This window comes from Lepisma saccharinum, chromosome 3 (assembly GCF_977018435.1).
Source record: "Lepisma saccharinum chromosome 3, izLepSacc3.1, whole genome shotgun sequence".
Lineage (NCBI taxonomy): Eukaryota > Metazoa > Arthropoda > Insecta > Zygentoma > Lepismatidae > Lepisma > Lepisma saccharinum.
This window is the reverse complement of record NC_139231.1, coordinates 65,728,097-65,855,426: the sequence shown is the minus strand read 5'-3', so window position 1 is coordinate 65,855,426 and position 127,330 is coordinate 65,728,097. Positions and strand designations below refer to the sequence as shown.

The 127,330-nt window shown below is 38.2% G+C and overlaps 2 protein-coding genes across 2 annotated transcripts; one reads left to right on the top strand and one right to left on the bottom strand.

Moving 5' to 3' along the window:
- Positions 1-8,337: 8,337 nt before the first annotated feature.
- On the bottom strand, positions 8,338-62,553 carry LOC145985094 (mitochondrial basic amino acids transporter). The gene is made up of 5 exons (XM_083118689.1): positions 62,435-62,553; positions 33,583-33,704; positions 14,028-14,071; positions 13,670-13,753; positions 8,338-11,168 (listed from the first exon to the last, which is right to left on the bottom strand). Exons 2-5 carry the CDS (start codon positions 33,614-33,616, stop codon positions 9,921-9,923), a joined length of 1,410 nt encoding a protein of 469 aa, XP_082974815.1. The 5' UTR covers positions 33,617-33,704; positions 62,435-62,553; the 3' UTR covers positions 8,338-9,920.
- A 13,864-nt stretch (positions 62,554-76,417) lies between these two features.
- On the top strand, positions 76,418-118,684 carry LOC145985822 (dnaJ homolog subfamily C member 17). The gene is made up of 7 exons (XM_083119914.1): positions 76,418-76,594; positions 89,544-89,672; positions 92,430-92,603; positions 99,200-99,412; positions 106,067-106,147; positions 117,224-117,430; positions 118,485-118,684. The coding sequence occupies exons 1-7, from the start codon at positions 76,526-76,528 to the stop codon at positions 118,596-118,598; spliced, it is 987 nt and encodes a 328-aa protein (XP_082976040.1). The 5' UTR covers positions 76,418-76,525; the 3' UTR covers positions 118,599-118,684.
- The last annotated feature ends 8,646 nt before the right edge of the window (positions 118,685-127,330 follow it).

Below are 127,330 nucleotides of genomic sequence, written 5' to 3'. Positions count from 1 at the left end.
GGTATTCTGGTTGCAACAAAAGTAACTTCTCTTTAAAGAAATTTCGTAGGCTATAGTGTGGTATGTTGCATGTTTAACATTACAAATGATAATTAATTGCACTTAAGTGACTAGGAATCATATGACTGAAAAGGGGGGATTGAGGCTTTTTGTAGTGGTTAGTACTATGCTTTACCCATTTTAATGTCATCTCTGATGTTTATTTTGATCATTCAGTAGACAAAGGGAAAGTAATAAGCCTCCGAAAGCTATCTGGCCACGCTTGTGATAAATTGTACAACCATGAATATAAAATTCTCAGAATAATTTATTTTCATATTTCTTTTACATTCGGTGATGCAATCGAATTATATCACATGAAATTTAGACATGCAATATTAGATGGGTGTAGATATTCAATTTTATCAATATTGCGTGTAATATAAATTAAAGGTACCTCTAGAGTCTAGACTATGCCTGTCTTCCGCCATCTCTCTCTCTCTCTCTCTCTCCCTCTCTTACCCTTTTTCCTAAAAACACGCATGTATCATCATACGGTACACCGTATTCTATCTTATATTGCTATTGTGTCATGATTATCACGGTTTCGGCGTTCAGAGAAAACAAAGATTTGTGAACCACTAGGCACCTCGAAGACATAAGCCCAGTTTACAAAGGTTATTGCAAACGTGCTACGAAAACTCTCCTGGAGGATAACATAAGTTTTTTAGAGTTAATTTCTGAAAGTAGGCTATCTTACTTTGCTCAGAAATTCAGTTAAAGTTTTTCATTTTGAAATGTGTGTTGAGATACTGTTAAGTTTAAAAGTAACTGCAAGTTACTTTTACAGTAATTTTATCGCAGATAAGTTATAGAAGGTAAAGAACGTTTGGATGCATTAATTGCAAGTGGACTGTTCTAAGGAATGGCCATCCATGTTCACATTATTTTTTAAAATATTATAGCAAACCTGATGTCTTATAAAAGTAAAAATATTGTGATAAGAAAACTGCAAGACATTATTCTGGAAAAAATATAACGTCAGAAAAACATTTGCTCACAAATATAAAAATGAACATTTTATTTCTAGTTGTTTAACGAACTATAATTTTGGTCATTACTATTGAAATGTACAGAAAAGCAACTGTAAAAGTAATGGTTATAATCTTTACTGGTTAAAAGAAAAAGTAACTTTGTTATAGTTATGTTTACTCATTTCAAAAAGAAAGTGGTTACATTTACTCATTCACAATTGTAACTAGTTACAGTCAGTTTTCATTTCACAGAGTAACTATTGTACTGCAGCTTCAGTTACACTAGAAAAAAATAACTGTTACTTCCAACTGCGTCACAAGTAGCTCGTGATTTCCAAACTCTTGTTAAAATGTTGAGCATCAACTGAAAATAGCCAATAATTAAAGTTTGATAATTTGATGATTTTATTTGCCAATTTGTAACATTGCAATTTTAAGTTCATTAAATATAAGTTCCTTATCGGCAAATATTGTCAAAATAATTTCCCTCTGCGTAGAAGGAACCAGATACCCGTTATCAGTGAACTTCGGCAAAGATCTCACGCATGAACTGACCTCTGCCACCAAGTGTTTGCATGGCAACGAAGTGAAAAATGCAAACCTGCACTTACGACATTTCTACACGATAGCATATCATCCCATATCTACAATATTTACGTCTATATCGTTTGCGACAATGTCCGCTATGCAAGTGGGCATTCTTTAGCACGAAGATAAGTTTGCTTGCAAGTTTCATGCAGTAAGTTTGTGAAAAACATATGAGCATTTTTGCGCATGTGAAAATCTTTCACTTACCGATCAGAAATTTGTCAATATTTTCCCTTCGTGTACGCTTGTAAGTAATGAAACCATAAGTTTTGTCGTATATTCTCAGTTTAAAAATTTGGGAAGGTTCTCATTTCGATGCACGAAATCTTATCAAAGAACTCACAATCTTTAATTTTCACTTGCAACTCTCAGAAAAGTCTATATTAGAGTGCTGCATAGAGAGGATTTTGCTTGAGCGCCAAATAGTTTGCACGGACGGCGCTAGATAGCGTGCGGAATTGAGAGCTTCTTGGCTCGAGCGAAAAACGTTCGAACAGGCAAGACGAGTGGTTTACACTCGAAGCCCAGTAGTACACGTGTTTGTCTGTGGTAGTGGGCTCTCAATTAGGGCCCATGAAGTGAACGCAGTGAAATTGAAACTTAAGTAAACATAGTCATGTTAAAATGTATTTTAGTCTATCTTACCAATATCCAGTGATACGGAAGAGATGATTGTGGGCTGAAACTAACAAAACGTATATTTTACATGTATGTGTCTACGATTATTGTTAAGGTTATTAGAATTACTATATAATGTTGGGTCGGGTCGTAAGCTTGTTTACTCAAAATGCATGCGATCTGATGACGAATCGTGGGATCAAGTGAATCTAACCCCCGAAAGTTCACATAAAAGTGTTGCATTATTTATTTATTTATTTAATTGTAGTTGTCTCCAACAGAGAAAGTTTCTCCAATTATGGGAGACTTGCATACAGTTTAAATATACATACATAATTAATAATATATAAAAACACACATACACACAAATAAAGAGATACTTCACACAAATAGATATTTACAAGACAAAACAATACAAAGCCATACCTACACTCATAGTAAATTGCTACATACCGAAAAAGAGCACAAAGTGAAAACTTGAAATGGAGCACAGAAATGCTTATATCTTGATGTGCCAGTTTATTTATGGTTCGTAATTACTAAAAATCTTTAGAGGTTTTCACTTCAAGGGGGTTGAAATTGCATATTTTCAGATAGAAATGCAAGCTATCTAATGTGCAATCCGATGCCACGCTTCAGCATTTCAGATCTGCAGAATGAATGTTTTGTGCCACTCTTTTACACAGTTAGTGTTACACGTGCAAAGGCACGTTCTTAAACTGAAAGGCAATTATAAGTTGTTAAAGCAGTATATTTTGATTCCTACTTCAAACTTAATAACAGTAGAAAGTATATATTCGAATCATAACTCACATACATTGTAATGGAAAATTAGTCCAGTGGTATCGTTTTTGCTTCACAATCTGAAGGCTGTAACATCGAATCCGCTAGCGATTTTTTTTCCTATTTGTATTTTGCTGATTCTGATTATCTTCGTCACTTTAATTGTATCACATAACATGATATTTTCATGAAACATCGTATGATTCACTTAATTCGAAAAATTTAAATATGGGTTTATTTTAGTGAAAACTGTTAGAAATAATTACGTGATAATTTATGAATAATTTGTATCATGATTAGTAAGTTCAATCCATTTTAAAATTATCAATATTTATTGAATAATACTACTAGTTTATTTCCCTTGATGTCCAAAGATACAAAAAAAAAAAACAACATTTCGTACAGTAATATTCCAAGGGATTCGTCTTCTTTGTGACCAGCGAATTCGTGTTTGCAAGCGTAAAGATGCTAGCAATATAAATAATAATATTCAATAACACACCGCGACATCCCTCGAAGGGCCTTGGCCTATCTCTCGATTGCCAGTTTCCCTCCTACAATACTACCTAGAGGTGTGGAGATCTTCAACCGGTAATGGGGTGACGTGGGGTCAGCACGTCGAACCCTCAGCCGTTATAGGAGATTTCCGAGACCGGGTTACGCTTCTCACTCGTAGCTCCCCAATTCCCTCACGATGGTGAGTTGCCACCGGTCCTATGCACAGGCGAAGAAGCCGGAGTCTGAACCCGGGCGGACTCAAACCCATGCGGTTCCGCAGTCGGAGTCCAAAGCACAACGCCTTAGACCGCACGGCCACGGAGGAGGAACTAGCAATATAAAACATGCAAAAATGCGTATAGTTTATATTTCAATGCAGAAGACTATGTGCGGAGTCTACTAGCATACGTAGGATATTTTCGGAAGGGCTGGAATTGTATAGGTGTAATTCTAGGAGGCACGATTCAACAATAAAATATTATTATATTAGACAATAAGGGACAGACACGGCCTTGGAATTCAACAACACATGGTATCTGTCTGGTGGACGTTCTCGTCTTTTCACCGACATGTGCCACCGTGCTTATCACCTATTGCCAAGCAAAAATACCAAACTTTTTGTGAGGAGTGTATTTCATTTTAAAAGTTGTTCAAAGACAAGAATGGTTGGTTATCTGGTGTTATTTTAAGAGGACTTTGCATTTATCACTTTGTTTTTCTTTAATTTTCTCAAAATCTCTGAGCCGGCCCCCTTGGCGGAATGGGTAGCACATCGCGCTACGACACCAAAGGTCCAAGGTTCCTATGCATGGTTGTTTGCGAGTGTCCATTCATCAATTTCATCATATCATGATTCATCTCCATCTTCGCAATTAGCCGAAAGTGGCAGAAAAGCAGGAGAAAATAAAAGTAATATCAAATCAACTTGTGTAACGGTACTTCTACTTCTGTCCTTATTCTTGACTTTTGTCTAGGGCTAATTAGATTATTTAACGCATTACTAAACTGTTATTTTCAGTAATAAGGATAATACATACAACTTGATATGGGATAGGGGCGAACTGTCTATGCGCATTAATATGGGACACTCTAATTAAGAAATTCAAATAATTATTTAATGAATTACTAATGTGTTCCCCTCTCGTCCTAACTATTACGAATTGGCCATTTGTCATATTCAATAGACCTATGGAAGGTACTTTATATAAAAGAAATGGGTATTAGCTCCGTCGAAGCTCACTTATGCTCTATTTCCAACTAATTGATCAGTAACAATGAGAGATTTCCTCTCTACATAGTCTCATTTTTATGCAACGTCTGGTTCACTCCGCATTCACTCAACGGCAATAGCCCTTAAATTTCCCGGACTACTGTTTGTATCACTTTGGGAGAAAGTGCTCCTAAGTTGCACAGGAATAGGGATACAGGAGTACATTGTACCCCCAAATTTTTAGGAGAGGCAGTAACAAGCACCGAAAATCCTTTGATATGTATTGTACCCTTTGTACCCCCTCAAAGTGTACGGCAAGATCAAGAATGTAAGAGGTTTGCATCGAGGTGATAAAGTAAATATTTCTTAACGCGTATCTACTGTGTAACTAATAGTTTCAAAAAATCGGTTACGGCAGGTTTAAAGTTCAAATATATCTATTGGAATTCAAGTATCGATTTCACTCAAATGCACACATGGACCGATACTGCAAAGTATTTGGCTGCCATAAATTTTCAGTTCGCTATTTCTCAATTTGTTGAAATTAGAACTAGTGCACCTTGATAGAAAGGTTCAATATAGAATAGTATAAAATTAATCTTCAATTAAAGAGTAGTCACCTTGGCAGCCGAGAGGGAGAGGAAGAGTTAAATGTTCAAATTGGAATTGTGTCTGATAATTTTGATATTAAGAACAAATTTCTATGTCTTACAAATCTTACCAATGCTTGTGCATATATCTTATCCTTGTTGTTGTGTGTGTGTGTGCGTGCGCGCGCGGTTGTGCGTATAACTATACCATATCTGTATTATTCATATAAATTTATGTAATTTATAAAACTAAGCATTACCCTCTTCATTTGCATAGTCTTACTTTCACGCAAGTGAATTTATGTTTCTACCTTTTTTATGTCTCTTTTGTGTTTTTTTCCTCTTTAAGTTTCTATTCTGTGCATTCAGTAGGTTCGAACACCGGAAAATGTGCTTCCTGCAAAATTCACTTCGTTGATTCAAATCCTCATGTAAGATGTGTCGAACGGATCTAGGGATTAAGTGTGGAGCGATTAAATGGCGACACATTTTTCGGTGTTCGTCCAATTCGAGAACGACCAGGGGGACCTCTTGCTGACAGTTGATGCAGTAGTCCTGAATTGTGTAACCCAATTCAATATTGTTTGGCGCACCTTTCCATTCCTTCCTATGTTATAATGGTGTCGAAAAACACACTGCGTTACAATAGCGGAGTCAGAAAGCTGTTTTATTATAGTAAGATAATCAGTGTAAAATAAACTGTAAACTTAAATGTAACCCTACTTCAAATAATAAATAAATAAACTGATTCAAAAGAACATTCCCACAGCAAACATTCGATGCTCTTCCGACCAATGCTACATGACGACTGAAGATTTTAAACAGCTCTACCAAGAGATGTGAGCTTCACCACGTCACCTACAAAGATGTCGGTATGGCGCCAAATTGAAACCGTCTAATTGTTTCTGCCCCACCTTGTATTATGATCTCAAGTTCCACGATTCTTCAAAATTTGCAACGATCACAAGATTGGATACCTATCGAATAAAATTATATTTAAATTCCATTGTGCAGATTTCTTGTATTGCAAAGTTGTTACAACCTTGAAGAATTGTGTAATCTTGTTTTGGTTATTATTATTATTTCTTGGATAAGTTCACTTTGTAGATATAATGTTTAATAATTCCCCCCCAAATGTTTAAAGACTTACACTATGTTAGTGTTTTAAAGTGTGCGTATTCTCACCTGACCCAAAATAGGAACAGTTTTTTCAAACGATTCTCCCTAAATCCATTTGTCATCATGTTTATAATCCAGCAACGTTAATTCCACGCTGAATCTGTAAAAATATATCAGGTCTGGTGAAAATATTAGTTCTTTCTATTAACGTTAAGTATGTGAATGAACTCTTTGCTACTTGTCTGTTTCTCACAGTTGTTTCGAGTATATGTGCTCGTTGTTCTTTATACGTTGCAACACTGTTCTTTCACATCTTGTAGGTAAGTTCACAGCATGTAGAAATGCATGCTTCAATGCAAAAGCGTGGTCCTACATTTCGTAGATAATTGTCTGTTAGAAACAAGAAAAGTTTGGATTTTTTATGAAGTAGAGTGCACGACGGATCAGGCATTGTGCATTTCTCTTCGTCTGTGCTGGTCTGTGGTTGATTAATCCATACATTCTGTGAAATACGAAACGTTCCAAAAAATGCATCACTACAAATATTCACAATTTTCAGTGTGAAATACCAAGCAAATTAATCATGCGAAGGAAAATGTGTCAAATTTCAACTTCGATTTCAATGTTCGTTACGAGCAATTAACACAGAATGAAGTTTTTCATTCATGAATCTTCGTTTAAGCAGAGCATTACACACTTCTCGTATGTGAGATTTGAAGATTTGTTCGCACGATACGTCACGAGCAAGGAAAAAAAATTGAAGTACTCCTTAGCTACCGACCGGGGTTGGAAAAATTGAGGACTAAAAGTGGTAAACGTTGGAAGTGCCAAAAGCGAAAGTGTTGGTAAATCGCATCGTTCCGCACATCAGCCCGTAAGAACGTTCACACTAGTGACCTCTTTAAACGCCCGCATTTAAAGGGCTACCAGCCACTTTTCACGTTTACCACATTATAAACATGGCACATTGCACAGTTTAACGTGGAAAACGGTGTTTGAATTATTTTGGCACTTACAGCGTTTACCAATTTTAGTATTCAATTGATGATTTGAGAATGATTTGTATTCATAGTTTTGTTTTCTCTATACCTGTAGAGTTGATTTATGTGTACTTACAAGATATACCAGGTGGCCCACATAAAAGTAGCCCAGCCGGGTAATACCAGAGACGAGCTAATTCACCGAAGGTCGTCCGTGATATTCAGCAGTGGATAACACAAAGCCCGAGAAAGTCTACCCGAAAACTATCCCAGCAGGTCGGTGCGTCACGAACAACGTGTCAGCGTGTGCTGAAGTCTCTGAAACTGAAGCCGTAAAGAGTCCAGGAACTGAAGAAGCCGGACACTGCTAAACGGGTTGCGTACTGTAATTGGTTACTGACAACACAATGATTGCAGACGGACGTTTTCACCTTCTGCTGTACTTTATGTCTGACGAAGTTTGGCTCCATTTATCGGGTTACGTGAATCTGCTGAGAATCCACGTATCCTACACGAAACACCCCTCCATGACCAAAAAATTGGTGTTTGGTGTGTCCAATGTTCTTTGAATCAACAGTGAATAGTGCAGTTTATCGTGGCTTCTTGCAAATGTTTTCTGACGAACTGACACCAGAAGAAAGACTATACTCCTACTTCCAACAAGATGGCACCACATGCCACACTTCGAACGAATCCCTGACGTTGGTGCATGAACTGTTTACAGAAGAGCACACAGTAAGCATTGGTTGTGACCTCCTCGTTCCCCGGATTTGTCCTCCTGTGATTTTTATCTCTGGGGATGCTTAAAGCAGCAGGTGTATGCAAATAACCACCATACCCTGGCTGAACTGCAGCAAAACATTACCAACAAACACCATCCAGAGCATCACCCGTGAAGAGCTACAGGCTGTGTCAGTCAATAAGCTGCTAAGTGCGCAGAAGTGTCTTGACGTTAAGGGGGCCACTTTCAGCATCTCATGTGATGTGCAGGTAAGTCAGTGTTTACATTTTCCTACTCTTTCCTACCTTTCTTTCGGCCGGTCTACCCGGTCTACCACGCCGGGCTACTTTTATGTGGGCCACTCTGTATAATTCCAATAAATAGGAGTTTGGTGTTATTAATAACTTATGTGTAATCAATCTCACCTAGAGGACTCATAATTAGAGCTATCACAGTGCAAAATATGTACATAAATATGTAACAATAATTTATAAAATATGTACCTAAACACAAGGTTATTAGAAGTATAGCCTAAACATGTATCATCAAAAGGATGTAGTATCACAGAACATGCAATATTAATAATAATCGAGTATCCAAGCAATATCAAGAATTGTGCTAGATATTTATTTTATTTGAACATATTCAATGTAATTTTAAAGACATAAGTTGTTCAAATTTAAATTTGTATCAAATTTATAAACTCAAAAAAGCACAGCAACGTAGACATATTTAAGAAACCAATTGTGTTAACTGTTAATTACTTTTCACATCGCAAATTATTGTGGAATATGTAAATATGTACGACAGCTCTTCATAACTTTCGAAACAAATTGTAAAAAAAGCGTCTACAGAATGAAAAATCGAATGAAAATACATAGCTACTTTTGCACTTTTTTGTACAAGGGAACATATTGTGTAACTCGCTACGTACACGAAAGTAGCGTCCTCTTCTCCACCGATGCCAAGTTTCTAGGTGCTTAGCCTAAAACTAAAAGCGAAACGAAAATGTGTAACCAGTAAGGGGAGGGGAGAGAAACTCCAGCATCTTTCGATAAATAACAGTTCCAGTATTTTTTTATTATTATTTTTCTTTTTGTCTTCAGCCTGCCTTTCGACTTGGCAGTCAATTTTAGGTAACCGTAAGCACTGTGCATCTCATTGATTAGAAAATATGACATCACATGAGCTACAAATTTTCTACATCATGTTTCAGAGATAGAAAATATGGGAAAAGGTATCAAGATAGGAAAAAAATACCGAAGTATGTTGTTTTATGTAAAGTAAATTAGCAAACATGTAAAATATGTAATATCCTGGCAAATATTCAAAAAATATGTAACATGAAACGTATGCAAAATGATGTCCGTTACATATTTCTTTGACATTTTCGTGTTCAAGGTATGTATCTAGAAAGGAATAGAATATGTAATTACGTGCAAATCCTAGCTCTACTCATAACAGTCCATTGAGAGACATGTTGTTCTAACGAATTTGAAATGGATCTTAAATTGTGAATAGGCAAATTAAAAAAGTTATACCTAATAAGATACCTTTTACATCAGGTACATTGAATCAGAAGTTTTACATGAAAACCCCTCCTTTGCATTGCTTTTCTACTTCGCTAAGTTCATATCTAAGTAGAAGACGGATGGTCACTTGATGAGATTCCTGAGTTAAGAAACATAATCGATACGAACCTAAGAAATACTATTGCGTGTAAGCATAGTGATATGTAAAATTACCTTATTTGAAGCACATAACGTTATTTGTAATTTATTTACACAATGATACATATTATCATCTCGTATATCTATGCCGTTCCTCGTCAACAGAAGTTATATCAGCACTTTGTTCACAAGTGCTTTTGTCTGTCGTACATTCACTCTTGTCCTGCCACTGCCTCCAATTCGTGCGTGTTCCTTCCTCAGAGAGGAAAGCCTTCACTCGCTCACTGAGAACATCTTCACCTGTCACAACATATTTTGGATAACACACGTTGTTGTAATGAATCTCACCACAATTTCCAACACATGGTGCGCAATGCACAAACTCATCTGCAAAATTCAACTGAAGAGTAGGAAGTTGAACGGTCATCACATTGATGAAAGTATGTGAAAATATGGCTGGGAAATGAAACCAGCGAGAAATCTCGCCTTGGATGCTTCTGGGGTGCTTTGGTTGATGCTGAGGATGACTTCCGACTGATTGGTTATCCCTTCTGGTAAACGTTCTATAAAAGTGTAACTTGTTGGAGTTCAACTTTTTGAAATACTCTTGCTCGACAACCGTGCAGGCTACCATGTCTTTCTTTAAGTTAAACAGAACATCGTAATCGTACTGGCTGGCTGTCGGGGGCTCTCCGCACAGCCTGAACACCCAGGTGACCGTTGTGAACGTGGCGGCATTTACCGGGAAAGCTCTTATCACTGTCGAACCAAGACCTCTTGACAGGAACCTGTATCCCTCGTCTCTCATGCCCTGTCGCAAGCAATCCAGCATCCCCTTGTACCGAGCACTCGCGCCTCCCATCCCATCTGCTTGCATTCGGGACTTGACAACGTCTATAGGGTAAATGACCACCCAAGATGCTGAACCGCTTAACCCGCCAGCCAGCATCATTTGCAATGTTGTGAGTTTCTTGTTTGCCCCTCCCGCAATGACATCGGAAAACACTTCGTAGCTTAGGAAGTATATCCCGCAACCGGGCACCTCTCTCAACACTGTTGGTACCATTCCTTTGAATATTCTCCTCCAGCCTTCGGCCTTCTTCACCTTCAAGAGGCAGTCCATGGGGCTCTTGTATGCAGAGTGGTTCCTGAGGGACACGTCAAGTGTTTGGAGCTGCATCCTCGTCTTAGCCAGCTCCATGGGGCTGCAGATGAAGCTCTGGAAGAACCCTGCGCTGCAACCCGCTACCAGATGGGAGAACATGCTGTTCGGGTCAGACATATTCCTCTGGATATTCCCATACACTCCGAAAATTATCGCGTTGACGAAAGCTATTCCTGCCAGAGGGGATGACATGCCCTTATACAACCCACTCACCTGTGAAAGAAAGAGAACTCTCTTGTTACTGCAATTTTTACATATAAATAACGACAAAATAAAGATCAAATGTTCTGAAATAGATTTGTTAACTCTATAACTGCTCTTTACATTTCTCTATTGGAGTATTTAGAAAGGAAAATTCATTGTTGGCGACGCCTTCATGATTGACTCCTAGCCCGGATGACGTTTTAAAGTGACCTCATAAAGTGGAGGCACATAGTAGTTCGGATCACACTTTAAACTGTAGGTCCAGTCCCGATTAATCTTTCTGTGCAAAAAGTGGACTTAAAACGAAACTCAAACAAAGAAATCTCAAACAATATCTCACAAAGTAGTAAATGTGCGAAGAGTTATTAAATCCTAGTTTAACGTGACGTAAATTAATTTTGTTGGTTCGAGTTTAACGTGACATAAATTAATTTTGTTGGTCCGTCCTTCTGTCTATTGTTGACAAACAAGTGAAATTTTATTTTAATGTTTTGATATCTCAAGGGGAGGAGGGGATGTCTTCTTAAAATAACATAAAATTCAACATGTATATATATGAGGCGTTGCGGATATGAGGAGCGAACTCAACAAACGTACCTTTTGAGGAAAATGTGTTTCAAGTTGTAAGGCACAGGGTGAACTTAACGAAAAGGTCATAACATCATATCGGAAAGTTTTCCAGTAGGATTTCCAAAGTTTTTTGTTGAATTAGCCTGTGCCTCACAACTTGAAACGCATTTTTCTCAAAATGTTCGTTTGTTGAGTTTGCCCTTCGTATCCGCAACGCCTCATATTAACACCATTAAGCCTTGTTTCCATGATAACCAAAAACTCAATATGCTGACCAAGGCAGAATTTATTTTATTTTAAAACATAACGTTTCAAACTTCTAGCAAGGTATTCTTCAGACTCTGTACCAAATACAAATGAAAACAATTCAATTGAATTAAAAATTTGATTTTTTTTTTCATTTGTATTTGGTACAGAGTCTGAAGACCTTCCTAGAAGGTTGAAACGTAACGTTTAGTTTATGTTTTAAAATAAAATAAATTCTGCCTTGGTCAGCATATTGAGTTTATGTATATATATATTTCTAAAATATATGTAAAAGAGTTTACACTTTGCTGCCATGATGCAATGTGTGCGATGAGGCGGGGGAAGAGGGGGAATCCGAATATGTTTCCTTGGTAATTGCTTTACGTTACACGGCTCCAAGTCACTTTGCCACTAGATGCACCATATGCAATCCGTTAGTTGCAGAAAAGGAAGAATTTTGGGGATAAAGTGTTCAGAAAAACTAAAACGGAAGTGGCTTTCATCAAGAGAAGAGTAGTAGACATGCTGTCGTGTTTCATGCATTATGGGGAAGCGCCATTGACCTAGTGGGGTGCACCTCTGAGATATCTCCCAAATCATTCAAGCGTTGAATTAGAAATTTGGCAAGTTGAAAGAAATGTGAATTATCAACTAACAGTATTCATCTTCTCGATCCATTAATTGGTTTGTTCTTGTAAAAAATGAGGCTAGACTGCACAATCGACCCTTGTGTTTTACCGTTTGAAAGTAAAAAAAAGAAAATATTGTGCGCTAATAGTACGTATTTAACACTTCGATTTGCCACTGTGCATTTCTCAATTTGAAGTTACATTTCTATGAAATAATAAAAAAACACTACTACTTTACTTGCCATAGCTGGTTTCCTTGAACCTAATCCATGTTGTAAACACACAGTATTGCCAGGTCGAACTTTGGTTTTCAACGGGAATGTATATGCAAATTTCCACTAGGATTCAACTTTTTTTAAATAATGTTTTCATTCGTATTTTTTCATGTTTTCATTCAAAGGAACTCTATAGAAAAAGGCGGGACCGCGGTAGCGGTAGGGGGCGGTAGGTCAATTACCGCAGGGGCGGAGCCCGCAATCGGGGGGGGGGGGCAATTAATACTACTTTTTTTCCACTTCCAATTGTTTCCTCACCTTAAATTTTACATTTCTGGAATCCTTGATTTATACACTTTCCAACGATGTATCAAACATATTTCCATTAAGAAGGGTCGATTCGACATCCTTACCAAAAATGAAAACCATTCGTTACCCATAAATTTCTCAAAAGCTACTAAATATGGAATATAAACCTACAGAGTACATATATATTTTGTGGGTAAAATACCAACAAGATTATTAAGGTAAAAAAAAATAAAACATTATTTTCATCTGTATTTGGCTATTTTGGAAACTGCTACGAAACCTACAAATATAACATTTTGTAATGAAATCGGATTCAAATGTTAATTAATCATGAAATAAATTATCATCATCAGCAGTTCGTTACAATATCTCTCACCCATAAATTTTGGAGCAAATCGTGGTGACATTGTAAAACGAGCTCTAACCTGTTTAGGCTATGTATTGTGAAAACTTTTCACCGGAAGAGCAGATTTATTTTTTCATTATTAATAGAATATTACTACATCAAGTTATTTCACACGGTTAGCAATTTGATACTTACTGATTCCTTTTCTATGATTTTCTGGATGCAATGAAAAGTGCCTTTGTACTGAGGGTTGGCGAAATCCTGTGTTTGAAGTCTCACCTGAAAACCATTGAAATGAGACAATTATTGACAATGAGACTTTAAAATTAAAGTTGAGTTAAATCAATAAGTTTCGAATGAAACATTTCGATTTAGATAAATATCTGACAAATTGTTTTAACAAACAATTATTATTATGTGTAAATTAGTCAAATGCATTAAATAAAACACATAAATATCTTGAACTCTATGTAGTGATGAAAGAGGAACATATGTGTATGTATTTTATAGAATTTGTAGTTGCTTTAATTTCTCTAGAATAAATGAAGCCTACCTTGACTGTGTCTAAAGGATGGCCGACGATGACTCCAGCGCATCCTGAAAGATATAAACAATGACCATTACAAAATAGTTTAATGCAGAGACAGATACTTTAAATGTGTACTCATCCATCCATCCATTCACACGCAGATACACATACATACATACATACATACATACATACATATATATATATATATATATATATATATATATATATATGTGTGTGTGTGTGTGTGTGGGGGGGGGGTGTTTATATACATATCATTACCGGCTATACCGGAAAACATATCCTAAGCATTTCCCAACTCCCGAGAGCACTATAAATAGGGTTAACAACCTGTCTCAGGAGGAGAAGCCAACTACAGTAGTGTCCGAAAGTTAAGCATTTCCTTAACAAGAAAAAGAGGTTTGTATGGGGCGTGATCATCCCCAACAGCTACACAGCCTTGCAACGACGTAAAAGATGGTTCAAGAGCTCTGCGGGAGCTGGTTACATTCCCCATGAAGATTAGTGCGGAGCTCTGGAAATGTCTTTGGTGGAGGCTGGCGGACTGCAACTCGTCTCCTTAATGCACTACAGTATTTATAAGAAAGTAATCCAACAATTAGGCTCGATGCGTACATGTATTATCATCCCTGAAGATTAAATCTGGGTCGACTGCGCCTCTGAAAAGTCGCACATGTTGTTGGAGTATCCTCTTCTCTGTACTTCTGAGCAGTAAGAATACCTCCAACAAAAAGGTGCAGCTCCTTTCGTTCATTTAACGTGATGTCTGCCCACACTAGTATTCCATCATTACCAAACTGATTCCTTTCCACGATTTTCCTGGGATTAAATCGTTCTCAAGGTTCTCTCCAGATGAATGTGCGACGGGAATCATTTTGTACACTGAATGTGGACTGATCTGTGAAGAGCATGTTCTCTCATTCGTTCAGGGTCCAATTTTGATGGTGCTGACTCCACTGTAAATGTAGAACTCTTGAACCACCTTTTTACATCGTTGCAAGGCTGTGTAGCTGTTGCGGATGATCACGCCCCATACAAACCTCTTTTTCTTGTTAAGGAAGCCATCTTCAATTTTCTTATTTTTGGACTTCTTGTCTTCACACTATAAACAATTGTTAATGCGTGTAACGTTTTGATTCACTTTCACTATGTTTTGTGCAGTTCTGCCACTTCATCAATAACACATTTTCTCATATCTTCATCATGCTTAACTTTTGGACACTACTGTAGCACGGCAAGGATAAAGATCGGTTCGCGAGAGCGCGACAGTGGAGTATCGTCTACAGGGCCGCCCAAAATCCGTGGGGTCCAAGTCGGGTCCTGTCCAGTGTCCAGAGGCGAGACGTCTCAGGTCAGACATCGGGACCTGCACCCAGCTGACCACTCCAGCGTCCAGACGATCCGGAGATAAGTATCTGCCCCTTTATCGTGCTATTCCTTCTGCCCCTAACTTCTCCCTCTAAATAATATATTGGAGTGCTAACCAAATAAACTCAGTCACTTAACTATTCAATTTGTATTTCTTTAATATATCTGCTCTACCTCTGACTACCCTCTGACCCTCTAAACAGAGGGTGAAATCCGATACGACTAAGGTTTCAACGTCCCAATTGTGTCTCCAGGGGACCAGACCTGGAACAGGAACCTTAGCTCGTAACGATATATATATATATATATATATATATATATATATATATATATATATATATACAGGGTGTTTCTAAAGGTCGTTTACAACGCTTGGGAGGTGATTCCTCACACGAAAACAAGCAAAAAGTGTGAGTAATATTTTTACGACTGAGGCTTCGTTTCCGATATAGGAGCCTCGCAAAAGGTGACAAAGTGAACGTCACACTTAACTGGGACGAATACTATCACAGATAGAGAGGCGGTTCCAAGGGAATCATAAAGGAATCGTATGTGCTCAGTCCGGAAGTCACTATGAAGAGTTCACTGCACGCATGCGCAATGGAGTCCTCAAAGGAATTGGGGATTTCCAGCAAGAACAATGCATGGAAAGGGTATGTTACGCAGCAAGAAGGACCGTGACAATGAGAAATGCGTTAAAGACAACACATTCCGACCTCAAACATCAAAACATGAGCACGGAACACAAAATCCGAAAAGTTGAGCACGGTTGCATACCCCAGTTACACGCGAGGAATGAACGAATCATGTCATGTGACATACGAGAGACACATTACTCCACCAGGAGGAGGAAAAGAAAAACACAATATCAGATGATTGCGACAACGTGTATTTTTACACGCGACAACTGCGTAATACCCCCTCCCCACACGCACAACAAACAACAAATGGTACAATGTCTTACGCACAGACACTGTACACCAACTGAAGATGTCACTTTCAGTCGTCCCAGACGTGTTGCAGGTGCTGGGATATGATCAGCAGTTCGCTCTAGGTTGTCATACGCATTGAAAAGTACTAGTATGTTGTATTGAAAGAAGTTGACGTGGTGGGGTGGGCAAGTCAAATATCGCAACAATTGGTCTGTGATGTTCGTACGGTGATACGGCCAATTTGTGCAGTGTGTCAGTGTTAAACAAAAACGATACTTTGTAGTTCCAGCTCCATATTACGCAGATTGCTGCGTATACGACCCAGCAGCTAGCAGACATGCATCTTATGTATGGGGAGGCACGTGGTAATAGCCGTGAGGCGAGGCGTCTTTATGGAGAACGCTTTCCACATAGACGTTTACCGTCTCACGCCTTCTTTCAGGTAGTGGGCAGTCGACTGCGTGAAACAGGGTCAGTGTTACCACCGCGGCAAGAAGTTGGAAGACCCCGAAGTGTACGCACACGTCAGTTTGCAGAAGATGTGTTAACAGCGGTAGCAGAACATTCTGGCACTCGCTCGGGCACGAGACACGTCTCATGTGAATGTTTGGCGAGTGTTGTCAGAGGAAGGAATGCACCCTTTTAAACTGCAGAAAGTACAAGAACTGTTACCTCGTGCATAAGCTGGACACAAACCCTCACTTCGGGGCAAAGGTATTGTGGACAGATGAAGCCATTTTCACCGGGATGGATGTCTTCATTAGTAGAAACAGTCATGTCTGGGACTTTGACAACCCACATGCACTTTTTGTGGCCCATCACCAGCACAAGTTTTCAGTGAATGTGTGATGCGGGATAGTACATGATCATTTAATTGGACCATACATTCTCCCTGTTCGCCTGAATGGTGGCACGTATCAGGCATTTCTTAGTGAGGTTCTGCCGAAACTGTTGGAGACCGTACCTTTGCCACTGCGGCAAGAAATGTGGTACCAACACGATGGGGCACCAGCTCATTTCGATCGTAATGTAGTACATTTCCTGCATGATGTGTTTCGCAATAGGTTCATTGGTAGGAATGAGCCTGTGCCTTACCCACCGAGGTCACCAGATCTCAACCCTCTCGATTTTTCTTCTGGGGAGAAATGAAAACCCTCGTATACGACACACCTGTCACATCAGCTGAGGATCTCGTTGCTCTCATCAACGTCGCCGCCGCGACGGTAGCAGATGCACCTGGCTTGTTTGCTCGTACTCGAAAATCCTTGATTCGTCGCTGTCATCTCTGCGTAGAAGTGAACGACAGACATTTTGAAAACCGGCTGTGATTATCGCCCTCGGCAAATCCCAGTGAGAACACTCTTGGTATTGCTCCCCACCCCCTTTGTGTGGTGAAAGTGACATCTTCAGTTGGTGTACAGTGTCTGTGCGTAAGACATTGTACCATTTGTTGTTTGTTGTGCGTGTGGGGAGGGGGTATTACGTAGTTGTCGCGTGTAAAAATACACGTTGTCGCAATCATCTGATATTGTGTTTTTCTTTTCCTCCTCCTGGTGGAGTAATGTGTCTCTCGTATGTCACATGACATGATTCGTTCATTCCTCGCGTGTAACTGGGGTATGCAACCGTGCTCAACTTTTCGGATTTTGTGTTCCGTGCTCATGTTTTGATGTTTGAGGTCGGAATGTGTTGTCTTTAACGCATTTCTCATTGTCACGGTCCTTCTTGCTGCGTTACATACCCTTTCCATGCATTGTTCTTGCTGGAAATCCCCAATTCCTTTGAGGACTCCATTGCGCATGCGTGCAGTGAACTCTTCACAGTGACTTCCGGACTGAGCACATACGATTCCTTTATGATTCCCTTGGAACCGCCTCTCTATCTGTGATAATATTCGTCCTAGTTAAGTGTGACGTTCACTTTGTCACCTTTTGCGAGGCTCCTATATCGGAAACGAAGCCTCAGTCGTAAAAATGTTACTCACACTTCTTGCTTGTTTTCGTGTGAGGAATCACCCCCCAAGCGTTGTAAACGACCTTTAGAAACACCCTGTATATATATAGATAGATAGATACAGGGTGAACAGAAACTATAAGGACAAACTTCAGGAGGTGATTCCTGACAGTTAAAGGAACAAAAAACTTCATATCAACATATGTCCGGAAACGCATATTTGCTAAGGTAGATGACACTGAAGAACGACATCATCCTCTCATAACAACTTTCACAGTGTGCCTTTTTGTGTTGGAGAATCTGTGATTAGAACTACGTTGAAGCACCATGGTCCATTATTCATACCAGCAGCAAGCCGAGATGGTCTTCGTATACGGTCAAGCAGATGAAACGGTCGAGAGGCCGCACAGATTTATCGAGCCACGTACCCGGACAAACAGCACCGCCCAAACCACAAAATCTTTGCAGCCATTTTTGGGCGTTTGTGTGAGCATCGGTCCTTTCATACAGGGTGGCAGCGGCATGTGCGTACACCAGATCTGAGGAACGTGTCCTACACGATATTGAAAACAACCCCAGTACAAGCTCCAGGCAAGTGGCTCGCTAGCATGGTGTAAACCAAGCGACAGTGTTGTGTATCCTGCATGAAAACCGCTACTATCCCTATCACCTGCAGGGATTATCACAAGAGGATTTTCCTCCAAGGGAACGGCTTTGTCGCTGGTTTTTGCAACAGGCCACCACCATATTGGGATTCCTGTCGTCAGTCCTCTTCACCGATGAATCTTGGTAGAGATGGCATCGTCAACATACACAGTCGTCATCTGTGGACTACAGCCAATCCTCGGAGAATGGTTGAATCGTCTCGTCAGCAACGGTTCAGCATCAATGTTTGGGCAGGCAATATTGGCGACTACCTACTTTGACCATTTGTTCTTCCACAACGCTTTAATGGACAGACGTATCTATAATTCGTACAGAACACTCTGCCTCTTTTGCTTCAGAATGTGCATTTGGCCATACGACAGGTAATGTGGCTGATGAATGATGGAGCGCCAACCCACTTTCGCATTATTGTCCGTCAACACCTCAACAACATCTTCCCCAGAAGATAGATCGGACGAGGAGGCCTGTGGCATGACCCGCTCGATAACCGGACTTAAAACCACTTGGTTTTTTCTTGTGGGGGATCTGAAAAGTGTTGTGTATGCTGAGTCAGTTCCTGATGTGCAGACCCTTTAACAGCGTGTCCGTGCAGCCTGTGACGCTAAAAGGCTGGAACATTCGAACGAGTGAGGCAATCCATGATGCGACGTGTGGACGCTTACATTGCATCCCATGGAGGCCACTTTGAACACTTGCTGTAACATGGATGAAAGTCGTGCCATGTAATGTGTACCGGTACTACTTGCTTTATTGCAGACTCACCTTCCATTTCCGGACATATGTTGATATGAACTTTTTTGTTCTTTTACCTGTCAGGAATCACCTCCTGAAGTTTGTCCCTATAGTTTCTGTTCACCCTGCATAGTGTACATATATGTACAGGCTTATATAGACCTGCATTATAACATATAAGCTTTTTATAAAGCAGGAAAGGAGATAGATTTCAGAATTAGCAAAGAGGAAAGTAAATACGTGTTTACAGGCCGAAATCAGATATTTGGTAGGCTGATAATAAAAACCTATGCATTGATGACTAATTTGAATCAGTTTTCAAATTCAAATATTAAAGAGTAATATTATGTTTAAGAGTAAGTTTTAAAAGAAGTCTTAATTCAGGTAATGTATGTTACTTTTCTATGCATAAACATTTATCCTCTAGTAATATAAAAGATTCTAATGATTAGAATAAGCAAAACAGTAATTTTATCTGTAATATGATATTGATGTGAACCATTACACAAAAAGAGAAACAAAAATTTGGAGTTTTTGAAAGTAAAAAGAACAATATTTAAATATAAAATGAGATAATGTTGAAGTACAAAATCTGTATTATGGTTCTAATATTATTGGACCACATAAATCAAGACTTTGACGAGTAGGATGTATTCGAGAGAAAAGAAAATTTCTTGCAGAGTTTATATTAAAGATGTAAGATCTTTAGGAAGACCATTTGAAACAAAACGAAGGTGGAAGGATAATGTTAAGATGGACACGAAGAAATTTCGCAAGCATGGTAAAACTTGGATTGATTTTGCTCGGAACAGAGACTGATAGAAAGCTTACATTGCTGTGTCGATGTGATGTTCAGGCAAAACTAATTGAGGACGGCAGCATGCACTAGCGTACGCAGGATTTTTCTTTTTTCGAACGGGACTGGAATTGTAAAAATAGATATCACATGGTTGCTTTCCAGATAGAGGCGTGATAAGACTATGAAATATTTCGCAATTACCGATTTTACCTTTCTTTAGAAAGTTGTTCAAAGACAAAATGGTAATCGGAGGTCATTTACCACTTTGGTTTTTCAAGAGGCCTTTCTTTACTGCTTTAATTTAAAAATTTTGATTTCTTCAAAATTTCTGGAGGGTCTCTAGCCCCATTAACTCCCCTCTGCGTGAGACATTGAACTTTAAGACCGGTTCATTGGCAACAATGTGGAAGATATATGAAATTTTCAAAAAATACATTTGTGTAGAATTTGTTTAGATCACTTGTTGAGAATTAGTATACGTTAAATAATAATATCCAAAATTTCAGTGCAACTGTACTTTTATTTTAAAGCTATCGTTGATAATTTACTTTTGTAACACGATATCACACTTCTCGACATGGTTAGTGAAAACGGTCCATTGGTTTACATATTTATTACTTTTTACGTCTTATTTCTGCCACTTTTTACTAATTGAGACAATGAGGATGAGTTTTAACTCTCGTTTGTACGAGATTTATCAAAATTTTAGTTATTGGATTTGAGAATGTGATAAAATGTATTCAGTTTAAATATGGAAATTCCCTTCTCAGTACCGGTACGTTGAGTGCTGGAATCACGATGTTGTCACCGACGGATCCAGGTTCGAATCCTGTCATGAGTGTTCCAGTGAGAGTGCTCCCTAGTCAATCTCAACTAATTATCATTCATTTTTATCGTATCGGTTAGCCTATATAGACAGAAAGACGCCGTAAAGAAGGCAAATACAAATTTGAAAATGACAGCTCCTAATATAGGTTACATCGTAGCATCCTCACTGTCTATTACCGTGAGGACATCATGCGGAGATTAACATGAAAAGTTCATGCAGATATAAGCGGTTGCAGCCGTTTCTTTTCTCGAAACGTATCATCCATGGAAAGTTTCCAGTCGTTGATAAGTCACGATTAAACATTTCATCATAGTCAGTTGAAAGGGCAGAGGAGTTATAGAGTGGGGAGAGACACGTAAGGATTTTTTTAGAGCTTCATATCTACATCATCGCATAGTGCGTACTTTCAATGAAATGCGTAATGACCAAAGAATGCGTCAAATACACAAATAATTCGAATTGGTGACAAAAAATATACATATTACTTACACGTGTCGCAAACGAAGCTGTTAAAAGTGTACTTAGTACCTACAAAATAAATCGAATCAAATACGCATTATAAATCTAAATGCATCATTAATTGATTGATTGCATTGAAAATTTTCTGTATCGCAGCACTTAGGATATTTGTACTCGTCACACTCCAGAAGGAGCAGCCCCTTACCATCAACATCTGTATCTTAGGTCTAAAATAACATTACCTATTAAAAGCGGATGCTGTAAAGGGGCACACAGAAGGACCAACATAGGACAACACAGCTTTATGGTCGATTATACTGGCCGTAGGTCGAGACGCCAGAGCCTCGCTGGCCTGCAACATTGCGTCAATTAAGGCACTGATGATATACTGCCCATCTCTTGTATTTTTAAAGAGAACAGGGAGAAAATCGGGAAATGCACATTTTGCTAAACAGGAAGAAACGGCTGTCTTTACACAAAGATATATGTATATTATTTCCACCAAATTGGCCTGGCTTGAACATGATTCCGCCCCGCCCCAAAATACCCGACGTTAAAAAGTACCAGCACCGATATGTCCTATACCACAAAAAATATAAGTTAAATTGTATCAAATGACACAACAGAACGGCCATTCTCGATGGTGGAATAGCTGGTGAAATTGAGAGTGACGTAGGTTCGATTCACGTACTGTCTCAAGGAAAGACAATCAGATGGCTCTAATATATGATGCATTTATCTATGTGTCGCTAGATCAATCGGTCCAACTGCTTCGCGAATATGTGGAGTAAGGCAGAACATAACGATAAAAAAGGACATGAGCAGCGAACGAGAATATTTTCTTTTTGACTATGCTGATTAATACTTTGCAACCACTTACTTCAGGTTATATTTTCTTGATTATCAGGATTTTAGAAAAGATTTAACTTGTCAGTGGCACATTTATTGTTTATCTTCCAAAAGTTAAGTTTTAATACTCCTAATTCTTAATGAATAATAAGGAATTAAGATTAACTACGAGAGAACGTGTACTTCTCTAAAACAGGAATGCTTCTTTCCCGTTTGGCATAAGTGGTGCAATGGTGTGTACGTACACTCCTGTTTTAGATTCCTCGTTCCCAAATTTATTCTCATTAATAATAATAACATGAAAGAAAATACAGCATTCTAAATGCCATTCATGCGTAATTAATTTTAAAACAGTCAGAAACTATTTATATATTTCTGTCTCAATTAACCTCCTATAGGGAATTGTGAGTGGTGTGGAGGGAGCGCTGATGGTCGGTGGCAGTGCTGGTATATTCAGTTGCCACGGAGAGGTGGAGTGTGCAAGACCATATTCGCGAAGTGGAGCTGTTCATTAAAACCAAGTCTGTAGTAGTGACCTAACGAGTTTTGCGCCGACGGAAGCGCAGAAGACAGTTATACCATAAGGCGTTGTAGAGCGAAGTGGCACGAAGAAGGTCCCGTTCGTGATATGGAATTTCCTGGACGACCTCGAACCTTCAGAGCACAGATAAACATCGATCGTGTGTGGACATCCATCCAAAGAAGTCTACAACGATCACTGTGCCGAACGTCGCAGAAATTGCACGTGAGCAACGGCGGTGTCAGTCAAATTTTGCATGTGAGGCTACATCCGCAAGATTCAACCTGCCGACAAATTGGCGCGTGTAAAGTTATGTGGCATGTTTCTCCAAATGTTGGCCACAGATCATGAAACTATTGACAACCTCGTGTCTGAACGTTTCTTGTTGTTCGAGTCAGTCAATAAACAGAATAGCCCTTTTATTGAAAAATCGAGAAACAGCGCCGATAGCACCGTGCTTCATTCGAGACGCCAGTGGTTTCCAGGCTACCTCCTCTCCCGATATGGCGACATGGTTTGGCCGGCACATTCCCAGCACCGGTGTCTCTGAGTCTATTTAAAGTTCCGAATCTTTGAAACACGACAAGAAACAATCCATGAACTGGAGGCCAACATCATTGATGAAATCGCGGCTATTCCTGTCTCTAAGCTGCAAAATATATTGCGACGTAGCTTTGTGGTCCGACTGCTTCAGAAACGGTGTCACCCACCAGCGTGAAGTGATCTTCAAAACATGATTGAAATATCCTTTGTAAAACTACCAAGACTGCTTAATAAAGGCTTTCTCACCAGTCTTTTATGGATCACCCTGTATAAACTCATTACGTATTTTCTTTCTTGATGTGTTTTGTCTCCTCTTACATTGTGCTTCTTTTATACATTTCAGTAGTATCACCAAATAATGTATTAGGTAAGTAAGTGAGTTTGTGTGTTAAGTCTGATTTATGTTAATCGGAATTGGATCTACAGTTTAAAATAGGATCCGAACCACTATGTGTCTCAAGGGGGTATCGAACCCGGGACCCTTTCATTACAAGGCGACAACGTTACCTCTACGCTAACGGGGAGGCCCGTATTAGGTAAGTCTTGGCATTGTACTCTTATTTATGAGTGTAGGACAAATAGTCACTAATTTATGCAAAAACAAGCATGCAAACTTAAATCGCAACCCTAGTGCAAAAGGTTTTATTTAAAGTTCATTTAACAGTGTGAAAATTTATATTCATATTTCTATTTCTTTTATTTTACGTCGCTTTTCTACCTCTTGATGTAATCGCGAAGATGAGGATGAATGATAATAGGACAAACAATGATATACCCATGCTGCACGCAGGGGCCAGCCTCCTTGACTGAGTGATTATTCTAAGTCACTACTAAGGAAAAGTTCTCGAACCCTAGGTGTGGATAGCATGCATTATTTAAATAATGTACACTTGTGTTTGCCCTATCATCCGATCATCATTCATCCGCATTATCGCGATTAAACCAAGAGGTAGGAAAGCGACGTTAAATAACCGAGATATAAGGTAGTGAAGCGCCATGGCCATGGTTCGAACCAGGAACTCCTGGCCCTTTTAGTGCGTAATGCTGACCACTTTTTCACCAAGACCGGGACTACCGGAAGTAGGGTTACCAGATCGCTGTAAGGGAAATGTAGGATATCCTGTCTCAAAATGTAGGACATTAAATCAAAATGTAGGACACAAAACATTATCAATAAATACATATTTATATACAACACGTTAGAAAGCAGTTGAAAAATTACACTTTTCAGATTTTAAAAAATGAATTCTTAATGAATTTTTAAATGCAAAATTTCAAAACTTGATATCATACTAATCAATGCACCTCTTACTACATGATTTAAGTGGTACTTCTCAGAGAAGACAATTTCTATCAAAATTTCAGGTTTAGTCAAACTATATTTGTGTTAGAGTGGACAGTCAAACTCTCTAAAATTATAGGGACCAGTACCAAACATTTTACAGACTTTATGAAAAAATAATTAATCTTGTGAGTCTGTTGTGTTGATGGTAATGAAAGTAATCTCTCAACATTTGAATTATGACCTGCAATGGCAAACAAATATTCAGCAAATACCGTAATTTAAAATGGTTCCAGAAGTTTCATCTTAGGTAGTTTTAGTTCAATAACAGGGTGTCTACCAAAATAACACATCCAGAATTCTTGACTTTTTCTGGATTTTTCTAGACCTTTCTTCCGTTTTTCTTAATTTTCATTTATTCGACTCCTACTTAGTTAAAGTTGGAAATTAGTAATAAATATTTATTTAATGAAAACCCCTACCAAAAAGGGCCAGTTAAGATAAAAACTGAAGCTGAATTTAAGAAGAGAATTAGATCTTCTTTCTCGTATTAATGCATCCTGAATTGTGTTTGACAGACAAGCGACTCTTTAGCGTCTGGACTCACAGCCAGTATAATCTTATGTGGGGCTTGTGTCAGTTGTCCCTATATGTTTGTGACTGTCCCTTCATCCATCTTATCTAACCACCATTCATCCTCATCTTCGCGATTAGCCAAAGCGACAGAAAAAAGTGAATTAAAATGAACTAAATCAACCAATCAGTCATTATGATAACAAAAATTCTCGACCACAAGAATTATTTATTGCCTTTTTATTGACTTCTTGACCTGCTTGATGATTTCTTTACTTTTTCTTGACTTCCATGACTTTCTTGACTGGCACTCTGAATAACTTTGTTCTCTATACACCTGCTTTACAAACAAATTATACTGAATATTGAATAAGAGTGGGCAACACCTTGTTCCATCAGTATAAACGCTAAGGCAAGAAATTCTGCTCAGGCATTGAACAGAAAGTGGTTCCAAAACTTTGTTCATTAATTGCTTCCGTTTTCCCTTTTATTTAATAGCAGGACAAACTTTTTTTCTTTTTGGGCAATGACTGAATCAAAATAAATTTCAGTATTGAGTTTGGAAGCGCAGTCCATAGACTTGTGCATGATTTCTTTCTGTTACGTATTTTTCTAATTTATATTATGTGACGCTCAAAATATAAGACATTTATGATATTTTTCAAATTCCTTCCGGACGCCGGACATAAGGCTAAAATGTAGGACATGTCCGGGAAAAACCGGACGTCTGGCAACCCTAACCGGAAGTACAGTATAGAGTCTGCAAGCCAGACTTTGTTTCAGACTAAATAAACATATAAGTGGCGTTTGTTTTCTTAGATAAAATGCACATCACACTGTTCACCCCACCAGCACTCCCAGCTACAGATTGTATTGGGATCTAATTTGGAAGTGTGAAGCGTTGGAAAGAAAACTTAGAATAGAGTGTCTAAAATTAAGATTAGTTTTGCATTCCTGACGTTGCATTTGAAAGTTAAAACGAAACAAATTTGTATGACGTTGAATCCAACCAGTTCACTAACTGATTTCGCACAACGAACCTTTTTTTTCTCTGTAGATACTTTGAACTTGGAGAGTGTCACAATTTATCGCCATCAGAAGCGCACGTGATTTACTAGTGCACTGTTAAAGTTTGGCAAGCGCTAAAGCAACTTCTGATGTAATGGTAGAGTGGTCAGGGTTCGAAAGAAAGTCACAAACGATAAAACGCTCTCAACAACCAACGCATTTCCAAAGTATACAGGGATTTTACTGAACTTTAGTGTCCAACAAGAATTGAAACGATTACATAAAATATCACATTTACATCTTCTGCATTTCACCCACGTACATGTTGTAATCAGGTTGCACGTGTTCGTTTTCGAATTCAATTGTACCCTTGAACATTTCTATTGAATATACGTACTTCCAGTTTAGGGTCCAATCAACAGTCTGTGTTGGTTAGTTTTGTGGGTGTGTAGGAGGTCAGTGTGTACATGTTGCGTGTTTGCCTGTGTGCTGTGTGAGATAAGTTGGGGATGATCCTGCGAGAACTGGTTTCGCTGAAGCTGACAGGCGAACTAACTTTAGAATATGTTTACCATTGCCTCACAGGTCAGAGGTCATTAATAGGTCATTTGTGAGAGATGTAAACCACTGAAGTGAGAAAGAATGAATGAGTTTTGCTGTTTTAATACAATAAAGTTCATGTTTTATTAGTAGACTACTGACTAATTATCATTGCTAAGCGATTCGGGTATTATATGTACACTCATGGACAATCTGGGTTGTAAGAATCACATTAACTTTTCATAAGACTTAGTACGTGACTGCACCCTACATCTCAAAATTTATTTCGAATTATCATAGTTTGAAAGAAAATTTTAAAATGTATTATTCAAGTTTTACAAAAATAAATCTTACGTGATTTCAGGGATATTAAAGAAACTGTATTTTAGTAATAGGTTTAGTTACGTTGGATTTAGTTAATAATAATATTTAATAATATTGGGTGTATACAAATAGGGTTGTCAGACGTCCTGTTGTTGACAAAGAACATATGTTGAAACCATAACCTAAAAGCATGTTATTTTTAACGCTTTAGGCTATTATGGTTAGGTTTATATTTGACAATAAGCTTTCACACCAATAAGCAGTGGCGGCGATTAGGGAAGGCGTGGGGGGCAATTTCCCCCCTATTTTCTCCACTTTTGCCCCCGAACTATGCTCAACCTCATCTACAAGGAAAAGTAAACTGTCCTTGCCCCTCCAGTTCTGGCACCTTGTCCCTCTAGTTTTGGAAACCAATCGCCGCCACTGACAATAAGTGATTGTCGCAATCATTGAAACCGTTGTGAAGGATGATCATTGAAATATGCTGAACAAAAATGACACAATTTAGAAAATATTAAACTGAAATTTAGACACAGGGTGCTAAAAATATGTAATGATTGTGTAAGATGCCTTTGGAAAGATATAACGTTAAACTAACTCAAAAGAGTAACAACGCGAATAAGGGCCTCCCCCATGGCGCAGTGGTAGCGTCATTGCCTTGTAATCGAGGGGTCCCGGGTTCGATACCCGGTGGAGGCACAAGTGGTTCGGATCCCACTTTAAATTGTAGGTCCAGTCCCGATTAGCCTTACTGTGCATAAAGTGGACTTAAAACAGCAACTCAAACCAAACTAACAACGCGAATAACCAATCACATTATGCTATATGATTATACTCAGCTGAAATCTTGTTACCATGTGATATTTTGTATGCCAGAAGGACGTGCAGTAAGTTATGTGAACTGCAAGATATTACAACATAAAAGTTTAAATTCATTTAATTTGTTTACAAAATGGCATGCATGGCTTCAATTTTTGGGTGACAGCCATATATCTAAACAGTATATAAGATAACACGAATCCCAGGCACATTAGATATTTGACTTGTAATCACTGATAAAGGCCATGAATATTAAGAACCCCGGCTGGTAACTAAGAACTATTTCATTTGTTTATTTTCTTGCACGTGACGTAATAAGGGAGCAAATGTCGAAATCTTACATAGGAGAAGTGTGTAATGCTCTGAATAAACAAAGGCTTATGGATGAAAAAAGTTCATTCTATGTCAACTGTTCTTAACGAACATTGAAATTTGATGATTTTTGTTTTGTACAATTACTAAGAATTGTGAATATTTGTAGTAGTTGATTTTATCTGCGTTTCTCATATTTTGTATTACACAGCATGTATCTCTCGTATTTCACAGCATATACGGATATAACATAAATGCACAAATCCTCATCCGTTCTGCACTCTACTTCATAAAAAATTGACACTTTTATTGTTTCTAACATCAGACAATTATTTGACACGAAATGTAGGATTAAACTTTTGCATTGAAGCATGCATTACTACATTTGTATGAACTTACCCACAAAATTTTAAATAACAGTGTTACGAATGAAAATACTCGAAACAACTGTAAAAAACAGGCAATCATGCACATACATAATGTTATTAAGAAGAAGTAATATTTTCACCCGGCCTGCTTTAGTTTTACAGATTTAGAATGGAATTGGTGTTCATAGTTTATAAACTCTACTCACAAATGCATCACATCCGAATGATAGGCGCACAAAATTGTTTAAAAGAAAGTTAATAAGTTCCTCTTTTGGGTAAGGTGGGTGGGTATACATTTGACATAAAAAAAATATCGTGTCCTTACCTGTTTGATTTGTTACTTAAATCTTTGCAAATTAATATACATTATATGTATTTTGTAACTGATATATTTTTTCAATGTATTCTTAACTCTTGAAAAATGTAGCCTACATTCTGCATAATACCTATTTTTAGAAGAGAGCATATCAAGAGTTTAGCATAATAAAAAAAATATGAAAGATAATTAAACTTGAAGTATACTTTGTGAGAATCTTAAATTATACAGGGTGTCATTTTAATGACGCCCACGGACCACGGAAACGTATAGAGGACATCAAAACAAACAACATTTCTCAGTGACATTATTCTCGTTGGTGCGTCGTTTCAGCGCTACAGTCGTTCAAAAAAGCCCGTTTTGCCGCCTGAATGCTGTCAACCACACACAACATTTGATTGCATTTGTGACGTCATATCCCGTCGTGAAGCGATGCGTTTCAGGGTTGCCAGGAACACACATATTCTATGAAAACTGACATAGCTACAATCAGCCACATTATGCACCGTAAAACAAAACGAGAAAACACGTTCTGTAACCTAACAGGAACTAAACAAACGATACGAAAATAGAATTCAAGTGGAAGTGGTCATATCAAATTTTGTCTCACCTTACATGTCAAATATTTGCAAATCTAGTTACTAAGTTGGCATGTACAGTGGGATCCATGAGTATTACCGTGCAAATTGTCCACGACTAGTTTCATTCATTTTTCTCTTACATCCTATTTGTTTTTAAGCGATGGACTTTTATGTATGAGGGTGCAGAAGTTGGCAACAGCTTGTTTTGAGTTTTCTTTTAATTCTTGAAGCTCTTATTGGGTCAAATAAAGTGCACGAACATGGTGATGGTCAATTTGCACGGTCATACTCATGGATCCCACTGTACAGTGGGATCCATGAGTATTACAGTGCAAATTGTCCATGACTATTTTCATTAATTTCTCTTGCATCCTATGTGCTTTTAGGCAATGGATTTTTATGTATGATGAAGCAGAAGTTACCAACAGCTTCTTTTGAGTCTTCTTTTAATTTGTGAAGCTTTTATTGGGTCAAATAAAGTGTACGAACATGGTGATGGACAATTTGCACGGTAATACTCATGGATCCCACTGTACAATTTAGTCTACCCACTTCGTTCTTCTGATACTAGTTGTCTATGACACACTGAGCAGATGACAAGATAGAAATTAAAGAACTCAAAATTCCACAGGTAAGTAACACACAATATAATGTTATTTAGGACATTATGAGGCAAGTGGCAAAAATTGTTGAAAATACAGGGATATAAGTAGTAGTAATACAAGCCCTCCGACGACTGTGTTTATCTATGCACCGGATACACATGTAATAGTTTGCAACTGTGAACAGGGCACTATATTCGCTACTGTTTCATCATTACATTGTTACTGTGGTTGTACGTGTTGTAACAACGTGAACCTCGGATACTTCCGTTATCAGCACAAAAGTACCACAAGGCATCTGGACACAAACCTGTAGATGTCTTGCAACCTTGCAACGAGATTTGCACCTATTTGACATGTAGCTGGGCGTAAACAGCCACATGTAAGCTGGAAGTTCAATAAAATTTATTGTTGTTGATATTTGACATGTAGGCTGAGACAAAATCCGATATTGACACTTCATTTTCAATACGTTTTTTACCATTTCTCATATCGTTGGTTCACTTCCCCCTTCCCCTGAGATGACTGCTGATCTTCTGGCTGGTAGGCTATGATGTTCGGTCTACTGGAAGCGTTTCTCGCTTCGTTTTACAGCTAATAATGTGGTTGGTAGTTTGGCATTTTTCACAAAATTTGTGTGTTCCTTGTAACCCTGCCGTGGGCCGTTTCGCCGCAGGAAATTACGTCACAGATACGATCAAATGTTGTGTTGGGTTGCCAGCATCCAGGCGGCAAAATAGTCTTTTTTGAACGGCTGTAGCGTCGAATCGACGCACCAACGAGAAAAATGTTACTGAGAAAAGTTGTTTGCTTTGATGTCCTCTATACAAATCTGTGGTCCGTGGGCGACATTAAAATGACACCCTGTATATTAACTTAAGCTAACGAAATATTATTTTGGATGTGTAGATTTGTCCCTTGCAAGACACAATTTGGAAAACTTTCCTACAATAACAGACGAGGTCACGTGCTGTTTCCTACCAATGGACTTTGTGAGCCGTTATCTTGACACATTGGGTATTCACGACCAGAAAAGAAACACGTTTTGTCGTTATTTATGATAGCATGTATTCAGTACTTAAGCGACAGCTGTAAGAAAAGATTATGTATTTATGATAAGAAAAGCACTTCTCTTTATGTAATGGAACGATTGAAGGGTGCATTGTTTGATGGAATGAAATTTTTTTTTTTTATATTAAAAAGAATTTTGTCAAAACTACCAGGAAACTAAATATAGATATTTGGAATAGACTAGCAAAGTGTTGTGAACTGAACAACTGAAACACATGGAACTTGAGGAAGACGTGTGTTAGTCAGATGGATTGTAGTTGTTGGTACAGTGTTTCAAACGTGGTGTGATCCTAAATTTCATTGCCTATAACACGTAAACTAAGGAGAGATATTTCCACAAGGTTTCCTGCATTACGAAACCTCATCCACTGAGATAGTTTAAAATATCTACTTTTAGTTGCCAATTCATTCCACACAGGAAAATATGGAAGATAATTAATGGTTCAAGTTAGAGTGATTTTTTTTCTCAGAATGCCAAATTCGGAGAAGAGATCATAAGAAATTGTCGCGGGATTATAACTCACACTTTTGTATTGACACCACACTAATGTGAAGCAATTGATTGATTTGGAAATAGTAAAGTGAAAAGTGAAAAATGGTATTTTAGTGACTTATATTCTTGGTTGGCTACATTAACAGTCCAGAATTTTGTCACTAGACGCAGTACACATGTACTCAAGTACTAACAATACAAGGTATAAACAGGGTATATCAGCGATATGACTAGAAATATATTCGGAAAGAATTTTGACAAGTTATATATACGTATAATTACATATTAATTGAATGAAGCACTTTCAATACACAACAATTCAAACTTTCCCGACTGTTCATGATTCAGGAAATCGAGAATATATTCCCGGAATCTAGTGATTTGCAAAAATTTGAAATGTGTGATCACATGTGAAAGAAAGTGCACTTTCTTCTTCGCTTTCAGGGGCAAATTTTATTAGATTTCTTTTACTTTGCAAGAGACCTGTGGACTTGGGGTATATTCTTGTTACATGAGTGGGTTTGTATTGGTGAAAGTGGCATGTGTGGGGGCTACGGTGGTGGGTCAAAACCGTCCTTTGGGTCAGCATTTCTAAAATAAAAGTACATCAAATGCAGGAAAATATGGTAAAATATACAAATATCTGCTAATAAAGACGACATTTGCCCCTCTGGCGAATAACCTTGCTGCTGTGTTCTTGGGAACTGGCGTTTGGTGATTATGGTGATGGTTGAAATCAGCAACAAGTGCACAACAGCTCCGTTCTACATAGCTATATGAGGAAAATTTCGATGTTTTCATCCTTTGTTAATGCCGTCCCTATTGCACCTAAGTTACAGATTTCGATTTCCTGTTAAATTGTGATGTTCCTTGACATGTTACACTGACAAGAAACGTGCATTGATAATTGCTACGTATGTCCTTTCATGAACGTGATGAAATTAACATGCATGCAGTCATCAGGTGCATTGTCAAGGTATGCGCTAATTGCATTTGAAATCAGGAACATATAATTGTGGCACGAACAAATTTGAATTCTTGATATCACGATGGTATCAGGTGAATTTATTTGGTGACATTTGTGGGCTTGTAACAGTCGAGCATATGAACCATTTTCAAAGGACAAGAGTACTTTGATATTCAAATATTGTATTGATATGAGAAAATGTTCTACCTATTTTTCCATTAAATAATCAAGCAAACATATATTCGTGTTACACTCTCTTGAATATGCACCTACAGAGGACAGTCAATATGCTTGAAATTCTAGTAAAGTAAAAAAAGTAAAGTGTTCCCCTGTGCTTAGCACCACGCCATGAAGGCGTATAGGGGGTGTGGGGGTAACGCCCCACACTTTCTTGATCCGGTCATGAGTGGGGGTGATGTGATCAGCATCACGCCCCTGACCGCCTTTACCCCCCAGGGTTTCCCCCAGGTACCCATGTTATTCGACGCTAGGCAAATTATAATAGAAAAGGTTTAAGTAAGACACCCGGCATGTTCCTTTGAACCTTTCAACATACCAACTGCAGAAGATTGATACATATGTTTTCGGTATCCTGCAAAAGCAACGAATCTTTTTTTTTTCTTTCTTTTTTTTAAATATACAATTAACTTACCCCCTATGCAGCCTGCAATGAAATCCAGCGCCATGTTTAAGCACGACGTCTGTAAATTTCACGTCAGGTGAAATCACCGGAAATCATCTGCATCGCTTGAAAAAAGGTCGCCATACATTTTTCTGAAACAAAAGAAAATATCAGTCTAATTTAAAGCGTCCGAAATTAAGGTAGATTAAATCTTCAAATACACATTGGTTAAGTTTCAGAAACTTAAAGCCTGTACGACGTACATATAAGGGTTTCACTAGAAAATTCTAGTAACTAAAAATTTGAACATTAAATTTTATCTAATGTCTGATGTAAAATAAAGGCCAATCTCAAGTCACAAGGATCACGTTGGCTTCGTTTAACAACTTTATTTTTTTATGAAAACCACTGAACGCTATATATTTCGATCCACTCAGCCGAAACTTTCTATTAGACTTTCTCCAGCACCCTCAGATTTTGAAATAATAGCGGGTGAAATATGCTACTTGCACATAATGATGTTTTGCAATGAAATGACATGAAATATATTTTGATTACGGAAGAGAATTGTATGTTCCGAATTGAAGGAAATCTACTATTTGATCTATAGCCTCTTTGCTGTTATGTTCTCGAGTAGAGCGTTCATTGGTCCGTTCTTGTCAACAATCAAATCTCTTAATTACTCAGAAAATAAAATACGCAAAGATAGAAGTATTATTAGAGATTGAGAACATCAAAATGCTTCTCAATAAAGTAAGACCTGATTCAGCACAACTGACAATGGAAAGGTTTATAGGATTGAGTTGGACATTAGTGGATCATACATTGAGCAGCCTACAAATGGACCCAAAGGTTCAAACTACCAACTTACAGTACTGTGTTTATGTAGAAATACATTACAGATATTATAGTACACATGCAACCATGACCTTATACTTTCAGACATTTTGGAAGTTTAATGGCTTCTTTTTCAGCGATTTGACCATCTCGGAGACCTAATCTCCCCCTCATCTGCCTCTAAGTTCTCCAACATGGCTTCATCTCCTGGGAAGAAGCCCTGGCAGATATGCACTACTCCCATTGGATCATACATTGAGTAACATACAAATGTACCAAAAGATTCAAACTACGAACTTACAGTACTGCGTTTATGTACTAATATATTACAGGTATTGTAGTCAAGTGTGTCTTACTTTTTGACTGTACTTGTAATTCTACAATTTAGAACAAATACTTACAATACGTACAAAATTAGCCAGATAATTGGAAATAATGGTGCAAAATTCCGATTGCTTTAACTGTGAATTCTAATTAATTCTAGTGTCTTACATAGGTCATTCGCCTGTATTTGTTGAGTATTCAATTCATTCAAGTTACATGCAATAGAGTTCAATCAAATTGCATTTTGAATTGGAATCCAGCTGGACTTGAATACATAAGACCTGTATAGTCTCAATTCGCAATATATTCACATCTAAAGGAAAGAAGCAGCAATATACATAACCCTATTCTACATCAACTGAATTATCGCATCTAGTGTCTAGATTACGTGGACATTTTTAACAAACATCCGGTCGAATTCACTTTATTGTTTCTGACAACATTCGTTAAGCAGGACACCAGTATCGGCAAGTTGTGACCACGTGCCATTCTCGTGATTTTCATTTCTGTTTGTTTAATTATGCTTCTTTTTCTGCGAAACTGGAAAGGTCACTTAGGTCATGTTCGATAACACACGATTTACTTGGCAGAAAAAAGGGTACGAAAAAGCTTCTTAATGATGTTTTTTTTTTACTTTCTCCATCATAAATTTCGTTGTAATTTCTCTTGAAAATTTCAGAAGCAGATAATTCAGGTTTTCTCAATACATTTGTACACTCGCTAAGGTAGCATCTAGACCGTAGTGAAAAGCGACACGTGTCACTTGGAAATAAATGCAACTCTTTCTTACTAAAGTGACACGAGTTGCACGTGTCGCTTATCGCTTCCGTATCTCTTCGTCTGGGCCGTTTTCTCAATCGTGTCGCCTCGGTCTGTTGGCTGCGCATGCGCAGTGATTGGAAAAGCGCGCATGCACTACCACCAAATCAACACGACACATTCATTATACTATATTGAGAAAACGGCCCCGGCACGTAGTCTGTGTAATAAGCAGGGCCGGATTTACCTCTTTGCCGCCCCTAGGCCAAACAAGCTCAACGGCCTTCATACCGTTTATCAAGAATGAAAAAAAAAATCATTATTTTCTGTATTACTATTTTTACTATTAACGGGATGCAGTATTAATTATTCTGTTTGACGCCATGGACAGCTACGTAATCACGAATTTGTTCATCAATTTTCCACAATGTAGGATCTGTACTTGGCACTAGATTGTGTTCTTCAGTAACACTTACGCTAATATGCCACTAGTTTCAAGTTTACCAGAATTCGCCATTGAACTGAAGAATCATTAGGTGATCCGCTACTGATGACTGATGCCAATGCCTGAGATTCGTTGGATGCATGAGGAACATCTGTAGAATTGACAGAACACACACTGGGCTCTTCAACGGCACTTTCCCCACTTTTTTTCCTTATTACATTTCTGTATAAAAAAAGAACTGATTTTCGAAACCTTCTTCAGAAATGTTTCCTGCTTTTCATCTTTCACCGCTTTTCTCTTTTTGTATTGTGACCCACTGAGTCTCACTCTTTGATCACTCATAATGAGCGTAATGACGTTTTAATTACCCAAACAAACGCACGTCCGACACTGACACACGCGAGACGCGACACACCACCTACTTCTTGAATAATATTCTCGAGCAACTACAATAGTACAATGCGAAACCCCTTTAATAATGCTTGCGCCGACAGTTTAATTCTCAACAATTCAACGCGAATCACATGCTTTTGATATGCGGCCAATGCAGACAGTAAGAAGGAACGGCGTTCCTGGAACGCAGCCAAGCCGGTGTTGTCTTCCAAAAGCAAGCGGCAGGCTCCACGTTCTTGCCGCAATTGCCGACCCGGCTCAGCACAATACTGTACATTCGAAACAACAACGTCGGTAATTAAAACAACAAATTAGTAAACTAGTTCCGAGCCTTGCTAGCCTATCTCTCTTAAGAAATATTCTTCGTTAACTTATATTTACAATACAACTACATTAGGTCATTCCATTCGTGTGTCCGGAGAGAAAAAGAGGCATTCCGAAAATTAGGTAATCCTTATACATTTATAAGGATTTATAACGCCCCTACCAAAGTGCCGCTCTAGGCCCGGGCCTATGAGGTCTATTGGGAAATCCGGGCCTGGTAACAAGTGAACGAAAACGAGGTCTCTGCGTAAGTAGTGACTCGAGTGGGCTCGACCAATGAACGCGTGAGAGGGAAAAGGATTGCGTGGACGCAACGACGACTGCACCTACTAACTGTTTGCAGCAACAACGTGTGTTGCTTCGCTCGAGCCATTCGTTCTCCCCTTCTCTACCGTTATGCATGAACTTTCTCCACAGACTCCTAAAACAGACTTCAGATATTAATCCACAAAGTGCCTTGTGAATATTTAGAAACTCCAGAATTAATGCAGTAGCGATACGCGCTTTGGGACCCCTGGAGAACACTAAGAAGCTCTATATAAATCAAATTCCCGCAACTGTTCTCTGTCGTATGAGATGCATAAGGTACCACGCTACTTGATTTTGCACGATAAAACCAATGAGAATATAACAATTAGAAAGATACCATTAATATGCAAGAAAATACTAATAAATGAATGGCGTCAAGTGTATTTTCCAATAGTAGGGGCAAATAGAGAGTACTGAATCTTCTTTTGGCGCTCGTGGCGCTCGATCGCCTTAATGGATTTCTCTCGTAAGGCGCAGTGTTGCCAACTCTTACCCGAAAAAAATCACCAAGGTTGTGGCGCTCGTCGTAGCCTTTTATGATGTATATTTTGAGGGTAGAGTTGGCAACACTGTGGGGGGGCACTGTAGCCTTTTATGAGGGGGGGGGGTTTATTGCCCTCTGTTTACATCTGGCAACACTACCGTAGATTGACAGTGTTGTTAACCTACTGGGTTTTTTCACTGTAAATTTTTATCAAAGGACCTGAGGGGCCTATGTATTTTTTATGTCTGGCAATACTGTTGGGGGGCCTAGTGTTGGCGACACTGTGGGTTTTTACTGTAGCCTTTTATGAGGGGGGTCTATTGCCTTTTTTTTATATTTGGCAACTCTATTGGATGTTCCTTTTTTGAGGCTCGAAATTATTATTTGAGGCTTGAAATCATCATTTGATGCTCGTCGGTGTTACCAACCTACTCTACAAAAATTCCACTATATGATTTTTCACAGGTTAAGCTAACCCACAAATAGGAGTTGGCAGCACTGACTTATAAACCCACTGGGTCCTCTTGGCATGTTTTTTCATGATGTGTTGCTAGGCTATTGAGCATCTTGGCGTATACAATGTATATATTTTGAGAGGGGGGTTATAGCTTTTTACGCTGTACGAATACTGGAAGCTTGACAGTGACAACCAACAGAGTAGGTAAACCTACATCCAGGAACTGGCAACACTAGTTTCTGACAGTGAATTTGAAATAAAATATTAAACAAAATACATGAGTAAGCACTGTAATTACAAATAGTACTAGTGTTATGCCCCCCAACTCCAACTGGACAACTGGGGAAAATAATTGTACAACAATTTGTACCTAATTGTACAATACTTGTACCTAATTGTACAACATATACACAGACATAAAAGAGAGAGCCTTCCCGTAACTTACTTCATGTACAATTTATATGATTTTACAACTGTGAAAAGAAAGCATATGTGTTCTGTATGCACACATTTATTCTTATTTTTTGAAGTTGAATGAAAACACATGTTTTTACGCTCTCGTAATACTAACCTTGCACCACTGATTTTAAATTGCTTCCATCCGCTTTTTTTTTCTGTGTTATTTCCGTATGCACGCAACATTCGCTTTCAATAGACAGAAGGAGTGTTAGTTTAGCAGGTTTTGAGTTTACAATTTATTAAATTAAACAATAATTTATGTAAAAATATACTTGTACTTACCGAACACAAAATAATAAAAAGCACATGTGAATGTTTGCGTGTGTTCATGTTATATGACGACTGAGTAAAAAAATAATGTTGACTCCCCGAAAGATAAAAGTTCCTGGTTCGACATCAGATGCATGCAAATTTTATGTTTTGCTCTCCAAAATCTTGATTTTTATGTTTGTGCTATTTGTCATACAGCAGAGGAGAAGAGGGGAGAGGGAGGGGAGGGGGTACTATTAGCGCCATCTATTAGCAAACAATAGAAATAAAAAGTAGGGTCAAACTTTTTCAACACCCAAACATTTTAAACGTCCTCGTTTAGTAATACGATCAGCAGAAGACGTTTAAAGGAGTACTCTTAGTCGAGAAAGCTAATTGCTAGGGCCCCTATATTGCTAAAATGTTCTTTGATTTGCATATTTCTCATACCGCCATATGTTGTTCTAGTTGACTTCTTCCAAAAAAAATGCTAATTAGCGAGAGTTAATTAAGCAAGGCAAGTAAAAGAAGCAAATAGAACAACATATGACGGCGTGAAATATGTAAAAAATTCGATTCAGAGGTGGATCGAATTAAAGTTGGGGGATATTTTGCATTTTTTCCCTATAATGTACAAAACATTTACCATACATAATTTTTTCTATTTACAACAGTATAAAATAAGAGGAATGTGTGACAATATCTATATTAATTAGGAAGGTATGTTGTATGCTAGGTTAGCTAATTGTGTATAGAGGAAAGATGGAAAAAGAGAGCTCTACAAAAACTAACGCTCTTAACAATATTGAACGCCCCGTGAAAATTATACATAAATAAGGCATAAGCGTATTATCTGCTTTCATGTCAGATTTTCCCAACCTGTGAGCTGTAGTGTTTAGGCGACAAACGACCTGCTCAAATATGATACTGCTGACAATATTGAACGCCCCGTGAAAATTATATATAAATAAGGCATAAGCGTATTATCTGCTTTCATGTCAGATTTTCCCAACCTGTGAGCTGTAGTGTTTAGGTGACAAGCGACCCGCTCAAATATGATACTGTTGACAATATTGTACGCCCGTGAAAATTACATATAAATAAGGCATAAGCGTATTATCTGCTTTCATGTCAGATTTTCCCAACCTGTGAGCTGTAGTGTTTAGGCGACAAGCGACCTGCTCAAATATGATACTGTTGACAATATTGAACGCCCCGTGAAAATTATATATAAATAAGGCATAAGCGTATTATCTGCTTTCATGTCAGATTTTACCAACCTGTGAGCTGTAGTGTTTAGGCGACAAGCGACCCGCTCAAATATGATACTGTTGACAATATTGTACGCCCGTGAAAATTATATATAAATAAGGCATAAGCGTATTATCTGCTTTCATGTCAGATTTTACCAACCTGTGAGCTGTAGTGTTTAGGTGACAAGCGACCTGCTCAAATATGATACTGCTGACAATATTGAACGCCCCGTGAAAATTATATATAAATAAGGCATAAGCGTATTATCTGCTTTCATGTCAGATTTTACCAACCTGTGAGCTGTAGTGTTTAGGTGACAAGCGACGTGCTCAAATATGATACTGCTGACAATATTGTACGCCCGTGAAAATTATATATAAATAAGGCATAAGCGTATTATCTGCTTTCATGTCAGATTTTCCCAACCTGTGAGCTGTAGTGTTTAGGCGACAAACGACCTGCTCAAATATGATACTGCTGACAATATTGAACGCCCCGTGAAAATTATATATAAATAAGGCATAAGCGTATTATCTGCTTTCATGTCAGATTTTCCCAACCTGTGAGCTGTAGTGTTTAGGCGACAAGCGACCCGCTCAAATATGATACTGTTGACAATATTGTACGCCCGTGAAAATTATATATAAATAAGGCATAAGCGTATTATCTGCTTTCATGTCAGATTTTACCAACCTGTGAGCTGTAGTGTTTAGGTGACAAGCGACGTGCTCAAATATGATACTGCTGACAATATTGTACGCCCGTGAAAATTATATATAAATAAGGCATAAGCGTATTATCTGCTTTCATGTCAGATTTTCCCAACCTGTGAGCTGTAGTGTTTAGGCGACAAACGACCTGCTCAAATATGATACTGCTGACAATATTGAACGGCCCGTGAAAATTATATATAAATAAGGCATAAGCGTATTATCTGCTTTCATGTCAGATTTTCCCAACCTGTGAGCTGTAGTGTTTAGGCGACAACGACCCGCTCAAATATGATACTGTTGACAATATTGTACGCCCGTGAAAATTATATATAAATAAGGCATAAGCGTATTATCTGCTTTCATGTCATATTTTACCAACCTGTGAGCTGTAGTGTTTAGGTGACAAGCGACCTGCTCAAATATGATACTGTTGACAATATTGTACGCCCGTGAAAATTATATATAAATAAGGCATAAGCGTATTATCTGCTTTCATGTCAGATTTTCCCAACCTGTGAGCTGTAGTGTTTAGGCGACAAGCGACCTGCTCAAATATGATACTGCTGACAATATTGAACGCCCCGTGAAAATTACATATAAATAAGGCATAAGCGTATTATCTGCTTTCATGTCAGATTTTACCAACCTGTGAGCTGTAGTGTTTAGGTGACAAGCGACCTGCTCAAATATGATACTGCTGACAATATTGTACGCCCGTGAAAATTATATATAAATAAGGCATAAGCGTATTATCTGCTTTCATGTCAGATTTTCCCAACCTGTGAGCTGTAGTGTTTAGGCGACAAGCGACCTGCTCAAATATGATACTGCTGACAATATTGTACGCCCGTGAAAATTATATATAAATAAGGCATAAGCGTATTATCTGCTTTCATGTCAGATTTTACCAACCTGTGAGCTGTAGTGTTTAGGCGACAAGCGACGTGCTCAAATATGATACTGTTGACAATATTGTACGTATATTGTATTGTATAGGAGACTAGAAGCATATAATTTGGCGAAAAAAAAAACCCAAATAAGGTCATAGAAAATAGTTAAAAAAAAAAATTAACAATTATATTTTGCATTGCACAGCATTAGGTATTAAATAACATACCCCCAAAAAAATCTCTGCGTTATGCGTTCTGTAAAAAATTGCCCTACGTGCCAAATTGCTATGTCAAGTGAACATTTTCAAAGGCACTGTCGTACTTGTGTGCCGGGAAAGCGAATATGTGCAACCAAATTGTGCTCTAAGTGTGGAAAAAATATTTCTATTGCCAACTTCAAGTTGTTTTTTTTTTACACGTATATATATTATTATTTTTTTAACAGAGGAAGAAAGTCCGTGCTTCGGAAAACGCGATGATGTGCGTAATGATATCTTCCCTCTCCTGCATAGACTTGTACCAATCTACTGTGTACCATCTTCTTCCCTCCATTGCCTCGTACAGTTCGTCCAACCTCTCGTCCAATTTTTCCTCTGCAGCCGAAAGCAGAATGTTGAGATCACTGCACCTCAGGCCGCTGATCTCCCGAAGATGGTCCTTGAGAACCATTTCACAAGGGATGCGAAATTCCGGCGTTGTTCTTGCTATGATTACAAGTTTCCCTACATCCTCACAATCTCCGTTTACTGCGTGTTTAAATATTTTACATAGTAGCTCGGGCGGCAAATCAGTTATACGAGACATGTTGTTATTATTATTATTTTTCACTCTATGTTATTTATATACCCTACCCCAATTTTTGTTTCGTGTTCATGGCGATGGTGGTAGAGTGCCACACACGTAAATTTGCTGTTGCGTAGAAACGAATTTTCGTTTCGTCTCCCTCTCTCTTAGCATTATGTGTTCTACCCTGCTCGATAACCTTCGCTATTGTTGCCACATTGTCATTCTATTTCTGGACACACTCGCGCAAACATCATTGAAAACAATTGAATAGCGCTCTAGCTCGCGGTTCCCACCGTTCGGTAGGGACGCTAATGTGGCAATATAGCACGGCGTAGTGCTTGCTTTTTTTATGCAGTGCATGTTTATTGGCTAGCTAGTAACTAGTGTTGCCAACTGTAATAATGAAGCACTATTTCTGTCATGGAAGGGGAAAAGGCAGGTAAAGTGGCGGTGAGTTTTGTTGGATTGGAAGCACCATATTTTTATTTTATACTAAGTATTTGACCGGTTTGACGTTGTGTGCGTGTATTGCGTGTGTGTATGTAAAAGTGTGTGTTTGCTAATGAACGTTAAATTCCATAATGCCTCCAGTTCTGTCGAAGTTGAAATCAAAAACCTTGCATAGCCAAGCTCGGGAAATTCTAAGCAACGTGCACGAGTTCATGAAGGAGGAAGCCAGTCATGGTGTTAGCATCCCAATAAAGCATTTTGGCAAGAGAGCAGCGAACAGCAGCAACAAATTGTTCATATTTCATAATTTTGGAATTATTCAAAATAAATAAATTATGTAGCTCCAACATCATTTCAACTCTGGCTCCGGCACGTGTTCTTGTAGAAATTGCATAGAGGAGACTGTCATTTTTGCTGCTTAATGCGATACATATTGTTTTCTGTGTTAAAATTGCCATGCTTTGATGGGTGATAAGCCTATTGAAAACTGTGATCGAGCGAGATATTCTTTTGCGCTGAATAGTATTGAAATAGCATAAGAAGTCTCATTATTTATTTTATATTTTGATGTTTTAGTTAGGAATATATTGATTTTCAATTTTCCGCTGCTGCGTAATGACCGGGGGGTTGAAATAGAGCGGCATCTGCCGCCACCTCCCAGGGAGGCAAAATGACTAGCGCCGGCCCTGGTTCATAACAAAAGAAAAAGCCGCGCAGCTTATCGTCTAGTGGCAGTATATGTACTTGTTATTGTTGTGGAAGCCGGCATTCTTTGTAAATGTACAACAAAGGCAACCGACTGTCGCCGATCTCAGAGAGGAAATAATAATACTGCTTCAGGAGGAGTGTTATGGTGCAATTGTAGCGGTTTAACACGTTGGCATGTTATTATCTGCCGTTGCAGTTCCATACCAGTGTATACGGGTTTTGGAAGTGAAAAGTTAGAACGCCACCAGTGCATTAATGCAATGAAAAATAATATATATATTTTTTTATTTTGCTTGAAATCACTCAAATAAGGAATCGTATGAAGAAGTCTTCTTTGCAGCATTTTTGGTAATTTTACTTATGTGTTAGTTCATATTTTGCGAATTTTTTAGTCCATATGTATGTAGCTACATACAAAGTCACTTGTTAGTACATATTAATCCTAGTCCTGGTATAATGCATGACGTTTAAAACTCAACGTTAGATAGACCTGAATTCTCTAATTTTATTGTTGTACGTAACAGCTGTGCATCGGCGCACTGCAGCGATTTTTCTATCTGCTCCATTAACAACACTGCTTTTTTAGTTGTTTCGCGCATCGCACGGCAGAATTATCTGCGCTGGACTCTACCCAGTGCGGCGACCCGTTCACCCAGCGATGCGTCTCTGCTCACGAACCTTTCGAAAGCTGCGTGCTCTAACTTTCTGTCTGCTTCGTGACGTGCATCCAGATCCGTCTGCGTGGTGTTGTAAGCGATGTTGTGATTTTTGCATGCGGCGTCCAACGGATTCACACTCTTGCCCCCTCTCTCCAATTTTTTCTCGAGTTTGGTACCCGGTCCGCAGTACTGGTAGCCAGGTAAATGCATCTGAAAAGGTAACTTGTTACCTTTTGAGAACAGGCACCTGTACGTGTTCTCGAAAAGTTTGGAGCAATCCAAATACCAGCAACTGATGAAAGTGTACGATGGTCTGGACATTGCAACGTTCGCCTCGGAAATAAAACCACTCGACGATTGTCGTGAAAATTCAGTCGTTGTGTTCGACGACGCCATCCTGGAAAATCAAAATGAAATTCGCAACTTTTTCACGCAAGGTCGTCACAAAGAAATGGATTGCTTCTACCTAGCTCAAACGTTTTCCAAAATTCCAAAACAGTTACTACGCGACAACGCTAATTTCATATGTTTGTTTCGTCAAGATCATACCAACCTCAAGCACGCGTACGATGACTACGTAGGCGGAGACATGAACTACAATCAATTTTCGGAACGCTGCTGCTCTACTTGCTGGAACGGTGACGATTTCGGATTCGATAAATAAACGTTTATTTATATACGTCGTTTCTCACAACGTTGCAACGTTTAGAAAGTCGTTGATTTTGTTTCTGTATTTTCCGTCGTTGGGTTTCCTCGTCATGTCGATCGTCGCGAATCCGAAATCGTCACCGTTCCAGCAAGTAGAGCAGCAGCGTTCCGAAAATTGATTGTAGTTCATGTCTCCGCCTACGTAGTCATCGTACGCGTGCTTGAGGTTGGTATGATCTTGACGAAACAAACATATGAAATTAGCGTTGTCGCGTAGTAACTGTTTTGGAATTTTGGAAAACGTTTGAGCTAGGTAGAAGCAATCCATTTCTTTGTGACGACCTTGCGTGAAAAAGTTGCGAATTTCATTTTGATTTTCCAGGATGGCGTCGTCGAACACAACGACTGAATTTTCACGACAATCGTCGAGTGGTTTTATTTCCGAGGCGAACGTTGCAATGTCCAGACCATCGTACACTTTCATCAGTTGCTGGTATTTGGATTGCTCCAAACTTTTCGAGAACACGTACAGGTGCCTGTTCTCAAAAGGTAACAAGTTACCTTTTCAGATGCATTTACCTGGCTACCAGTACTGCGGACCGGGTACCAAACTCGAGAAAAAATTGGAGAGAGGGGGCAAGAGTGTGAATCCGTTGGACGCCGCATGCAAAAATCACAACATCGCTTACAACACCACGCAGACGGATCTGGATGCACGTCACGAAGCAGACAGAAAGTTAGAGCACGCAGCTTTCGAAAGGTTCGTGAGCAGAGACGCATCGCTGGGTGAACGGGTCGCCGCTCTGGGTAGAGTCCAGCGCAGATAATTCTGCCGTGCGATGCGCGAAACAACTAAAAAAGCAGTGTTGTTAATGGAGCAGATAGAAAAATCGCTGCAGTGCGCCGATGCACAGCTGTTACGTACAACAATAAAATTAGAGAATTCAGGTCTATCTAACGTTGAGTTTTAAACGTCATGCATTATACCAGGACTAGGATTAATATGTACTAACAAGTGACTTTGTATGTAGCTACATACATATGGACTAAAAAATTCGCAAAATATGAACTAACACATAAGTAAAATTACCAAAAATGCTGCAAAGAAGACTTCTTCATACGATTCCTTATTTGAGTGATTTCAAGCAAAATAAAAAAATATATATATTATTTTTCATTGCATTAATGCACTGGTGGCGTTCTAACTTTTCACTTCCAAAACCCGTATACACTGGTATGGAACTGCAACGGCAGATAATAACATGCCAACGTGTTAAACCGCTACAATTGCACCATAACACTCCTCCTGAAGCAGTATTATTATTTCCTCTCTGAGATCGGCGACAGTCGGTTGCCTTTGTTGTACATTTACAAAGAATGCCGGCTTCCACAACAATAACAAGTACATATACTGCCACTAGACGATAAGCTGCGCGGCTTTTTCTTTTGTTATGAACCAGGGCCGGCGCTAGTCATTTTGCCTCCCTGGGAGGTGGCGGCAGATGCCGCTCTATTTCGACCCCCCGGTCATTACGCAGCAGCGGAAAATTGAAAATCAATATATTCCTAACTAAAACATCAAAATATAAAATAAATAATGAGACTTCTTATGCTATTTCAATACTATTCAGCGCAAAAGAATATCTCGCTCGATCACAGTTTTCAATAGGCTTATCACCCATCAAAGCATGGCAATTTTAACACAGAAAACAATATGTATCGCATTAAGCAGCAAAAATGACAGTCTCCTCTATGCAATTTCTACAAGAACACGTGCCGGAGCCAGAGTTGAAATGATGTTGGAGCTACATAATTTATTTATTTTGAATAATTCCAAAATTATGAAATATGAACAATTTGTTGCTGCTGTTCGCTGCTCTCTTGCCAAAATGCTTTATTGGGATGCTAACACCATGACTGGCTTCCTCCTTCATGAACTCGTGCACGTTGCTTAGAATTTCCCGAGCTTGGCTATGCAAGGTTTTTGATTTCAACTTCGACAGAACTGGAGGCATTATGGAATTTAACGTTCATTAGCAAACACACACTTTTACATACACACACGCAATACACGCACACAACGTCAAACCGGTCAAATACTTAGTATAAAATAAAAATATGGTGCTTCCAATCCAACAAAACTCACCGCCACTTTACCTGCCTTTTCCCCTTCCATGACAGAAATAGTGCTTCATTATTACAGTTGGCAACACTAGTTACTAGCTAGCCAATAAACATGCACTGCATAAAAAAAGCAAGCACTACGCCGTGCTATATTGCCACATTAGCGTCCCTACCGAACGGTGGGAACCGCGAGCTAGAGCGCTATTCAATTGTTTTCAATGATGTTTGCGCGAGTGTGTCCAGAAATAGAATGACAATGTGGCAACAATAGCGAAGGTTATCGAGCAGGGTAGAACACATAATGCTAAGAGAGAGGGAGACGAAACGAAAATTCGTTTCTACGCAACAGCAAATTTACGTGTGTGGCACTCTACCACCATCGCCATGAACACGAAACAAAAATTGGGGTAGGGTATATAAATAACATAGAGTGAAAAATAATAATAATAACAACATGTCTCGTATAACTGATTTGCCGCCCGAGCTACTATGTAAAATATTTAAACACGCAGTAAACGGAGATTGTGAGGATGTAGGGAAACTTGTAATCATAGCAAGAACAACGCCGGAATTTCGCATCCCTTGTGAAATGGTTCTCAAGGACCATCTTCGGGAGATCAGCGGCCTGAGGTGCAGTGATCTCAACATTCTGCTTTCGGCTGCAGAGGAAAAATTGGACGAGAGGTTGGACGAACTGTACGAGGCAATGGAGGGAAGAAGATGGTACACAGTAGATTGGTACAAGTCTATGCAGGAGAGGGAAGATATCATTACGCACATCATCGCGTTTTCCGAAGCACGGACTTTCTTCCTCTGTTAAAAAAATAATAATATATATACGTGTAAACAAAAAACAACTTGAAGTTGGCAATAGAAATATTTTTTCCACACTTAGAGCACAATTTGGTTGCACATATTCGCTTTCCCGGCACACAAGTACGACAGTGCCTTTGAAAATGTTCACTTGACATAGCAATTTGGCACGTAGGGCAATTTTTTACAGAACGCATAACGCAGAGATTTTTTTGGGGGTATGTTATTTAATACCTAATGCTGTGCAATGCAAAATATAATTGTTAATTTTTTTTTTTTAACTATTTTCTATGACCTTATTTGGGTTTTTTTTTTCGCCAAATTATATGCTTCTAGTCTCCTATACAATACAATATACGTACAATATTGTCAACAGTATCATATTTGAGCACGTCGCTTGTCACCTAAACACTACAGCTCACAGGTTGGTAAAATCTGACATGAAAGCAGATAATACGCTTATGCCTTATTTATATGTAATTTTCACGGGGCGTACAATATTGTCAGCAGTATCATATTTGAGCAGGTCGCTTGTCGCCTAAACACTACAGCTCACAGGTTGGGAAAATCTGACATGAAAGCAGATAATACGCTTATGCCTTATTTCTATGTAATTTTCACGGGGCGTTCAATATTGTCAGCAGTATCATATTTGAGCAGGTCGTTTGTCGCCTAAACACTACAGCTCACAGGTTGGTAAAATCTGACATGAAAGCAGATAATACGCTTATGCCTTATTTATATGTAATTTTCACGGGGCGTTCAATATTGTCAGCAGTATCATATTTGAGCACGTCGCTTGTCACCTAAACACTACAGCTCACAGGTTGGTAAAATCTGACATGAAAGCAGATAATACGCTTATGCCTTATTTATATATAATTTTCACGGGGCGTTCAATATTGTCAGCAGTATCATATTTGAGCAGGTCGTTTGTCGCCTAAACACTACAGCTCACAGGTTGGTAAAATCTGACATGAAAGCAGATAATACGCTTATGCCTTATTTATATATAATTTTCACGGGGCGTTCAATATTGTCAGCAGTATCATATTTGAGCAGGTCGCTTGTCGCCTAAACACTACAGCTCACAGGTTGGTAAAATCTGACATGAAAGCAGATAATACGCTTATGCCTTATTTATATATAATTCTCACGGGGCGTTCAATATTGTCAGCAGTATCATATTTGAGCAGGTCGCTTGTCGCCTAAACACTACAGCTCACAGGTTGGGAAAATCTGACATGAAAGCAGATAATACGCTTATGCCTTATTTATATATAATTTTCACGGGGCGTTCAATATTGTCAGCAGTATCATATTTGAGCACGTCGCTTGTCGCCTAAACACTACAGCTCACAGGTTGGTAAAATCTGACATGAAAGCAGATAATACGCTTATGCCTTATTTATATATAATTTTCACGGGGCGTTCAATATTGTCAGCAGTATCATATTTGAGCAGGTCGTTTGTCGCCTAAACACTACAGCTCACAGGTTGGGAAAATCTGACATGAAAGCAGATAATACGCTTATGCCTTATTTATATATAACTTTCACGGGGCGTTCAATATTGTCAGCAGTATCATATTTGAGCAGGTCGTTTGTCGCCTAAACACTACAGCTCACAGGTTGGTAAAATCTGACATGAAAGCAGATAATACGCTTATGCCTTATTTATATATAATTTTCACGGGGCGTTCAATATTGTCAGCAGTATCATATTTGAGCAGGTCGTTTGTCACCTAAACACTACAGCTCACAGGTTGGTAAAATCTGACATGAAAGCAGATAATACGCTTATGCCTTATTTATATATAATTTTCACGGGGCGTACAATATTGTCAACAGTATCATATTTGAGCAGGTCGTTTGTCGCCTAAACACTACAGCTCACAGGTTGGTAAAATCTGACATGAAAGCAGATAATACGCTTATGCCTTATTTATATGTAATTTTCACGGGCGTACAATATTGTCAGCAGTATCATATTTGAGCACGTCGCTTGTCACCTAAACACTACAGCTCACAGGTTGGTAAAATCTGACAAGAAAGCAGATAATACGCTTATGCCTTATTTATATATAATTTTCACGGGGCGTTCAATATTGTCAGCAGTATCATATTTGAGCAGGTCGTTTGTCACCTAAACACTACAGCTCACAGGTTGGTAAAATCTGACATGAAAGCAGATAATACGCTTATGCCTTATTTATATATAATTTTCACGGGGCGTACAATATTGTCAACAGTATCATATTTGAGCAGGTCGTTTGTCGCCTAAACACTACAGCTCACAGGTTGGTAAAATCTGACATGAAAGCAGATAATACGCTTATGCCTTATTTATATGTAATTTTCACGGGCGTACAATATTGTCAGCAGTATCATATTTGAGCACGTCGCTTGTCACCTAAACACTACAGCTCACAGGTTGGTAAAATCTGACATGAAAGCAGATAATACGCTTATGCCTTATTTATATATAATTTTCACGGGGCGTTCAATATTGTCAGCAGTATCATATTTGAGCAGGTCGCTTGTCGCCTAAACACTACAGCTCACAGGTTGGTAAAATCTGACATGAAAGCAGATAATACGCTTATGCCTTATTTATATATAATTTTCACGGGCGTACAATATTGTCAGCAGTATCATATTTGAGCACGTCGCTTGTCACCTAAACACTACAGCTCACAGGTTGGTAAAATCTGACATGAAAGCAGATAATACGCTTATGCCTTATTTATATATAATTTTCACGGGGCGTTCAATATTGTCAACAGTATCATATTTGAGCACGTCGCTTGTCGCTTAAACACTACAGCTCACAGGTTGGGAAAATCTGACATGAAAGCAGATAATACGCTTATGCCTTATTTATATATAATTTTCACGGGGCGTTCAATATTGTCAACAGTATCATATTTGAGCAGGTCGCTTGTCGCCTAAACACTACAGCTCACAGGTTGGTAAAATCTGACATGAAAGCAGATAATACGCTTATGCCTTATTTATATATAATTTTCACGGGGCGTTCAATATTGTCAACAGTATCATATTTGAGCACGTCGCTTGTCGCTTAAACACTACAGCTCACAGGTTGGGAAAATCTGACATGAAAGCAGATAATACGCTTATGCCTTATTTATATATAATTTTCACGGGGCGTTCAATATTGTCAACAGTATCATATTTGAGCAGGTCGCTTGTCGCCTAAACACTACAGCTCACAGGTTGGTAAAATCTGACATGAAAGCAGATAATACGCTTATGCCTTATTTATATATAATTTTCACGGGCGTTCAATATTGTCAGCAGTATCATATTTGAGCGGTCGCTTGTCACCTAAACACTACAGCTCACAGGTTGGGAAAATCTGACATGAAAGCAGATAATACGCTTATGCCTTATTTATATATAATTTTCACGGGCGTTCAATATTGTCAGCAGTATCATATTTGAGCGGGTCGCTTGTCACCTAAACACTACAGCTCACAGGTTGGGAAAATCTGACATGAAAGCAGATAATACGCTTATGCCTTATTTATATATATAATTTTCACGGGGCGTTCAATATTGTTAAGAGCGTTAGTTTTTGTAGAGCTCTCTTTTTCCATCTTTCCTCTATACACAATTAGCTAACCTAGCATACAACATACCTTCCTAATTAATATAGATATTGTCACACATTCCTCTTATTTTATACTGTTGTAAATAGAAAAAATTATGTATGGTAAATGTTTTGTACATTATAGGGAAAAAATGCAAAATATCCCCCAACTTTAATTCGATCCACCTCTGAATCGAATTTTTTACATATTTCACGCCGTCATATGTTGTTCTATTTGCTTCTTTTACTTGCCTTGCTTAATTAACTCTCGCTAATTAGCATTTTTTTTGGAAGAAGTCAACTAGAACAACATATGGCGGTATGAGAAATATGCAAATCAAAGAACATTTTAGCAATATAGGGGCCCTAGCAATTAGCTTTCTCGACTAAGAGTACTCCTTTAAACGTCTTCTGCTGATCGTATTACTAAACGAGGACGTTTAAAATGTTTGGGTGTTGAAAAAGTTTGACCCTACTTTTTATTTCTATTGTTTGCTAATAGATGGCGCTAATAGTACCCCCTCCCCTCCCACTCCCCTCTTCTCCTCTGCTGTATGACAAATAGCACAAACATAAAAATCAAGATTTTGGAGAGCAAAACATAAAATTTGCATGCATCTGATGTCGAACCAGGAACTTTTATCTTTCGGGGAGTCAACATTATTTTTTTACTCAGTCGTCATATAACATGAACACACGCAAACATTCACATGTGCTTTTTATTATTTTGTGTTCGGTAAGTACAAGTATATTTTTACATAAATTATTGTTTAATTTAATAAATTGTAAACTCAAAACCTGCTAAACTAACACTCCTTCTGTCTATTGAAAGCGAATGTTGCGTGCATACGGAAATAACACAGAAAAAAAAAGCGGATGGAAGCAATTTAAAATCAGTGGTGCAAGGTTAGTATTACGAGAGCGTAAAAACATGTGTTTTCATTCAACTTCAAAAAATAAGAATAAATGTGTGCATACAGAACACATATGCTTTCTTTTCACAGTTGTAAAATCATATAAATTGTACATGAAGTAAGTTACGGGAAGGCTCTCTCTTTTATGTCTGTGTATATGTTGTACAATTAGGTACAAGTATTGTACAATTAGGTACAAATTGTTGTACAATTATTTTCCCCAGTTGTCCAGTTGGAGTTGGGGGGCATAACACTAGTACTATTTGTAATTACAGTGCTTACTCATGTATTTTGTTTAATATTTTATTTCAAATTCACTGTCAGAAACTAGTGTTGCCAGTTCCTGGATGTAGGTTTACCTACTCTGTTGGTTGTCACTGTCAAGCTTCCAGTATTCGTACAGCGTAAAAAGCTATAACCCCCCTCTCAAAATATATACATTGTATACGCCAAGATGCTCAATAGCCTAGCAACACATCATGAAAAAACATGCCAAGAGGACCCAGTGGGTTTATAAGTCAGTGCTGCCAACTCCTATTTGTGGGTTAGCTTAACCTGTGAAAAATCATATAGTGGAATTTTTGTAGAGTAGGTTGGTAACACCGACGAGCATCAAATGATGATTTCAAGCCTCAAATAATAATTTCGAGCCTCAAAAAAGGAACATCCAATAGAGTTGCCAAATATAAAAAAAAAGCAATAGGCTACAGTAAAAACCCACAGTGTCGCCAACACTAGGCCCCCAACAGTATTGCCAGACATAAAAAATACATAGGCCCCTCAGGTCCTTTGATAAAAATTTACAGTGAAAAAACCCAGTAGGTTAACAACACTGTCAATCTACGGTAGTGTTGCCAGATGTAAACAGAGGGCAATAAACCCCCCCCTCATAAAAGGCTACAGTGCCCCCCCACAGTGTTGCCAACTCTACCCTCAAAATATACATCATAAAAGGCTACGACGAGCGCCACAACCTTGGTGATTTTTTCGGGTAAGAGTTGGCAACACTGCGCCTTACGAGAGAAATCCATTAAGGCGATCGAGCGCCACGAGCGCCAAAAGAAGATTCAGTACTCTCTATTTGCCCCTACTTCCAATGTCTTGTATACGGTAGGTCGGGTTAGAATTATTTAATCAACCTAGCTCTACTGATTTCTAGAGTATTCCTGCAACAGAGTAATTTGCGCAGACGTTTATCTGTAGTAATTGGTTCTTGCGAAAATTTTAGACCAAATGATGTAATTTTAGTCAGAACATTAGTGATTTGCCGTTCGACTTTAGGTTCCGATGGCATTCAGTACCACATTAACGCTAATATACTGCCTTGAAATTGTTGTAAATCACGCATTTTAATCTCCAAAAATATATACTGAAAATATCAGAATTTGAAACGCCAGAAAAGTAGGAAAATGTATTTTCATCCATATCATAAAATGCTTTGGCCGATGACAGTAGAATGCAATATCGGATTAGCTGTACAGAGTAAATCTTTTAGCTGTATGAATTTCATCTTCATGTTAATACAGGTACCGTTTTCACAAAACTGGTTAGTTTGCCACTTTTGGATCCTGTAACCCTGCGAAATCACGCCTATTAAAAAGAAAATTACATGAATGATACATGTAATGGAATCTCGCATTTATATTTACTTGAGCTTAACTGTTGGAAAAGTAAACAATATAGTTAGCAAAAACAAACTTCTTAATTTCACTGTGTTGTGTGGGTAGAAGAACGAGAAACAAGACCCTCATTTTCATATAGAAGCTAGTGCTTACTTTTCGAATTACAGCTTGAGTGCCGTTGTCCGATGAATTAGTAGGCAAACTAACACGATTATTACACGTCTCTGTGTTAAAATATTATGTCCCAAGTAGCCGTCAATTTGCCAACGTACAGGAGCCACTAACAAGATTCGGCCGTATCAAGTTGCGAGACCTATAACCAACAAAATTGTGAATTTCATGTGTTTTTTTTTAAAAATTCGAAGATGTCAGTTTCTCTATTTGAAGCACAGGTGTCCCAGAAAGTGGTAATAAAACCATTAATAAACAATTAATGTATTTTATATATGGTGCGGGGCCCTGGGTTGAGGCCCAAGTTGATCCCTACAAAGGCTTTCTTTGAGCAAAGTTATTCACATAGTGGGCGTACTTCACACAATATATGAAATATATGGTGCATTCAGTTATAAATTGTACTATACTGCAAACATGAATTTTGACAGATATAAAACGGGTTTTTGGGGAGAGAATTAACGTCCAGAAATGATCATCCTTCGTTAATAGATGTAAGTAAGTTCACATGGAAGTAAAGGATCTACCATTCGAAACATGGCTGAAGTAAACAAACTATATTTAAGTGAAAGATAGTTGATGGGTCAGGATAGAAAATGTTAGTTCTTAGCGATAACATGAACTATGTTGTACAACACAAGCAAACCGACCTAGGAATTTTACCAAGCATGTGGTGGGAGAAGGAAGTCAAAATTTTCCATCTGAACAAAACATTAAGCAATTTCCCCTCGTGGTCAAGTTTGTCAAGTGTATTTGAATGTCTAGGACGGAAGTACGTCTTTAAATTGTGTGGACCTGGTATTGACAAGACAATTACATAATAAATATTGCTACCCAATATAATTTAAATTAATTTAATACACAGGCTTTTATTCAGATTTAAGTATGCTACGCTGTTTATTTTAGGCATCTATTACTATATATAAAATTTAACATATTTTTATTTTCATTTTTTAACTTGTGTGTCTATAGGAGTTAGCTTGAAGGAAAAAATGCAAAAAGTAGGAAGGAACCAGGTCCGAAGTTGATGTTTCATATTCTACCTCTTAATCCGAGTAATAAATCGTTCATTGAGTTTTCAAAACTCCGAAAATGATATTTTTGTGTTAGTGTTCACACAACATAAACTTGATGACTAAAATTTCCCCCTAATTTTGAAAAGCTTTTTTTCTTGAATAAGTTGTGTAAAAGTGTAGCAAAATAGTATCATTATGCGTTTCAGTATATTAACAGAATGAAATGTAATTTTTTTTTTAAAAAAAAACGTTGTGCTGGATATTTACTTATGTGGTAGGCTGTATCAAGTAGATGGGTATCTCCAAGTATATAATAATAATAATAATAATAATAATAATAATAATAATAATAATAATGATAACACATTAAAAATACAACAATAGTTTAATGTTATTAGTTTATTATTATTAGTTTTATATCATTATTATTTCAACATCAAGGGGTCATTCTTTACAAAAATATACAGGGACGCCCATGCTTTGATCTCAATATCATCACGTATGCCTTATCTACTTTTTACTCTCTGTTTTCTTCCAATACGCATTAGTCCAATCACAATCATTTGGTGAGAAGAAGTTGTTTTTCTTCATATAATTTTATATCAAGTGCGCAGTAATTGGAAGATTCAGGATCATGGTCAGTGCATGGACATACGTATTTGTTTCAATAAATGTTACGCTTGCAAAGATAGTAAACAATTCGTAGAAGTCATGGCCGTATATAGGGGGGGGGGGGAGTTTAATGGGTCCAAACCTCTTCCATCGTTTTAGTAAACATTTTGCACTTACTGTGCAATAAAATAAAAATATCTCAAAACTTGTCAGTGAAAAAAATTCAAGGTTATATTAATATCACACAAACACACACACACACACACACACACACACACACCCACACACACACACACCCACACACACACACACACACACACACACACACACACACACAAATACACGTATATATTTGTTAAAAATAAGAGCTTTATTCTAACAAAGTTAAATGAAAAAGCAATGTTGTTATGATTAATGTACGTCAAGCTAATACTTAAATTGTTTAGAGAGAAAAATTTTTAGGCTTTAATTTAAAATTGTTTCTTACTAACAAATAATAACTAAAATTATAATTAAACTTGTATTAATTATTATTGTACAATTAAACTATAATTAAAATTGTATTGTCCTTATTGAAAACCAATAGGCTATGTATATATGTTTGTGTGTGTGTATGGAAGAAGTATAACATTTTCTAATTTTCAATCAATTGCGTGCATACAAGGCACTGCTTCGGTATGCAATTCGAATTTTGCATAATTCCCAGGATACTTAGACTCCCAGAAAGTGTCGAGAGGCATTTTTGCGAAACCCGTGAAAGACTAAAGTGCCGCGAAGTTGATTGATTGATTGATTTAGTTTATTTTACTTCGCGTTTTGTGCCTCTTGGCTAATTTGCGAAGATGGGGATGAGTGACGAAATGATGAAATTGATGAATGGATATTCACGAACACGCAGCGCGATGTATTAACTACTTGGCCACAGGGTCTGGCAAAGTGCTGCAAAGCAGTGACGTGCGGTGTATTTATCAAGGCAAGCCTGCCCCTTATGTACTATTGTTTATTTAAAAAAATTATATTCAGTGCTTCGGCTATCTAAATGGTCACCGCTCGCTAATGTTTTCAATGATTGTAGAGGGAGATTATTTCCGAAACATCTTTGGCTGTTTGTTATGCATTTGAAGCATCGGAACGAGTCACAACTCTCGAAGCAGCCAATCAACGAAGCGAGCCGCTGACGTCATCTCAACACAGAACCTATCGCTAAGCCCCCCGCTCAGGCTCTACACGCCCACTAGGCTCGCTAGACAGACTAGTGTAGTCCGCTGGAGATGTTCCGAAAGTAATTCGACTCTACACGAATAGAAGGAAATTCTATAGAGCCAACTCAGGCACGTGGCCAGGGTGAGGGCTAAGGGGGCTGAAGCCCCTCCCCAGAAATCCTGCAAATATCTATTTTAAATGTTATTTTTATTGTTAATAACAGAAATAAAGTGATAACCACAATAAAAGCTGCATTACATCGAAAAAAGTTTAGTTTATAATAGAGGAACCAGATTATATTTTTATATTCTACCATTTAATCAAAAAAATAAATGGATCCACAGCTTCCAAAACTTGTAATTTCTTTGTGATAGGTCACAGAATATAAACTTTATGAGTAAAATTTACCATTGACAGTTAAAGCCTTTTTGAACGATTGTATAAAAGTTAATAACAAAATACCATAACTATGATTTTAAGTACACTAACTGTGCAAAATATAAGAAAAATAATGGACAAAAATTGTGTTAGATATTCACTGATGCGGTGGAACGAGTAGCAAAGTCTCTCCATACATGTAATAATAACAACAAATTTGGATTGAAATTGGTATAGTTTTAATAACATATAATAGTTGTTAGTGTAAAATAACAATAATTATTATTGTCAATATTACTTGTACTAATCAAGTTTTATCTATGGCCGCCTACAAATATTTCTGGTGACGCCCGTGATGATAAGGGATGAAATAAAATTCTGGCTACGGGCGTCAGCCCACTGATTTTTCTAGGATCCCTGGTAGAGACTATCCTGGAACAATGGCGTGAACAGGAAGAGGAATTGGTCCAACATTTCTAAAAAATAAAGTCTAATGCAGGGAAGAGGGTATAAGATTGAAGGAAATTCCATGCCGAAGCGACAAGCGGAACGTGTCGCCTGTCAATTTGTCATGCTGATATGGTGTTAAACATTGTACTTGAAAGGTCCACATGTGACGTTTGTTGTGCGTGTTGTTTGTCACTTCTGTTTGAAATCTCACTCAGGAAGCTAAAAAAAAGGGGAGCTTAAGTTTCTTCCCATTTTTACCACCATATTCTCCTCTTCTGAAATTCCTAAGGAAACCATTGCCCGTAAGAGCAAACTCACTGAGTAGCTGTTGGCCAATTGTCACCGGATTTTTAAGTAATTGTTGAATGCATAATTTTTATTTTCTAAAATTCTCAACAACCTAATCTAAATTATGCAAATAAAAGGTTTACGTCCACACATCTGTTACTAGATTGAATTGAATTGAATTGTTGTTTTAAGTCCACTTTGTGCACAGAATGGTTAATCTCGACTAGACCTACAGTTTAAAGTGGGATCCGAACTACAATGTGCCTCCACCGGGTATCGAACCCGACCTGTTACTAGATGCCTTTTCACTTTGGCATAACAAAATAATAGTCTTGCAACTCTATGAGCAGATCATTGGAACCTTTTGATCAGCTGCGGCTGTTCCTTAGGTGTCAAAGTTTATATAGTTATTAAACTATAATTATAGCTAGTTATTAAACTTGTTTTGTAGTGAATTACACAATGTAATCTTAATGCAAATTATTTTCTGAGTATCTCCTGATGTTCTCTGCCTATCCACAAGATGGAAATCTCTGTGTTTCCGCAAGGTTGTGTATTGGCTTCTCCCACTTTAAGAGGGTATTGGAAGCCTGTCCTTTTACAAGCGTTTTTGGCGCTATGTCTGTCTTTCCCCTATCCCAGTGTATATGGGTAGTGGGTGGTAGCAGGCCGACTGCAACTACTTGTTCTTCATCTGAGGTACACTTGCATTTAATAATTTGTGTTACATAAGATAGCTAAATAACGGAGTGGGGCCGTCAAAGCTACGAAGCCAGAGGTCCCAGCTTCGGCTCCTGGTATGGATGTACCGTCGTGCTGATTCATTCTTTCATTGTGGTCGTCGCGATTAGACCACGAAGTAGAAACTAGAAAGGGACGTAAAATAAACACAACAGAAGTGGATAGAAATAGCAAGATAAACAACAGGCTACTTCCGATGTCAAAACACAAATATGTTTCAAATTGTGGAGCATGGTTTAATATTTTCTGAACGTATTATTTTTATTTATTTTTTGCTGAATATTGTAGTTTGTGTACCACCAACAGTTATTTCTTATTCTTAGATATATTTCTATCACTTTTGAAACTTTTTTAAAATGTGAAGGAAGATGATTATTGCCATTTTTCAAGTTGCGGGAATTTCTGATGCTCATTGACAATAGCATGAATAATCAAAACTTTCACATCGCCGTGTTTTACTTTACCCCCAGGCTGCAGGCACCTATTTATTTGAGGCTGAGTAAACTCCAGAGCCGCTTTATGCAGAGACAAGGCCTGAACACCGAAGCTCCAAGATAAGTTTCCAGTATATTGCGCGGAAAGCGGGAAAACAGTAGTGACGCTAATGGGGGACCAAGGTGCGCCTCCCCCACAAAACAACAAGTGGCCTCCAGTTTTTAGAAGAAAAAAAGTTAATATATAATGACATAATTATTACCAAAGTGGTATTTGAAAGCGAAAGGGGGAAATTTCGCCTGTAGTTTCCATGTGCTGGGTAATCGGGCTTAGATGGGGTGTCGTTTGAAGTGGAGACGTCGTCTCTTCTACATTCTTGTAAGAATAAATGCTTGCAATACACACACACAAACACACACACATACACACTATGTATATATATATACATATAATTTTAAATTTTCACTGCAACCACCAACGTTGCAAACCACTAGTCGCCACTTGATTAGGCTCCACCTTGAACAAAATAACACTTATTAAGTTCAAGTGAATCGACGTCTCACATAAAGTAGTAGTAGAAATTGTACGAAACATGGAACAAATCGACTATTTAGGGTAATGTCCCGATAAATATGGAACAACTATAGCATTCAATACTATCTTATTCATAATTATTGGATACTTGAGCACTCGGTGGCAGTGGCGGAACGACAGGGGGCAGGGGGGCATCGCCACCCCAACCTTGGACGGAAATCGATTCTATGGAAGGCAAATATTGACGGACAAGGGCACCTGCAGGAGGGCACAGAGGGGCAATTGCCCCCTCAATTTCAAATTTTATGTAAATTGAAAGACATTTCATCAGGGTTGGGTCTGGGCCCTGAACGATCTAAAATTTAGATCATTCGGCGCCTGAGCCCGATAATAGGTTTTTAAGACACAGTAAATCAATTTTCGAGCCCAATTTCGCGACCCGCCAAACACCCCCTCGGGACCCACGCCTCATAGATTGAGAAACGATGACCTAAATGAAAAAATTGTGAAAGAGAGAATGCCATGGCGTCCCGTGAAATTATTTGCACCCTATTCAATCGAATTGTTTTCAGTTTGCAAAAAAATTGTATCTAAAAATGTTCTTGCACGCTTCGCTCGCAATGGTTGTATTCTGTAATGCATTGTAAATTACCAGAGAGAGAAGAAAGACTTCTCTGCATTGATTTGGTCTTAAATATATGAACAATTCTTTGGAGGAAAAGGAGCGTGCAAATTTGAGAGACAATTTATATAATTTTTGCTGTTGGTTTATTATGAGGTGGATGAATCGATTATGTAATGTATTTAAATAATATATGTTGTATACATAGTGTTAAATAAACTTTGTTAGAAAGTTGCATATGTATTTTCTTATTTTACGTGACTCCATGTTGCATATGTGTAAAACATATGCTCTACATGAAAGTTATACATATTACATGTAAAGAAGAATTCTGTTCGGAATGCATTTATCATGCATTTCCAGTCTTTCAAAAATACAGTTTTGTATACTTGTTTTCCACTATTAATGCGAAACTGAACGTTTTGAAAAAAAGAATATTTCAAATCGTTTGTCCCAACACAAATGCTTCAGCACCGACCTCTACCACTTTTTTGCGTAATTTACGATAATAACGTCTTTGATACTAGTACTACTGCTACTACTACTAATAATAATAATGTTATTATTGTTGTTATTATTATTGTTATTGCTATTATAATAATCATTGTTGTTATTATTTCTATTATTATTATTATTGGTACGTTTATCCTGGTATTTGCCCCCTCCAGACAAAAAATCGTGGTTGCGTCTCTGCTCGGTGGTGTCGATAAGACAACCACATACATTTACGTTGGGGTTTCTGGGGTAAAGGTCCCTCCGATTAATTTCGAACCATAGTTATGTCTTATCAATTGGTTTTAACAATTTTTCAATTTGTAATATTTTAATGATATAAATTTTTCAAATGATGAAATATGCAAACGCGAAGAAAGAGCAATGCTTTTATTTTCATTATGCAAAATTTTCTCTATGAAATTAAAATGCAACCCAATTCACAATATACGACACCAGGGGTCTCGGGTTTGAAACCCGGCCTGGGCATGGGTGTTTGCGAGTATCCATTCATCAATTGTCTCATATCATCACTCATCCGCATTCTCGCAATTAGCCAAAAGTGGCAGAAAAGCGAAGTAAAATGAACCAAATCAATAAACAATTCATGTTGTAATCGAAGAAATTACCCCCTATAACCAAGTGGTTTCTATTTATTTATCGAGAGTCAAACAATGTTTCGACCAATAAAAAATCACCATAATTCTCACAATTCATACAAAAATTTGCAAAATGATCTGCAAACCAGGTCCAATAAATTTCGAGACCAATGTTTTGGTGCAAGTACATACATAAAACATTCAACTTATTAATATTACTTAGTATTTCTATCGTGTTCATCACAGAGTAGATAAAATATAACCATATTATTATTATTTTATTTATTCAATTTATCTTGCATATTAATGTGTCGTTCTTAAAGTTTAATTTTTGTCAAGAATGTTAACATGCCAAAACCTTACGTATTAGAAAGTGGAGGGAAAGGTTTAAAATTCTATTATGAAAGGATTCCATATTCAGTTTTTCAAATTCTAGCAACAATTAACATTCTTTCGTATCATCACGATTTCGAGAAAAAGGTTACTACGTATAAGTCATATGATGCAACATTCGTGGGTTTGGTTTCAATGCATTCCCTAACATGAAAACAAGCAAGAGCCAATCCACAAAGAGTTGGTGTCATTTTCAAATTCAGCGCCGAAAAAAATGTAAAAATTGGCTACACCTGTTTCTGTGAAAATTTCATTGACGAGCAGTGTAATTCAGCAAAGTTTAGAGAGGGTCCGGGTCTATTTCCAGCTATGCCAATTGTTGCCAGACCATAGAACAATATATTCCCTCAGCAGATGGTTATTTTCCCCTGTGATTTTCTGTTTCTGCAACCGAAAGATCTGAATGCAAATTATGTGATTCCCAAAATGTAGGACATTTTACCACTTTTTCCCGAAATATTCTTCCGTACGCCAGAAGAAAATGTAGGACATGTCTGGTTAAACGAGAACTTCTGGTAATCTTATATCGAAGTTGAAGTACCTCACACATGGTGTTCTCCGAACCTCTAGACCGGATTATCTTTTACATGCAGAATTGAGGTTACAGAAATAGAATTGTTCTTGCAAATACATTTTTGTGTCCATACTCATATTAACAATGATTTGATATTGCACATTTTAACTTCAGTAGCTAAACTATACATAAATCTCTTACCTTAGCATCGTCTCCTCTCTTGGGAATCCTCTTTCTGCTGGACGTTTTACTCTGCCCCTTCTCTGCAGGGCAATGTTGACCGCTCACGATAAACAGGCCGACCTTGCTCTCGTCTTATCTCGTCCTGACATTCAAATGATATTAGGAAATTTTAAACAATCGTCACTTTGGCCACTGAAATTCGTAACACATTGACCCTACAACTCCGTCACAGTGTACGTAAGACACACAATTAGCGGTTTATTGATATTTTTATAAATGAAAATACGAATATACTACAATATACTTTCATAAAGGATACAACATACGTATGTTGCAATACTTGGAGTCGCATATCACTATAACAAAATGTATATATTTAAAAAAAAAAACTATTTTCGGTAATAAAAACGTGTAATATACAATTAAAAGGAAGGATATTAGAACAATGTTTAGAAAGTTCCTTTTTTAAAAGTTAATAAGTTTGTTTGAATTGTTGTTTTAAGTCCATTTTATGCACACATAGGCTAATCGGGACTGGACCTACATTTTCTAGTGGGATCCGAACCTCTCTGCCATGTGCCTCCACTGCTATCGAACCGGGGACCCCTTGATTACAAGGCGACGACTACCTTCCCTGGATGTTTGACTTAACGTCATATACATACATCCAGGGATTCTAGCGACGACGTTACCACTACGTCATCAGGGAGGCGCCAAAAGTTAATAAGTTACAGTCATTTAATAAAAAAAAGCAACTCAGTTTAAGGTAATGTTAATCAATACAACTGCAGATAAGATATAACTTTATTGGGAATGGGCTGTAAAATACTGTGTGCCCGGATACAGATGTATCATTGAAAAAGACTATACAAAAGACGAGTGAGGGATATTACCACTCCGAATGTCGATGTACACTTCGTACAAGGCTGTCCATGAGTTCTTGCAGTGACATCACCACCTGTCGAATACCTCCACTTTCCACTAGTTCATCAATATCACATTACCATGGGATGTAACACTATCGTCCACAAAGGAAACTGTGGGTCAAAGGCACATCGAAACAGGCGACTGCAGAGTTGGATTGCCGTTATTACAGTAGCATACGGCCGGTTACAATACCTACTTCCTGTATCTGGAGCTCCGTACTTCATCGAGCATACGTCCCTATTAGGGATGTGCGGGATCCAGAAAAGTCGGGACCGGGATCGAGAGAAAAATTTCTCGTCCCGATCCCGACTTTGGGAAATTACTTCCCGACTTTTCGGGATCCCGAGCAGTCGGGAAATACCGAATGGTCATTTTAAAAAGTCGTTAATTCTCGACGTTTTCTGCATTGTAAGCGTCCGGAACTTATCGGAAATTGTTAGTTTTTATTCCAGAAATACAAAAAAGAATAACTTAAGGTGAAAATGACTCATGCAATTCGAGATATCCAGAGTTTCGAGAAATATTAAACATTTCCCGATGTCGGGAAATTGAGAATTTTTCCCGTCCTGTATGTCGGGATTTAAAAAATATTCCGTCCCGACCAAAAAAAAATCTGTCCTGTAGATCCCTAGTCACCATACAAAAACTGCGCGGCCGTCATATCTATCACTCTCAGTAAGACTTTCGGGACGATACTATGTTACTATCTCATACAACAACAACTGACGGCCAGAATTGCTAGAATGGTTAAATCTGCTCACATGAGCGAAGACTGTTGCACCCCACTATGCTGCTCTCCAGTCCTTATGCTCCCTGGACCATTCTCTGCTGAACAGTTGAGGACACATGATATTGGTTTTCGGGCTTTCGTGTAGTGGCCTGGTCAGTGCACCACAATATTGTGCATGTTGACCTCATGCTCATATGTTTTGTAAAGTTACTTGATATCTGGTGTCATCCTTCTCGAACTTAATCAGCAGATAGCGGTCCTCAGTGGGTGGTTTTTAAGGACTACCGCAGGCATTTTGCACGGTTACACCTGTCATCCTGAAAGTCTACCATACGTACGGACATATAGGCGATAAGAAGCTCTACGGTCCTACTTGTCACAACATCCCTCTCCATGAACTTTTGCAATGATGTGAGCACGAATCAAAAAATATGTTCTCAACGGATCATTTTGTCACCTACTTGCCCACAATAAACACATAAGATGTCTGCTAACGTATGCACAAAGCCTGATGACTTCTGTTAAACCCATGCCATGAGCACGACTTGTAAGTGATCGCGTGTCAAGGGAACCATTCATAATGCTGCTATCGTGTTTCCTTCTACTTTAAATTATTAAGTGTGTAGATTATCTAGGGGAAATTAAAGCAAGACCTGTATGCGAGAGGAATAATACACGACTAACTCAGGCTCAGAACAACCGAAACTACTTTCCGTCCTCCAGGTACATAGCTGAAATTATTGCTGGAGTTAGATATGAGTTGTAAACACTTCAAATCAAAACCAATGGGGTAGGGGTATATTAGTGGTGACGTTACAGCAGACGACAAACCAGGATTTGAATCTAACAACGGGCAAACATGATTTTCTCCTATCCAAATCAATGGAATTTTCCATCTTAAAATTATCCTTTGCAATGGGAAACACAATGGATTTGGATAGGAGGAAAAAAAACACCTTTTTATTTGTTTAGACTCAACTCCAGCTTGTCGTCTGCTGTCACGTCACACTAATATGGTCCATTTTAATTCCAATCTTCTCAGATCGGTTTGGCTGCTTAGAATCACAAGTTCCCAGTGCCTGTCAATTCAGATCCGCTGGTGCAAGTAGGTGCCTTTCCACCGAATGAGGCAAGTAATATAATTCGTAAGCTCTGCACTCCAAACCGACGAGAACACCCTGTGATTTCCGACTGTTGGTTGTTTTTGTTCAGTTCATTAATGGCCGTATTTACTCCCACTCAACTCTCACAACTGAGTTGGGTGACAGGTTGTGCAACTTTTCTGTGTCGCGTTGGATGAAGAGTTGAGAAGTAGCATATTCGTCTGCTGCAGGGGCTGAAACAAGTGCCTTCCCCAGCTTTGCCAACCATTGTACACGATAAGACCGTATTGTACGTACATGGCAAACGGACCGTATTTTTGTCTCCAGGTCCGTAAGCTTGGATTAAGAATTTCTTAGGGAAATCCCCTCAACATACATACACTCGTCGTTTTCTAGGTTGGTTGTACATTTTAGCATTAAATTAGTGGCTTGTATAGTATTATGTACTTGTTAATCGCGAAAGAAACATGCCATATACCTAGGTAGTCAAAAGTGTTGACAAACTGCATCTAAAACGTACACCTTCATATTGAAATGAGCAGATTCGAACCCAAGATGAACATTTTGATGTGTGTGAATGAGAAAAATTGTTTTTTATCTTTTTAGTGTGTTAATTACTGAAATACTTAGAAGTGAAAATGTAATGGAATTCGTATGTTATAGTAGTAATTGTATTTTGTCTGTTTTATTGTAGTAGATTTTGCGGGTTAAGTGGTAGAGCAGCCACAGGCTGAACTTCGCCCATGAAAAAAGAAATTCTAATTCTAATTCTAATTCTAATTTTTGACATGATGGTCGCTTTTATTATGTTTCTTTTATGGAAATAAGCTCCGGAACAAATGTCACGTTACAAATTTTACATTTAGCGCTTGCCGAATTGCTAGCATCCGAATACAACAATTCAGGAATATGTTCTCATGATTTCCCGTATTTCTGTTGTCTCATTGCATTTGTTGTTCTTATCTTTGTGGAAGATGACGGGCGAGAATCACTATCTTCTGAACCTGAACTCATTTCTACTAGTACAAAATACCCACGAGAAAGCGGCGATTAGGGGGGCGAGGGGAAGGCAGTTGCGCCCCCTCCCCCACACACATTTTGTCACTTTTGCCCCCGCACTTTCAATGGAAAGTAAACTGTCCTTGCTGCCCTCCAATTTTGGAACCCAATCGCCGCCACTGTGCAGGACACAATAATCGTCTTCTTTTTCTGAGGAACGAATGTTACGGAATGCCCGAAACATAATCTTTTCGGCCCCGACAGTTGAGCGGGAAAAAAAAAACACGTTTATTTGGGGAAAGAAGGGGGGAGTCTTTTGTTCTATGTCGATTGCTGACGTTCGCGTTTACACTCCGTTTGACAAAGCCTTTGAATCCTGGTAATGCCTCTTTCTTGACAAGATTGATTATTATTGATTAAATTGTTGTTTCAAGTCCACTTCAAGCACACATTGGCTTCTTCAAATCAAATAAAAATATTTTACGTGTTTCGAAAATTATAATTGTCTAACACACACGTGTTGAATAAATTTAAAGTTGATACTGATATTATAACACATTTGCGTTGGTTCGCTCTCTCCATGGGCGTCGGGGACGGGAGGGGGTGTCGAACGGGTCCGTCGACCACCCCCACCCCCACCCCAGAAATTGGCATCGTTCATTTCAAGTTACAAAAAAGTTTGTGGTTTCTATTGTTAATAACAGAAATAAAATTCACTTGGTCAGTATTCGAACAGGCAGGGTCCCATCCTCCCCCCCCCCCCAAGGTCAATGGCGCATCCCCCCAAAATCATGTCATGCGTCCCCCCTAAATCATATCATTCGCGTCCTTAAAACATATCGTAATCCCCACAAAATATTTAATTACGCCAGCGTGTCTACTGAAAGTAACTTTTTCTTAGCTTTACTGAACACTATACTTTATCTGCCCCTCCTCCCTAAACAGGGATGCCATCACTCAAGACCACCCCTAAAATCGTTCATCATAATCGAGAATATTCCGTGGATTCCACTTTAAACTGTAGGTTCAATACCGATTAGCATAAAGTGGACTTAAAACACCAAATCAATTAATCGAGAATATCGCTTGCCTTGTAATGCAGCTTTAGTATAAAAACTTTATATTCATCTCATTAAAGCGCCAAACACACATCGTAGCAACAAATCATTGCGAGTGAAGCGACCAAGAAGATTTTTACATCCATTTCTTTGCAGGCTTTGAAGAATATTAATTTAATGGGGTGTCAATACTTTCTTAAGATTCCGAGATATTTAGTCTTTTCCTTTTCCAGCTTTTCCTCTGGCACATTCGGGGTTGAAAACGTGTGGATGCCTTATCGCTAAATACAATCTCCAAAATGTAATGTTCGAACTCTCTCTCCACTACAGAAATCCCTTGACAATCTAAGATTTAACAGTTTATCAAGAGCTTCCTATCTCCCCCTTTAAATTTTATACTTAATCCTAAGTAACTAACTAACTAACTCCCTAGCCTTCTTAAACCCGAAGGTTCATGGCTGCAGCAACACAGGCCTTCCATCTTTCCCTATCTTCAGCAAGTTCTATATACTCTTTTCCATCCCTACCGATTTCCCTTAGGTCCATCTCAACGTTGTCCCTCCATCTTCGTCTTGGCCTTCCTACAGGTCTCTTACCATCAGGTTTCCGAACAAGAATCCTGTAAACTCCTCTTTCCTCTCCCATTCGTGCCACATGGCCTGCCCATCTAAGTCTTCTTGATTTAATTATTCTAATAATATCTGAACATGAATACAAATGATGTAGTTCTAAATTATGTAACCTTCTCCACTCACCTGTCTCCTCATCCCTTTTAGGTCCAAAGATCTTCCTAAGGATCTTATTTTCAAATACTCTCAATTTATGTTCCTCTTTCAATGTAAGGGACCAAGTTTCACATCCATATAATACTACAGGCAAAATTACGGTTTTGTATATTTTAACTTTTAGTTTCTTAGATATTAAACGAGAAGACAAAAGTTTATGAAGAGAGAAGTAACATGCATTTCCTGAATTAAGCCTACTTTTTATTTCCTCTTTAATATAATTTTCATTTGTTAATATTACTCCTAAGTATTTGAATTTGGAAACTGGTTCAAACGAGTTGTTATCAATAATTAAATTTTGATTATTACCTAACACTTGGTTTCGGCCTGTAAGCATATATTTAGTTTTCTCTTTGTTAACTTCCAAACCTATCTCTTTAGCAGTTTTGAAAAATATTTTAGCATTATTCTTAATTGTATTCACATCATCCCCCAGTAAGTCTACATCATCTGCATATGCTAACAACTGAGTCACACCATTTAATTTTAGTCCTTCTTTAGTTTCTTTTACCTTCCTAACAGCATATTCTAAGGGAAAATTAAAGAGCAATGGAGATAATGCATCTCCTTGTTTTAACCCATCGTGAATTGTAAATTTGTCAGACACATTAATACCCACACGAATTTTACTTTCTGTTTCACTGGTGCATATTTTTATCATACTAACAAGCTTCTTAGGTATTCCAAACTCTACTAATATATTATATAATTTATCTCTTTTGACAGAATCATATGCTTTTTTGAAATCAATGAATAGCTGATGGACATTTTGATTATATTCCCACTTTTTTTCAAGTGTCTGTCTGATGTGAAAAATTTGATCTGTAGTTGATCTGTTACGTTTAAATCCACATTGATAATCACCTATAATTTCATTATATGGGGTTAGTCTTGTTAAAAGAATGTTAGATAATATTTTATATGTTGTTGAGAGTAGGGAAATTCCACGGTAATTATTGCAGTTCATTTTATCACTTTTTTTAAACACAGGAACAATTGTGGATTCTTTCCACTGTTGAGGGATTTCTTCTTTATTCCATATTAAACAAATTAATTTATGAATTTGACATATTAATGAATTTCCACCATATTTAATTAACTCAGCTGGTATTAAATCAATGCCAGGTGCTTTGTTATTCTTTAGCCTTTTAATAGCATCCTTAACTTCAGTCATGTTAGGTTCTGGAACTAAAGGTTCTGCTGTGTGGACTTCATTTACTTCTGATTTATCTCCTACATGGACATTTAAAAGGTCATTAAAGTAGTTCTTCCATCTATTTAGAATATCGCTTGGGTCAGCTAGAAAATCACCGTCTTTATCTTTTATCAAGTTTACTTTAGGTTGCCACCCCTTTCTAAACTCATTTACACCTTTATATAAATCTCTGATATTTTTATTTTTGCTGTTTGTTTCAATTTCGTTAATTTTGCTTTTCAAGTAATCTCTTTTTTTACTTCTAAACGTGCGGTTAACTTCTCGCTTTATTCTATTATAATTGTTTAGATTTGTATCATCGGAGTTATTTAACCACCTAAGTCTAGCCTGATTTCTTATTTCTATTAGATTATGACATTCATTATCAAACCATGGCTTACTTTTTCTTGGTTTATGGTATCCTATACTTTCTTTAGCTGCTGATTCTATTGCATTACGTATGTGCTCCCAATTCTTATTTACGTCTGTTTCATTCATATTTTCATCATCATTTAAATCCTGCAAAACATCAAATCTATTTGACAGTTTAATTTGGTAATCTTTCTTAATTCTTTCATCAGTAAACTTTCCTGTATCAAATTTTAGAACTTTTAGATTTTGTTGCTTATGATTTATCACTGCGAGTCTTTCTCTTAATTTAGCAATTACTAAATAATGGTCATTGGCACAGTCAGCACCTCTATGTGTGTACGAACGTCAATTATGCTAGTATGCCTTCTCTTATCAATTAGAATATGATCTATCTGATTATGAGTTTTACCATCTGGAGAAGACCAGGTATATTTATGGATATCTTTATGTTTAAAAGTGGTACTTTTCACAATTAAATTCTTTGAGGTTGCAAAAGTAATCAATCTTATACCATTATCATTACTTAATTCATGAAGGCTTTCTTTACCAATCGTGGGTTTAAATGTCTCTTCTTTGCCAATCTGTGCATTACAGTCACCTAACAGAATTTTCATATTATACTGAGAAAATTTATCAAAGACCTGTTCTAACTCTGCATAAAAATCATCTTTAGTATTATCATCTTTATCTTCCGTTGGTGCATGTATGTTTATTAAAATAATTTTACACCACCTACCCTGTAAAATTGCATATGATATCCTATAATTAATAAATTCTACTGTTTCAAGAGCCGAGATAATTCTATTATTTATGAAAAAGCCTGTTCCAAAATTATGATTTTCAGTACCACCATAGAAAAAAGTATAATTTTTAGTTTTACAATTCCCTTCTCCTGGCCACCTAACTTCCTGGACAGCTACTACATCTAATTTATACTTAACTATCTCATTAACTGTACACTGAAATGCCCCAGGCCGGTAAAGGCTCAGAACATTCCAGGTGCCTAATTTAATATCCTTATTCCTAATGTAGATCTTATCCTTAGTCCAGGGACCTCCCAAAGTAGTCCCCACCCGGAGATCCGAACGGGGGACTATTTTACCTCCGGAATATTTTACCTTGGGAACATCCATGGCCTTATATTGCTGTTTCTTGACATTTTTTTTTTACAGTGCAGAGTTGTCAGCTCTACGCCTAACCCCCAATATGAATGGAGGAACTACTACACAAGACAAACACAAACACATTAGACAGCACAATTACTACACAAGACGAAAATTTTATTTTTACTTTAGGTAGTGGCGGGGAGGGAGAGCATCAAACCACAATCCTACCTAGGACACCAAAATATCTAGCTATTGTGCTCTTTATTATTATTTTTATTATTATCAAACTGACGTGCCTCATATCAGTGGCAGTTCGTGGGGTTTGTAAGGGGCAGGGCACAATTAACATATAGGCTAAATATGATAAAATATACTTCCTGCAAATAGACAAAATCGCAGCTAAAATGCACAAATACTTTTCTTTTTCACCTTCCTTCAAAGCCAAAGGATATGTGATAAGTGAGTTGGAAAAAGTGAACGAAGTTTTGAAAAGAAACAAATGTTGGTTTTGGACATGCTTCTAGCCACTCAAAAACAATTGTATCGACTGGTATCGGTGGCAAAATTTCAACCCATACTTACTGATACCAATGTCGGCTCAGCCCTAATTTTTAGTGATATGTACTTATGTCGTGCAGTGAACGAAAATGAGTGACATAATTAACGGACTATTGCAAAATCAATTTACTGTTTCTATTCGAGGATAAGCTTAAAATCGTGAAGATATGGAGGCCTCTGCCAATTCAAAAACGACAAGAATGGATTTGATTTAGTTTTATTTAGCATCACTGTTCTGCAACTTTTAGCTAATTGCGATGATGAGGATGAGTGACGATATGACGAAACTGTTGAAAGGACAGGACGATCACAAAGAATACCAATGCCCAGACTGGGATTTCAACCCAGTGCCACTGTTTGTTTTTACTTCATACAAAAACTTTTTTACACCTTAGTAACATTCTTTTCGCATACCAATTATTATATTATAGTATACTCAATCCTACCACCAAAATTTCCATGCCAATTTTAGACTTACTGTTAATATTAAAGAGTTGATATTGCCTCCTCCAAAAAATTAATTCTCAGTCTTCACACCGGAATTTCGGCAACCGTCTAAGACAATAGTAATACACAAGAATTGGATAACTAATTCAATTTAATGCTCAATCACCCTCTAACTATAGTACTCGACATAATCTAAGACGTAGAGTTGGATACTGTCCCCGACCCCAAAGTTTAATTCAGAATCCCCCTCAGAACCCACGTGTCAATTAAGGTCTAATATGTAAGAGTCCGATATCCCCCCCATCCTTTTGATAATGCCCTAAACACTTTCATTTCTTCATCAAATTGATTAAATATGGTGCATTTAAGGTGTAAAATTTTTACATATATTTTGGAAAAGATGTAAATGTTGAATTTTATATTATTTGAAGGGGAAAAAATTCCCCAAAAAATCTCGATGGCGCAACCTGCGCCATAAAACCCCCTGTGGGCACCCCTGGAACAGAGTAATCAATGTAAAAATGCATTAAATCGAAAAAATTAATAAAAGATACAGGAACCAGGTTATACTTTCATATTTGGTTCCACAGTTTTCAGAATTCGAAAAATTATAATTTTAGAGGAGGTCACACAATATAAACTTGATGAGTCTTTTTTCTAACTTCTAAAGTCCTATCTTGAACGACACTTGCAAAAGTTAATAACAAAATACAATAATATTTCAGTATAGTAACTATAAAATTTAAGAAAATTAATAGAAAATAGTTGTGCTGGATATTCACTCGGCTTGTTAATCGAACAACAATTAATAATACATGTCGAATAAAATCTATTTAATTAAGTTATATTACTCGTATTAGTGTATAATAACAATTATAACCGTGGTAATTATTATTTCTTTTACTGTTGTAATCGAGGTATTTCACTGTTTATAATTAATGTAAGCTTCATTTCAACCTGCATAAGTCTTATCAAAAATGAAACTTTTGGTAGTAGATCAACAATGCCTTGTAAAATATTATTATTGTCTCTTATATCTGCGTCGAAAAGATTCGGGAACTTCCCATTTTTTTCGAGGTACCTTTGTTTCTCTACATCACTTAAAAATTTTAAGTGATCCAATTTGTATCTGATCTTTTATAACAAAATTAACTCAAAGACAATCTGTATTCCACTTGTTTACATTGGGAACTTGTACGTGCCCTTTACAAAATAACATATTACACTTAAATACATAGATTACAATAAATACAAATTTTCTTTCAATTTACAAATTTACACCTTCTCAATTGGCAGAAGTGCTAGCTTTATAATAGGCCTCTTTAGTTCACAGTCTTTAGTTTTAACAGTTGCAACTCGTACCAAACCATTTTGTAATTTGTGAGTTTCAATAACTCTACATAATTTCCACTTCAATGTGGGTACGTTATCTTCCTTCATCAACACATTGACTTGAAGGTTAGGCAATCTCTTCTGCCACTTCGGCTCGGAGGACCATCAGTAGGGTTGCAGCTTGTCTGAGTACCGCGGGCGAACTCTCCTTGCTGCTCCAAGTTCCTGGGTGGATGGTTTCGTGTATTTAAATTTCACTGTGGGTGGTGGGAGGTTTCCTTTGGGATCCTTGTTTCGGGTCCTTGGACGATGCAGATGCTGCGAGCGCTCTCGCTGTGTTGTCCAGGAAGCCGCTCAGCTATTCGAAAGTAGGAAGTTGCTCCGACGAGACGCTCAGCTCCCATTGTTGCCTCGAAGTACTCTCCAAATTTTTCCACTGTATGAAACACTATAAGACGCACGGTTTTAAAGTCGTTTTCACGTTCAGAAGACACAGTGACGTCACGTTTGAAAAGGCGTTTGTTTGAAAGAATTTGCTCCATATTTAAGTCTCAAATCACGTAAAGTACATACACGAAGATCACAATCGCACCCGGCAAGGAATACAGTGCACTGAATTGCTGGTAAACACACAAACACTGTCTCTCGAAGCTCAAACACAAAGCCGTTAAAAAGGCGCACTTTCTCAGCGGGAACACAGTGGATTGATTGACCGGGTCGTAACGAATCGAATCAACCGGCAGGCGGCAACAAGTATATAATCTCTGTTCACTGAATAAATGCGATAGCACTTTAGACATTTACTCACACGACTGTTCTGGCACGTAATGTTGCTCGTGGGCACTGAACAACAGTCTCATCACATTAGGATAACGTATTTATCCGGCCCGGAGAACCATGAGTAGGGGTGCAGCATGTCGGAGTACCGCGCGCGAACTCTCCTTGCTGGTCCAAGTTCCTGGGTGGATGGTTTCGTGTATTTCAGTTTCAATCTGGAAAATGAAACATATACGGAGACTTACTTATACTTTAATAATACGAAGAATGTAAATAGCACTAAATATACTGAAATATTTCGCATAAATACACAGGTAAATGACGAGGCGTACAACTCCTGCACGTCGTGTCACGACTCAACTCGGGCTCACGCTGTGCATGCGCACACTGCATGGCAACAAGACCATATGAATGACAATGGACATTTCCACTCTAACCTAAAATATGATTTTAACTGTATCACTGCATGCCATTCATTTTATATTAACGTTGAACTTTGTGCAAAATAGTTTGTGTTCATTCGAAATAGTTTGCGAGAAATTGGCCTTAGAAGTTGTGCCAAATTGATGCTATACGTCACGAAATCCGAAAGGCCTCTGATTGGATTTTCCAGTTATGACGTTCTCGTTCGGCAGTGAACTCGGTCGTCTGCTTAGCGCTCTAGAAATCCATGCACGAAGACGTTCGTTGCTCCTCGTGTTTGTAACGCTGAATATTGAAGAGGATTCCCTGTGATTTTCAAAGTCAAAGTTTCGATTATGACATGTGAGAGATGTACGAAAGCCAATTCCGGTAATCTAACATGTGCAGATGCATTCACGGTAGATTCATATTTTGCACAACTGATATTGGATGGAGCAGAGATAAGGTGTTTACTTTCATCGACAGCTTATTCAAGGTCATTTAATATTATTCTCTTGAAAGATTTATCTCGGTAGCATTAATTCCTAATTTTCAGTTGATATTATTAGTAGTGCTGGTATTACTGCAGTGCCTGGAGAAAAATGTCTGTCTTTTTGCACGATGGTCTAAACCAGTGTTTCTTCTTTTTTCTTGAAAATAGATGTATGTAATAAAAATGACCGTCGGGAAGAGCGGGGGTTCGAACCGGTCCGTTGACCAGCTCCTAGAAGTTGGCATCGTTCATTTCAAGTTACAAGAAACAGAAAGTATATTATTTTCATTGTAAATAATAATAACAAATAAATTTCAGTTAGATATTAATTATTCCAACCATGGGCGTTGCCAGAATTTTTTTCATTCGTGGGTACGTTGAGAAATATCATATTGGAGCATCTGGTACTCGTATTTGTGCATAATGCTGAAATCTTTATTTTCCACTGTAATATCCACAACACTGACTCAGCTATAAAATTCGGGCTGCTCTGATTTTGTAACTCACAACAAAAAAATCTTATTTGTAATGTTAACTCAGCAGAGAAAACTGTAGTAAAGCACATACTTAGTGCTTGCTTAGTGGTAATGACCATTTCCTGTTCTAGTAGTTACGTATCTTTTCCAATCCATTATCTCATAGCAAAGACAGACACGTCTTCCCATCGTCCTAACACCAAATGCAGCCAACGCAAAGTGCAGACGACAGGTCGAGCCGACTCAACGCTCGGCTCGAAAATTAGAAACTCTATTTTTTTTACCTAAAAACGAACGCACATGAACGTGGGAAATTGCAGGGGTTATTTGTCGATGGTGTAGATTTTAAAAATGATCTTTAAAAAAAGTAGTGGAAATGTCCATTTGTCTGAGGAAGATCTAAGTAACTTCCACATAGCCTACCCGAGTTCAAAAAAGCTTGTTGAGTATACCATGAGTACCATACACACCACAGGGAAAGAACGTGCTTTGTCCATTTTCTTGATTCTACAGGAGAACACGTTATTTCCTAGTTATGAGCATGTTCTTGCCCTGAATACGCAACCAAAACCTCTTTGTAATGGATGTAATGGAAAAAGTACGTTCTATTCTTGTACAATATTTCTATTTAGAAAGACCCTTCACACCTAAGCATGGCTAAAAATGGACAAAGCACGATATTTCCCTGCGGTCTTCATATTTTCTATCGAGTCAATTTCTAGCACAAGCTTTTCCTTTCATTTTAAATAATAACAGCAGTAACTATTCTCTTACGACTTTGTTCCTCAAGTAGCTAGTTCATCTTTTCAGCTTGTCTTCTCTGCGCAATGCCTTGTGGCAAGGAGGTGGGGTGTGAATGGGAACAAAAGTATACCGACAAGTACGGTAACAAGTATCGTATGAGGCGAAAAGTAGCAGATGAGCAAGTATTACGCAACTAGTCTAGTCCAACTCAAAAATCCAGCAGGAAATCTAGCCTCGCGTGTTTCAGGCTGACTTAAATTGATGTTCAGGAGCTGGATATTATCCGTCTCCCTCCAAAATTAATTCACAATGCCCACGCCAGAATTCCCCTGAAATCTAAGATTAGATTTTACTCAAAGAATTGACTTTTGCCCTCCTTTTACGTATTTTGGCGCCAAAGCAGGAGACTTACTTATGTAGAATTGCTCATTAATGCAATGAAAGTTGCAGTTTTGGATATACATTAAACGCACATCGTTGTTCTTATGTCAGAAGAAGATATAAACAAAGCTAAGCAAACCTACAGCACCTTGTAACAAACCTAACTCGTTGAAGTAAACGTTTTTGAAGTATTTGGAACGTAATTATTTAAAGCAGAGGCAAACATGACTAATATAACAGATATGGACTTGTATGGAATTTTAGAATTAGATGAAAACTGTTCGATAGATGAGGTATGATATAGTTTCTTAAGAAATGCTCTACCTAGGTTAGTAATTGATTGTGAGCTAGTTCTGTACAACTGGTTTAATTATGCATATAATTTTTAAATGAATGTAGACTCAGTTATATGTTTTCCAACGATAATTGTTGTTCTAACTAACAGATCTTGCATGGGGCTACGATTTGATAATTGCTCCATATTTCCTATATCCACATAAACTTTACAAGGTACAAATCCATTTAATAAAGGGGGAAGTGGAGCTAAGATTGCAAAGCTGAACCTCGCTGAATAGAGTTCAGCATAACACCGGTATTTTAGTAAAGATTATCTAGTAATATGAAGTAAAGGAACGAGTTTACATTAGCGGACCACTCTCCAATTGCTATGAAATTTCGCCTACTCACTAATTGAGACCTCCTAATCACGAATCTGCATGTCATAATTGGCGGTCAAGCATGGAAATGTAGAGAAAAACGAAATAAAATATGTTTTCCTAACATAACGTAACACTACCGTAAGAACAATAGATCCACGGAAGACGCCATTTTCCCAACATGAAAAAATCAACGTGCAATACACCGTTGCCAAACGTGCCTAATCAAACGAGTCCACATTCCTAAATAATAATTTTTCATTGTATTTATGCTAACGGAACCTAACGTAACAGGCCTAACCTAACCTCGTAGGCATTTCTCGAACACAAGGTAGGGAAACTGTTGTGCGTGACTCCCGCCATTCTTCCATGCTGAACGTAATGTAACTGAGAACACAACAGTGTGGCAATGCTGGATACAGCATATCGAATTGGGTCTCACTTATTGCACAACACTTGACCAACCGGTATTACTTTACTATACCGGAGACACCTATCAATGATTTATTTCACAATTTTTTACATTGCTAATGTACTATTCTGCATTGCGGAACATTTCTTTAGGTGAAATAATGAATTTCTAACGAAAATAATGTCTATGTCTTACATTAACAAGTACTTACTGTTGTTCCTTATTTCCCACAAACCATCCACGGGTAGCCCCAAAAACCATTGATGTTAGCCCAAAAATTCACGATAACCCCACGAACCATCACGGAGACGAGGTATGCCTACTAGGTTAGGTTAGGCCTGTTAGGTTAGGTTTCATTAGCACTTCTTTCATTCAATTTAACATATACGGACAATACGAGAGCATATTGTGCTCTCGTGCAGAAAGCAAATGGCAGCAGCAGCAATAGCACGTCGGAAATAGATTTTCGTAGAAAACCACATGCATTCGCATTAAAATGGATCAAAACTACATTCCCGAACATCAACAATGCTACAGAAAATGATTTGCGTAAGTACTTTCTCCTGTAAATGTGAAGAAATCCGTCTCCGGTATAGTAAAGTGTTACCGACCAACCTTGTGTTCTGACATCAAGGCAGAAAGCTTTTCAATTTTAGTGTGTTTGTTTCTCTTAGTGTAAATAATAATTTTTCGTTGTATTTATGCTAATGGAACCTAACCTAACAGGCCTAACCTAACCTTGTAGGCATTCCTCGTCTGACGTCGGAAAACAAGGTAGGAAAACTGTTGTGTGCCAAGAATTGCGAAAGAAACATGGTTGTCAATTGCTTTGTATGGAGAATCATCATGGTTAACAAGGTTATTTTACAACTTCTACATGTTATTTTACAATTTCCATGCTTGACCGCCAATTATTAGATGCAGATTCGTGATTAGGAGGTCTCAATTAGTGAGTATGCGAAATTTCATAGAAATTGGAGAGTGGTCCGGTATGTAAACTCATGCAGAAGTGAATAACACAACGACTGCAAAGTAACGTTCAACTACTTGTTCACTAAACATACCGAAATAGAAAATTACTGGCGAGTGTGTATATAGTATGAAACCTAATTCATGTCAACATTTCTTTAAACTATCGATATATATACACACATCCATATTATTCAGCTAGCTATTATTAACCATTATTTTAATTAAATTGACAGTACAAAGATTTCAAATATGCCTCCTGCAAACAAACTAAACACTGCAGTACAAAATGAAGAACATAAAGTTCCTGTGAGCGTGCAATGTTAATTAGACTTGATGCAGTGTGGTGCTTCTAGTTTTAACGCTAGAACACTACCGTGTTCCAATATTACAGTGTAACTACCGCTATGTAAATTTTACGTACATGAAGGAATCTATTTTTAAATCAACCTCTACATCATGAAAACAAATTTCTATTCATTGTGAACATTATTTTGTTTATTTTTCCTTATACTGGAATTTTATTCTTCATTTTAAAATGTATAAACGTGGTTTTATTAAACATAGAATATTTTAAGAGAAGGTCTTGAATGACAAGCCCGTTCGTACATTAAGAATGAAGGCGAAAAGTTTGAACAATGAGAAGCAAACAATAATATTCATAATGCTGTAAATAATAAGGAACAAATGTAATTTTAGTCTTACAAGAAAATAGTGCATGCTTCTAAACTTTAGTTTTCAAAATCTAAGTATCCAAATCGAATTTGCAAATGTCAAAATTACGTGAAAGATATTTCTCGTTTTACACAGCTACGTAAATTTGACGTACAATGCACAACATAACAAACCAAATCAAGACGATCAGCGCTTGCACCCTCCTTACCACAGTGCTGTCTTATGTCCGACAGACTGCTTGAGGCACTGCTGGGCAGAGGGATGAGTGGGTGTGAGGTGGGAGGTAGGGGAGGGATTTGGGGGCAAAGCATACGTAAATTTTACGTACGGTAGTGTTCCACAAATTGGCTTCGCACAGAAGCAGTATGTAGTTGTCATCCTCCTTTTCTTGTAGTTGCAAAAACTGCAATACTTTCTGTTCATTTGTGACGTGGCTGCTACTGTACTTGTCCCTTCCTTCCCCAGTACCTTCAAAATGGACTTTCTTAACCCCTGTGACAGTCCCGGATTTATTATCCTTTGCTCCTGCCAGATCTTGGCATGGAGGTGAAGCATGAACTGAATTCGTGAGAATGGTCTCTTTTCTGAGTTGCCCTGATTGTTGGTGAAGTTGTGAGTGTGAATAATGTATCCATTAATCGCTGCAATGTTGAGGGACAACTTCTGTTACTATCGCTGCGTATTATTGACGTACAAACTAACTTAAAGACGTTCACTGCTTCCGCCCTCCTTACCACAGTGCTGCCACGCGCATGAGAGAATGCCCAAGGAATACCATAGGTGGAGGGGTAGGTGTGTGCGATGTGGGAAGTAGGGGAGGGAATTGAGCGCGAAGCGTACGTAAATTTTACGTACGGTAGTGTTCTAGGGTTAACTATTTTAACTACATTTCGAGAGAGCACATCTTCTCTTGTCATCAAGATAGGGACAGATGGAAGGCCTGTTGCATGTTTAGTCCTCATGGCTGCAAAGAACTTAGTTTATCTGATGACAAGAGAAGATGTGCTCTCTCGAAATGTAGTTAAAATAGTTAATCGTTGGGTTTAAGAAGGCTAGAGAGTTAGTTTTTATTTTTTTTATCATCACTTGTAAGTTTAGACCCACCCATTACTTACATGTGATTGTTATTTGGGAAAAGATTCATGACTGCATCAATACAGGCCTTCCATCTGTCCCTATCTTGAGCAAGATCTATATACTCTTTTCCATCCCTACCAATTTCCTTTAGGTCCATCTCAGTGTTGTCCCTCTATCTTCGTCTTGGCCTTCCTACAGGTCTGTTACCATCAGGTTTCCCAACAAGAATCCTGTAAACTCCTCTTTCCTCTCCCATTCGTGCCACATGGCCTTCTGTATTACATTTTGCTACAATTAAGTTACAATTTCTATTTCCTGAGTGAAGGGAACCATATTTGCTTCAATTCTATACTAGGATGTCGACGTATAAGTGTAAATCTGCTCATTTTGGTGATATAGTGTTTGAAAACAAAACTGGCATGAATGAAGAATACAGAGAATGTCTCCAATTTATTTCCTACTTCTAATACTCACTAAATATGCAGTCCTGGTAACATATCTGGAGTTAAGATTTGAAAATTAGTTACAAGAATCCTGTAAACTCCTCTTTCCTCTCCCATTCGTGCCACATGGCCTTCTGTATTACATTTTGCTACAATTAAGTTACAATTTCTATTTCCTGAGTGAAGGGAACCATATTTGCTTCAATTCTATACTAGGATTTTAAATGTGTTGCTTAAACCTTTAGATAATGTAGACAAGTCAAAAAGAAAGAAGACAAAGACACTGCTAGTAGAAAATAAAATTTATCTTGGTACACATGTAAACGAGTATGGATAAAATATCCATTATATTTTTATTAAAAATAAATTATAATTGTTATAAACTCTACAGGTAAACTTTAAAACAATAATTTTAAGTATCGCGAATTGCAATTCGCATCATGAAGTTTGAGCATTGACAGACTCTTATCAATGAAATATAGGAAAGCTGCTGTGAAATTATAAATAGCTATTGAAATTGAAAGAAATAATAATAATAATATTTCGTCGGTATGGTGGAAATGGTGGCAGGGTTAATTCTCTGTGAAAAAAAGTAAAGTGCTCCCCTGTGCTTAGCACCATGAAGGCATATAGGGGGTGTGGTGGTAATGCCCCACACTTTCTTGATCTGGTCGTGAGTGGGGGGATGTTATCAGCATCACACCCCTGACCACCTTTACCCCCCAGGGTTTTAACCTTTACCCACCGCGGAATTCTTAGGAATAGGTAAAAATAATTTCCAACACTAAAGAAGGAGAGAATAAAGCATTTCAATAATTCAAACTGGAAAAAATGCATTGTTTACCTCAGTAATTTTTCCTTGTTTTTGAGGGTATTGACGGGAGAGTGGGTGTTAAGCAGAAACGATAAATCAAAACAGTGGCAGCGATTAGGGGAGGCGAGGGTTGGCATTTGAGCCCCACTTTCCCCCTCCCCCAAATTTTGGCACCTTCCCCCCCACAGAATCGAAATAAATGAAAATGGACTTGTGTTTCGTAAATGGATTTTCGCTGGGCACTCTGGCGAGTGGCTAGCACAATACAAGGTCCCAGGCTCATATTCTTCATAAAATGCATTATTATATTCATATTTCTTGTTTTACTTTATTTTATTATTTTTCCTCGTACTCTACAATTCGTTAACCTTCTTGCATGCTCAATTATTTATTTATTTATATAATAGAAGATTCCAAATACAGCGTTAGCCATTTTACATTGAAATGATTTTATCGAACATAAGGACAAAAATAATAACATAATACAACAAAAATAATAACATGTGGTTAAGAGACTTACATACTTTTAGTTAACTTTCTTCTAAAACTGTCCAGATTTTCAAAAATGTCTATTTGGCTTCCTAGATTATTATATTCACTGGGCAGTCTATGGAACAGAGAGTGCTGGATGAGGCACAATCTCGACTTCTTAGAAGCAAAAAGTTGAGTGCTTCTTGTTGAGCGGGCAGGCACAGGAAAGTGAATTTCCTGAAGAAGGTGGTCACTTCTGATGTTGCGATTCACTATTTTATGTAGACATATATGGTCAGCCCATGGTGGAATGACAAACAGGTGGATGCACGTGCATGGCTCTCAGCCATACGTCACAGCTCTGACATCAACATAGTGGCCACAGCCAGGAGAGGGGGTGCTTTTCAGAGGGTAACAAGTGGAGTTTCCGGGTTTGTTCTTTTCTGTAGACCATTGAACTGGTGTTTCTTTTTTGTTGTCTTCGTTTCACTTCTAGTGAGAAGAATCTAAGTGCATTGCGAAAGAAAATATGCCTAACTGTGCCTTTTACGGCTGTAGCAATCATTACAAAAAGACGAAAGGAACGAATATCAAGTATTTTGGGTTTCCTGTTAAAAAAGAAGAATTTTGTTACAAATGGGTATTGGCTTGCAGGCGGAAGAACAAAATAAACAATTTTATATATCTCTCTCTTTATATATATATATATATATATATATATATATATATATATATACACACACACACACATACATATAATATATATGTGCATGTATTGTGTGCTTTCACGTATCACATTTTACGTTGCTTTTCTGCCTACTCGGGCTGATTGCCCAACACAAATACTCTTACCCAGTTCAGGATTTGAACCCGGTAACTTCCGTGGCAATATCGCGAGTCAAGAACCCAGCGCCCTCAGTCACCGAAGCGACTCACGTATATATGCAGTCTTAGGTGTGTGTATATTTACGTATATGTATTATACGTACTATACATATGTGTATATAGGGTTATTAATGCAGTCTGTGTTATATGCTCTTTCGTGCCTCAAATTTATTTCTAAGTTCCCCGTGCATATAGTACCGTACCATGAAGGCACATTTTAGAGGTTTTAGGTGTAGGGACCCACACATTCTAGATCTCGGCCATTTAGGAGGTGATGTAATCCCTACCATGCTCCGGCAGCCTTCCCCCCTCCCCCGTGGAAGGAAGTCTTCTATAGAATACAGCTGGATCGCGAAACAATGATTGCACAGTGAAAACCCTTCCGTTCGCAACACATCTAATGTTTCTTCTCCCAATATGATCAAATGCTTACTCATTTAGGTATCTCCAGTGACATGCCCAAGGTAGGGTTGGTGGGGTCATTACCTCATTTGACACAGTCCTTAAAAAAAAAGAACGTCAAAAACAGGAAAATATGGCAAAATGAGGACTGACCACTAAAAATAGTATGCGTAACCCCTCTCCCTACCGAAAATCGTTGGCACCTCACTCTTTATCTCGGACACATTTTTAAAAACAACTCACCAGAAAGTTTTATAATTTCGTATTACAAACTGAAGTAATGCACCTTTAACACGATCAAATGAATCATGAACAAGTCCTTGAATTGAACGCTTAAAAGGAAATGATGTCAGAGACAACGCCATTTTTCTCTTGGATCCAAGGTTCGGTCAAAGAATTTCTATTTAGGAATGGTTCTAATTAACGTGGATTTATATCCTCAGTATATTCTAGAACGTTGCGCAGATAAATGATTTATAAATATTGCCAGTAGTTCGACTCCTTTTATTGAAGAACATTCCCTCTCGCACCTTCCAGAGATTAAAAATTACAACGAATCGCTCTACTTGTGGCGATACCTTTGCTGTGCAGCTTCCAAATGCTGACAAGTCTCTACATAGTGCTCAAGTTTCTGCGACAATACTTAAAGCTCAAGAAAATTTTACGTGCAATATTATCAACAACAGGGTTATAGAACATTCTCCGTCTTGCCTTGATAAGTATTTCTCCCCTTAAATTATCGTCACATTATTCAAAAACCAAAAATCCTAGTTTTATCTAATGTAAACAAATATTTCCTGAAGGTGTGTGTGTGTGTGTGGGGGGGGGGGGCTCGAGCCCCCTGATTCCCACCTTGGATACGCGCTGTTAACAATAACAGGGTTATAGAACAATCTTCGTCTTGCCTCGATAATTGTATCTCTTTAAATTATCATCACATTATTCAAGAAGACAAGAACCTAATTTTATCTAGTGTAAACTAAAATATTTCCTTTCCTGGGGAGAGTGGCTCGGGCCACCTGATTCCCACCTTGGATACGCGCTATTAATAATAAGAGGGTTATAGAACATTCTTCGTCTTGCCTCGACAATAATTTCTCCTTAAATTATCATCATAGGCCTATTATTCAAGAAGACAAATACCTAATTTTATCTAGTGTAAACTGAAACATTTCCTGGGGGGGGGGGGTCAAGCCACCTGATTCCCACCTTGGATACACACTAGTAACAATAACAGGGTTATAGAACATTCTCCGTCTTTTCTCAATAATTATTTCTCTCATCATTTTATTCAAGAAGCCTAAATCCTAATTTTATGTAGTATAAACAGAAAAAAATCCTACAGGGGGGGGGGGGAGCTTGAGCCCCTTGATTTCCACCTTGGATACGCACTATTAACAATAACAAGGATACAGAACATTCTCCGTATTACCTCGATAATTATTTCTCTCCTTAAATTATCGTCACATTATCTTATTTCACACCACAAGAAACCAAAACCCTCATTTTATCTAGTGTAAACCGAAAACTTTCGGGGGGGGGGGTCGAGCCCACTAAGACCTCTCCTTGGATACGTGCCTGGCTCAGTACACCATGGTTATGGTTATTCCGCGTGTTTTGAAGTTATATTGAGTCTGTAGTTGAAATTTGTCTCACGAAGAACGCTTTACTGTAAAGCGAACGGACTCCTTTCAGTCCTCTTCTGCAACGATGATGACGTCATGCGCCGGAAGGGAGAGTTTTCAGGATCGGCTTGCATCCACCTCTTTAGTCTTTACAACATGTGGTCAGCCAGTCTAGGCTATGTCTCTCTTGAGGAGTTTGGATATTTAACATTTGCAGGAGGATGGACTTTTGCAAGTGTTTTGTGAACGGAATTTGGTGTCGAACAATGGCCAGGAAGAAATTTAGGATGGAATCTAGTCTATCTGAATTTGAGGGGCATGCCATAGACCAGATCGGAGAACAGTATTCAATGTTAGGTGACACAAAAGATTTGTAAAAGGTGCTGAGGGCAGTCAAGTTGTTGATTTCCGTGAAACGATAGAGAAGACCCAGCATACGCATTGAACCCCTTGTGACAGTGCTCAGAAAAGGAAAGTTCCTCGTCAAATATGATGCCCAGGTCCTTTTGTGTGGCAACTCTTTGAACACAACAATTTTTTATGATGAATTTAGTATTAAATGTGTTTTTCTTTAAGGAGAAGGTCATCATAGTACATTTTTGAGGGTTGAGTTTTAAGTTCCATAATTCACACCACTTTTTTAGAGAATCTAAATTTTTTTGCAGAAGTGTCATGTCACTGAAATTGGAGATTTTACTATAAATTTTGCAATCGTCAGCGAACAAAAGAAGGTTTTTGCATGAATCGGAAAGATATTCCGGAAGATCAACAAGGCACAGGATGAAGAGAGAGGTCCAAGAACACTGCCTTGTGGTACACCAGAAGATACAGCTTGATAAGAAGAAGACATTCCGGAAAGAACAACTTTTTGTTGTCTGTTTTGGAGGTAGTGCTTGAGCAGAGAGAGAAAGTTTCCATGGATATTGAAACGGTGGGATAATTTAAGAAACAGGAAATTGTGGTTTATAGAGTCAAAAGCTTTTGAAAAATCCAGATATATTACATCCAGTTGAGAGTTTTCAGATATAGAGTTGATAGCGTCAGATAATAAAATGCTCAAGTTGGTTAAGCAGGAGCTGCCTGGTAAGAAGCCGTGCTGTGCTGTATTCATATATGGAGAGGTAAATTTGTAGAGTCGGTCCTTTATTATCTTTTCACAGGCGATAGAAAGTGGTGAAAGAAGGGAAATAGGCCTATAAGAAGAAACAGCACACTTGTCTCCAGATTTATATAATGGTACCACGTTAGCATTTTTCCATGAATCTGGAAATGTACCCTCATTGAAGCATCTGTTTAATAAAATAGAGAAGGGAATAGCGAGAGAAGAAGCAGCATTTTTTAGGAAAATAGAAGGCATTTCATCAGGACCATTGGCGCGATTTTGAGGCATTGAAGATAGGATGTATTGCACTTCTTTTGGAAACGTGGAGAGAGACGTTAGAGAGTGACTGCAAACTGGATGGAGGTTTGGGAAGGGATGAAGCTAGTGTATTCGAGGTTGTATTTATGGAGAAAAAAGAGTTAAAAAGATTAGCTTTGTCAGGGCCCTCTGCGCATACTGAGTCATGTTTTACTTTCAAAGGTATTCAGGAATTTTGCATCCTTAAGTTGATTAGTGACCAAAAATGTTTGGGATTTGATTTGATATTGTTTGTGATAGCACCGATGTATTACCTGTATTTGGTCTTCTGCAGTTGTTTAGAGTGACGTCGTATGTCGGTGAAAGTTTTCTGTGTGTATTCATTAGGAAAATGTTTCCAGAGATCCCAGGCCTTTTTTTAGTTTCCAAGGGCAAGTAAGAGCTCAGAGTCGAAACAATAAGGGTATTTGCTTGATTTTTTTTTTTTTTTTTTTTTTTTTTTTTTTTTTTTTTTTTTTGAGTAGCACATAATACTTCATTTGTGCTGGAATCACATCAGTCAGCACGTCACACACTTCGTCGACACTTCCACTCTCCAGGATTGTCCAGGGAATGGAATCCAGCGCCGAAGAGATGTCACCCCAGGGTGCTTGGCACCAATCAAGGTATTGGCGTCGAGGGGTGGGAGGTCGTTGACTCTTCAGGTGGTCCGGGAGCCAGAATACAGCATTCAGCAATTCGTGGTCCGAAGGGATGAGGTTTCTCGAAGGGGTGATGCACGCTGAAGGGAGTGATGAGAGAATGTATTCCAGGTTATTGTCTTTTCGTGTATTGTGCTGTTGAAGTCAGGCCATGTATGAAGTGATCCATGAAGTACGTGTCGTTCTTGTCTTTTGTAAAGCCATGCGTGGAGTCTGTCCATGTAATAGAGAGATTGAAGTCTCCGAAAAGAATCACGTCGCCCATAGAAGATGCTGACAGAACAGAATCGTAGCAAGCCTCCAGAACTGCTACGGGGCAAGTTTTGCGTGGCCTGTAAAAATAACCGACGAAAAGTTTGTTTTTCTTGCCGAGAAGCACCTCAACCCACAGAATTTCACAGTCGCGATCCAGGTCACTTCCCACCACACTTTTCCATTTGTTATTTATGCAAAGCATCACTCCCCTGCTCCTTGAGTCTCGGTCTTCCCTGTACATAGTGAAATGTTTTGAAAAAGGCAGTTCGGAATCCAGTATATTCTCGTTGAGCCACATTTCGGTTATTGCAATACAGTCCTGCTCCATAAATTCTCCCAATTCCAAAGTGCAGTCAGAAAGTTTATTTTTTATGCTCTGGGCATTATGATAGTATGCACAGAATTTGTTTTCCATTGGCCTGGGGCCTGGGTTTAACTTAATGTCTCCACACAGCACCACAAGGTGTTTTCTTCTCGGTGATTGTGATCAACGATTGATTTCCTTGATTTTCTATATGTGTTTATAGCCCATCTCAGTCTTGGGGGGGGGGGTTAAAATTTTCTCTTAATTTAGGCTGGGTGTGAACACCCAACAATTTACTTCACGCAACGCCACTACCACTAATACAGACAAATTACTGTTTTACGTGAAATACTGGGCTTCGAGCATATACTTTCGAGCGAAGAAACTGTAAATTCCGTAAGCCATCTAGTGTCATCTGTGCAAACTATAGACAATCAAGCAAAAAAGCCTCGATGCAGCATTCTAGTATACATACTGCATCATATCTGTCAGTGTTTCAGGGTTCACACCTGGAGAACCTGGAAATCTCAGGGAATTTGAAAAAAGGAACTTCTCAGGGAAAATCATATAATTTGTCAATGAGTCCCAATGAAATACATCTGAAGGACTAGAATATGCTCCTTCCTGTTGATAATAACAGTAGACAACTATAATTACAACTTCATAATTTGCTTTATACAAGCTGCTTTAAAGATAAGTCTTTAGGTATATGTTTTGCCTTTGATAAAGAATTGCATAGCCTATTTAGACATTTACTTTACAAAACCATGATGTATGAATTGTATGTTTTTTTATTTAAATTTAAAAAGGTGGAAGAATATTGCACTAAATTACAGGCTATTTATAAATACGTCAGATTGGTAAAATTATCGGTAATGTTGCTGACACCCTGATATGTCTATACCGATAGAGTACCAATCTTTCTTATCTCTAATAAATAATAACAATAATAATGATAAGGAATGTGAGGATGGTATGGCTATGAGGGAAAATGGAAGCTATTGTAAAATAAGTTTAAAATAGTATTACACTGCATAATGACCACCCTGGGAAGAATATGAGTATTCTGGAAAACTGAGAAAATACATTTAGAGTTAATGTGCGAATCCTGTTTCGTATCTTGCCCTTTGTCTACTTGGTTGTAAATGTCTCTCTGTTATAGTGAAACCACATGCACAGAGCAGACCTGTGACTCCTGTGCTTCGTACTCCTGCATGGAGGGATTATCATGCTTCCTTATGGCCCAAGTTGAACAGATGAAGGGGAAGATGCACGAAAGATTTTAGCCGGAGCTTCTTTTGTTTGTAGTTATGGCTGGCAATACCCAAGTTTTTCATTGAGGTTTTCTGGTGCTTTTGGTGAAGACAAAAGAAGTGCTATCTCGGAACGTAGTGGTAGAATAGTTAAAGGTTGAGGCACTGGACAGTGGGTAAAGTCCAATTATAGTTAAAGGTTGGGGCACTGGACAGTGGGTAAAGTCCAATTATAGTTAAAGGTTGCGGCACTGGACAGTGGATAAAGTATAATTAACATTGCTTGCTAATAAAAATCTAACACAACTAAAATTTGAAGAAATTTGAACATGCCTGTTCCCATACAATACCCACTTGCTGCTAAAGAGAGCATTTGTAATACATCACTAGAAATGATAGAAAAGGTTGTTGCATGAGAACTGTTTAAGATAATTCAGTGCTGCTTTTTCCTACTGATTTATAACAGTATTGCTCACTTACACTACACAAATAGAAGGGGTGGTGGGGTAAGCCGTTTCATTTTATTTCTTTGCCCCTTCAAATACAGTGGATTCTTCATAATTCAAATTACTCGGTAATTCAAGCAGAAGTTTATTTCCCCTTAAAATCATATTTAATGATACATGTTTTTGTTAATTCATATATCAGATAATTTGAACTTCTTTCGTGTCCCTTTGGAGTTCGAATTAAAAAGAGTCCACTGTATTAAACTTTAAAGTAGTGATTTCACAATGTTCAGAAGCATGAAGACCAAGATACTGGTAATGTATGAATAAAATTCTAGTCAGTATAAATTTTATGTGAAGTGCAATACTCAACTAACATCAAATTATGTTTTCTTTTTGCTGGCCCACTTACCCCACTATACTATATTTATTGTTTTCCTGTGTAGAGTTAAGCAAGCAAGATGTAATGAGTGATTTTTTTTCTTGTATTTCAGATAAAACGTGCATACAGGAAGAAGGCTCTGAAGTGCCATCCTGACAAGAATCCAGATAACCCAAATGCAGCACAGCTTTTCCACCAGCTTTCAAAGGCTCTAGAGATTTTGACAGATCAAGCAGCTAGAGTAAGTTCCTGTTATATATTCTTGTTTTCTCTGTTATTTATAATTTCCTACCCACTGCTTTATTTAATTGGATTTTTGTCAGACATCGAACATCTCGTATGGATTTGAGTTGTTGTTCTTTGAAAGTTTATTTTTGACTAATATTGTTCAACATCGACTTTTTGGTATCAAATTTCAATATTCTTTGAATATCAGTACAAGTGGATAAACATTATGTATCAAAAATATTGTTGCCAATAGTGATGTTATTGATATTGACAGTGCTGATAATAGCTTACCTCCATGATGTCAGTGCCCGACCCTGTGGCCGAGTGGTTAGCACATCACGCTGCGACTCCAAGGGTCCCGGGTTCGAATTCCGCTCGGGCTTGGTTGTTTGTGAATGTGTTTCATCAATTTCATCATTTCATCACTCATCCCCATCTTCACAAATTCGCCAAGAGGCACAAAACGCGAAGTAAAATAAACTAAATCAATTGATCAATCAAACCATGAAGTCAGCATGCTATGGTGCCAGGGGTCCCGGGATCGAATCTCAACCTGGGCAAGGGTGTTCTTTGTAATAATCTCTTCATCAATTTCACCACATTGTCACTCATCCTCATCTTTACGGCAACCAAAAAGTAACAGAAAAGTGAAAAAGTAAAGTAAAAAGTAAAGTGCTCCCCTGTGCATAGCACCATGCCATGAAGGCGTATAGGGGGTGTGGGGGTAACGCCCCACACTTTCTTGATCCAGTCGTGAGTGGGGGTGATGTGATCAGCATCACGTCCCTGACTGCCTTTACCCCCCAGGGTTTCCCCCAGGTACCCATGTTATTCGACGCTGGGTGGGCACCGGGGCCGCTTCCATCGTTAGAAAAGTTCCCGGATTTGAACCGGCCGGGGATCGAATCCGGGACCTTTAGCATGGTAGTCAGACAAGTTACCGACTGAGCCACCGCGGCCACTTCACAGAAAAGTGAAGGAAATTAAATCAAATGAAATACTGATAATTAGAGGCATGCATATTTCATTTTTGACGAAAATACAAAATTGAAATAGCACATTGTAATGTTAATTTTTCATGTTTCTGAAAGGTGTGAGGTGCATTTTCCTACCCTGTTTTGTCACGAAATAATGCGAAATGAACTGCAAAATGTGAAATAGACTCTTAATCACGAAATTTAGATTAGAAGTAAAAATTTAAGAAATGTGATAAAAAAAATTTTATCTGAAATAAAAATAAAACAGACTGCTTCTTTTCACAGTTAAGTTGCTATATTACAACAATGTAACATTGACAACATCCATTATATAACGGATTCTTTTTGTTTAAAAAATTGCTAACCGCTGTTATAACTATCTTTAGTCAAAATGAAAAAAAAATGTCTGATGAAGGGAGCGTGTGTTCTCCTGAAACGTCACAATGAAAAAACCGTTTTCTTATGCTTGTAATAACTGTAAACTACAGGAAAATAATTGTTCTACTTATACAAATTCTTTCTTCCCACCTGGTAGACCTATTCCGAAAAATAATGATTGGATTTATAGAGGTTAATAGCTGTATAAATCCACCGACATCAGGGATCTCGGGTTCGAATTCCAGCCTGGGCATGGGTGTTCTTTGTAAGTGTCTCTTCATCACTCATCCTCATCTTCACGATTAGCCAAAAGTCACAGAAAAGAGAAATAAAATATGTAAATCAATCAATCTTCATCACCCTTTGGACCTCGAACAACAAAAGAACAATCTCACAGCTACTGAATACATCCACCTACCAGATAGGCATCACAGGATCCAGGCAAATCTCGTTCTACTATTAGAACACATCGTAATATAGTAATTTTGCGATCTTACTAAGGTATAAAATGTACTTAAACATTGTAATGGCCTTGCCCCAATAGAAATTATATAATGGAAAACGATATGTAAGATAACTTCTAGTTTTTCTTATTTTCGGTCAAAATGCATCTACTGTACTGCAAAAAAATCTAGTGCTACAGGGTCTGGGGGCTGAGGTCAGTTTAGCTCCCCCTAGCCACCATGTGGCACCCTCCCTGCATCATGCCCTGTCACCTAGTAGAGGTCAATCAACTAATGTCAGTAATGTAGGTGAGTTGTAAAATATCAAGTTATTTGTGACATCTACCTATACTGAGATATTACATCAGTCTTGAAACTTTATGGACATAGGATGTAGTCTTCCCGATGGCGTAGTGGTAACCTGGTTGCCTTGTAATCAAGGGGCCCTGGATTCGTTACCCGGTGGAGGCACATGGCACAGTGGTTCAGATCCCACTTTAAACTGTAGGTCCAGTCCCGATTAGTGGACTTTAAACAACAAATCAAACAAACAAACATAGGATGTATATTAATGTGCATGCATGTCATTTCTTAATTTATTATTCTTAAATAGAAAGGTAAGGTAAAGTTCCCCATGTATATATCACCATGCCATGAAGGCACACAGCTGCCCCCCCCCCCTCCCACCAGGTACCCATTGATTTGAGGCTGGGTGAGTCCCAGAGCTGCTTTATGCAGGGATAGGGCCCAAAAATTCCCATCTTAGATTTCCCATCCCAGGAATCAAACCCAGGTCTCCCACATAGCAGTCAGATCCCCTACCTGCTAGACCACCGTGGTTCTTAAAAAGGAAAGGGTGAGTAAGTATTGAAATTTGAAGTTCAAGTTACTTAAGTGTTTTCCTTTGCATAATAGATATATTATAGATTTTTTTAATTGTGTGGTCACATACATGTCCTTGTGTAATTACAGACTGCTTATGACAATGTTATCAAAGCTAAGAAAGCTGCACAGAGGAGACACAGCAAACTGGATGCAAGAAGAAAGAAGCTGAAAGAGGACTTGGAAGCCAGAGAAAAGGCAGCGCAGGAATCCTCTGGGAGCTACCGAAGCTATAATGAGAAAACAGATGAGGAACGACTGCAGGTATGGGGCAAGCTTCAAGGAGTTTTGTCTTTCTTTTGGTTGTGTAAGTATCACACCCATCTGCAGGTGGTACACTCTTTGGTTTTTATGTTTGTAGTACAGTCACCTACAGAGATACGTGGATTCAGTTACTATTTTTTCTCTCTTGACTTTTGGATCCATTAACTGTGTCTTTTCATGCTACATACAGTATTTGCAGTACAGTGCAAGTTTTAAGGTTCACTGTGCAAGGACACCAGACCTACACTCTTAATTTTTTACATGTTACTCAATCTAATGTGACTTCTTTTGCTAAAGTGTCAATGAACGATCTTGTTAACCTTTATTCAACTGACTCAATATAAAATTTCAAATATACATATGAAGGAACAATTACCAAGGTAAATAATGCAAACATTATTTTACAAATTTGAATTTTTTAACATGGGAAATTCATTTAAAATTATTTTCAATTTGTGTTTGTTTGTGTGTGTGTAATTGTACTTCCTTTTTTATTCCGTAAGTCTCTGGCGAAGCTGCTCTCTCCTCTCTGCTCCTCTAACAATGCTATTGTAACCTTGCTTGCTCAGATGCACAAGGGCATAGAAGAGTGCTTTCACAATTAAGACAAGTTGCCCAGTACTGGATTAATCTGTCACCATCCCTACTATTGACAGAAAATTATTGGAAATTTAATAATGAACCAGTATGCTTGTATTGGCCAATACCCGCAGAGTATCATTTAAACTGACCCATTCCTGAAATACACTTTCAAGCCGAAATTTGGAAATATGCCTTTAAAACCTATTAGTCAAAAATTTGAAATGTTATTACATATTTTGACATTTTTAGATCACATGAATTCACCCTCATTTTAAACGTGCCACTTGTGCTCCTGTTGATGTTTTTATCAATTCTAGAACCTGACAGAGTGAAGGATTATGCTGATGGATAATTTAGTTGATGAATCTTTGTGGGTGGCTGTATATGTGATAAATGTATATACTCTTTCTCGATTACAAAATGTTACCAAAGTAATTGCTGGGACATTTGTGGATGCCTGTGTGGCTGAATGATTAACACCCTTACTTTTGATGTGAACTGTCCCAGGTTCAATTCCTCTGGGATCCACAAAATTTCACTTTGACCAAGCAGTGTGAGATGGATGTTTCCATTCCGTTGTAAAAAAATCTTACCATTAACGTTCCTTGGTCAACTGGTCTTGAACGAAACTACCCAGCTGGTTTCAAATAAAACTACCACCACATGGCAGTAATTAACACACAACATATTTCAGTTCTGTCTTTTTTCTTCATTTACATACATATGGAGATATGACGTACTGGAATAACAAAACATACTATTTATTACGTACATGAAGATTTGTGTTTCCATGTTGCACAATTGGATATTTTTTTCTGATTAATTTTGAAGGCTCACTGCCTTCATTCACTAAGGGTATGGCATCTTGAGCCAAACTATCCAATTGTGCAATGTGAAAACACAAATCTTTACATACATAATACTTAAACTGCGTTTACCGCATCCATCATGAATTATATTTATTCTTACTATTATTTCATCTCTCTATGACAATTAGTTCTCTAGGTATGACTTTTTTGTACATCGTAGCAAGTTTGAAAAGTATTGGCTTGAAAAGTTCCCATCTGGAGAGGTTCCCAGGTGCTACAGGTTACCCCTAAATGTTCACTTGAAACAAGGTGAAAAGTCATACTAAGCACTACATGTACCAATGGATGATTGTTTTTGCAGACTGAACACTGCCATATGAGGTGTTATATATCTGTGCTAAGTAATGGATTCACACATGCTGATCTTGTACACATGTATTTTTGTGATCACACAGTGATCATGTTTGTCTTCACTTCACTGTATCTTACATTTAAGTAAGCTATAGAGCGCCCACAAGTAAAAGAACCTTCAGCGAAAAGTCTCTGCTCACCTTCCCCTTCTTCCATTCATCTTGGGCCATAAGGAAGCCTACTCCACTCTGCCTCTCTCCTCCAGGAGTCGCAGGTTTGCACAGGTTTTTTTGCTTGTGGTTCCAGTATAGTTCATACGTGGGCACATTCCCAAGTGTATCCACCGCAATGTTTTTTACTTTACGACTATTCTAATTCCAGTTTTGTCCATTTTTTTAATCTCTACAAGTTCTGCCAAGTCCTTACCAGCAAAGCAGAAACAAAATGCTGTAAGCTCAGTGAGATGTAATACCTGCTTACTGCTAAGAACTATGTGCTACCAACACCCTACATTCTGTGTCCCTCTCACAGCAGCAGCTGGGTCAGAGGATGATAAATGCTGGAATATGTCCCAAGTGACATATCCATGAATTCAGGTTCCAATTGGTGACATATTTCCACAGCAAAATGTGTGATAAAGACCTGATCTCTTTGAAAATGAATTTGAAAATCTACATTGGCATATTAATTTACTGTGTGCTGAGAACTGCAGATTGTTATTTGTTAACATACAAACAGCAATCAATAGATAAATTGTGATGCGTGTGCATTTTGTTTGTGGTTTAGAGTCCGGTGCAACTTGTACAGATATTATCATTATTCAATTACACTGGTGAATACAGTGAATTGCATTTCTTTTGTGATACATTTGTTTCATGAACATTTCAATGTAGCATGTTAGTATCTTTCCAAGAGTAGAGAAGGTAAAATGTATATCACAAAAATAACATGTTTCCTTATCTATTATTCATTTTTCGTAACTAATGCGATAACATGACAAACACAAAGTTTTAACAGGACAGATTAAGTCTTCTTAGTGTCTGAAAAATTGCACCCAAAATCAGTTTTTTTTTTGCAAATATCTAGCTTGAAAAGAACTTTACAGAAAAATAGGGTATGACAAGAATTAATCTATATAAAATTCTCTACAAAAAACGTTGTGTACATTTTTCTTCTAGGATGTGCCATTTAGGTGCTAGAGGAAACTCAGAGAAACCTCTTTTGCATGATGTTTTGTACCATTTCCCTCCTATAAAAGTGGAATTCTTACATTATGTTCTTTCTTACAGAATGTCATTTATGGGTTCAACTAATTTTATCATTGCATACAGTAGTTTATAGGAAATATTTAGCATGACCTTTGTGTAGGATGTACTTGGTCTCAAAGAGAAAATAACCCCAATTAAATATGTTGACTTCGTCCAAAAAGGTTATTTCACAATAAATTGATGAAAAACTTATGGTCCGGGCTGGATCTGGTCAGATATGACGACTGAACAGATCGTGATGCACTCCATGAAGAGTTGTGGGGAATGGCAGAGGAGTGACTGACTCAGTGTTTACTAAGTGAATTCTTGGCATATCCATGCACGAAATTCTTCTATATCAATGGATAAGCAAGACTTCCAGTTCTTTTGTCAGTGATTCTCATCTCAACCACCATTCCCTGATTTTGATAGAATTGAGTAAATAATTACAGAAGTAACGAGGGATAAGGAAGTAAATTCTCCTGCCCATTTTCAGTGATGAGGTAGAGATGTGGAGAACCAAGAAGTCCTCTCTTTATGATCCTTTGTTACCACTGTCAGAAAGTAAAGAAGTTGGAGATGCCATGTACATTATTGATGGAGAATTCTTGATTCACAGCAAGATATTTGTTTGTTTGTCAACAGCTAGAAATATTTGATACCATTCTAGATAGATGTATTAAGTACGAAATGAAACACTGCAAGAAAAATACCATCATCGTCTTTGATGGATATTGTGCGAATGTGACAGAAAAAGATACCAAAGCTGCTGAACATGCTCGACGACTAATATTCTCTTCTTGAGAGTTCAAATTTGATGAAACCATGCCTGCGGAAACAAGTCAAAGCACATTTAATTCAAATGAGAGGAACAAGGGCCGGCTCATCACAATGCTGAAGGATCAAATAGGCTGATGAAGATGCACACACATCATCAACACTACTATTGAAGCATCTTCTGTGAGTCAATCTGTGAAAATTGTAGGTGAAAATGTTGACTTTTCTTTATCTTCACTGCCTTAGTTGGATTAAAAGCAAACCTATGTGTACTTCTTAAAGCAAGGATACGGAGACATATAAACAAAGTGTACACACTTAGTTCCATGAAATACACGGAGAACATACAGTTCATATTGCGTTCAGTGAGGCTGATACTGCTTCAGCATTTTTCACGCACGGAAAACTAAAGTTTGTCAAGTTATTAGGAAAAAGGTCTGGAATACAAGACGCTGCACTGCAATGACGTGCTCAAAATCTGACAGTGTTAAGGGAGATTTCAGAACAAAGCAACAAGCTGGACGTGTTACCACTACATCATCGGAGAGGCCCTTGCTTCACGTTTCTTTCCGCATGCACATAGAATGATTTGCTTTATACTAAAGTGACCTGTGTTGCTTGCTGCTTTGGTGTGAAATCACCATGTCGATTGTAGCCTGTCACTTCAGTCTGAAAGTTCCCAAGAACTTGATGATCTTGTTGATATGCACTTAGAAGAATTTTTGCTGGTAGAAGTCTGGAGATTAATGTATAAGAAAATGGTTTGGATTAATCACAATAGTAGAAATACAGTCATTATGTACATTTGTTTTACATAAAATATTACAAAATTATTGTTTAATTATATACAGATATTACAACCAGAAAATCCATTTTTCAAGAAATGTCATTTGAATATTTAGAATAGGCAATAACCCAAGGCTCGACAGCCCTAAAGGACCTTGACCTATCTCCCAACTGTCGTGAGTCTCCCTCCCACAATCCTACCTAGAGGTGTGGAGATCTTCAACCAGTAATGGGGTGACATGGGGTCAGCACGTCGAACCCTAAGTCATTATAGGAGGTTTCCCAGACTGGGTTACACTACTCACTCGTAGCTCCCCAATTGCCTCACGATGGTGGGTTGCCATGGGTCCTATACACAGGTCGAAAACCCAGGTGGACTTGAACCCATGCCATGCCACAGTCGGAGTACAAAGCATAGCACCTTAGACCACATGGCCATGGAGGACATTTAGAAAATAGGTACACCTCTAGTTTAATAGGAAATGAGGACCTCAAGTTTTTGTACAACAAGATGTTTCCTCGAGTTTCGCTCTTGCAAAATGGGGTGGGGAAAAACGTAAAATTTCTCACTCCTCTAGCACCTAAACGGCACATGCTAGAAGAAAAATGCAGAGAACATTTTTTGTAGAGAATTTTGTGTAAATTATTTTTTGTCATAACCTATTTTGCTGTAAAATGCTTTTCAAGTGAGATATTAGCGAAGAACTGATTTTGGACGAAAGTTTTCAAAGATGGCGGCCAAAGCAGGGGTGGCGGAGGGGTGCAAAATTAATATGTTGTTGAGAAAACTTTTACGAAGATAATAACATTTATTCCAGCTTTCCCGGATTCTTTTCCTTATTGGACCCCAAAGGCATCCTTTGTTGTCTGGCCTACATTGAGTATTGGACATTTTTTGAAGAAAATTTTCATGAGGGATTTCGAAAATAAAACTATGTAATTAAGGTCAATTCAATTTTCGTGCTAATGTGTCATGTGAAGGTGGATTAAATGCACACAATTTTACATGCATTTGTGGTTCAAAGTTGGAGCATTTGTATTGTAGAAAATCAATATTTTACCACCATCAAAACAGAGCCATCTATTGAGAAAATAGCAGAACTACACTTTTTATTGTGAAATTGTGAAAAATCCTGACGCGATGGGAAAAATGGATGCCATTTCCTTGATCAGCATTGAAAATACTTCCAGAATCACTTATTGATTAGGAAACAACCTAAATGTACTGTAATGGCGAATTTCATAATTTGATTGCGAAATTGTAAAAAGTTCTGACGTGATGGGGAAAAAATTGAATTCATTTTTAAAATCAGCATGCTGAATTTATTCAGAGACGACCATCATCTGTGAGACATCGAAACCTATGCCGACCAGTGTTATTAAACAAAAGTAAACATTTCACTTATTCTAAGCATAACCTAATTTCATTATTAAATTTCCTTCATTCATCTAACATATTACTACCATGCCATGCGGCACTTTCACAGACTCAATATCCTGCAAGTTATGCAAAATGCATAATTTTCATTATTTATGCACTCTGTGGAGGCACAGTGCTTCGGATCCCACTTTAAACTGTAGATCCTGTCCCGATTAGCCTTTCTGTGCATAAAGTGGACTTAAAGCAACAATTCAATCAATCATTATTTATGCTACAGCATCGTGCAAAACAATGAACAAGGTGAGTAAATGAATGGCTCATGTGAAATTATGAATATTTTAAAGCAGTGCAATATTTCTATTGCAATTCCTACATATTAAAATTAATAAATATTCTGAACTGCTTTGAATGGTAACATTTTCAAGTATAAGCATTCGTACTGGCAGGAATCAGTAAGTGTATTGGCACTGGTACCGGTGTCGGATCAAAATGTGCTATCAGCTCAGCCCTAGGAAGCCAGGGGATTTGGTTAGCCACCAGTTCCTGGTGTCTGGAGGTTTTTTAATCTTAATCATTTCAGTATTTATGTGTTAATTATGTGTTCTATTATTTTTGCATGTTTTTTTTGTCAGTTCACTTATGGGTGAAAATATTTTGTTTTAGGCAGAAATTGAGAGACTTCAGAAAGAAGGCTCAAAGCAACTGGAGGAAGAGCAGGAGTATGTGATGAACCAAGTAAGGAAAGAAATGGGAACTTTTGGAGGCCTCAGGGAAGAGTCCAGTGATGTCAGGCTGAAAGTGAGGTGGAAGGCTGCAAAAGATGATATTGAAAATGGTGGTTATGATCATGAGACACTGCATAGAATCTTAAACAAGGTACAGTTTCATTCTTGATTGTAATGTATGCAAATTTCTATCTTAACAAATTATATTGATAAGAACTGTTTCTTTAGAGGCTAAACATCTTTACTTTGCTTATTTTTTTTGTTACTACGCATACATCGTTCTCGAGAGTGGAGACAATGAATGTAATAATTGCAAATTATCTTTGCAACAAGCACTAGATTTCACTGTATTCTTAGGTCTTGGGCCTCCCCGATAGTTGCCACTTTGTAATCAAGGGGTCTCAGATTTGACATCCCACTTTAAACTGTAGATCCAGTCCCGGTTAGCTTCTCTGTGCACAGAGTGAAGTTAGAAACAAGTTTTTGACTTTGCTCTTAGCTCTTAAGCAATTAAAGATGTTTAAACACTACAGAAACACTTGTTTTTAATATTATTTGTTGGAGTTTCATTACTAAGAATACTTCATTATATATTACTTTATATCTATATACACACGGGCATCATAGATATTTGAAAATGGGTCATTCCATGTCAAATCATATCCATTTAACCCACCATCTCAGATTTTCTGCAAATTTGCTACATTTGTTCCTCATGTGGTCCTTCAAAAAATGTAAATTTTTAATATGTATTCTTGAACATTTGGTTTAGGAGACACAGGGATGTAAATTTTGCTGAAACACTCATCTAACAAAAAATTGGAATCATGCATTCATTATTTCAAGACCTCCTTGCTGCTCACTCAATAGTTAGAATTTGTTGAAAATTTGTATTTGTCTTAAGAAATAAACAAACTTGCTTGTACAAGAAATACAGGGTGCTCAAAAATTCCCCTTACAAACTCCTAGGGCTATTAGAGGGAACTGAGTAGACAATATTTGGAATAGGAACCCATGTCCGGAAATGCATTGTTTCCATGCTACAACCATGACAATATGTCAGATGTGCCTCTGTTGGTATGCAACCGGGTAGGCAGTACATGACGTCAGAAGATCACCTGATGGCACGTGACGTCTAGACTGCCGCGGTATCCTGCCTGGAGCCCCATTCATGTGCCTGTGCATCTCCGATGAACATGGTTAAGTACACGTTTTGCAGAATACACGGACATGATCCTTGTGTATGGTGCAGCGGAAGAGAATGAAAGAGCAGCTTGTCGGCTGTATCAAGAGCGTTATCCACAATATGCCACTCCATCGCATACCCTTTTTTCCAGCATTACGCAACAGCTCCGAGAACGAGGTACCTTCACCGCCGACAGGAAGGACTGTGCTGCTCACGCCACATGCCCAAATTGGAAGAGGCTGTACTGCACCACGTTGAACAGGACCCGTCAACAAGTACCGAACAACTGTGCGTGCAATGGGTGTTTCTCGCAGCATCGTGTGGGAGGTTCTGCATGAGCAACAACTACATCCTTAACACCACCAAAGGGTACAGGCTTTGAGACCAGCCGATTTTGTATTACGTGTTAACTTCTGCACATGGTTTCTGCACCGCTGCATCGACGACCCCCAGTTACACATCGAGTTCTGTTCACAAATGAATGTAAATTCAACAGGAAGTGTGTTCTCAATTCTCGAAACAGCCATGTCTGGGCAGACGAAAACCCTCATGCAATGCATGTCTGGGGATTCCAGCACAGATTTGCTATCTATGTGTGGGCCGGTATTCTTGACGGTCATGTGATCGGGCCGTACCTTCTTCCAGCCAGGCTAACAGGTTCCGCATAGTTGATCTTCCTACAGGAAGTATTGGCCCTGTTCTTGGTTGCTGTGCCATTGAACATCCATCAGGAACTATGGTTTCAGCACGATGGTGCACCGCCTCACTTTACACATGACGTTCAGAGACATCTTAAATGAAGATTCGGTCAAAGATGGATAGGCTGAGGTGTTCTAACCACGTGGCCCCCACAATCGCCGGATTTAACGCCATTGGACTATTTCTTGTGGGGTCGTATGAAGAGTATGGTGTATGAGACTCCTGTAGAGACAGAGAACACACTGCTGGCACAAGTTATGGTTGCTGCACAAGATAGTGACGGGACACCAGGTATGATGGAGCGAGTGTACCGGAACATGATTCGTCGGTGCAATGTGTGCAACGACATTAGTGGTCATCACATTGAGCCACTGTTGTAGTTGAGCAGTGCCGTATGCGACCCATCCAGTGCAGAAGACAGAAACAAATTGTTCCATTCCACTGTCGACACAGTGTTATTGTGATCAATGATAGTATGTTTCTTTTGTTCCCTTGGCTTTGTTACCAAATAAATTTGTTTGTATTATGGACTGAGTCACACATCATTCACTTCTGTACCTTACGTAACACCTCATTTGACATGGTTGTAATAAATGATTACACTTTAGATTATGAGGTGATCTTCTGACGTCATGTACTGCCTACACCGGTTGCATACCAACACAGGCACATCATGGTTGTAGCCGTTTCCGGACATGGGTTCCTATTCCAAAGATTGTCTACTCAGTCCCCTCTACTAGCCCTAGGAGTTTGTAAGGGGAATTTCCAGGCACCCTGTATATGCAATAAATAAGAATTGTTGCCCTAAACCACGTTGATTTTCAAAACATGCTAAGGTTATGGAATGTGCAAGTGGTATGGAAGTTCATTTGTTGCAGTGTAGGACTTCTTTTTAATTGAATGGTCAATAAAAAAATGTTTTGTTCTGGGTTCATATTCTTTTTCTCTGATCTGTTGTATAACATTCTAGTACTTAGGGTGGCGACAGACCTGGAAAACATGGAAAAGTCAGGGAATTTGAGGTGTCAAAAAAGTAAGGGAAATGTCATGGAATTTTGTCTTTTTTTTTTTTTTTAATGTAGATATCGTTATGGAACTCTGCACGGGAACAGGAAATATTATTGCTAAGAGAAATATTTCCGGAGGGGCAGAAAAGTGTGTTAAGTCTAAATATTACATGGAAAATGCATTGAATTATCATTTTTTCTTGTCCGTATGGGAGTAGTCAGGGGACAGAACTGTCACCAAATGGAGGGGATGAGAGCAGGTGGCGCTGTCCGATTGTTGTCGGACGTCGTAGTAAGGTATTTTGTTGGACAAACTGAAGGAACATGGAAACAAATAGGCTTTATTGATACATACGATTTTTGTCGAATATCGCCACCTGACAAAGTATCTCACTACAACATACGACAGAAATTGCATGCATGGCACTCGTATGAAATTGATTTTTGTTGGATGTCTTAGGACTGCAACATCCAACAAAAATCGCATGCATAAACAAGAAGAGCTTTAGACTGCAAATATGCTGCTGGAATTTTATTACTCTTCTGGCTCACTTCACCTTATTTAATGTAGCAGGGCTTACAAAGGATTTCTTTCATCATTCTGACGTATTACTGGTTTCGCACAAGTTAACATATGTTTACAGTGACATTGCACTATTCTTAGATATCAAGAAGCATCCAACCTAACGGGATATATATTGAATACTATCACGAAAAAGTGAAACATAAATCTGTATTGGTGAACGTTATAAAAATTGGCAAGTGCATGCTCCCAACCTGAAATTTACTGCAACACTAGTATTGCAATGGAATTAACGCCACTCTCTGTCCTGTCTGTTTAAACTCGTGAGAGATGGTCATTAATCTCTCACTGAGTGAAGTTAATGTCCATTATTATGAAATAAAATACTAATAATAAAATTGATTTTTCGCAAATGCAAAAACCGTGAAAAATGGTAATTGGTGCGAAGTTGTGTTTATGAATGTGCAGTGATGTCTGGACACATTTTTCGTCCGTTCGAAATATTGAAATAATGCGAATTTGGCATAAATGCGAATTGTTGGCGTTTTTAGCGATTTTTTTTAAAAAATGTCCTAAAACAACAAAAAATTCCATGAAATCCAACATTCTTGTATTTTCTAGGCCATGTTTGTGTACATAGAATGTGCAAGTTTTCCAACATTTTATTCAAGAGTAAATTAGAATGCTTGTTATACATGGAATAATTCCGACAGCCACATTAAATCATGTATTTCCCACGATTTTTTCAACTTCTATCAAAACCATTTGCATCACAGACCAAAGTGTCAAGGCTCTAACAGGAGATCTAGTGCATATCTACCGTCACACAGGAGCCACATCTTCAGTATTTGTCACGAGAGATGTGTTTTGAATTACAAAGCTAAGTGCGCACCATCGGCATTTGTCGTGCGAGAAATAATGGAGCTCAGTCGTTAGGGCATCTGACTACCATGCGAGAGACCCAGGGTCGTTTTCCCTGCGGGGAAGAACCGGGACCTTTTCCACCTGTTCAAACTGCTCTGGTGCCCACCCAGTGTCATATCAAGAGGGTACCTGGAGGAAACTTTGGGGGATAAAGGTAGCCAGGAGCATGGTGCTGATCACATTACCCCCACCTTCAGCCGTGATCAAGAAACTGTGGGGCCTTAACTCCACATCCTTATACACCTTCATGGCAAAGTGCAGGGAACACTTTACTTTTACTTCCTGGAAAATCTGTTCCAACATATCAAACTGTCACGAAAATATGTAGAGCATGTGACCTACAATTTAAAATAATAGTTTAAAAGTACAATGGAGTATTAAGTTTCGTTATATTTGGCAGAAAAATATTCTAAAACAAAAACATGAATTTTGGGAAACGTGACACTAACAAGTAAAAAAAGATAATGCCAATTTTTGGTGCATTAATATATTGATTGATTTGATTTAAATTTTTTGGGTGCGTCGCTACTTATGGTCATTATGCACCCTTCAGTATATACGGGGAAAATTCCATTATCTAAAACCCTTACCTTAAAATTAAAAAGGGGGTATGGAAAATAACTTTCCCAAAATAACTTTCAAGATATCAAACTCTCACGAAGAGACGTAGGCCATGTGACTTACAATTTGAAACAGTAGTTCAAAAACACCATGAAGGTATAATTTCAGATATTTGCCAAAAAATGTGCTAATATGAAAATGTGAATTTTGGGAAAAATAACACTAAATAGTAAAAAATAAAAAATAAAAAAATACACCAATTTGAAAACGAATAACAAAAAATCAAGGTCCCTATCGATTAGGCATAAACAAGAATATCAGTTGTAATTTATTGCATTAGTAACAGTGAGTCCTAACCTCATTTTCAGCATAATCACCACCATTGTTCTGGCATTTGTCATAGCATGGCACTAAATTTTGTATGCCCATGGCATATGTGTCTGACAGCAAAGACTGGAACTCTCTCTACCGCAGTGTAGCTGTCAAATCCTTGTCCTGCCAGAAACCTCTTCAGTTTAACAAAGAGATGAAAGCCTGCAAGATCTCTCACCTGATGTGATGCAAAGGCCCGTGTGTACTCAGCTGTATGGGGTTGAGCACATTCGATTAGCCTTCCGTGAATTGTCTGCAACATCGTCTGACCGTACTATCACTCACGACGTCCGGTCTGCACACCTCACACGATTGCTGGTGGCTCTGTGTCAAATTCTGAGTGTGCAAAAATCTGATTACTACATGTAGGCTACATCGCAGTCAGTGAGAGACTGTATGAGAGCTGCAATCTATAACCTAGAACTGTCCTAAAACGGCTGCATTGCAACTGCATTTAGATTACATCTGCATGCCACTTCTTCCTGCCTGCATGTGTGTGTGTCACTCTCCGACCACTAGTGCTGCGTATAGGCACCATTGGAGCTTTTTTCAGGATGCCCCTAGTATATGAACTTTCAGAAGCTGTTACTAACAGTGTGTTCCTGTTTTAATGTGTGGTTAGTTAAATCAGGTACCTATACAATGCAATTCTATAAATTCCTTGCGTTAAATTTCTAATACCTACATACCCTTTTCATCAGCAATAATGGTTTAACTGCATGTTGTCAGTTTCACAGTACTTCACTTGGATATACTGTACTGAAGCAGAAATCCGATTGATAATGTAAGGAAATATGACACTTTCTTTTGTACAATTCAGTTGTTTCACTTATATGCAAGAGTTAAGTTGTTTGCTTTACAGAGAAGAGAGAAGTAGCTTTATGCATTGAAAAATGAGTCCGCACTCATGGTTCTTTCAAGCAGAAGGTTCCAAACCTCAGTGAAAATATCAACCAAACCTCAGTGGAAATATCAACATATAATACAGAGAATGTATAAGGAGATTGATAAATTACAAATTGAATTTCTTAATCAATCACTCTTCACTCTTATCTCATTTAGTCATAACTTTAAAAATAATCAAGTATTTTATTTTAAAGTTACTGCATATGATAAAATTCCGTAATCCTTCCCTAGTTTGTGAATTGTAATAATTTTCCAAATTCACTATTTTGCAGTTTGAATTCAAATAATAGAGAATAGAGAAATTGAGTCAATTTCAATAAAGATAATATTGGTACTTAACAAATCCATACCTGGATCTGTATGAGTTTATTATTTCCATTTGCAAAAACATTGATTTAGTTTAGTTTGTAACTGTCAGGGGAAAATGTAAATTTTGTCCTGGAAAACCTGGAAAAGTCAGAGAATTTCATATCTGCTAGATTGTAGCCACCCTGAGTAATGCACATTCTCACTTTTTTTTGGGGGGGGGGCTTTAAAATTTATTTCTAAAATTTTCATGTATGTCCATTCTTACAAAGTATGAATATAATTGTCTTTCGTAACTTTCTAAATTTTCATTTATTTCAGTATGGTGATATAGCAGCTCTTATTGTCTCAGCCAAGAAGAAAGGTAGTGCACTCGTTGAATTTAAGTCTCCGGATGCAGCTGTGAGTAGGCTTCATGATAACACTGTCAGTAATTTAGCTTGTATCATTTTAAACACATCATATAACTTAATTTGCATTGCCACAAGCACATACAGATGTCTGTTCATTACATGTGAGTTATTCAAAGGGGACCTTACATTCACAGCACTATCAAATAACATTTGGGATGCTTTTACTTTATTAGCTATTGTCCATACTGTGTATACTTGAAATACTAAAGTCCAATGTTTCATGAGGGATTCATAATTACCAGAGAATTAGGATTCAGCAATTGTAAGAGTTCTATAGCTTATACAGTCAATTTTTTCCCAAGAAAAAAGTGGGGTACAACCACTATGTGAAGTTTTTTTTTTTCCTGTTCCGGTATTGCAAGTGCTTAAAATCATTTATTAATAAATTATCTTTTGTGCAAGATATACAGGGTGGCCCAAATGAAACTACACTCAAAACAAAGGTGGTAATAGGCCAGTTTTTTATCATCAGAATGTTTTTGTTGTTGTTGTCAGATACTTCTTGAGCGGTGTGTTTTGGTTTATACTTTAAAATTTGTCAAAAGTTTCAAAATGTCAGCTGCAGTAGCGATATTACACTACCAGTAGCTTCAAGCTACATTCCAAAACATTCTGAGAGAAACCAACGGTTGCCCCCTCTATGCAGACAAGGCCACTTCCAACATCTGGTCTGGGCAGTAGAGCGAGTGGCATTCTTGTGACTGCATTTGCCGAAGTTTTAACATGCAAGTTTCAGATGTACTTGATCAAACACACTAGCACTCTTCGCTTCATTGGGTATAGTTTTGTTTGGGCCACCCTGTACATTAAGATTGAATATAATCCAAATCTACGCACATCATTTCTTCGTAACATTTTAGCAAACATTTTTCCAGTCTGAAAAATAAGTTAACACATTAGTTGTTACTGATTTGTGCATTATAGTCTAAATATTACACTTGAGAAAATTTACTAGTGTTGCGAAGTATGGATTTACAAAATTTAATCGTCTGTATCCATAGATCCTGCACCGCTATCATTGGTTTCATTAACCAATGCAACAAATACATGATGGAATGTTATATACCAATTTTTGGACTGAAAAAAACAAAAACAGAGTGAGACAATTATGCGGTGAAATACGGTGCATCATGTTTAAGTCCACTTCGTGCACAGAAAGGCTAATCAGGAGTGGACTTATAGTTTAAAGTGAAATCCAAACTACAGGGTGGTGCACGAAAAACTGGCCCACCTGCCACGCGTGTATACGAGCAGACAGATAAGCAATAAGACTTTTTAGGCTTTTGGTAATTTGTGCTTCAATATCCGTGATCACAGTAGGTGTACTGACAATGCGATAGTCTACCACAGTCGTGACGGCATGCTTGTGGCAGGCAGGCAGGCAGGTTGGTTTTTCGTGTGCCACCCTGTAGTATGTAGTTTGTAGATCCTTCACCGGCTATTAAACCTGGACCCTGTGATTACAAGGCAACAAGGTTACTAGGGAGGCCATAAATTCTGATGAATCTCAGTCAACTAACTCCACAGTGCAAATGGGACTTAAAAAGGACAGTTAGAAGAAGGAATGGACAAAATTTTTGGATGAAACTTGTTTTTGTAGGTGTAGACACTGTTTTTCATTATTAGAGATGATATGTTTATTGCATTTTTTTAAAATAATAAACTACAAAACAATTTTCAGCCTGACTTTCACAATTACAGGATCAGAACAGTGTAACATCATAGAATTTTTGTATTCACTGTGGTTTATTATGGGGGTCATAGTGACGTGCTAGAGTGGAAGTTTTTTTGTTTTTTTTTGTAAAATTTCCTTTCCTTTTTCTAACAGTGCTTGTTGAAAGAGGACTTGTCAAGATGTTACCCATCACAAGAGGTGGTCCTTTCTGATTAAAAAATAAAAAGAAATAAATCAAACTTCAACAGCCCATACACTCATTTTTTTCTTTCTACAGGGTGGCGACAGACCTGGAAAACCTGGAAAACCGGGAAAAGTCAGGGAATTTGAGGTGTCAAAAAAAGTCAGGGAAATGTCAGGGAATTTCGTCTTCATTGACTTTTTTTAAAAAAATTATTTATTTAAAGATATCATGGATCTCTGCACGGGAACAGGAAATCTCGTTCGTAAGTTTCGGCCTCAACTTTTAGGCCCCTTTTATGCGCAACACAACCACGGCGCCAGAAACCAGTGATGGCAGGAGGAGAGAGAGAGAGAAAAATTTCTATCTCCCGGGCTAATCGGCCGGAATTTTAAATTCGAACACTCCTTGGAGGAAAATTGTTATAACTCGGGCACTATGGGAGCAATCTACTTCGGATAACTTTTGTTTTGCAACTAAAACACCAGTGCATCCAACCGTGTACAATTCAGAACACCGGACCGAGGAAGGGGGCTTAGGGGGGACACACCCCCCGAATTTCAATGGAAAAAACATAAAAATCTGGAGTTTGCACCCTCTTCTCCCGCTAGTTTGGGGAGAAGGCGCGAACTTTAGTATTCTTTTCAAAGAATGGACATTTCTCAAGAGAATGAAACATGTTTCATGTTCTTGGGTGCTATACAAGTTGAATAATAAGCCAAAATGTGATTTTTTTATTACGAAAAATAGGTAAATTGCATTTTTGGAGGAAATTTGTTATAACTCTGGCACTATGGGAGCAGTCTACTTTGGATAAGTTTTGTTTTTCAGATAGAACATCAGAGCATGCAACCGTGTACAATTCAGAACACCGGACCGAGGAAGGAGGCTTGGGGGGGGGGGGGGGGCGACCCCCCGAATTTATTGAAAGAACCCATAAAAATCTGGAGTTTGCCCTCTCTTCTCCCGCTATTATAGGGAGAAGGCGCAAACCTTAGTATTCTCTTCAAAGAATGACGTTTCCAAAGAGATTGAAACATGTTTCATGTTCCTGGGTGCCATACAAGTTGAATAATGAGCCAAAATGTGAAACTCTGTTAGGAAATGTGGCATAGATATGTTGCGGAGAGGGGGGAGAGGTTGGTCATCAATATGAATTTCCCAGGCTTGCTCCAGACCTGTGTCAGAGTCTCCACCCAAACATAAGAGTATGAAGGTCCAAAAAGCACATTCATTTCGTAATCAGCACCATGATACCATATGGTATCATCGGGCCAGTACGACCTTACTCTGATGATACCATATGGTAACATCGGGGGAGTAAAGGTTAAGTCTCTCCATATAACATGAAAAATGCATTGAATTATCATTTTTTCTTGTCCGTATGGGAGTAGTAAGGGGACTTGTCAACAGATGGAGGGAATAAGAGCGGGTGGCGCCGTCCGATAGTTGTCGGACGTCGTAGTAAGGCATTTTGTTGGGCAAACTGAAAGAACATGGAAACAAATAGGTTCCATTGATACATACGACTTTTGTCGAATATCGCCACCCGACAAAGTATCTCACTACAACATGCAACAGAAATTGCATGGACTGCAACATCCAACAAAAATCACATGCATACACAAGAAGAGCTTTAGACTGCAAATATGCTGCTGGAGTTTTATTACTCTTCTGGCTCACTTCAAGTTATTTAATGTAGCAGTGCTTACGAAGGTTTTCTTTCATCATCCTGACGTATTACTGGTTTCGCACAAGTTAACATACGTTTACAATGGCATTGCACTATTCTTATATATCAAGAAGAATCCAACCAAACGGGATATATATTGAATACTCTCACAAAAAAGTGAAACATAAACCTGCATTGGTGAATGTTATAAGAATTGGCAAACTCCTAACGTCAAATTTACTGCAACACTAGTATTGCAATGAAATTAATGCCACTCTCTGTCCTGTCTGTTTAAACTCGTGAGAGATGGTCATTAATCTCACACTGAGTAAGGTTAATGTCCAATATTATGAAATAAAATACTAATAATAAATACGTAAATATTTTAATATCATATTTACTCAAATCATTCAATCATAAAAGCAAATCACTTTCTTCAAGAATTGACTTTTCTCTGCCAGCCCTGCTAAATTTTCACTTTCCATCTACTGATTTATACGAGGAGTGGCCAGACAGTAATTTCCAATTAGTAGGAACATTGATTTTTCGCAAACGCCAAAACCGTGAAAAATGGTAGTTGCTGCGAAGTTATGTTTAGGAATGTGCAGTTATGTCTGGACACATTTTTCGCCCGTTCGAAATATCGAAATAATGCGAATTTGGCATAAAATGCGAATTGTTGGCGTTTTTAGCGATTTTTTAAAGAAATGTCATAAAACAACGAAAATTCCATGAAATCCAACATTCTTGTTTTTTCTAGGCCATGTTTGTGTACATAGAACATGCAAGTTTTCCAACAATTTACGCGAGTAAACTATAGAGTTATACGTACATGGAATAATTCCGACAGCCACATTAAATCATGTATTTCCCACGATTTTTTCAACTTCTATCAAAACCAATTGCATCACAGAGCAAAGTGGCAGGGTTTTAACAGTAAATCGAGTGCGTATCTACCGTCACACGGGAGCCACATCTTCGTATTTGTCGCATGAGATATGTTTTGAAGTACCAAGCTAAGTGCGCACCATCGGCATTTGTCGTGTGAGTAATAATGGAGCTCAGTCATTAGGGTGTCTGACTACCATGCGAGAGACCCGGGGTCGATTCCCTGCAGGGGAGAACCGGGATGTTTTCCACCTATTCAAACTGCTCCGGCAACCACCCAGCATCATATGAAGCTGGTACCTTGAGGAAACTTTGAGGGATAAAGGTAGCCAGGAACGTGGTGCTGATCACATCATCCCCACCTTTAGCCGTGATCAAGAAAGTGTGGGGCCCTAACTCTACATCCCTATACACCTTTATGGAAAAGTGCAGGAGAGCACTTTACTTTTACTTCCTCAAAAATCTGTTCCATGTCACGAAAATACGTAGACCATGTGACCTACAATTTAAAATAATAGTTTAAAAGCACAATGGAGTATTAAGTTTCGGTATATTTGGTTGATAAATGTTCTAAAACAAAAACGCAAATTTTGGGAAACGTAATACTAACAAGTCAAAAAAAGATAATGCCAATTTTTGGTGCCATAATATATCGGTATCTGTCATGTGAGATTGATTGATTTTAATTTTTTAGGTGCGTCGCCACTTATGGTCATTATGCACCCTTCAATATATACGGGGAAAATTCCATTATCGTATCCTTACCTTAAAATTTAAAAAAGGGGTATGGAAAATAACTTTCCCAAAATAACTTTCAAGATATCAAACTCTCACGAAGAGGCGTAAGCCATGTGACTTACAATTTGAAACAGTAGTTTAAAATCAGCATGAAGGTATAATTTCAGATATTTGCCAGAAAATGCGCTAAAATGAAAATGTGAATTTTGGGAAAAATAACACCATATAGTGAAAAATAAAAAATAAGAAAATACACCAATTTGAAAAAAAATAAAATATCAAGGTCCCTACCGATTAGGCATAAATAAAACAAGAATATCAATTGTAATTTATTGCATTAGTAACAGTGAGTCCCTAACCTAATTTTCGGCATAATCACAACAGCTGTTCTGTCATTTATCGTAGCATGGCACTAAATTTTGTATGCCCATGTTATATGTGTCTGACAGCAAAGACTGGAACTATCTCCACCGCAGTGTAGCTGTCAAATCCTTGCCCTGCCAGAAACCTCTTCAGTTAAACAAAGAGATGAAAGTCGGTACATTCAAGGCCAGGGCTGTACAGGGAGTGGTCCAAGATCTCTAACCTGAAGTGATGCAAAGGGGTTGTGCACATTCGGGCCTTCTGTGAATTGTCTGCACCATCGTCTGAGCACACTATCACTCACGACGTCTGGTCTGCACACCTCACACATTGCTGGTGTCTCTGTGCCAAATTCTGAGCATGCAATGTAGGCTACATCGCAGTCGGTGGGAGACTGTATGAGAGCTGCAATCTTTAACCTAGAACTGTCCTAAAACGGCTGCATTGCAACTGTACCAGATTACAGCTACATGCCACTTCTTCCTGCCTGCATGTGTGTGTGTCGGTCTCCGACCACTAGTGCTGTGTATAGGCACCATTGGAGCTTTTTTCAGGATTCCCCTCGTATATGAACTTTCAGAAGCTTTTATTATTAGAGTGTTCCTGCTTTAATGTGTGGTTAGCTAAATCAGGTACCTATACAATGCAATTCTATAAATTCCTTGCGTTAAATTTCTAATACCTACATACCCTTTTCGTCAGCATTAATGGTATAACTGCATGTTTTCAGTTTCACAGTACTTCACTTGGATGTACTGTACTGAAGCAGAAATCCCATTGATAATGTAAGGAAATATGACACTTTATTTTGTTTGATTCAATTGTTTCACTTATATGAAAGAGTTAAGTTGTTTGCTTTACAGAGAAGAGAGAAGTAGCTTGATGCGTTGAAATATGAGTTCGCACTCATGGTTCTTGCAAGCAGAGGGTTCCAAACCTCAGTGGAAATATCAACATATAATACCGAGAATGTATAAGGAGACTGATAAATTACAAATTGTATTTCTTAATCAGTCACTCTTCACTCTTATCTCATCAAGTATTTTATTTTAAACTTACTGCGTATGACAAAATTCCGTAATCCTTCCCTAGCTTGTGAATTGTAATAATTTTCCAAATTCACTATTTTGCAGTTTGAATTCAAAATCATAGAGAATAGGGAAATTAAGTCAATTTCATAGAAGATAATATCGGTACTTAACAAAACCATATGTGGATCTGTATGAGTTTATTATTTCCATTTGCAAAACATCGATTTAGTTTAGTTTGTAATTGTCAGGGAAAAATGTAAATTTTGTCCTGGAAAACCTGGAAAAGTCAGGGAATTTCATTTCTGCTTGTTTGTAGCCACCCTGTTTCTAATATGTCTGTATGATAGCAAACTGTGAGATTTCCAACCATCCAGAGACGTTTTACAGCATATAAAGCCCCATTTACTAAATCTTAATATAAAAGTAACCAAGCTTAAGAAAATATTTGTGTCAGCATGACATGTACCAAGCCAGAGGTTCCAGGTTTAAACCCTGGGTTAGGCGTAGATGTTCGTTCCATCATCTATTTCATCAATCATTGCTACAAATAACCCAAGAGGTGCAATGTGCTATAAAATAACAGAAGTAGAAAAAAAAAGTCTTTTGTGCAAGCTGTGGAACTGACTAATTGAAATTTCTAATTTATCAATATTGGCCTATATTGGGAGATAGATTTATCAGTAAAATTTCAGATAATTTTACCCCTGCATGAACGACGTACCATAATGTTCTTTTTATTTTTGTGTTTTCTTATTTCGGATAAATTGTTTTGCCACTTTGGGCTAATCTTAAAATGTGGATTAGATTAAATTGATGAAGGAACACTGATTAGAGGAAACCTGTGCCTAGACTGGTTCTCGAATCTGGAGACTTGGGTAGCAAGATGATGAGCTGACAACTCAACATGCACTGCCACCAAGGTAGTAACATCAGCGCTAACATTAGTTAAAATGATGAATGAAACATTTCCATTCTTGTAAAGTGTTTGCCACTTTTTACGGTCTATAAGTATGGAAACATGAGTCTAAAACAAATATGGATAGAGAAAAATTAATCAAGGATCGCTATACATAAATAGGAAAAGGGGGAAAATTCATTAGAGTATGTTGCCAATATGGTGACCACCTTGGAGCCAACTTTATTTAATTAAGTGGAAAGTTAACCTTCCGACTAGAATTTCACAAGAATCTTGTTGGTATGCTAAATGTCAACACAACTTTAATGCTTTCTGTGTCTCTTAGTGCGGGAACAACAGTATAAATCAAATACAGATAGAGAAGCGCAAATCAAACATCCCTTAATATAGTACACAAGGTAATTTCAAAACTTGGGTATAAAATTGGTGAAAAGGGGTTAGTGCTAACAGTGGTTGGATCACACTTGCACAGTAGCTTGAAGTAGTGCATTAGGCATATAGTGGCCATGTGTTCACCAGTCTGCTGTTATTTACCTTTGTGTCACAGCGAGAAATGATGTGAGAATAGACAGTCCCATCAATTGTAAAGTATGGTGAGTAATTCAATTTCTTAACACAAAAATCCACATAATACAAATGGTAATAATGCTGTTGAAATTCACCACGAATTGTGTGAAATTCGTGGATTGGCAGTACTGCAATGGTGTCATGTGTATAGGTACAGGGAGGGCCACATAAACATTTACGATGGAGAGAGGAGTGCTGGGTCAGGTGTACAGACGGACAACATTGTTGAGCATGTGAATGCAAAAGTGCGAGAAAATCAAAACTTCACAATTAGTGCTCTTGGCAAGGAATTTCCAGAAATTGTTATTGACATAGTGAGCTAACGGAAACTGTTCACAATGTGTCCTGAAAATGTTGACAGAAGCTCACAAAATGCCAAGAATGCACCTGCACATACATTTCTGGACAGAGATGAAGACTCCTTTTTTTTTCACTGTGTGTCACTGCTGATGAAACTTGGATATCTTGCATCAGTGTCCAGTCAAACCAAGAATTCATGCAGTGGCGTCATTCACATTCACCAAAAGTGAAAACATTCACTCAAACTCAATCTGCACAGAAGATCATGGCAACAGTATTCTGGTACCAAAAAGGAGTGCTATTTATGGATTTCTTGGAGCCACCAACAATAACCACATCTGTAAAACACTTTCAAAACTGAGATGTGCAATTCAGGACTGGCAAAGTGAAATGCTGCAAAATGCCCCCTTTTCATTGCTGGCCACACTGTCCAGATTATAGAGAGGTTTGATTCAGTGGCGTGCCCAGGATTTTCGAAAGGAGGGGGTTAGGTATACATTTTTTAGTAGTCAGCCCTCATTTTTCCATCTTCTCCTGGATTTGATATTCTTTTTTTTAAGTAATACTGGGCCAAGGGGGGGGTTATAACCCCCACCAACCCCCCAACCCCCCCTTAGGCATGCCACTGGTTTGATTCATTTTCCTTATCTGTGTTTGTTTTAGACAAGTGTTTCCACACTATTTTCAAGATCATTAAAAGTTCCATATTGGCCCATTTCTGTGGCAAGATGTAAGAGAAATTAGTGTCAAATGAGAAACAGCAATTTAAAAAACAAACTGGTAACATTAATAGAAACTTAGGTATTCATGGATATGTCTTCATATTTGGAAACATGCTAACATAACATGTGGTCAGATCTGTTTCTCTTGTAGCTTATGGTTCTTACAAGTAAAGGGTGTTTCATAAAGTGCGCAGTTTTTAAATCGCTTGTCATTTTTTTTTTGTTTGAAGGTTGGCAACACTGTTCTTATCATTTTCGTAATCTCTGATCACTCCGATTATTACTTGAGCAATTTGTTGGCATTTGTTGTTGCCATGGAGCGGTTCACTTTCGAGCAATGCGTCGTTATCTTGAAAACACATTACAGAAAAGGGGAGTCTTATGAACAGACAGTTCGTAATCTTCGCCCAATCTTCGGACGTAACAATGCCCCCACTGAAACAACAGTTAGGAGGTTGGTGAAGAAATTTGAGATATCCGGGTCAGTTGCAACCATAAATTCGCCTGGGCAAAAACGTAGTCGTCCCACAGATGAAAACATTGCAGTAGTGGAAGACAGTGTGAATGTTAGCCCTGCGAAGTCACTTCGCCATCATTCACAACAGTTGGGAATATCGGTATCCTCAGTGCAACGAATACTGAAAGACGGCCTTCATATGCGCCCTTACAAGGTTCAGTTGATGCAAGAGATCAAAGCAACCGATCATGCGAAACAAAGAAATTTTGCACAGTGGTTTGTGACAAAACAAGAAGAGGACGGGAATTTTGCAAGAAAATTAATCTTCAGTGACGAGGCACATTTCCGCCTCTCAGGTTTTGTTAACAAAACAGAATTGCCACATTTGTGGTAAAGAAAACCCCAGAGTGATCCAGGAAAAACAAATGCATTTGCCACGTGTCACAGTTTGGTGTGGATTTTGGTCAGGAGGTGTGATTGGCCCCTTCTTTTTTGAAGATGGGAACGAAAATGCAGTTACGGTAAATGGTCCTCGTTATCGGGACATGATCAGAAATTTTGTGTGGCCTGCTCTGGATGAACTGGATATCGTGAGTATGTGGTTTCAGCAGGACAGGGCTACCTGCCACACATCTAACGAGACAATAACCTTACTGCAAGAAAAGTTTCCTGGCCACGTGATCTCACTTCGTGGTGACCAGGAGTGGCCTCCGAGGTCTCGTGTCCTCATCCCATGTGATTTCTTTTTATGGTGTTATGTGAAGTCACAGGTGTACAACAAACCTCAAACAATCCCTGAATTGAAGAGGGAAATCCAATGGGTAATGGGTTCAATCGACAGAGACGTCTGCACAAGAGTCATGGTGAACTTCACAGATCGAGTTACTGCCTGCATACAAAACGGAGGTGGACATATGCCAGACATCATTTTTCACTTTTAAATCGCATACGGGCATATGCCGGACACTTTCCACTTTTCAATTATTAAATCGTAGTAAATGTGTAAAATAATAAAAATAAAAATGTCAACTTTCATGCAATTTTTGTCTGAGTTATTGCATTTTCAAAAACTGTGCACTTTATGAAACACCCTGTACATAAACTTTTATTTTTTATGTAACGCTTCTGGAGAACGTTCCCCTTTATCAGACATTTATTCTTAGTTTGATTAATGTTACTATTATATCAATGTGCTTGTAAGGGCCATATAACTGCAAGAGAAATAATTCTACATGCAATACGTACATACAAGAAAAAATACATGATCAGATCGTTCGATTTTGTTAGTCACAATCTTCTGATTGACAAATTAATATCCAGTAGGTTCAGTTTTTGTGGCACATTCCTAACCTTTCTGGAAGATTAACTTTGCCACCCCTAGCAATGTGTTGTTTTACTGGAAACTGAATGTTGGGATGGTACTCGTTTAGTACTTGTTTTTCACCTTTTTGCTATGCAAGAATAGACAATCCTCCAATTGCGAAGTATGGTCAGTCATTCAGTTTCTTAACACAAAATGTCACAATGCTGATGAACGTTTTTTTTTCTCTTCCAGAAACTTGCATATGAGCTTGAAAGGGGGTTGGTACAAAATCCATTAAGCCTTGAAAAACTGAATGAAAAACATTCTTCATCGACACGGAAAGAATCAAAATTTGCTGACACAGAAAAAGCTGGTAGCATATTCCCATCGGTTGGCGAATGTAAAGAAAAGCCTCAGTCGTCAGACTTCCTTAGTTTTTCATCGGCTCCAAATGTTTCAGTAAGTATAAGCTTCACAGTATTTTTCTCTGACAAATATGCACAGCCTTCTTTCATAAATTAACAAACATTCCCCCATGCAAAAAGGTAGTGTATTTAAGATAAATTTGGCCATGCTTGATAGTTTCTAAAGGTGCCACCTGATTTTCCAGCATTGGAAGTCGTACTCCAAATTAACAGTCAAAGAATCGTGATTGGAGAATTTTAAATTTCCTGCCGAAGACAAGCACAGCTTTGACATTAGAATTTTTTTTCTCCAAAAGTATCAGCAGCAAGTGTGCAATTCTTGCTACGAAAATGGAGCACCTCTCAGACAATATGCAGTTACTGTTTTGAACCCTCATGTCCCGACAATACCTACGGGGGGGAAGGGGGGTCCAACAAAGTTAATTTTTTAAAAATAATTTCTTCTACTTGATAAAGGGATTTTTTTTTTAATCATAGGCTTGTAGCCTAATCTGTTCTGAAGAAAACAAGCTGAAATGTGTAACTCTAGCATTCGTAGTTTCAAAGATATAAGTTTTTATTTAAAACTTTGCACGATTTAAAATTTTCTCACCAAAAATGGGAAATATACCTTGTGAAGTTTTGAAGATACATCCACATTCTGCATAGTCTACCTACCCTTCAGATAAAAATGGTTATTATGGATGCATGGAGTTAATGTTACACAATTGCCCTCAGTAGCAGATACAAGATAAAAGCTCTCTTGAGGCATGGCAAGGAATCCTTCAAAAGAACTATAATTTTTTGTGAGACATTTTGGTACTATTACACAACTTTTGCACACTGTATGTTTTTGAACAACTTAATTTATAACCATGTTTTCCAAGTAGCATCAAATAAAACCAGTTAATTCCAAATTGAAACCAGAAAATATATCAAATGGCTTTAGAGTTATTTATAGAATTGTATTTAGGATTGGCTTCAATCCATTCTAATGCCAGGAAAAGATTTAGATCAATATACAAATTTGGACAATCAAGAGAAGGTGTGTGTTGTTACTGGTTGATATACCTGTAGAAGTAAGATAAATGTGTAATTTCTCATTCCAGAGTGGTGTCTCCGATGCATCATGCTCAGATTTTGAAAGTTTAGTCCTTCGCAGAATGAGGCAGGCTGAGGAGAGAAGGCGATTGATTAAAGAAATGCAAGAGGAGGATGGTTGACATTTTTTTTACTTCGAGTTTTGTCATTCATGAAAATACACTATTGTATGTTGAGGTGATATGTAAATACAGTATTGTTAACACTTTTATTGACTTGTTTGTGATATTCCAAAGACTTATATTGGGTCTATGTAATTTTGATGCCTGGGCATTTTGGTGCCTTTCTCTTTGCACACCCTTTCACCTCCGACCTCTAGCATTCACTTTCACTTTTCAGTGACTACAAATATGGAATGTTACTTCCTCATCATTTAGAAAATGGCTTCGTTAGTGAATAGCTCTCATGGTGCAAACAAACTAATTCATACTGGATTTCGTACTTAAGAGAAAAGGACAGAAATGACAAAGTGCAGTGCTCTCTGAAAAAGCAGTGGAGGCCCATGTCCACACTGTGAATGGTGAAGTTGTGAAATTTGTAAACGAACATCCACATGCACCAGATGTTTGTGGACTAAACACCGGATTAAAATAACCTGTTTCTCTACAGCCCGTAAGGGCCTGGGCCTATCTCCCGACTGCCAGTTTCCCTCCCACAATCCTTCCTAGAGGTGTGGAGATCTTCAACCAGTAATGGGGCGACGTGGGGTCAGCACGTCAAACCCCCAGCCGTTATAGATTTCCCAAGACCGGGTTACGCTACTCACTCGTAGCTCCCCAATTTCCTCACGATGGTGGGTTGCCAACGTCCTATACACAGGCCGAAAACCCAGAGACTGAGCCCAGTTGGACTCAAACCCATGCCGTCCTGCAGTGGAAACACTGGATTACTGTAGTCAAATTAAGACCACTACCAGCAAAATGCAAGAAAGCAGTGAACAACTTGTGGGAAAATTTTTCGAGCCTGCTGAAGCTGAGGTGACATCTGACAAAGACATGGGACTTCTAAGGTTGCACCTACTTTATTTTATCAACTGTATACAATTCATATGCAGATAGAGAGCTCGGTACTTCCATTGTTATATGTCTTGATGGCAAACAAACATCTCCATTGGACTTTGAAGCTATCCTAAATGGAGATGGAAAAATGCTATGGAGGGCTGGCATTGAGGATCCCAGTCGCATGTTTCCGCTGATCATCCCACGATTTGGCAGTTCCTAGAAGTCCTGCATCGAGAAGTAGCACACAATGAAACTCGTTATGGACAGCTAATCAGCATAAACGCAGAGCCAAGAAAGAGGTACAAAGACTGTTGTGTTCGACTTGAAACACTTGTGGCTGCATATGATAGGACAAACATTGTTCGCTACTTACGAGGTGTTGCTCATAACTTTTCCATGTAACATTGATTGCATGCCATCATCATCCTTTGCTGTTTCCTGCCTCTGGCTGGGTCAGCATAAGACTCTCCATTTTCTCTGGTCTTCCACCACTCCTCTCTTTCCACAGTGTTCCAATCTTGTCCTCTTCTCCTAACACTCTCCGCTATCCGTTCTTTCCACCGACATCTTTGTCTTCCCCAATATATTCCTTAAAAATTTCATTTCCACTGCCTGCATCTATCTTTTGTCTCTCTCTGTCATTGTCCAAGTCTCTGCTCCGTACATAATTATTGGCACATAGTGTGTGTTGAATATCAATGCTTGTAAAATATCACCAGGGTTGAATTTTACATTGTATGTTTTGTATTTTATTGAGTATTTTCTAATGCATGATATGAGCATGATATTATCATAATTTCTACAATGTAGCTTCACTTTTGACATTTTGGACTTTGGACTATCTTGTAGGTTTCAGGTGAGTATTTCATTTATATGCATTTGGTTGGTTGTTTGTGTTTTTGAGATGGTTGTTACAATGTGTAACAAATCGAAGAGGAGCAAAAATACTTCCACAAAACCTGCTTCCTCATGTTGCACTTGTAGCTGCCATTACTGTTGGTTCATTAAAATGAATTCTAAAATTCCTATAACTTATACATTCCTCTTGGCAGACAAGCAAGGTAATGGTAACAAGCAATACAAGAATGCAAGGATGTTTTTTAGGGTAAGGTGTAAATTAGAGTACTGCATGGGACCACTTTTGCTCGCTCAAACTCGATCGAATCTCTCACGCTCGAATATATAGAATATCAAATATCATTTCAATGTGACAATAATCGTACAAATTTAGATGTAATCATCTATTCATTTTCATATATTGCTATGTATTGGTAAGATAGACTAAATTACATTTTAACATTGAGATGAAGACTCTGTTCACTTTAGTTTCAGTTTCACTTCACGAAGCATATTTGAAGGCTCACTACCACAGACAAATTACGGTTGTACGTGAACTACTGGGCTTCGAGCGTATACCGATTGTTTGCCTGTTTGAGCATTATTCACTCGAGCGAAGAAACTGTCAATTCCGTAAGCCATCTAGCATCATCCGTGCAAACTATTAGACGATCGAGCAAAAGAGCCTCGATGCAGCGCTCTAGTGTAAATTGTAGCAATTCCATGCTTTCTATAAGTCCGTAACAATGGCAAGTTTCCGACTGTACAGGTGATTTAAAATTAATGTTGAAGTTTATAGTTTTCAAACCAGGAGGAGCAAGATAGTGTTATTTACAGGATATGAAAGGATAACTCGAAAAATTTTATGATCTATAGAATTAATATTGCATGATGCTAAATGACCTCAACATGTGTGTTTTTGGTGGTACACACTCAACATGTATATATTTGTGGCACAGAAGATGTGGAAGCAACTCATTTCTCTTCACTTGTTCTCGGGCATTTGAAGTATACTTGTTTCTATTGTATCAACAAATCTCTTGAAATTTCTTAACCAAAGTCCTTACTTGAATGTGGTCCTTTTCTGAACCAAGTTGTGTAAAATCATTGCATTGTCGTAATGTGTGTAAATTGCAGGAATATAGTAAGGCTTGTGCATTTCCTGAGAAGTTACAAAAATGTGTTGCAAGTAAAACAAAAATGTGTTGCAAGTAAAACAAAAATGTGTTGCAAGTAAACTATTGAATTTACGGAGAAACTAGTACTCGCTTTTATCCGCGAAGCTGTTTTTTTTCTTTTTCGATTAATTTCAGTGGCCACTGCCACCATCCTCGTTGGAACTTGCTGTACTGTTGCTTGGTGTGCATCTTTTGTTTGTAGTTCTCTGGCTGCCGCTAGGTGTGCTGTTGTTAACTGTGCGTCTGGGTCTGTGTCGTTTGCTATTTCCGGGCTACACTGAAGCACAACTTCCCACTTGGTGCAGTAAAGCGGAAATACAGGTCAGAGACCCTAACCAACCACAATCAACCCATCTGCAAGCAACCCAGCCACAATCAACCTCCAGTGGCCAATATAAATGGTTTGCCTTCCCCTACCATCCCACCACTTCCAACTGCATATCCAAAGCCCTTCTCCCATATGGCATCAAAGTAGCGCACAAACCTAATTCCAAAATAGCTGATAAACTGAACAAACACAAACGGTACTTCCTCTCCCCCCCTTGATAACCCAGGTGTATACGATGCAGAGTGTGAATGCAAGGCACATTACATCGGCAGGTCCATCAGATCTGTCAATGAAAGAATCCAACAGCACCTAGCAGATGCGAAAGAAAAAGCCCAACCCACTACTGGTCTTGCTAAACATATCAAATACAATAGCCATAAAATTCAAAAGGTTCAAGTCAAATACACTGTCCACATGCTCGTAGACACCAAAATCAAGGAAACGCACGCCATAATGCACTTCCCGCACGAGCTAATCATCGAGAGTGGGCAAGCGCACCACACTTGGATTCCCCTACTACAACAGTTGTCGCCCGGAAATAGCAGACGACACAGATGCACAGTTAACAACAGCGCACCTAGCGGCAGCCAGAGAACTACAAACAAAAGACACATGCCAAGCAACAGTACAGCAAGTTCCAACGAGGATGGTGGCAGTGGCCACTGAAAAAGAAAAAACAGCTTTGCGGAAAAAATTGAGTACTAGTTTCTCCATATTTATATACTACCGTGTCTCTCTTTTCCCAATTATGAATTGAATTTACGTTAATGAAACCATTGCAGAATGATGAAGGAACGCAAACCGTTTGTGCTGGTATGTTTTGTTAAGGTGAGGGTTCACATCCTTGCCGCTAGGTAACACTCAAATCAGCATCACTAAGTGTTTTGTGCAATGTTTTTAATATCATCGGACCTTACACCGTGTGACTTCTTTTTATGGCATTTCATCAAAGACCGGGTATTCTTCTCACTGGCCGCATGATATAGCAGCCCTAAGGGAGTGTATCACCGCAGTGATAGACACTATCGACAGTCCATGTTGATGTGAGTGTGGCAAGAAGTAGACTATCGTGTCAATGCATGCTGTGTCACCTGTGGTGCACACATAGAACATTTGTAGGTGTTAAAAATAACTGAGTTTCTCGTTCATTCTGGACTGGTTTCATTAGCGTAAGTTGAATACTTGCAATTAATTTTTATAACCCCTCAAATATTTATGAAAAAGACAGTATAAATGTATTCAACTTTACATGCTACTCAAAATTAAGGTTTGTGCCAAAGTACTGAAAGAAATTACAAGAACACAGGCTCATTCCTTGGTTGAGTCAAGGGGGGGATTCATGATGTGCCTGCATCATGGGAATTTTTGAGGGGGACAAAATTTTAGTTGAGCTACCAATTCTATAGATCTTCACACAAAATTGGGGGGATCGTTTCGTTGACTTGTTATTGATTTTTACTACCTACCTGTGGGTGATTGTGGGGATGGGTTGAAATGAAACACCACCTCTTATGCCATTAGAATCGGTTTGAAAGGTGGTGGGGGGGGGGGATGCTGTTCGCATTAATACATGGTTAGTCAAGCAGACGAACTGTGAAGAATAAGGTTCGTAAAATACTAACAATGGCAGTGAGCCTCAGCAGTTTTGTACGTTTTATGTTAGGAAACATGAAAGTGAGCTGTGCTTTTTCTTTAGTATTTTAATTTCAACTGCAATGAAAGGTTTCGAATGTCGTGCACCTTTCGATTGTTGGCAGCTTGGCCAGTGGTAAACAATGTCTGGTGATTTCTTTGTGGTAGTTTAGAGTCGGACATGTCTCCAGGTTTACAAATGAGCAATGCGGAATCATGTTGGATGATTTCAGGCCCGATTTGTTTCGCTTGTACGTGTTCCTGTGCTGACTGGATAATTGTAAAATACTGTCAGTTTTCGTTGTCTAAAGCTTATTTTTATCTAGTACGTAAATTGAAAAGGAACAGTCATGCCACAAAGTCTTACAAGGCAGTTCAAATACAGGTGTATGGAGTACATGTGAAATACCATTCATCGCCAGGATACGTGGAAGAAACACTGTGAGCTTAAACAAGCACATTAAACTAAAAATAATCTTCCCATAAAGTATAAAATTGTGGAAATTAAGTTTGGAAGTGGACCTTGACAAAATTACACCAATGATGAAAGTGTTTTAGGTTCAGGACCAAGGAACAAATTCAACCTAATGAGATGAGCCACGATAAACATGAAAGGTAATTATTTTAAAACTTTTTTACACTGTCCTCCTTGTTCACAGAAGGATGGAAGAAATTGATGGTATTCAATTGGGATGTCATCTGCCCATTGCACCGTGGGTAGTAGCACAAGAGTTCCATCAAACAAACTATCAGCTGTACAGTGTGAATGCTGTGAGAGATGATTTACGGAATCTGTAGTTTTCATTGTAGCGCCAACGTTTAAATCTAACTTTAGGGCAACAGTGATGAATTATTAATGTCTCCAGGTTTACAAATGAGCAATCCAAAAGCACCTTTATCCCCATCGGAGGTTCTTAATGCTGAACTTCTATATCCAAATGTGAAAGATCATTCTATTCTGCAAGAGTGCAACTTGGGAAGTGATTTGGATTGGAATGTCAAAAGTTGCCTCAATCTGGAAACAAACCTTCATTGAAAGGTAAGTAATGTCTCAATAGTTTGGTGTTTTTCTATGCTATTTCGTACATTTTGATATTGTTTTAATGCAAATATGGTTGCTGTATATTACGATTAATAGTTTTTCATGGCCGAGTCTCATGTTGAAAAACATTTTCCCACACGTCTGCATAGATCCTATTTATTCCTACATAGATTAAATACATGTGCGTGCACTCCAGTACAGCAAGGCCAGCAGTGCTGGCCCACAGCATTACAGTTACAAAATTATTTCTTTAACTTTTAGTTTTTCATTATTTTTCTGTTACCTCAACAGAATCAACCTTCAAGCCTCCAAGCTTCGTCCTTTTTAATATGGGGCCACCCATACCCTCTTGTGGCATGTTGACCAAAGATCTGTGACACATCATCCTGGCTAGCTTGTAGCAAGAGCCACCAAGAGTCCAAATAGAAACAGGCGATCTTGAATTGTCCAATGAGAGACTATATGGAGGGAAGTTTTGTTTCCCAATCAGTAATGGATGAAAGAAAGTCAAGTGCCAGAAGATAAACATTTCAGAACGTTCGATCTATTAAGACATCTAACACGTCCATAAATAAACACATCCGCCAAATAGAGTTGGTAACACTTGCTGCGTGATCACGTTTTTTACAAGTGCTTTGCGAGGTCAAAAGTTACGGTTTTTTTGTGCATGTGAATTTCTATTTGTTTCGTTTGCTTTTGCACACACATACATCCATCCATCTGTCTGTCTGTCTCTTTCTCTCTCTCTCTCTCTCTCTCTCTCTCTTGTGAAACCTGAAGTGTAAATTGGACATCCAACTACAGATATTCCCAAATTGTACCAGCAGAGAAGGGCTTCAAATGTAACCAACTTTCAAACAACAGGAAGTTTGAGTGGTTATGTGAAAACCGAAAGTTTCAGAAACTGCATGTTTACTATTTTATACGGAAAGAACTATGTGCTGCCAAAGTGAATTTGTGAATATTGCAATATGTAAAAATTGTTTCATCTGCATTCATCTCTTGCTTTAAATAGGTTTGACAACAGACCAAATGAAGTTTGAATAAATGAACAACTGCACCAGGACATTCATCATCCGGCCTCCCCCATGGCGCAGTGGTAGTGTCCTTGCCCTGTAATCAAGGGGTCCCGGGTTCGATACCCGGTGGAGCCACAAGTGGTTCGGATTCCACTTTAAACTGTAGGTCCAGTCCCGATTAGCCTTACTGTGCATAAAGTGGACTTAAAACAGCAACTCAAGACATTCATCTTTCTCTTTCAAATACTCGGGACTAGTAGACATTAACGAAACAGTATCAGGTAGTGTGTTCATTATTTCAGAATAATGTACGTTTCCTTAATATTTTGGGATCTGCTTCCCCAACGAAAAATGTCACCGCACGCTACTGGTTAACTATAATGCATAACAAAGCTCCGTCCTCTGGCAAGTTGCTCCGCAGAACGCACAATGAGTGTCATAAGTATAATTAAAAACAGACTATGTCCGTGTTGGGCTGATGAGTGTTATATATTAGTGGAAGTTACGTTATGAAGCCATGGGCTGAAACAGACAAATTTCAAATGATATATATTATTGTTGTTATAGTTACTTGTTGTTGATTTTATACATGTGTATTGAAGTTAATATAAAAATGTTCGAACCCGTGTGTTTCATTGAATAAGTTCTTCGAATCAGTACACGATAAGTGGCGACGAGGATGGGATACGAACTCACGCGTGCAAAGCACATAAGCAGCTATTAGTTTCTGCACCAGTTTTAGTATCGTTTGACACTCAATTGACATTAGTTTTAGTCACGGATGCAAGTGGATATGGGATAGGTTGTCAGTTGACACATGAAATCGAAGGAGTGCTGAAACCTATTGCATGTTTTTCAGCTACAACCTTAGTGACAATGAAGTTCGACCAGTCACAAATATAGGAGTGCGTTGTGAAAGAAGGAGAACACATGCATATGCTGAACATATTTTATTCAGCAGGCTACATGGAACAAAGGAAAACATAAATTTACTCTGCAACGCAGCAATGTATGGTGTCCACACAAAATAAAACATTTTCGTCCATCTACACGTGACATTGAAGTTCGACCACTGTTAGAGGGGATCCTGTTTACCATGGTGTGACGCCGCCCCGTCGGCGAATAACTGTGGCAATGCGTCGGGGCATGCTGCGGACGAGTCGTTCAAGGTATTCCACATCGATGCGGTGCCATTCCTCCTGCAGGCAGGCAATAAGAGCAGCCACTGTCGTGGGTCCCCTCTGTTGCACACGTCGCTTAAGAACACGCCACACATTCTCAATGGGCGAGAGGTCGGGACTCGATGGTGGCCATGGCAGAGTTTGCACGTGATGGCGAGTCAACCATTATCTTGTCAGCCGCGCTGTATGAGGCCTGGCATTGTCGTGTTGAAAGATGAGACGCCGCCTGTGGAACAGGTGCCTTCGCACTGTGGGAAGATGCCGCTCCAGTATGCGTGTATAGGCGTGTGCATTCACAATGCCCTCACAGACGTGTAGTGGGCCAACCCCAGATGCCGTCATGCATCCCCATACCATCACTGACGCAGGTTTCTGTACCCGACGTGCATAACATTTTGCTTCATTCTGTTCCTCCTTCCGACAAATGACTGTTTTCCGTATTTTCCCGTACACAACATTGAAAATGGATTCGTCCGTCCACAAAACCCTGTTCCACTGCCGAAATGTCCATCCCCGGTACATTCGTGCCCACCGTAGTCGATTGCCTTTGTTCAACATGGAAAGGAAGGGTTTACGTTTCGCCTTGTACACTCGGTAACCGCATCGCTGTAGGTAACGGCGAATGGTTCTGGTTGA

Bases quoted from the DNA above. Each gene is read 5' to 3' on its own strand.
- LOC145985822 (XM_083119914.1), top strand. From the start codon at position 76,526: ATGACTAATATAACAGATATGGACTTGTATGGAATTTTAGAATTAGAT. The intron at 92,604-99,199 runs GTATGGGGCAAG...ATTTTGTTTTAG, and splicing joins CAGATGAGGAACGACTGCAG to GCAGAAATTGAGAGACTTCA. The intron at 117,431-118,484 runs GTAAGTATAAGC...TTCTCATTCCAG, and splicing joins CATCGGCTCCAAATGTTTCA to AGTGGTGTCTCCGATGCATC.
- LOC145985094 (XM_083118689.1), bottom strand. From the start codon at position 33,616: ATGGCGCTGGATTTCATTGCAGGCTGCATAGGGG. The intron at 14,072-33,582 runs GTAAGTTAATTG...TATATCTTTCAG, and splicing joins CATTGCAGGCTGCATAGGGG to GATGCGCTGGAGTCATCGTC. The intron at 11,169-13,669 runs GTAAGTATCAAA...TTTCTTTCACAG, and splicing joins AAATCATAGAAAAGGAATCA to GTGAGTGGGTTGTATAAGGG.